The sequence below is a fragment of the Ceratotherium simum genome, chromosome 9, assembly GCF_057802395.1.
Source record: "Ceratotherium simum simum isolate JZ-2026a chromosome 9, ASM5780239v1, whole genome shotgun sequence".
In the NCBI taxonomy this organism is placed as follows: domain Eukaryota; kingdom Metazoa; phylum Chordata; class Mammalia; order Perissodactyla; family Rhinocerotidae; genus Ceratotherium; species Ceratotherium simum.
This window is the reverse complement of record NC_141908.1, coordinates 16,073,350-16,217,528: the sequence shown is the minus strand read 5'-3', so window position 1 is coordinate 16,217,528 and position 144,179 is coordinate 16,073,350. Positions and strand designations below refer to the sequence as shown.

Sequence of the window (144,179 nt, the reverse complement as noted above, 5' to 3'; positions counted from 1 at the left end):
TTATTAGCTCATCTATGCATTTACTTAGTGCCTGTTATGAGCCAATCAAGGTCCTAGGTCTTGAAACTAAAGCAGTGGAAAATAAACAAACAAACAAACAAAAAAAAAACAGATAAAAATCCTTACCTTTATGGTGCTTACATGAGTGTGGGGAAAGACAGCTAATAAATAAGTGCAATATATAGATAAATGGTGATATGTGCTATGGAAAAATATAAAGCAGGGAAGATAAATAGGGTGTTTTAGAGAGAGAGTTACAATTTTAAACAAAATGGTCAAGTTAGATTAACACATAAGTATCGGTTAATAACCAAAAATTAGACAGTGAAGCATTTAATAGTGTATTCTCTGGGTTCTCCATTATATTCTGAAGAAACTCTGTACAAAATCTATTTGGAAAAAAGTTTATGAGAAATATTTCCATAAGAAATAAGGGTATATTCCCAAGGCATAACCTTAGGAATATTAAAAAAAAAATTTAGTACTACCACAAACACTAAGGAATGCTCCTGATTCTACTAACATTACAAAAATAAATGGAATACTGTGAATAATTTTATGCCAACAAAATAGAAAGTCTACATGAAATAGACAAATTCCTAGAAAGACACAAACTACTGAAACTCATTCAAGAAGAAATAGAAAATTGAAATAGACCTATAACAAATAAAAAAATTGAGTAAATAATCAAAAATCTACAAACAAAGAAAAGCCCAGACCCAGACAACTTCACTGGTGGATTCTACCAAACATTTAAAGAATTAATGCCAATTCTTCACTAACTCTTCCAAAGAGAGAAGACGAAGGGCCACTGACCAATTTATTCTATGGAGCTAGTATTACCTGATCCTAAAACCAGACAAAGAAATCATAAGGAAAAAAACTACAGACCAATATCCCTTAAAAACACAGACAAAAATCTTCAACAAATTATTAGTAAACTGAATACAGTAAATTATAAAAAGGATTGTATGCTATGATCAGGTACTATTTATTCCAGCAAGGCAAGGTTGGTTCAATACAAGAAAATCAATCAATGTAATATCCCTTAAAAGCAAAGGACAAAAACCATATGATCATCTCAATCAGTGCAGAAAAATTATTTGGCAAAATCTAGCACCCTTTCATTATGAGAATATTCAACAATCTAGTAATAGAGAGGACATCCTCAACTTGGAAAAGGGCATTCATGAAAAGAATATGGCTAATATGATACTTAGTGGTGAAAGACTGAAAAATGTTCCCCTAGGTCAGGAACCAGACAAGGATGTCCACTCTGGCCTCTTCTATGCAACCTTGTACTAGAGATTCTAGCCAGGGCAATTAGGCAAGAAAATGAAATTAAAAGCATTCCGAATGGAAAGGAAGAAGTAAAATTATCTCTGCTTGCAGATGATGCTATCTGTAGAAAATCCTATGGAATCCACAAAAACACTATTAGAGCTAATAAACAAGTTCAGAAAGGTTGCAAAATACAGGATCAAAATATAAAAATTAGTTGTGTTTCTATACACCAGAAATGAACAATCTGAAAATGAAATTTAAAAAACAATTCCATTTATCAAAAAGACAAGAAATAAAAACTATTTGAGAAGATTTGGAGAAAAGGAAATCCTTGTACACTATTGGTGGGAATGTAAATTGGTGCAGCCACTCCATAGTGTGTGGAAACCAGTATGGATGTTCCTCAAAAGATTAGAAATAGAACTACCATATGATTCAGCTATTCTACTTCTGGGTAATTATCCAAAGAATACAAAAACACTAATTCAAAAAGATATATGCATGCCTATGTTCATTGCAGCATTATTTACAATAGCCAAGATATGGAAACAACCTAAGTATTCATCGATAGATGAATGGATAAAGAATATTATATATATATATATATATATATATATATATACACACACACAAGGGACTACTACTTAGCTATAAAAAAGAGGAAATCTTGGGCCGGCCCTGTGGCTTGGTGGTTAAGTGCGCGCGCTGCAATGCTGGCGGCCCGGGTTCGGATCCCGGGTGCGCATCGAGGCACCACTTCTCCGTTCATCCTGGGGCCGAGTCCCACATGCAGCAGCTAGAGGGATGTGCAGCTGCGACACACAACTATCCACTGGGGCTTTGGGGGGAAAAAATAAAAAAATAGGTAAAATCTTTAAAAAAAAAAAAAAAAAAAAAAAAAAAAAGAAGAAATCTTGCCATTTGTGGATGGACCTTGAGGGTATTATGCTAACTGAAACAATTCAGATGGAGAAAGACAAATACTGTACGATTTCACTTACATATGGAATCTAAAAAACAAAATAAAGAAACAAACAAAGCAAAATAAAAACAAACTCATAGATACAGAGAACATATTGGTGTTTTCCAGAGGAGAAGGGAGTTAGGGAGTGAGTGAAATGGGTGAAGGGGGTCAATGGTGTGGTGATGGATGGTAACTAGATTTATGGTGGTGATCACTTTTTAGTGAATACAAATATTGAGTTATAATGTTGTGCACTTGAAACTTATATAATGTTATATGCCCATTTTACCTCAATTAAAAAAAAAGAAAACAATTCCATTCACAATAGCATCAAAAAGAATAAAGTTCTTAAGAATAAATTTAACAAAGGAAGTGCACAACTTACACACTGAACACTACAAAACATTGTTGAAAGAAATTAAAGCAGACTTAAATAAATGGAAAGTAATACCATGTTCATGGATTGTAAGACTTAATATTGTTAAGAGGGCAATGCTTCCCAAACTCATGTACAGATTTCAACACAATCTTTATCAAAATTTCCACTGCCTTTTTTGCAGTGTTTGTATGGAAATTTAAGGGACACAATAGCCAAAACAATCTTGAAACATAAGAACAAAGTTGGAGAACTCATACATCTCAATTTCAAAATTTAGTACAAAGTTACAGTAATAAGACAATATGGTACTGGCATAAAGATAGACATATAAATCAATGGAATGGAATTGAGAGTTCAAAAATAAACCCTCACATTTACAGTCATATATCTATGGTGAATTGATTTTTGACAAGGGTGCCAAGACAGTTCACTGGGGGAAAATTTAGTCTTTCAAAAAATGGTGATGGGACAACTAGATATCTATATCTAAAAGAATAAAGTTGGTTGCCATATACAAAATTTAACTCAAAATAGGTTGAAGCAAATGTAAGAAGCAAATGTAAGAAGCAAAGCTACTAAACTCTTAGAAGAAAACATAGGCTTAAATCTTCATGACCTTTGATTAGGCACTGGTTTCTTAGATATGACACCTAAAGCACAAGCAACCAAAGAAAATATAGGTAACTTGGACCTCATCAAAATTAAAAACTTCTATCCTTCAAAGGACACTATCAAGAATGTGATCAAACCATCCACTTCAAAAGAAACCCATTAACGGAGGCCGGCCCATGGCCTAGTGGTTAAGTTCAGCATGCTCTGCTTCAGCGGCCTGGGTTCAGTTCCTACGCATGAACCTACACCACTCGTCGGTGGCCATGCTGTGGTGGCAACCCACACGTGAAATAGAGGAAGATTGACACAGATGTCAGGTCAGGGCAAATCTTCCTCAAGCAAAAAGAGGAAGACTGGCAACAGATGTTAGCTTAGGGTGAATCTTCCTCACCGAAAAAAAAAAAAAGAAACCCACTAGCTTTTATTCCCCATTTCCTCCAAAACCTCCAGCCCCTAGGTAACCATTAATCTACATTATTTTTCTCTATGGATTTGCCTATTTAGGGCATTTCATATAAATGGAATCATACAATATGTGATCTTTCATGGCTTCTTGAACCACAAAACTTGCTTCTTGAACTTAGCATAATGTTTTTAAGTTTCATCCATATTATAGCATAAATTAGTATTTCATCGATTTTTATTACCAAATAATATTCCACTGTGTTGCCATATCATGTTTATCAGTTGATTTGGGTTGTTTCCACCTTTTGGCTAATATAAATAAGGCTGCTATGAATATTTCTGTATGAGGTTTTCCCTGGACACATGTTTTCATTTTTCTTGGGTCTATACCTAGGAGTAGAATTTCTGGGTTAAATGGCAACTCTTTTAAAGAACTTCCAGACTGTTTTCCAAAGAAGCAGCACCATTTTATATTCTCACCAGCAGTATATAAGTGTTCCAATTTCTCCACATCCTCGCTGACACTTGTTATCATCTGCCTTTTTTTAATTATAGCCACCCTGGTGGGTGTGAAGTTACCACTCACATGGTTTTGATCTGTATTTTCCTGATGTTGACAATCCCTTCATATGCTTATTGGACATATGTATATCTTTTTTGGAAAAATGTTTATTCAAATCCTTTGCCCATTTTTAAGTTGATTTGTCATTTTACTATTGAGTTGTCAGAATTCTTTATATATTCTAGATACATGTCCCTTACCCAATATATATTTACTCTTGTTCTGTGAATTGTCTTTTTATTTTCTTTGTGGTGTCTTTTGAAGCATAACTTTTAAAAATTTGAGGGGCCAGCCCAGTGGCATAGTGGTTAAGTTCGGCACGCTCCATTTCAGCAGCTCAGGGTTCACGGATTCGGATCCCAGGCGCAGACCTATACCACTCATCAAGCCATGCTGTGGCAACAACCCACATGCAAAATAGAGGAAGAATGGTACAGATGTTAGCTCAGGGCCAGTCTTCCTCACCAAAATGAAAACCTTTAAATCCAATTTATTTAATTATTCTCTTGTTTCTTGTGTTTTAGGTGTCTTTCCAGAGAAACCATTGCCTAATCCAAGGACATAAAGATTTATGACTATGTGTTCTTCTAAGAGTTTAATAATTTTACTTCTTAAATTCAGGTTTTTGACCTATTCTGAGTTAATCTTTATATAAGGTGTAGGTAGTGGTCCAACTTCATTCTTTTGCATGTGGATAGTCATTGGTCCCAGCACCTAGGACAGCATTTATGATGTTTGGCTTTCTGTTGATTATTTGGTGGGCTGTATGCCTCTCTGTTGGTCAAGGGTCATAATTTCTCTTTGAATCTCCTGAAAGTATGTAGAGCAGTGTTTTTTCCATTCTAAAGGGTCATGACATTAACTTAGTGACTCATAACCAGTACTTTTAAAAAAATGAAATAGTATAGGAAAATATCGGATGGTTCAACGGTAATTAGGGCAGACTGTCTTTTGAGCAAACTTAGTTTAATCTGACGTCTGTGTGTGAGTGTGTGTGTGTGTGTGTGCAAGCATGCCTGCATGTGCATATGTAGGTGTACTGGGTTGAAATTGAAAGTGTATTTCTTACATTTTATAGTTTGTAAACCTACAAATAAGTTTGAAAGCCATAGATCTGGAACACAGTGTCTCCCTCAAAATAGGTAATAAATGAAAAAATAAATAAAAGAACTATCAAAGGCTGCTTTCTGTTTGCCTTTAGGTGTTTTGCCTTTCTTAGGAATGCACTTGTTGGATCAAGGCAGCTGGAGCTCCAGATATCAGGAGTCCCAGTTTCCTCATCTTCTAAGTTTAGAGCAGAGTAAACACTCCTGTGCCTCTCTAGCAGCAGGTGATCAGGAAGATAAGAAAATGCCAACTCTCAATAGGGACATTGTCTCTCCTCTGGCTGCTTGACAAGTGTAATTCCAGTTTTAGATAGGCAGTCTGAATCAAAGACTTGGCTTCTTTGATTTGTAGGATGAATCTAGTCAATCTTCTCCCTCTGGACATAGCCTTCCAACAACAATGAACCTCCCCTAAGACGAGCAGCCCTTAAATTAGTAAAGGAACAATGTGAAACCATTTAAAGTAAATAGTAAGTATAATCATAAATATAGAAGGCCCTAGGGAAATTAAAAAATATATATATTGGACCCTATTTAACAAGTGACATTTGATACAAGAAAAATTTTGAAATTAATAGTTGCTGAGTCTGTAGTATAAATCACAAGACTTAATATGTTAGTTAAGATATATGCTAATGTGTAATCTGTGGCATCAAATATAGTCTAAGTGCACCATATCGTAGTACTCCATCCACTAAATCTTTAAGAACCTTGAATCAGAGCTAATATTCAGAAAGTAAAGCAAAGCAGAAGTCACTATCCAAAAGGTTCAATTAGCAGGAGAAAGACTTTTAGAGTGGTTTAGAGACTTGCCCAAGGTTACACACTTCACCAGTAGAGAGCAAAGCTGAAAGTAGAACCCAGCCCTCCTGACTCCTCTTCCAGTGCTCCTTCTATTTTGCTGTTCTCTCTATCTTTCCTTAAATTCATCTGAAGCATCTTTAATGAGATCTCAGTTATTGAATCATCATTCAATCACTAAAAATGATCTTAATTCCTACTATGTGTCAGGCAGTCTTCTATGACAAAGTCCCTGCCTTTGTGAAGCTCACTTTTAGTTGAGCAACAGAAAATAAATTAATAGTGAAGTTTCTGCAAAGATTATTACAATAATGTAGCATGACTTTAGTTCTTTGGTTAATAGGAATTTATGAAAGTGATTACATCTTTCTAAATAAAAAATATAAAACTGCATGGAGTATTGAAACCAGGCGCCAACTTGCTTTAACTATACTCAGTTAGTTGTCTATTTGCAAAAGTAGTTAGAAAATGCATTACTAAAACCCAGCCTATAGATAACATCTCTGATGCCTGTGTCACCACGGTAACAGGTGCTTGAGTTTTTGAGGGACTGTGAATTGACTCCTTGCCCAGTTCAGGCTGGTTAAGACCACCAACCCATCAACTGGGCCTGTGCAGATGACTGATAGGTGACCACTTGACCTCAAGGAGCTGAAAACTTCACCCTCAGATCATGGTAATGCTGCCATTTTGTGAACATGTGTGAGGGATCAGAATTGGCCATGCCAAAATTTGTCTCTTTGTTGTGCCTTGATTATTTTTAAGAATAAAAGACTCTAAAAGAAACTTTGACCTTCCCCTCTAACTGCCTAAAAGAATTTAAGATAAAAGGCTTGTCCCCAGGACGGGCCACCACCATAGATAACTCTGGGTATTGGCAGACTGGGAGGGTCCTTGCTAAGCCCATTCTTATCTACGAAACGTTTCCTTTTCCATTTCCACGTGAATTGCTTTACTCCCCTTTGAAGCCCCAAACCACTGCCCCCAACATCCTCCTTTGTCTTTAGCTGAAGATGATCTCTAAGGTGACAGCTTTGGCCATTGTGGTGAATTACTCAGCTTTCCTGGGTTTCTCCTATGTATACATGTTATAAAGCTTTGTTTGATTTTCTCCTGTTATTCTGTCTCGAGTCAATTTAATTCATGCCCCAGACAGAAGGACCTAGAGGGTAGAGGAATTCTCTTCCTCCCCTACGCATGCATCCTGTAAAGAGCCATGAAGCTTGACTATGTTTGCACGGGTCATCAATTACCTCACTTCTCCTTACCTCCAATCATCTATTCCCATTTCAGACCACCGCACTCCTTTATCCCATAAATATCTCTAATCCCCATTTTTCTGGGAGGCAGATTTGAGACTGGTTCCCCCATCTCCTCATTTGGCTGCCTTGTGAATTAAACACTTTCTCTGCTACAAACTCATCATCTTGGTGATCGACATGATCATGTGGCGGGCAAAATGAACCTGGTTTGGTAACGGTATGAAAGTCTCAATTCCAGCTCAACTCACCTTCCTCCATTCCAGGTGTTTAACCATACCCAAAGATTGGAAAACATTGAAAAGATGTAGTTTCTTCCCTGCCCTGGGGTTACTCTGTCTCCCTGAATTGAAAGATTTAGGGAAGGAAATTACATCATAGACCATGGAATGCCTCAGGGCAGCTTGAGCCAAATTGCCTCTGTTCAAGACGAGTAGATTTACCTTGTTTTTAACCCTAAAAAAAAAAAGATGTGCAGAAAAAGAAACTATTTATTTCATTTTACAATCAACAATATCAACAACTCCTAGGAAAAGGGAAAATAATGGTTAGAGATACTGCTGTTTAAAGACGTGGTAAGTAGCTCCCCTTAGAAAAAGACTCTGAGCAATTTCAATTGATGTAGAAAAGTTCAAACATGAAAAGAAACAAGCAAACAAAACAAGTTAAACAGCTTCTCCAGTCTTGAACAATTTCAGAGTTAAAGTGGTTTACTCTGTTTGTCCCAGCACCACCTCAGTGAAGTGGGGCTGCCTTCCTAAAAGGCAGATGAGTGACCTAAGAACCAAGAAGCAGATCAAAACTTAAAGTTGGAAGACCATGATCACAGAAACAGAGAGCTACCTACCTTTCTAGAAGGCTGAAATAACAGAGTGGAATGTGGTAAATATTTTAGACTCAATTGGTTAGCAAAAATCTTGGAACAGACAGAGAAAAAAATCTTCATTCCAGCCCTAAATCCAAAGATATTCCTTTGGACACAAGTTACTTAAATTTGCCAAGCATGAGATTTTTCATTTACAAAATGGAAATGATAATAATATCTGCTTCATAGATAATGGAGTAACACACATTGTTGAGTACACAGGTACTTAACACAGTACCTGGCACAGCAGTAAAAAATCAATAACTTTTATCATTAGCAATCACATCAGCAACAATAATAAAACAAATTCACAGTAGGGGAGTTGGATCATCCAAGCCGCTGGAGAGCCATGCTAGGAATGGCGCCTGGAAACCTCATGTAACTCAAAACACGTGCAAGACATCCAGACAGAGTTTTCTCTTAAGAATAAATGTAACACAAGAAATAACAGTCTCAGCACACATAAACCTAGGCCATCGCAATGCTTTCCTTATATCAAATTTACTCTTTAACGCACAACAAACAATACTTAGTGTGGGGAATTCACATTATTTCAACATGTGTGCATAAAGTGAAATTATAATAATAGTTTTCACTGTTCACTGTTTCAAATTTGCTAATTCAAATTAGTGTGAAATATAACTGCACTGTTTATCCAAAGTCTGCTCAATATCAGAGAGAGGTTATTATAAGAAATGAGTCATAGGGGAGTATATTGTAGGATTTCAAGATATATACTCTAAATAGAGAGAAAAACAGTAGGACTGTAAATCTTGAAACGTCTAGAATTTAAATTATTGGAATTTCTTTTACAACTGTGAAGCCTATAAAAAGATAAATTTTATCTGCAAAGAAACCTACAGAGGAATGTGAAATGATGACAAACTACCACCCCCCACTCCCAAGACACTTGCTGTGATGCAAGAGAACACAAAAGGGGGAGGAGAATCCTACCAACTGCATGGGCAAAAGCCAATTTTCTAATAAAGATTTATGATTGTGCCTGCAAGATTTGGATTCATGTGCTTCCATTTCCACCTCATGGAGTTAGACAAAGCCCTACCAGGGAACCTGGTTTCCAGATTCCACTCTGAAAGCCAGGCTTTTAATCACATACTTATTCAAAGATCATACAGAGTGATATAGCTTTACTGCCACAATTCTGATGTCAGAAACTGGAAAAGAGAGTTTTAGTTTTGTTTTTGGTTTTTATAAGGAGGAGGGATTTCTTTTAGCTTATGAGTCAGGCTTAAACCTTCAGTTTTTCCTATTTCAGCTTTCAAAATGGGATGTAAACACATAATTCACATGGCGGTGAATTATATTCATGGGATAAGATCCTAAAAACCTCACATAATTCAAAACTTGCATAATTCTAGACAGATTATTCCTGCAGAAGAATCAATATATAGTCATACATCAGTTAACGTCAGGGATACATTCTGAGAAAGGCATCATCAGGCAATTTTGTCATTGTGCGAACATCATAGAGTGTACTTACATAAAACCTAGACGATATAGGCTACTACTCCTCTAGGCTATATGGTACTAATCTTATGGGACCACCATTATGTATGCAGTTTGTCGCTGACCAAAACTTTATATGGCGCATGACTGCAATGTAAGAAATAGCATTCTCAGAATACATAAGGCCATAACATAATAGAGAATTTCTTAGAGCAAATTTCTAAATGCTTTCTTTAAACAATAAAATTTTTATTTATAAATAATTTTCGATTTACAGGAAGTTTTCCAAAGATGGTATACAGAGTTTCCATATACCCTTTACCAAGTTTCCCTACTGTTAACATCTAATATTACCATGGTACATTTGTGAAAACTAAGAAACCAACATGGGTACTATTAACTGAACGCAGGATTTTAATTGGATTTCACTAGTTTTTCCATCAGTGCTCCTTTTGTTGTTCCAGAATCCAATCTAATTTTAAGTAATTTTTAGTTTTGGAAGGATTCACATTATTTGAAATTTGTGCAAACTAATAACATTTTTATATCGTGCTCTTTCACATTTATGAACTTTAATTTAGTATGAAAAATGACTGCACTGTTTATCCAAAGACTTTCCATAGGGATTAACACAAGGATGGCTGAAGAATTAATCTACTGTAGTAGTCCAGGCCAGTGTTGTTCGAATTGGAATGGTGAGGAGAAGGGAGGGAGTGAATTTTGTAGTGAGTTTCAGCTGAAGATTTCATTTGAAGAAAATCACTAGTAAGAAAATCCAGGGAAAATATTAGAATAATTTAAGGAATGCTAAAAACAAACAAACAAACAAGCCAAAAACTGGAATGGTTATGTTATAAGAAACACTCAGAAAATTGCCTAGTCAGGCACCATTTTTCATATAAATAGTTTAAACTTTTTACTGCAAAAAGCATACAAGCGGGCCGGCCCCGTGGCTTAGCGGTTAAGTGCGTGCGCTCCGCTGCCGGCGGCCCGGGTTCGGATCCCGGGTGTGCACCGAGGCACCACTCCTCCAGCCATGCTGAGGCCGCGTCCCACACACAGCAACTAGAAGGATGTGCAGCTATGACAGACAACTATGTACTGGGGCTTTGGGGGAAAAATAAAAAAAATAAAAAATAAAAAAAAAATCTAAAAAAAAAATCCTTTAAAAAAAAAGCATACAAGCAATGTAGCCACATATATTGCAAAATATTCCCCATTTGCTGTTACTATTAAAATATAAAGAACTCTTACAAATTAATAGAAAATTTGCATTTTTAAAGAATGCAAATTAAGGGGCCAGCCCGGTGGCGCAGCGGTTAATTGAGTGCGCTCCACTTCCGCGGCCTGCGCTTCGCAGGTTCAGATCCCCGGCGTGCACTGATGCGCCGCTTGTCACGCCATGCTGTGGTGGCGTCCCATATAAAGTAGAGGAAGATGGGCACGGATGTTAGCCCAGGGCCAATCTTCCTCTGCAAAAAAGAGGAGGATTGGCATCGGATGTTAGCTCAGGGCTGATCTTCCTCCCAAAAAAAAAAGAATGCAAGTTAAACTGCAACATATATTTTTTAACATCAACCTGGTGATGATAATGCACAGTGTGTGCCAATGTGCAAAGAATAATTCACTCTCATACAGTGCTAATGGGAGTCAAACTTGAAACAACTTTTTATATGGCAACTCGGCAATATATGTGTTCAGTTACCTATTGCTGACTAATAAACCATTCCAAACTGTGGTGGCTTAAATCCACAACAATGTATTATTTCTCACATTTCTGTGAGTTGGCTAAGTGGTCTTACTTTGCATATATTGTTATCCGGGGCCACTCATGCAGGGGCACTCAACTGTGAGCTCAGCCAGGGATGGAATGCCCAAGGTTTACTTGCTTCTCTACATGGCCTTTCTTTCCACCTGGCCTTTTATCATTCAGGAGCCTAGCCTAAGGATCCTTCATGTCAACTGGATTCCATGAAAGCAAAAACGGAAGCTGACAGACCTCTGAAGAACTAGGTCTGGAAGTGGTGGTATGAGGGATCTCCATGAGACCCAATAATGCATATCTCTTCCCAACTCCGTGTTCGGTGATATCACATTGGTAGCTTGAAATCAGCCGTGGTGGGAGTATTTACACCACAGAAAATGGCAAATGCTGTAAATCAGGGCTTTAAAGTTTTTTTTCAAAGAGCTGATTTTCCAGAACACTATTTCCTGAAACTCATACAGCTTCACATCCACCACATTCTATCCAAGCAAGTCCCAAGGGGATCTCAGAGTCCCTATGGGAGGCAAAGCAGATTTCACCTCTTGATCAGAGAAGTGGCAAAGAATTTGTGGCCATATTTAATCCACCACAGTCTGCATTCTGGCCACAAATTATTTATATTCTTTCCACATGTAAAAAACCCTCACCACCTCCTAAGATAATTCAAAGTCTCGTTCCATGAAAGCGTCAGGCTCAAAGTTCAATATTTCATGATCTGCGTCATACCCAGATGTGGATGCAGCTCCTCTGGATCTGGAGAGCTATGAACTGTTTTCTGCCCCTCCCCAACCTCCCCCAGCTCTTTCCCCCCCTACCAGGAACACAGTGGTGAGAAAGGGCCAGGAAAACCACCATAGACACTCCCATTCAAGAAGAGGGAGAATAGGTCTATAGCAATTGTGAAATCTACCTGGAAATATGTTGTCAGACCCTCTACTCCCAGGAATGGGAGCCCAGCTGGGGCTGGAACATTCAGAATGACTTCTTATCCTCCTGGGCTTCTCTAGGTGACCTGTCTTCATTAAAGAGTCTAGCCCAAGTTCTTTACAACATGGTAGCTGGCTTCCAGAGGGCAAAAGTAGATACTACCAGGTCTCTTAAAGGCTAGGCCTGGAACTGGAATAGTGTCATCATATCTAGTGTTGCCAGATTTAGCAAATAAAAATAAAGGATACTCAGTTAAATTTGAATGTCAAATAAATAAATAATTTTCTAGTATAAGTATGTCCCATTTTTCTGTTTATTTGACATTCTAATTTTAGATGGCATCCCGTACTTTATCTGGGAATCCTACTTTCACCACATTATGAAGGTCAAAGCAAGTCATTCAAGGATAAGGGAAGGAGACATCATCTTTTGCTGGATTAGTGGCTTGCTTGCACAGGGAGAGGAGAAGTTAATGGTGGCCATTTTGAAGACTATCACACTATAACAAAAGCCTTGAAAATGTGCATCTTGCTATAAAACCTGTGATTCTATTTCTAGGGATTTTTCTAAGCACACGATTAAAGACGTGCCAAGGATTCAGCTATGTGAATGTTCATTGTAGAATTGCTTATAATGGTGAAAAATATGAAACAACCTAGATGTACAAAGATAAGAAATAAATATATTTATTGAGCTCCAGATATGTGCAAGACACTGTGTTGAGCCCTGAGGATATAGTAAACAGCACGGAAAATCTCTGGCCTAGGGGATCTAAAAGGCTAACAGGGCAAGATTGACACTAAACAGACAATCATACATTTGGCTAATTGACTATCAGTGTGCTAATTACTACAAAGGAAAACTACTGGGTGCTATGGAATCATCAAGGGACCTAATCTACTGGGGACTGGTTTAGGAGAAGGGAAAGGAAATAAAGGGAAAGGATGAGGGAAGAGAGTATTGTGCAGAGTGAACAGCAGAAGAATTCTAAATGTATACTTATTTACATGGAAAGGTGAGTATAATAAACAGCTAGATGTGAGATGCTCATTAGACATCCAAATGGAGATGTTATATTGTATTTAAATATACAAGTTGGGATCCTAGGGAAGGTTAGATTTGCAGATATACATTTGAGAGTTACCAGCCTATAATCAATAGGCAGTGATATAAGAAGAAAATCAGGGAAGTAGGGTATCGTGGAAGCCAAGAAAAGAGAGTTTCAAGGAGAGAGTGGTCACTTGGGAGAAATGCCACTGAGATGTTGAGTGAAATAAAGGCAAAAAGTGACCAATGGATTTGGTGACATGGAGGACACCGATGAATCTTTTAGAGATTTCAAATGTAGTGGGGAGGACAAAGGTCTGAGTGAAATGGATTGAAGAAAGAAAATAGGTGATGTCATGAGGAAAGCCATTCATTTGAGAAGTTCTGCTATGAGGGAGCAGGAGAATGGGGCAGCAGCTAGACAGGAATGGGAGGTCAAGAGTAAGTTTGTTGACTGTTGAAAACAATCCCCCAGAGAGAGGGAAATCAATAATTCAGGAGAGAGGGGTCTGTTTGTAGGAGTAAAGTCCTTGAGAAAGTGAAAGAGGATGAGATCCAGAGCACAAGGGAAGGGTTAGCCTTAGCTAGGAGCAGAGACATTTCCTCCCATAGTAGCAGGATGAAAGAGAGGGAGTGGGTCCTGATTCCAGAAGCTGCAGAGAGACAGTGGAAGGAAGAGGAGAGAGTGTTCGTTTGCTTCTATTTCTCATGAAGCATGAATCAAGGTCATCCATAAGAAAGAGAGGGAGGAAGGGGGAGATTTGAATATGTTCCCCAAGTATACTTTACATTTCATGCTGATGATGCTAATTTGAAAATTATGCATGTGTAGACTCTCACTTACCCAATAAACTCTACAGTTACTCAACGTCCTAAACAAGAAGAGTGAAAAGGGAGCCATTATAAGTATCAAGAATAATAGTGCACTAATCAAGATTAATTTACTGAAGAATTTTATCTAAAAGCCTTAGGGGAATTTAATAATCATGTATTAAAATTCACCAGCTTCAATTCAGTAATCAGGAAAATTTCTAAGTCATAGAAGGAAGTACATACCCATCAAAGTGTTGTTCAGAGTCATGCATCTTAGTCAGAGTTAACAGAAACCCAATGATGTCTGTTTTAGTGACTTAACCAATGCATTAAATTGCTCATTTCCAATAGAGATTAAATAAATAATTGGATGATGCATTTATTATGACCAAACCAGACTGGACATGAATAGACTCTTGTGAGATAAAGTCAATGTGATAAAATGCAATACACTACCGTAAATTGCATAAACTACCTAAATTGACACTAAGAGTTGATACTCCTGGGAGTGTTTGTTCAGAAGCTATTAGAAAAAAATGCAATTTGAGAAGAGCTTTTGGGTCATCAGTGCTCTATATTTAGAATCCTCAAATAATCATAGATTCCAGCACTTTGTCACCAAGAGAGAAATAAAATGAGGTCACCGCTTCTTTTCACTGATGTTTTTCTTTTTTGTCGAATGCACTAGAAGTTTCTTTGATGGGACACATCTCATTCAAAGGCTTAAATATAGATGTTAGAATTTTCAGACGGAGTTAAAAATGCATTGTGATAATTAAAAATATAATAGTAACATTACTCACAATGCAATACAAATTTTTAAAAGGGCAAACACTGTTAAGCACTTACGTACCAAGCATTGTTCTTTGTACTTGGTGTATGCATTATCTTACATAATCTTCAAAAATCCTAAAACACCTTTATAAGGTAGGTTCTATTATTATCTACATTTTTCAAAAGAGGAAACTCTGGTTCATCAAATCCACTATAACAAAAACAGGCTCTTACTAATATCGCGTAGCTGTTCTGTGCCAAGTATATTACTGTGTTCAGGGGATATTGCGTGACAAAAATGAATGAGGTCCCCAACTCTCAGCCTCCTGAAGGAGATATATGGGTAAACAGATGACCTGCATTTCAATGTGGCATGTTTTGTGAGACGATAAATAATTAAGTCTGCTTGTAGAGTCAAAAAAGTTACACAAAGGAGGCGACATCTTAGCTGGAGCTTGAAGGATGAGCAACCCTTGGGAGAAAGGCAGGGGGAACAGGTGTAAAAGTACAGCTGGGACAAGGTTCTGACCACACCGGAAACTGAGAGTTCAACGTAGCTTAAGTAGGAAGTACAAGTTAGGGAGTGGTGAGAAATAAAGCTGGAGAAATAGGTGGGAGGTAGATTGTGAGGGTCTTGTATGAGGCTGAAGAGTTTGACTGAATTCTGTAGCCACCATACCGCAGCAGAGACTTGTATGCACTGAGCCACATGGCCAACTTTGATTTTCAGGAAGACAACTCGGGCACGAGCTGTGGTGCTTATTGGAGGTACAGACTGGATGCCTGGAAAAACTTAGAGTAATTTAATGTCCAGGTGCAAAAGGATGAGAGCCACAAAGTATTGTTAAGTGGAGAAGCCACATCTATGATGTCTTTCTGACCAAAAATATTAAACTTTGAAATTTACTTACGCATCTGTATCTATGGATTGATGCTGGCAATTACCAGGCAATATCACCGGAAGGTTTTCAGCTAACTAAACAATTACATCAGAACCGCCACCAGGCTGATAGCAATCAAAGGTGCCACCCCAATATGAGATGCATTCTGATTTCAGATATGTTAAAATGTGAGGGGAAAATGTTCATTTAGAATGGGTAAAATGGGAGCATTGTGTTAACAGTACAGTAATCAAAATCTAACCACCTCTCCCTACTTCCAGTCCACCTCCCGGTCCACGCCAACATCATCTCCTTCCTATATTAGTACAGAAGTTCCCTAGAGGGTCTGCCTGCTCCTGCCCTTTGTATTCCATCCTCCCACCTCCTAAACCTATTCTCAAGAGCCTAGCTAGAGTCAAACCATGTCATTCCTCAATTCAAATGAGACTGGGCATGTTCAGGGTGGTATGGCTTTATGCTCATTGCAGCATTATTCACAACAGCCAAGACTTAGAAGAAATCCAAGTGCCCATCAACATATGAATAGATAAAGAAGATGTGGTATACACACACACACACACACACACACACACACAATAGAATACTACGCAGCCATTAAAAAAGATGAAATTGTGCAATTTGTGATAACATGGATGGACCTTGAGGGTATTAACGCTAAGCAAAATAAGTCAGGCAGAGAAAGACAAATAACATATGATTTCACTCATATGTGGAAGATAAACAAACAAACACATAGATAAGGAGAATATACTGGTGGTTACCAGAGGGGAAGAGGGTAGGGGGAGGGCAAAAGGGGTAAAGGGGCACATGTGTATGGTGACAGACAGAAATAAGACTTTTGGTGGTGAACATGAAGTAGTCTATACAAAAACCAAAATATAATGATGTACACCTGAAATTTACACAATGTTATAAACCAATGTGACCTCAATAAAATAATTTTAAAAAAATCTCCTGTGGCTTCTCATCGCACTCAGTGAAAAAAATCCAAAAGCTTACAGAGGCTACTAGGCCCTGCAGGATCAAGCCCCTTATTAGCAGAATTTTTTTACTTTAATGAAGTCCACCTTATCAATTATTTCTTTCATGGATCATGCCTTTGGTGTTGTACCTAAAACGTCATCACCAAACCCAAGGTCATCTAGATTTTCTCCTATATTATCTTTTAGAGTCTTATAGTTTTGCATTTTACATTTAGATCTGTGATCTGTTTTGAGTTAATTTTTGTGAAGGGTGTAAGATCTGTGTCTAGATTCACTTTTTTGTATGTACATGTCCATTTGTTGAAAATACTATCTTTTCTCCATCATATTGCCTTTGCCCCTTTGTCAAAGATCAGTTGACTATATTTTTGTGGGTCTTTTTCTGGTTCCTCTATTCTGTTCCATTGATCTGTTCGTCTATTCTTTCACCAATAGCACACTGTCTTCATTACTGTAGCTTTACAGTAAGTCTTGAAATGGAGTAGTGTCAGTCCTTCAACTTTTCCTCTCCTTCAGGATTGTGCTGGTTATTCTGGGTCTTTTCCTTCTCCGTATAAACTTTAGAATCATTTTGCTGATATCCATAAAATAACTTGCTGGGATTTTGTTGACATTGTATTGCATCTATAGATCAAGCTGGGAGGAGCTGACATCTTGACAATATTGAGTCTTCCTATCCATGAACAAGGAATATCTCCCCATTTATTTAGTTCTTCCTTGATTCCATTCTTTAGAGTTCTATATTTTTCCTCATATAGATCTTGTACATATTTTCTTAGATTTATACCTAAGTATTTCATTTTGGTGGGTGCTAATGTAAATAGTAATGTGTTTTTAATTTCAAATTCCACTTATTCATTGTTGGTATTTAGGAAAGTGATTGATTTTTGTGTATTAACCTATATCCTGTGACCTTGTTATTACTGCTTATTAGTTTCAGAAGGTTTTTGGTGATTCTTTTGGATTTTCTACGTAGATGATAATGTCATCTGTGAACAGTTTTATTTCCTCCTTCCCAATCTGTATACCTTTTGTTTCCTTCTCTTGTCTTAATGCATTAGCTAGGACTTTTAGTATGATATTGAAAAGCAATGGTGAACGGGGACATCCTTGCCTTGTTCATGATCTTAGAGAGAAAGTTTCTAGATTTTCACTATTAATAGTGATGTTAGCTGTAGGTTTTTTGTTGACAGTCTTTATCAAGTTGAGGAAGTTCCCCTCTATTCCTAGATTGTTGAGTTTTTCTTAGGAATGGATGTTGGATTTTGTCAAATGCTTTTTCTGCATGTATTGATACGATCATGTGACGTTTTTTCTTGAGCCTGTTGATGTGGTGGATTACATTAATTGATTTTTGAATGTTGAACCAGCCTTGCATACCTAGGATAAATTTCACTTCGTCGTGTTGTATAATTCTGTTTATACATTGTTAGATTCCATTTGCTAAGATTTTGTTGAGGGTTTTTGCTTTTGCTCATGAAAGATACTGGTCCATAGTTCTCTTGTCTTATAATATCTTCGTCTGGTTTTGGTATTAGGGTAACGCTGGCCTCGTAGAATAAGTTAGAAGTATTCCCTCTGCTTCAATCTTCTGAAAGAGATTGTAGAGAATTGGTATAATTTCTCCCTTAAATGTTTGGTGGAATTCACAGTGAACCATCTGTGCCTGGTGCTTTCTGATTCCTAAGTTATTAATTATTGATTCAGTTTCTTTAATAGACACAGGCCTCTTCCGATTGTTGGTCTTTGTTTTTTACTGCTGTATTTATAACACTTAGAAAAATATCTGGCACACATTTTGTGCTCAGTAAAATTTTTTTAATAAATTAATGAGCATCTGCTAAATTTAATACAATTGAGAGATTCTTGGAATAAAAGTTCTCTTCATTTAAAAATTTCATTATAGATCATTAAGCCAAAGTATTACACACAATGCCAAAAGAATCATTACAATAGATTAAAGTTTCAGATAACTCAGATATTTTATTGCCAACAACTTTATTTCTTCTTCAAACCATAGAATTATAGTTAACAGAGTCACTATTATCTAAATGGAAAAAAACATAATGGATAAAATTTTGTTTGGGGCAGCAAACAGGGAGAAACATTGTGAACTGACATTCAAAAAGAGAAGAGGTAAGATCCTACATCTTAGGTCTGGTGTTCCATTTGTCATTAGTGCACCATCTGAAGACCCCATGCAGACGGAAACAAAATCCTACTGTCCAGTATGCAGGTGGCTTTTCCTTAAGGGTTTCAGAATATCAACAGAGAAATGGAAAGCAAACTAGAGAGAAATTCCTATGAAAACTAGGGACATTTAGAATGTTGTAAGCTTTCAACCAATTGTTATTATTGTTGTTACAGTTAGAGTTTTATGTATTCAGGGTACACTCCTGCAAGAGTGCAGGAAGAGCGAGGAAACAAATACTGATGAACTGAAAAGCCAGTCATCTCTTCCAAGAGGTTGCTGAGCTGCCCCAAGGCTCAGGCTCTCTTGGTTCGGAGGAGTCCAGGTTCAGAGGAATTCAGCTCTAGGGGAAGTTCTTAGAGGACTGTTATCTGCTAACCTCCAGTCTGCTACACACTGAAGGACTCCTGGATTGATGTGCTCCAAATGAAGCTTTGTCTACTATTGATGTATCAATCCCACAAGTCCCCTCTTTCTAAAAGCAGCTTCTTCGTACTCTACCTTTTTCTGAGCTAGAGTAGAATGGTATGGGATCATCTGACAAGACCTCTATTAGTCTGCAGTCTGGATGAGTGATAGAATCAACAATGGATACAATTCCCTTGCATCCTCTGTCTCTCTTGAAAAGTGCCCTGGTACTTTCATGCCACCTCTAGGCACCCTACAGTTTTCCCCAATAGAGCTCATCCATCACTCAATATTTCCAGGACTTTTCTTACTTCCTCACTACACATCCAAACTTTTTTGCTTAAAATTCTGTAATGCTTTCTAACTAAGTTGATAAACTAAATCACAGGAACTGATGGACAGGAATGGCTTAAAGAATGGTGTTTCCTAGGCAACACATTTGTCCCTATTCCTACCAGTTCCAAATGCAACAAACTAAGGTGGCAATGATGGCTAATAGGCCTCTCCTGCTTTCTAACGTCCATCCCACAGCTGATCTCACCAACCCTTTCTTGCTGACTTGCCATTGGAGGAATAATTGTATTGCATGCCTGGACTGACCAATAAGTGAAGAATCAAGGGCCAGATTGATTGGCATCCTATCAGTTCTGCAGGAACTCTAAATCTAACATATCACAAAAGTTGAGTGGAGTTCCCGGGTAGAGGATTTTGGATCTGTTTATCACCTCACTGTAGAGCACCTGGGCCAGAGGTAAGTCCCATGACAACTTTGCTGTTATCAGAAGATTAATTTATCTCAGAAGTAACAGAAAAGGGGATGCTCAATGAACCTAAACATCTATCCACCCTGCAGCTGGAAACTTAGTTCACCTTATTGGTAGTTTTGGTTGTTGGTTTGTTTTGTTTTGTTTTTGCTTGATTTGACTTGGCTAAATAGAAAACAGCTTGAATAGACATTTTTCCAAAGAAGATATATAAATGACTAATAAGCACGTGGAAGGATGCTCAAAATCATTAGTCATCAGGGAAATGCAAATCAAAGCCATAATGGGGTACCACTTTACCCCCACCAAGATTCCTAAAATAAAAAATAGAGAAAATAACATCCTCTTGGTGAGGATGTTGAGAAATTTAGAACCCTCATACACTACTGGTAGGAATGTAAGATGGTGCACACACTTTGGAAAATAGTCTGGAAGTTCCTTAAAAGATTAAATATAGAATTGTCATATGACTCAGCAATTCCACTCACAAGTATGTACTTAAAAGAATTGAAAACATATTTTCACACAAAAAATTTTGCTTGAATGTTCATAGCAACATTACTCATAATAACCAAAAAGTGAAAACAGCAAAAATGTCCATCAATGGATGAATGGATAAACAAAATGTGGTATATGCATACAATGGAATATTATTCAGCTATAAAAAGGGGTGAAATGCTAATACATGAATGAATCTTGAAAATTTATACTAATTGAAAGAAGCCAAATTAAAGACCACATATCGTATGATTCCATTTATATGAAATGCCCAGAATAGGCAAATCTATAGAGACAGAAACTAGATTAGTGGTTGCCAGTGGCTGGAGGGAGGGAGGAGTGGGGAGTGGCTGCTAATAGGTACAGGGTTTCTTTTGGGGTAATGAAAATGTGCTAAGATTATGCTGCAAAATTCTGGGAATACACTAAAAACCATTGATTTGTACTCTTTAAATGACTAAATTGTATGATATGTGAATTATATCTCAATAAAGCTGTTAAAATTTTTTTTTAAAAGACAGCTCTTATTTAAATAGTAGATGGCTGAAAATGTTATTTTTCTATCTTCAGCAAATCCATCAAAGCCTTAAAGAGGAAAAAGCAACCCATGTGGTTTCTAGGGCCAGACTCTAATATTAACAATGAATCCCGGGCTGGCCCAGTGGGTGTAGTGATTAAGTTCACGTGCTCAGCTTCAGTGGCCTGGGGTTCACAGGCTCAGATCCTGAGCAGGGACCTACACACTGCTCATCAAGCCATGCTGTGGTGGCATCCCACACGCAAAACAGAGGAAGATGGGCACAGATGTTAGCTCAGGGCTGATCCTCCTCACCAAAAAAAAAAAAAAAAAGAATGAATCCCTTAGTACCGTGGTAGCAGTTAAGAGAAGAAAGTTACACTTTTGAGAGGAAACCCTGACCCTCTATGGGCCATGAACAGATATGGTCTCCCTGTGCCATTTTAAGGCAAACCTGGAGCCATTGAGCTGCATTTGCACGTCCACAACACTTCTATTATGGTAGTCAGACCTCTGAATTCTCCAAATTTGGGTCTGTAATCTTTCAGAATTTGGCACTACCTACAATGATCAGCTTGTCCTGGTTTACTCAGAACTTTACCAATTTTAACACTGAAAGTCCCACATTCTGGTGACCTCCTTAGTGCCAGGCAAATTGGGATGATTAATCACCTTAGGACCACCAGATAGAGGAAGTGGTCCATGGAGAGCAGCTGTCTGTATTTATTCTTGTAATCAACAGGCCATAGAGAGCAGAAATTATTACAATCTCTTTTGCTACAGAAAATGGACTCTCATCTTTTCCCCTGGGGTCCTGGGACCCCTGCTGTTCTAACCCAACTTGGAAGAATGACCAGAGTTCAGAAACAATCCAAGACAGTAGATGATAATTCAAGTTGAAAAGCACCAAAAAACACATCCACTGGTGGGATTCTATCTCACTCACGTGTCAGAGCCATGCTGGAAATTCACAGCACAATTTATAGTATAAATAGAATGCTTACCAACAGCAGAAATCAAATAAATCAGAAATCTAACCTGAACTTAAAACTATCGATAAAAGGTATTCATTAATGAGGGAGTCTTTCAAGCTGCTATGTGCTTCTCTGGCTAAAAATTTTCCTAGAAGCTAATCATAGCTCTCAGAAACATCCATTTAATAAAATTTATAAAGTGTACTCAAACTAAAATCTGACCTATCAGGATGAGGCAATATAACACTAAAGGATTATCATTTTATCCATCAAAACTAAACTACTTGTATTCTCCAGGGAAGAAATAACGTCTATTCATAATCAGCTACCAACATTTAAAAAAACATAATTTTTTTCGCAATGAGAAACATTAATGTTTAGAGTTTATGAAACCTCAGGAACAAAAAACATCCATCTGAAAATAGGTCTGAAGTATACTTTTCCAGGAATTTTATTCAGGCTCCTACATACTAAACAAGAATCTGTAAAGGAAATGAATAAACAGTAGAAAAGTTTTATGCAAAAGAAAGAGTAAGTTTCAATAGTAACAGCAATGATGTAGGCCTACCCAGACAGTTTCTTAGCTTCTGTGTAGTTCATCCAAGTGATGTCCTAGGATCAGTTGAAGCAGACTGTTTTACAAAAATAAACTAATATAAAAACCTTTTCTCCAATATTCAGGAGAAGAAAATTACAATTTAAGATGTAATGCCAGACTCTTCCTTTTCACATGATGACCTTGTGGTTTCTTAGCTGTTACACAAAAAAAAGGCATTTGACCAAAAATGACTCAATTTGTTATATAGTTTATAAATTTGTTAAAAGGAGGAGGAACACTCCCTTTTTCTTCCTTCCTTCCTTCCTATCCATCCATCTATCAACTATTCTGACTTTCTATAAGTGTGTGTGTGTGTGTGTGTGTGTGTGTTTTACAACTTAGCAAGGGCCAAAGGCGTTTGGCTGTCTTGGAAGTCAAACACGTGTTTGTTACTCAGCTGATAAATCCCACATGACAATCACAGGACTAGTTGGTTGTTTTTTCCAAGGTGTCACCACATCATGCTTCTCCTCTAGCTTAAAACTGCTCAGCTTCAGTGATGTCCCATTTCTTCAGCAATACACTTCTTTGTCATAATATGAAGCCGATTCCATACTACTTCTATAATGAAACCTATAATAAAATCCCAGACTTAAATGAATAGTTTTAAACATCCCTCATTTGGTAAATGAGGGAAGCAGCAGTTGAGGAAGGCAAATTGGGTAAAGGATGTGCTTCTATCATCAGCTACTACAGTCCTTGAGGCTGACACGCCTATAATCAGTCCCAGAGCCCTCTGTTTCTATTAAGTCAAAATAATAGGGCTGTCTCTTTTTCTTTCACATTCCTCTACCCAGCCTGTCCTTTAGGACTTTTTCTCCTTCAGATCTAGTCTTAGAGCTCAGACGAACCTATTATCACCCAGATATGGTTTATTTTGACCCCAACCCCAGGAAGAGTACAGGATCCTGCTTTCTCTGATGATAGACGGACCTGCATTATCTCCCAGTACAGATGCCACATTGCATGAATTTAATATCTACAATGCTGATCATTTTCAAAACTAATTTGAGGTGAAAGAAGTCCCTATAGGTTCCTTTAGCTTTCACTCCTGGGCTTAATTGGATCAATGTTTCATTATTTCTTTCTTTTTTTTTTTTTTTGTGAGGAAAAGAGGAAAATCAGCTCTGAGCTAACATCCATGCCAATCTTCCTCCTATTTTTTCCCTTTTTCTCCCCAAAGCCCCAGTAGATAGTTGTATGTCATAGCTGCACATCCTTCTAGTTGCTGCATGTGGGACGCGGCCTCAGCATGGCCAGACAAGCGGTACGTCAGTGCGCGCCCGGGATCCGAACCCGGGCTGCCAGTAGCGGAGCGTGCGCACTTAACCGCTAAGCCACGGGGCCGGCCTGCTGTTTCATTATTTCAACCGTGAGTTTGTCCACCCCGGGGGAAGAAGTTCCTCTCCTCAGGAAGGGAAAGTGTGGGAATGCTCGCCTTGGAGGAGTGCCTTATTTGACCTGGGACTAGGGAGAAGGAACTGAGCATGCTGAGCTTAGACCCTGTGCTGTATCTTTCTGTTTCTCTTTCTTCTCTCTCCTCCAGAATCTCTCATTCCGTTTTCTCCATGAGGTACGCTTTCTATGTCAGGATCTGGCCTTGTAATGGGGAGACTTGACGTTTGGGATGGGTAGGGTCAATTCAGAGGGGAAGCTATAAGGAAGCCTGGTTTTGGCTAATATCTATGCTCCATTCTCCAAATGGGCCCTTTGAGTAATAGGACTGAGTATTTTATTCTCCAACTGTTTGATTCTTGTGTCCACTTCTCAACTGGATTTGAACTCAGAGGCTTGATAGGAAATTATCACTTCTACAGAAACAAAGAACCCCCAAATCCTAGTGGCTAAAATAACAAAGATTTATTTCTCTCTCACATTACATGTTCACCAGGGCTCTGTTCATCTGCTTTGACTGCACATGCCACACAGTGGGAGTTTACGGTTTTTAAAAATGGGTTCAAATTTTAGCACCTCTGAGTAACTTTATTAGAAAATAGAATTAGAAAACACGTTCAGATTTGAATGCTGGAATGTAATTACAAAGACTGTGCCAGAGCGGTGTTTTCAAACTTAATTCTTTCTACTGGGGAGCTGTATTTATAATAAACAATGAAAAGAAATATCATCTACAGTTGAATAGGCCTTTTCATATCCCCCGATTTGCTGAGAATTATTTTCGGGAATACTTAATTCAGAGCTTTTCTTTCAGAGTGTTGGCACTTTCCCTTTTCGGATATGAGTTATACTAGACCGACCTCTATTATTTCTGGATTACATGTCAGCGGTGGAAAATGAATTGAGTGCTTTGAGAAGAAAAAAATCATTACCAGAAAGATGAATAGACTGATTATACTGGGTTACTAAAAGCAGGGGCTCTGGAAAGACCATTGGTTTGATTTTTCCGGGAAACACGTCTTCTTGGATACTCTACAGAGTTGTGATAAATTCCTCCAGCAGCAGGTGCAAGGTAGGTCTATTGATATGACACATTTTCCTGGCCCCTTGACTTCAAAAAGAGGTCTTTCTTTGCTATGTGATAGTCAAATCTGAAAACTACTTTGAGCTCTCAGATCTCAGGCATTTGGAAAAGAGTCAACAGCCAGCCAAGTTTACATATTTATTGCTATTGCCGTAGGATAGAGAGATCTTTTTTCAACAGATCTTGATAGTGCTATGCACTGATGACCCAACAGCGATCAAAACCGACATAGCCCCTACCTAACAGAGGTCTCAGTCTTGGGAGAGGGAGGTGGATCTAGATGGGTAAATAGACTACAATTCACTGTGAGAAATACCATGATGAAGACACAGAAGGTGCTATGGTAATCTTATAGCAGGGAGATCAGGGAAGACTTCCTGAAAGAAGCAAACTTGTAATTCTGATCAGGAATAATAGTTCTCAACCAGAGAAAGAGAGAATGAGCAGAAGCCTTAAGGTTGGAGAGAACATGGCATATTTGAAGGACTGAGAGAAAGTACATGTGCAGGTGAGGGAGAGAGACATACATTTTTTAGGGAATAATTGAGTAGGAAAGGAATGAGGCATGAGGTTAAAGTGTTAAGCAAATGCAAGATCATGGAAAGTCTAGCAAAACATGTTAGGAAGCATGGCCTCTATTTCCATGGAAATAGTCATTTACTGGTGGCATGATTGGATTTCTTTCTAGAGGTCACTCTAATTGCTATGTTGAAAATGGATTGAGAGAGAAAAAGTCCAGAGATAAGAGATAGAAAGACCAGTGTAGGGGCTATGTAGGCGTCCAGGTAAGACATTATGGTCACTTGAGATTATATGTTGGCTGTGGAATGCACAAGATGGGCAGATTTGAGAAAACTTTAGAAGGCAGAATTGACAGGACTTGATGACAGATGTGATATGAATGGTGTAGGAAAGGGAAGAATCTAGCACGACACTGAGATTATTCAACACTCTGGCTTTATCATTAGATTGATAGTGGGGTCATTTACTGAAAAAAAATTACTTCCAGGAGGAAGAACAGATTTGGAGGTTAAAGCTTTGAATTCCATTTGGGACATGTTGATCTGAGGTGTATAGTAGACACTGTTGGTGATCCACTCGTATCGGCCTGGCCTACCATTCAAGTTGCCTGCAGGCAGTTCCTACAGGCGAAGACAGCTTCTGCATCTCTCTGACTGAGGTCATTCTTTGGCCACTAGGAGTGAGCTTCACTGCAGTGCACATGTAGTCAGACCTGAAGTTCCAGGGAGTTAATTTCCAGGAGTGACCATCGATAGCAAGGGACAGGAATTGATACATAAATACCTCAGCTTTCTTGTCCCTGGTGCATCAGTTCCAAGGCATCTTCCACCCAGTGTCTCAGAGGGTTCCCAGTCTCATTTCTCCTTCCCTTGGAATGCCTCCCGGGATCACTTCCCTCCAAAATAAACCATTTGCACCTAAACCGGAGTATCAGAGTCTAAGAAGAAGGTGCTTGTGACAGCCAAGTGGAGGTTCCGGAAGGCAAAATGGATATGAAGCTCTGAAGGGCAGGAGCAAAGTTTGTGTTGGAGGCATCAATTTGGGAGTCGCCAATATATGTTTTCTTGTTGAGGTTGTGGATGCAGATGATTTTCAAGAGTGTGTAGGAGAAGAGGAGGGTCTATCATAATAAATACCACTTAGGGGACAGGCAAAGGAAGCACTGACCCTAAATGAGACTGAAAAGGAAAAGCCAGAGAGGTGGGAGAAGAAGCGGCAGAGTGTGGGACCACCAAAGTCAGGGGTGGGTGAAAGTATCTCAGGACAGAGAGGTTCTCAGAAGTCCATAAGAGAAGAACTGAAAAATGGTCACTGGATTTAGCTATAAGGAGGTAACTGGTGACATTGGAGAATGCAATTTCAATAGAACATGAAGGCAAAGTCAGGCATCATAAGTTAAGTCACAAATAAGAAGTGAGAAAGTCTGGGCAGAGAACATAGACTATCCTTTCAAGAAATTAAGCTCTGAAGGGAAAGAAAACAATAGAGCAGTCACTGGAGATAGATACAGAGAAGAGGGTTCTTTCAGCAAAACGTCTTCAAATTTCTCTCTGATCTCCACTTCTGCCTCCCCCTTCTACTTAGTGATTGCCAAGGATTGCTCACCCAGGTAATCCAGGATAATCTCAGTATCTTCAAGTCAACTCATTGGCAACTTTAATTCTACCTGCAACTTTAATTCCCCCTTGTCATGTACCATAATATATTCATAGGTTCTGGGGACTTATGGATTCTTTTTTCTTTCTTTTTTTTTTTTTTGTGAGGAGATCAGCCCTGAGCTAACATCCATGCCAATCCTCCTCTTTTTTTGCTGAGGAAGACTGGCCCTGGGCTAAGATCTGTGCCCGTCTTCCTCCACTTTATATGGGATGCCACCACAGCACGGCCTGACAGACAAGTGGTGCATCCGTGGGCACCCGGGATCCGAACCCGGGCCGCCAGCAGCAGAGTGCATGCACTTAACCGCTATGCCACGGGGCTGGCCCTGGATTCTTTTTTCATTCAAAGTTCCATTTTTAATACTGTGTCATTATTGTGACACAAAAATTATTGTGTTGTGTCCAATTTTTCTAGGACTAACCTCTCCAATTTGTGTGATATTCTTGTACATAATACATTGTTGCACAATAATATATGTTTGGCAGAAAGCAGTAGTGCTGATTTTTACTTTTAATTTATAATTTATATAAGAAACACATAACTCTAATTTTCAAGTCAAATAGGAAATATATTATGTGGTAGAAAATAAATATTTACAGGACTTTTCCCCCAGTCTTCCTAAAATTGACAAAACAGCAGCTTGAGGAATATGGGGAAGCAATAACTGTTAAACACCCACGGATTTAGTGGCCATCTAAAGTCTTCCAGAGCATGCAGTCCATCTTGACTAATTATTCTTCTCCAGACCAAGCTCCTGAAGTTCTCCATTGACACTGTCCCTCTAAAGCTTTAATGAGCCCTATTTCACTCTGATCTGGGAGGGAAGGGAGAGGAAAGGTAGGGAAGCAGAAAGACGGGTGTCATAAATGTGCACAAGGTCCCCGGAGAATGACAACCAGCCGCTAGTGCAAGGCAGCCAATTAATATGGAAGCCATAGCCCAGGCTGCAGGGCTGCCTGTGTGGAAAGACGTGTTACCTGAAGGCTGCTGAAAGGCCCCAGCTGCTCCCAGCTGGAAGTACACTTCTTAAGCCACGTCTCCGAGTCAGAAAGTCAATAAAGTCTAACATCTCAGTGATGATTAGTTTACCAGATTGATTGGCGGATCAGCAAAGGATATAAGGGAATGGGACACCAGCCTGGCAGGGAAGCAGGCCGAGTCACCCAGGGCATGTTGTGGGTCACCCTATGCAGAGTAAAGAAACTGGGCACCAAAAGGGCTTCAAACACCTTCCTGGAACCTCCCACCCCTTCATGACCACATACATGAAAATGACATTAATGATCTAGCATATGCAAACAGCTCACACTTCCTGAATACACAGTCTGCGTCAGACCTTGTATAGGTGCGTTATATACGTTATCACGTTTAATCTCATCACCAGTTCAATGAGTTAGTTTAGCACCTACAATTAACAGAGAGAGGACAAGGAAGCCAGAAAAGTGCAGTTACTTACTTAAGGTCACACAGCTGGTACATTTCAGAGGTGGGATTCGAATTCAAGACTTCTGACTCCAGAGCCCTCCCTTTCAACCAGGAAGTACTTTATATAGCCATCTCTTCGGCAAAGTTTCTTTCTTAGTGGAGAGATGATTTGAATCATGAGCCCTTCTTGCTCCAAAACAAGTGGCTTTTCCTAGGGCTATGTGGGATGAAGTCTGGGACAAATGAGTGAAATAAGTAGGCTATATAAGAATACTAGCAGGGGAAATAAATGAACGACAAGTACGTGTTTTGTTCTATCTGCATCTCCAAGAAAATAGTTGACTTTTGACCACTTAGGTGAGATGTGAGGAGAATGTGTAACAGTTCATATCAGCAAATACTTACTTCGTGTCATCACCAGGAACAAAGATGACATCTGGTATTTCACACCTTGTCTTCAGGAAGGCCTGTTCGACTTGATTTTCCTCTCTACCTTGGAGAGACGTGAGGTTGCTAAGCTGCTGTGGGGAAAGGAACTTGTGCTGGAATTGCATTTCCAGATCTGACACTGCCCTAGTATCCTGGGTTCTTCACTTTTTGTTGAATCATCCTCTTACCAGCACCGAGGGTGTGTTGTGACAATGAACTGTAAAAGGGTGTTACTGGGTGTGTTGTAACCCAGTAACCAATGATCATCCACCAGTGTCCACTGCTGGGCTTGTTCACATAGGAGGGCGGTTATTGTATGTAGCTGCACTGTGTTTCTGTAAAGACGACGCTGGAATTACTCCCGTCTTTCTGAAAGAAGCATGAGGAGGGTTAGGGTTATCATGTTGAAAAAGAATAGGACAATTATGGCCACAAAATCAAATCACCATCAAAATCTTGTTAACTCTTGATATAGAAGCAAGATTTAAATGCTAAAATTATGGACTCTAATTTGGGGCTATGTTCTTGCAAGAGCCCCCACACTTTAGTGCCTGTTCTTTTAACTTTTTAAAATTTTATTTTAAAAATTATTATACAGCAAGTTTGACTTTTTTCTTTTGATGTAAAGTTCTATGAATTTTAACACATGTATAGTTTCACTCAACTACCACCGTGATGAGGATACATAACAATTCCATCACCCCCAAAACTCCATCCTATTATACCTTTAGAGTTACTCATGCCTCACCCTTAAAAACCACTGATCAGTTCTTCCTCCCTAGAGTTCTGTCTTTGAGAATGTCATATGAATGGAATCTTATAACACGTAACCTCTTGAGACTGGCTTTTTTCAATTAGCACAATGCTTTTATGATTCATCTGAGTTGTTGCATGTATCAATACTTCCTTTCTTTTTATCTCTGAGTAGTATTCCATGGTATGGATGTGTCATCACCATTAACTTCTTAAAAATTCATTAATTTTTTAAATTGAAGTTTAATTCACACACCATAAAATTAACCATTTTACCTTAGTTTTGCAAAAAAAAAAGAAAGAAAGAAAGAAATGGGTCATATGATAATTCTCACTCCATAAAAAGATAAACTTTAAGCTGGAAACAGATTTTTGGACACGCCATGTTTGCCTACCTCTCTAGTAGATTATGTCCATATTTGGAGAATTTTTCAGTACAAGTTCCCTCTCCATCTGCTTACACTCATGTTATCAACAAATGTTCACTCCTTTCAACTGATTTCGGATTGGCTCTCCAACACTCTGTATTTTTATTCTTTAATTTTTTTTTTGATGGGTAATGCCTGTAAATTGCACAAAACACAAAATGATATACCTTGGTAAACAAGCCTCTCTTACCCTCTGTCTTCCAGCAACCCAATCCTCTCTCCAGAGCCAACAATTTTCTCAACTTTCTTAGGCATCATTACAGAGCTAGTCTATGCATTTACAAATATATACATATATCAGTGTAGTAAAAAAAAATGTATATAAACATATATAGAAGTATACAAATATGTATATACATATAAAATACAAATAGATGCATATAAAAATCAATGCATATACATGCAAACTCGCATACATTTTCCCCACACACAAATGGAGGCATATTCTGCCCAATGTTCTATACCTTATTCTCTTAACTTTCCTTCTCTTGGAACTCTTTTCAGAAAAGTACATTTAGAGAAGTCTATTAAGTCATTTTACTCTATTGTATGAGTATATCATATTTTACTAACACGTTTCATTACTTATGGTCATATATGTTGTTTCTAAACTCTCTTCTTACAATGACGACCTGTAATGAATATACCATTTTATTTGAATCATTTCACACATATGGAACCATCTCTGTAGGATAATTACTTAGAAGTGGAATTTCTGGGTCAAAGGGTATGTGCATTTCTGCTTTTGAAAGGTAATGCCAAATTCCTTCAGGGAAGTCACATCACTTTACATTCTATTAACAATGGATCACAGTGTTTCTACATTATCTACATTTATTTAGTGACTAATTATTTTAACATAATTTCAGACTAATGAATATTCAATTATCAATATCAGGAATTAGCATTAATAGAGTCTCAATCTTTCTTTGTTTTTACGACATTAACACTTTTGACGAGTGTAAGTCAGTTATTTTGAAGAACATCCTTCAATTTGGACCTGTCTTGTCTTTTTTTTTCCCTATACCTGACCAGGCACTTTGTTGTTATTGTTCAATAGACTTGGGGCAAAAACACGCAGCTAATAACTTCTTGCCTTCTTTTTTAATGTTACACAATACATGGAACTGTTACATAATAAAGAAAACTTAGTGATAACAACCAAATTTGTTTGATTCTTGATTCAAACTAACTGTAAAAATATATCTTTGAGACAACTGGGGAAATTTAAACATGGATTTGGTATCAAATTATATAAGAATATGTTATTATTTTTGTTAGGTACAATTTTGGCATGAATGTTTAATCAAAGTTTATTTTATGGATGGTTACATCTTTTTAATTTTATTGAGGTCATATTGACTTCTAACACTGTGTAAATTTCAGAGGGCTATCATTTCTTTAAAACAAAGCACCAGGGGCTGGCCCGGTGGCGCAGTGGTTAAGTGCACGCGCTCCGCAGCCCGGGGTTCACAGGTTTGGATCCTGGGCGCACGCCGACGCACCGCTTGTCAAGCCATGCTGTGGCGGCGTCCCATGTCCCATATACAGTAGAGGAAGATTGGCATGGATGTTAGCCCAGGGCCAGTCTTCCTCAGCAAAAAAGAGGAGGATTGGCATGGGATGTTAGCTCAGGGCCGATATTCCTCACACACACACAAAAAAAAATTATAAAAAAAAAATCAAAGCACCAACCACAAATAACTCAACCCAAAAAACAAGGAAAACTTGCCAGGCATAAAAAAGAATAAGCAAAATAAATGTTTAATACATAGTTAGTAAGAATACTTACCATTTTTTTTGTTTTTTGAATACTTACCATTTTTTGAACTCTTACTACATGCCAGGCACTGAGTTAAGCACTTTTCCTGGTGATAACAGCTAACATTTATTGGACACCAAATTTGTGCCCAAGTGCTAAAGGTTTTATATGCATTATCTTATCTATTCCTCAAATAATGCTTAAAAATATATATACTCCTCCCTGGTATATTAGTCTTTACACCAACACAGTCATAAAATATGATTTGTAGTATTTTTTTTATGGAGTCAGGGCCCACGAGGACAAAAGTGCCTTAGGCCCCCAAAAGTCATAAAGTGGTCCTTGCCATAATCATTCCCACTTAACGGGTGAAACTGAGACTCAATAGAGTTAAGAAATAAAACTTGCCACACAGCTAGGAAATGGCAGAGGTGACTTTGGGATATAGGTCTGTGGGACTCCACCAATGACCCTTTTAACTATCATGCTATACACTACAAAACATTATATAGTAAGAGTCTAGTCTCATACTAAGTTGAGAAAACAAGTTGGTCACACATTAACCAGTTAGAAAATACTTCAAGGAAAGAATTTAATTAAATGCTTAAATGCAGGGGTAGAGCCAGATTATGTGGAACCCAAGGCTTTAACAACTTGGAGGATCTTCTTTAAGAGAAAAATACAAAATTATAAATAAAAATTAGGTACACAGTCTTGAAGGGGGCTGTCCAAGTAGGAGGCCCTCAAATGTAACTCTCATTAGCTTCATGATAAATCACCTTGTCTAAATGTCTTTGGGCATAAAGAAGGCCAGGGAAGAAGCAAATCAGTGTAAGCCAGGTGTATCAGCAAAGGTTTTAAGAAAGAAATGGGACTTTGAGGTATGGCTCTGTTTTGGGCACCCTGAGTACAAAACGTGGGGGGCAAGTATGAACATAGTTTGTTCAGGGGAGGGTAGAGAACTCCACCTGACTAAAATTACAGCGATGCTGGTGAGAGGGGAAGCATGGGGTTTGCTGAGGAAGGTGGTGCCTATTTTAAATACCAGGATTGTAAGGCTGCTGCGAGTGTTTTTATCCTCCTGGGTCTTATGTCATTCTATAATGAAAGGCAACACTAGTATGAGGAATCTGCTGCCATGGGCAGGACTCTAGGAGAGGTAGAAAGAGGCAAAGCAATCTAATTAAAGGACTAATCTGGGTGTGTTTTAACAAGCACCTAATAAATTATAGGTGGCAGGGAGAAGGGAGGAGTGAAAAAAGGGAGAGAAAAAGGAAAGAGTAAGAATCAGAAAGGATCAAACAAGCAGATATGAGGAATAGAGGGAAATAAGAGTCAGTGATAATTTTCACATTCTGAGCCTGGATAATTGAAGGGATAGTTGTGGGATTGCCAGAAATTTAGGGGTTGTTTAGGTTTGGTTCTAGAGAAGTTTAATTTAACAACAAAAAATTGCAACAACCAAGCCACGTCCATCACCAGAGGAAGCTGAATCCCTGGGACAGGGAGGCTTCCTGGGCAGAGCTAGACGAGGCTCTGCTGGCATCATTAGCCTTTGCAGTGTTTTCCGCATATTATTCCCCATCTGATCAACACACTCTTTCTCAATCAAGTTAACAGCATTAAGAACCTTGCAGTCAGGTCTCACTCTTCTTGCTGACTAGGAAGCATCTTGCCTTTAACATGGTTTTAGTTAAACATTATTAAGAGATTAGTTATAATTTAACTTTAAGAGTTCCAGCCTGCCCTGCTTCCTCTCCAAGTGAGTGGTCAAGAGGACCCCTCACGACGAAAATAGAAAGAAGAGAATGGATTTGAGAAGGCATTACAGAGCTATAAAAAATAGAAAGGGATATGGAATCAGAAAGAGGGTGGAGTCTTTTAATGATTCAAAAAATATTTACTGCATACCTATTATGTGTCAGGCTCTGTGCTTGGAACAAAAGCCCTTACCATGAAAGAGATGTAGTTCCTTCCCTGAAGGTATCTGAGTTCTCAAGGATGGATATTTGGAAAAGTGACAGAGTCAGGCAGAAGATTAAGAACAGAAGATTCTAGAGGAAGGGGAGCAGGATGATAAATTTAGTTACAGCAATGTTAAATTTGTTGTTCTGAAAATGTGAAGTGGAAATGTCCAGCACACAATTGTAAACATGGGAATGGAGTTCGGGAGAGAAGCCACGGCAAGAGATGTAGAGTATACCGACCAGCATAAAGTTAATGCCGGAAGCAAACAGGGGCAATGAAAGTATTGTTTCCAAGGCTAGTAGGGTAGTATGAGTTGAGCTTCTAACAGAGCTACAGATGCTTCAAAAATCAAGGAATTATACAGAATTGGTAAAGGAAATGATAAGAGTTAAAACAAATAGACAGGTGAATATAGCATAAACAAATCAGCCAAACTGGGAGGAAGGTCAACATTAGATCTTACTTTTTGAGATATAAATTTCCTTCTAAGGAATACTTTACCTACATCCCAAAATGTTGATAGGTAGTTTGTGTTGTTGCTCATTTCTAAATATTAACCCATAAGTTATTTCAATGTAATTTCTAAATTATATCAGTTAAGATAGATAGATAGATAGATAGATAGATAGATAGATAGATAGATAGATAGATAGATAGATTCAGTTGGAGGGGAATTTAATACAGAGAATTGATTCCACAGTGGCCATGGATTGAGAAGCCAACTGGAGACATTGAGGCAATCCAGAAATTAGCAACAACAGGAAGCCTTTATCACTTCTAGGTCTGGAGAGACAATGGAAGGAGGTGGCTTTCCCCAAGCTTAAAGCTGGAGCCATATGAAGTGAATTAGAGCCAAAGTGCAGACTGCCCAACAGAAACTGGGAGCCAAGAGTGGCAATCCATAGGAAGCAGGAAACACGCCTTTTCCCCTCTGCCTCCCAATCTAAGGTCAGTGCTACCAGTGTCTCCCATTGGCAGAGCCTACAAGGATGCCAGAGCCCAAGGGAGCCTGGGAATTGTAGTTCCCTTGTATAGGAGGAAGAGTAAAGGAAAAACAACACAGAGGAGTCGACTATCTTTTTGTTACTGATCTTTAATTTTATTATATTGTGATCAAATATCGTAGTCTATATTATAATGATTATTTGGTATTTGTTGAGACTCACTTTGTGGCCTAGGACATAGTCAAGTTGTAAATATTCCAAGTGTTGTTGAAAAGAATGTATATTCTCTATTTTTTGTATGTGTGTGCAATATTCCACATATGTCCATCAGATTTGGTTTATTAGTTGTGTTATCCACCCAATAATGATACATCTTTATTCATATAACAATTTTGATGGCATGAAGTCAGTTTCTGAAAGAAGTTTGTTAAAAATCTGTCATTATAATTATAGATTTATCAAATTCACATGTTGGCTATATGGAACATAGTGTATAAAAAACATGAATGCAAATAGTTGGAAGGCTGGCACAGTGGTCCAAGTGAGAAATGATGGTAGGTTGGCCTAAGATGTTAAGAATGTGGAGAGAAAGAGAAAGAGAGAAATTAATGCTGATTCCTAGGTTTCTGGGTTGGGTAACTGGATGGATGGTGAAACCATTCACATACATGGACTGCCACTCAACAGTGTTTTTCTTTGAGCAAACTGCATAAACTCTCTAGACTCAGTTTTTTATTTACAGAAATGGGTTTGATAATAGATTATACTTCATAGGGTTATTGTGAGGGTGAAAAGATAATATATGTAAAGTACTTAGCACAACATCTAAATAACTATTCAATATAAGGTTTTATTATTACCAATAAGATATGGTTAAAAGAGGGAAAGTTTGGATTTGAGGTGAGATATCAAGCTTTTCCGTGTAGGCTCATTATGTTTGAGTTATTTTTTAAGTTATCTTTCAATAAATAGGGTCTGAGTCATCTCAGCAAATACTGCTAAGGGATGAAAGAGGGTAGAAGTGAGAAAAGACAAGGAAGGGCAAAGGCAACTTTCAAGAAGTGGTAGAATCAAGGGAAGATTTTCTCGAGATGGAGAGAGTGGGCCATGGTTTCAGGCAGAGAATAGCAGCCATTCCAGAGGAAGACAGAATAACTGCCCACATGTGCCTTCCTGCTTATTTTTTTTTTGCAGTATCACAGTGTGTTGTTGTCTGGCTTGATTCTGGGTAAGGAAGCCAGTCATCCCAAAAGGCTACAGAAAAGCAGAGCTCTGGAAAAAATGACTACAATTAACAGAGCAACATTAACTTATGGAACAACATTAACTTACCTTGCGTGTGATTTATCATACAATTAGAAAACAGATTCCTCTAGTGACAGGTTGTTAAGAAGCCTGTATTAAATTTTTGGTGCAAGAGGGAAAAGTGATTAACTTGACGAAGATTCATGAGCACATATGTTTCCAGCTTTGAGCTACTGTGCAGAATGAAAACTGAAATTACGAATTCCATAGCATGCACTGCCTTGGCAGATTTTAGTGTGAGATTATGCATGACTACACCTCTCCCACAAGTTTGCACAGGCTTAGGAATTTTCTTATTAAGGTTGTTATGCAATCTGCATTTTAGCAAGAGCATACAAACGCAGGGAAAGAATATTCCCAGACATATTAATCTTGATTTATAATTATGTGTCCCTTTTCACTGGGTTAGTGCTGAATTACTTTTCCTTTTCTGTATTGTTAAGGAGGAAAGCATTGCTTTAAGCTTATTGTAATTGGAGCCATCTTTCATAAACCAGTTTTACATCTATCACAAATAAATTAGAAGCTAGATTCAATTATAAAGCCATTAACACACTTCATATAAATAGAAGATGAAAAGCAAGTTCTATGTAAAGATAGGAGATTTAAGATGCACTTCTACCTCTTGCCTTCCTGAAACCCCACTGACACGACCAGTGAAGGAGCATTTTACGGCTTAAACCTAACAAATGGAGAGAGCTGGAAAAGAGATCATTTTGGAAGCTGGAAAGCAGATGAATACATAGTGATAGAATAAGCAGAGCTGAGAAAATTGAATCCAATCAAGCAGTAGAGAAAGCTAAGAACTAATCTGATTTACAGAATATCCAAAGACTTATAAACTAATAGCAGCAGGTCTTTGTGGAAACGAGGGTAAAAGGGGAATGGACTCAATAAGAAGAATTGTTAGGAAGTCTGTTTTAGAAGGAATTGGGTCCCTAGACTCATCCCCATATCCGTGCAGTAGCCTGGAAACTGCTCCTTCTTTAACTGGCAAAGAGGGATGCTTTATTTTCAGAATGGAGTAAAATAGATGGTTCTGCACTGGAAAAATACCAGTGCAGTTGAGGGTGAGGGAACTGTACTAACAGTAAGGGATTAAATAAATGTATGCATATCAGCTACACAGACATAACATGCCACACCCGTCTTTCTCTGCTCTGAGTCCAGGACCCTGAGAGCTAGACCTTCATCCCCCTCACAGGATACTGGAAGAGTCTTTTCTGGGAAATATGGCTAGTCCATGATGACATGACATTGGAAAAATACCGACATCAGAAGTTTCCCCGTTAAACAGCCCACCCTGATGCTCCTACAGTAAAGCCTCACATCTTTACAGTAAACCATCCCATCTGAGAGCTTTCAGTTTGTGTTTTAGTATCTCACTCTTAAATATTATCAGATAAAAAGACTATGAGATATTTGAGGAAATCTTTTAGCTTGGAAAATAGAAAATAAAATAACGAGAAAAAAAGTAATGTGGAATAAATAAAGATAAAATAAATGTCAAAAACCTCACAAACAGAAGTCATTGAAACCATGAAATAACAGGATTCTACCCAAAAATAAACAAACAAACAAATAAAAAAATGGAAAACTCCAAAAACATAAAGAAGGTCTTGGAAAATAAATATAATAGCAGAAATGAAAACTTTCAAAAGAAAAGTTGGAATATAAAGTTGATGAATTTTCCAAGCAAAAAGAAAAGGAGATGGAAAATAGGAGATAAAAAACTAAGACAATTAGAGAATTGGTCAAGGAGTATTAGCATCCAAAAAAAAAAAAAAACCCAGAGAAAATAGAGGGGAAGAGATCGTCAGTAATCTGAGTTTCCAGACTGAGACATTTACCAAGTGAAAACAGACTCAGGCTAATGCAACAATGTTGTGAAATTTCAAACATTGAAAGCAAAGAGAAGATGCTGCAAGATTTTGAATAGGAAAACAATAATCAGGTCATATACATAGGATCAGCAATTAGCGAGACTAAAAATACTCCCAAAAATTTAGGTAAAGGAGATTGTTCTGTAGTGTGACATTAAAACTGGTTTTAAACTCATTTAATGGATCAAAGGCAACTCCCCCCAGTGAACACGCCTTTGCTAGCCAACCAACCAACCTCAGTCCCTCACTTCTGTACTTCGGCCAGTCAGGGATGGACTCTCTCCAATAAACACTCAAGGAACTGCCATTCTGCAGATGATGGCAACCCACTAGGGCCTCTGAAAGTCTACCAGTCCCTGAATTCCTTGCTTCCCAAAAACCTTAGATGAGCTCAGCAGTCTGCTCTGCTTGGAGAGACGGTGCGTGACCACCATGTCTCTCCCTTTCTATAGCAAGCAGTAAATTCGGCTTTCTCCTTTTGTTTCAGCTATTGAGTGGTGGTCTCATCATCTTTTGACACAAATTGATTTTTAACTTCTGAACAGGAGCAGTGGAAGCTACAAAGTAATGGAGAAATGCTTTTCAAATTTTAAAGGAAAATAATCAACCACTTAGAATTCTACTCCCAACCAACTATCATTTAAATATGAGAATAGAAAGAAAGATATTTTCAGGGCCAGCCCCATGGCTTAGCGGTTAAGTGCGTGTGCTCCACTGCTGGCGGCCTGGGTTCGGATCCCAGGCGCGCACCAACACACTGCTACTCCGGCCATGCTGAGGCCGCGTCCCACATACAGCAACTAGAAGGCTGTGCATCTATGACATACAACTATCTACTGGGGCTTTGGGGGAAAAAATAAATAAATAAAAATTAAAAAAAAAAAGAAATAAAGATATTTTCAGACATGTAAGATTGTAAACAATTTACTTCTCTTATACCCTTTCTTGGGAAGTCACTGGAGGAAAGCAAGCAAGAGGAAGATGTGGGTTACTCGAAACAGGAGTTCCAATATAGGAAAAAAGCAAAAGACAGCCTCAGGACAACGGTGTAGAGAGTCCCAGGATGGTAGTTAGACCCCAGAGCAAACCAGTCCACATTGCAGCTTGTATCAGTTATCTAGTGCTGTCTAACAAATAAAGCCAAAATGCAATGGCTTAAAACAACCATCCAACAACAATTTAGCTCACAATTTTGCTGAGCAGTTCTTCTGGCTGAACTTAACTAGCATTACTCATGCAACTGTGGTCACTTGGCAGTTTAGCTGGGGTTGGTTGGTTCCAGATCGCCTCACACATGTCTGACAGGTGGCTTGGTGGTGGCTGGGGTCATGGGGGTGACTGGGCTATGTTTCTTTCCTCATTCAGCAGGTGAGCCTTGCTCTTCACATGGCAGCAGGGCCCCAAAAGCCCAAAGCACAAGGACTTCTCAAGTGTCTACTGTGTCATGATCACTAATATTTCATTGACCTAAGCAAATCTCATGGTCTAGCTCAGTATCCAGTGGGAAGTTCACTCAAAGTTACAGAGCAAGGGAGCACCGATATAGAAAAGGGAATTATTGGCCATACTTGTTACCAATCCACCACAAAGCTCATCAGAAGGTTCCAGGAAAAAATTCTTCAGGAAGGTGAAATTGGTAAAATGTACCTAACGTGTCTGAACATGTTGTGAGAGGATTTAGACAATTGTCAAAGAGTTTGGTGTTGAATTCATGATAAATATAAAGATAACTAAGCAAAGAAAAAAATAGGCAATTATTAACTCTGAAAATAACAGAACATTGTTTAGCAGATAAAAATAACCACAGTTTGCAACAGATTTAGTGGTAATTAGTGTTTACTTAGTCATAAATCGGCCAGTTAACACTGAATATTGAACTAACAAATATTACAGTTTGGCCATATTAAAAGAAAGATGGGGGGCCAGCCCTGTGGCGTAGTGGTTAAGTGCACACGCTCCGCTGCTGGCTGCCCGGGTTCAGATCCCAGGTGCGCACGGATGCACCGCTTAACAGGCCATGCTGTGGCGGCGTCTCATATAAAAGTGGAGGAAGATGGGCACAGATGTTAGCCCAGGGCCAGTCTTCCTTAGCAAAAAGAGGAAGATTGGCATGGACGTTAGCTCAGGGCTGATCTTCCTCACACACACAAAAAAAGAAAGATGCGGTGCAAAAAGTGGGTAGAGACAGTGGGGCAAGAAGGATAAAAGAGAGCTGAGTCCTCCTCTTCCACTCCTCTTCCTGAATGGAAAATCAAGAGATCATATCTAAAACTAGAAAGTCAAGAAGTAACAATACAGAAATGTTATCTAGAAAAATGGAGACAAATACCAAAATAATCAGATAAAAAGAGTTGAAACTAATGTCTCCGGGAAAGAGGAAACGATAAGAGAGGGATGAGGGCCTGCTGTGTTTCACAACAAGCCTTAGAGAACTATTGGTCTTTAAAATTATGTGCATGTTAACTTAAATAGAAATAAAAAATGAAAGAAAAAGAAAGTGATCAACGTCTTTAATCAAGACTAATATGCAATAGTCTCTGTCTAATATCAAGTGACAAAAAGCAAGATGCAGAATAGTTTGCATACTATGCTATTAAGTGTGTTTTAAAAAGGGAAGGAGTGGCAAATATAAATATATGCTGGTATATGCACAGAATCACTTATCAGCAAGCTCCAATGAGTCTACCTTCAGAATAAACCCTGAATCCAGCCATCTCTCACCCCCATGGCTCTTATCCTTAGGAAAGCCGGCACCTCTTGCCCACATCAGGTCGGTGGCCTTCTCACTGCTTCACTGGCCTACCTGCCTCCACCCCTCAGTCTAGTCTCCACATAGCAGCCCAAGGAATTCAGTTAAAAGAAAAATTAAATCTCATCATCCCCCTGATCAAAATCCTTAAAGTTTTTTTCCAAGAGGTCAGATAAAACCCGACTCCTCACCAGGGCTCCACAGCCTCATGTGATTTGGTTCTGAGCTCATGTTCAACTTGTTCTAGTTCATTCTTACCTCAGGGTCTTTGTAACTCATGGCCCCTGTGTCTAGAGTGCTTCTTCCAGACACTGTGAGGCTGGCCTGTCCCTCACATCTCTGCTCGGATGTCACCTCCTCGCAGAGACCTTTCCTAGTCTCGCTCTCTGCACCCTCCCTCCCCACACGCCATGGTCTATCATTGTCTGTCACCACACCCAGATTTGTTTTCCTTCACAGCACTTATCACCACTTAACATTTAATTCTATATTTAATATTTAGTTGTTTATGAGCTGTCTCAGCCCACAGAATGTAAAGTCCCATGAGAGAAGCCATATTTGTCTGTTTCGTTTTTTGCATTTATCCCCAAGTGCCTAAAACAGGGGCTGGGGCATAGCTGCTATTAATAAATTTCTTTTGAATAAATTAATAAACAATGCAAAATACACACAGAAAAAAAAACCCCAACTATTTATAGCAGCTGCTTTGGGGAAGGGAGCTGGGAACGTGGTGTCGGGGGTGAGAGAGCAGGAGAGACTTACTTCTCACTTCTCTAGGTCCCTCGGCCCTCAGACTCCCGCAGCGCCCAGCATGCAGGCCGGGTCTCCACCTTCCCACGCACCCAACTGGAGCGCTAGGGTGGATGGAGAAGGGAAACGTGACTTCTATTTAGACTTACTTTTTTCCTGAAAGAAAGAAGGCATTATGAACATTGAATTCACAGATATTGAGTACATGTATATAATTTATAAATTAGATTTTGAATTGCATGTTCAACATTTTTTTTTTACTGACCAGGGTATAACATCAAACAAGTTTGGTCTGTAAGTCTGGTCACAAGCCTGTAGGTCTTGTAAACAGCAGACGTGTGTGATTTGTATCATGCTGTTTTAAAATTGGTTGACTCAACATTAAAATCCAGAGATTTCACATAAAATTCCACATGTCTGAGTTTTTTTGAGACACCAGAGTTGCTGGCAGCACTGGGCCAGTGATTGGTTAGATCTGCGTGAACATGGCCCCCGTGAGAAGGTGCATGTGATCTCCTGCACCAGGTTTTCCCCAGTGGCTTCCTGTGGGTTCTCACATTCAGCTCACCTCACTCCCTGCAGGCAGTTTAGTTTCTGACTCTTTTCTGACTCTGTTTCTCAACCTCAGCCAAATCATTTGTACCTAATAGCAGTGAAAGTGTTGAAATTTGCTAATAATCCACTTACAAGAACAACAACAACAGATTGAATTCGGAGCTATCCCTATCTTAACACCACACTTACTCTTTTAATCCTGTTGAGTGAGAGTAATATGGGACAGAGTAGATGTTGGCACAACCATGAGCAACTGGAGAGTGTGTCCCTGTGAATTACATTCCCTGGGGTGTGTCTAGGCTGAGAGCTGGCTGAGAACCACTGCACTGATCTGTAGTCCACGATTTTGTACCTTGATACCCTAATTACATACAATCCTTTTTTGTAACATATGTATCTACAGCCCATAGAAACTTCTAAGGACTGCTTTGTGTATAGTACTTCTGAGTTCTTCAGAGTATTTAGTATTGAGCATATTTAATAAAGACTTGTTGGTTAAGTGATTAACATAAAAAAGCACGGATACAGTCAGCACTTATAACTTATATCACCATGGTTTGCATAGTTAAATATATAGAGATAGCAAAAGAAGTGCACTCACTCGCACACGTGCACACACACACACACACACGCGTATGTTCATTTAGTGGAAGCAGGAAGAACATCTCAATCACTTTTGTTTTCCCGTAGTGCCAGGGAAGTGGCTGTGCTGTAATAGGTGCACTACAGCAACTGGAACAGTGGATGAATTAACGAATGAATCAAGTCCACAATAACCATCTTGATGAATACCATAGATATTATTTATTAAACACTACCTGTAGGCTAAGTCCTTAACATCATTTTTTCATTTAATCCTCACAATAATTATATATAGGCAGCTTTTTCTTTTAATATTATAAATGAGAAAATAACCCTTAGAAAAGAGAAATAAGTAGCCCGCAGCTACACCGCTGTTAAACGGCAGATCCAGGATTCAAACCCAGGTCTGCCCAAAGCCAGGGGGCTTTACCAAACAATACCAGAAAAAAAAGAAAAAAAAATCCCTCTGGGTGGGAATATGTTGAAATTTCTCCAGCAAAATATTCCTATTTAATGACTTAGTTGTCACTGAAAATAAACTACAAAATCAGTATATTCTGCAAGAGCAGAAGTTAAAGATGTTTTTAGCCGAATTAATAGCGGAGGAAAACAAAGGCCATTCAGAATAGAACTCAGGCCGCCAGGTTTAAGTCTATGGCCAAGAGAGGTTAAAACATTCACAGTTTAAAAACTTGATCAGAAATTAGAGATAACCTTGAAAAATAGTAGAAAATTGGAAACTACTTGTTACAAAAATGGCAAGTTGCTTCTTGGCCACAACTTCTATGTATTGCAGATAAAAAGCAGTGACTGAACCAATTTTGTTTTAAATACAAGATCAAAACTCCAGTTTCATTCATCCAAGAGGGACATTTCCTAATGACCAAGGCACTGTTGGGTGAAAGAGACATAAACAGGCTCAGACTCGACCCCCAAGGAGTTTATTACCCACTAGAGGAGCTGCGGAGTCTACCCAGGGCTGGAAGAGAATGCTAGGTCAAATTAAGCCCAACCTGAGGTGGCTCCTGCCAGCCAGGCAGGGAATTTTGGACTGATGGCTGTCAAATGGAGAGCTTTGGGGCAGCACAGGGTTGAGAGGGTACTCTATGCCCAGGCTGCATACACCACCACACTCTGTGCATTCACCACTGAGAAAAAGAATGTGGTAACCAGAGTCCTTCATAAGATAAGATAAAAGCCTTAAATAAACTAATCAGAATTGTTCTGAACATGATAAGATAAGGAGTTTAGATGACAGAGGGTGAGGCAACTACTGAATAAGAAGAGAGAGATGTATTTCTCCAGAAGAAAAGGGTTATGCAGTTCAAGGCAGCTTATTTAATGGAAAGGGAAATATGTTAATTAGATGGAAAGTCGAGTGTCTGGTGTGTGTTTGTGTGTGTGTACATGTATGTGTGCAGAATTATAAGTGAAAAATCAATTAAGAACCCCTAAGTTGGCTGGCAGAGCATTCATGAGGGGACGTGAGAAAGGTTTTTAGTTTACTTTTTAAATTTTTCTATTTTTTTCCTAATCAAACAAATAATACATAAATATATTTTCCTTGCAAAAATTATAAAAGTTACAGATCAAAATAAATGTCCCTTGGGCCTGCCCGGTGGCGCAAGCGGTTAAGTGCGCGCGCTCCGCTGCAGCGGCCCGTGGTCCGCCAGTTCGCATCCCGGGCGCGCACCAACTCACTGCTTGGCAAGCCATGCTGCGGCGGCGGCCCATATAAAGTGGAGGAAGACGGGCACGGATGTTAGCCCAGGGCCAGTCTTCCTCAGCAAAAAAAGAGGAGGATTGGCAGATGTTAGCACAGGGCTGATCTCCTCACAAAAAAAATAAATAAATAAAAAACAAAGGTCCCTTTGGCCACCTGTCAATTGTCCCCTGTCCAAATCCCAACACCTTCTTAACTTATATTTTTCCAAAATTTCAAGTGCAAGCACATGTGATATTTGAGCATGACGCGAAAAAAAAAAAAAAAACTCTCGGTAATAATAACACTAACTCCCTTTTATTAAGCAGGTGCAGCGCTGGACTGTTTACATATAAATTATTAGCTCAATCAGCAAATGTTTTGTGAGCAATTACTAAGTGCCAAGGACTAGGAGTACAACAATGACCTCAAAGAGTTCAGAACCACCCCCAAGTTTGTCATCATTTTCCAACATAAACTGATAAGGAAAGCAAGACTCAAAGATGAAGCAACTCCCCAAGATTACTGTGAGGTAAGTGGTAGTGTTGGGATTCAAATCCTGGTCTGTGTGTCTTCAAAGGCTGACCCACCTTCTTCTACTACTACCCAATTGTTTTCAAGAGCAGAAGTTGATTTAAATGTTTTTAATGAAAATGAAATAAAATTATCACATCACAGCTCAATGCAGAAAAAAGATAAAAGTGGAAGCACTTTCGTTCATTCAGTGACCTACCTATAAAAATAAATTTGTTCCCATCAAGAAGACTGGATGGAATTGCTTGAGGATTGATACCTCAAAGGCCCAAGTCTCCCGCTGTTAAATAGCTTTAGAGACAACTACCACACATTAATGTTGACAGAGATTATCAGGGTTGGTGAATTCCAAACCTGAAAGTACCTGCGAATTACAGATTACTGTCACTATCCCACTGCTTGTGACCCTCCATTGTTAACCCTAAACTCACTGGGACTCTGAGATCTGGAGTTGCTAAAGCTCTCCTTTGGTGACTGATGATCAACAAGGTTTGAGAAGCAATTCCAGTACAACTCTGTTCTGTTTAGTGATTCTTCTTTACCACCTAATCTTCTACCCATTGTCCACATCTGGAAATATTTGACTAGAATTGTACAATAGGGTCACTTTCTGGGATGCCCAGCATTTGTGGATTACCATCTTGAAATGCCTTGCTTTCCCTTCTCTGCTTTGATTTTGATTTTTCCTTTCTACCTACCCTTATGTTATGAACCACATAATCCTTTCTAGAATGATGTAGGTCTGATTATTCCTAGGCCCAGTCTAATCCTTGCTTCCTAGTTACCACTTTAATTTCTCATTCATTGTTGGTAAAATTTAAAATTTTCTTTCAGGTAATACCAAGCCTATTTGTTTCAGTGCCTAGGCTTCTCTATCTGATGGCTTAGCCTTGGCAAAATCCCATGCCCCCCTCCCTCTGCCCTGCCCATCCCCCCAGATCAATCCTGACTTCATGAATTGGACCCAGGACACTATTGTTCTTTGCAGCAATCATTTTTAGAATATCCCCAATGAGCAATTATCCAATGTCTGCTTATTTCTAGTCATGGAGAGCTCTCTTCTTCATGAAACAGCCTGTCCATTGTTGGAGAGTAATAATGGCTTAAAAAAAGATTCCTCCAGATCTTTACCTAAAACTAGCTACCTTATACTTTCTGCCCATCGGTTCTTCCCTCTAGCATAGTGGTTCTCAGTGTGAGCTCCAGACCAGCAGGATCAGAATCACCTGGGAACTCGTTAGGAATGCAATTTCTCGGGCCCCACTACAGATATACTAAACACAAATTCTGAGGATGGGCTCAGCAATCTGTATTTTAACAAGCTCTCAGGTGATTCCGATGTACTTAGTTTTGAGAACCTCTGCGTTAGAAAGCAAGACTCTTCCTGGACCAACTTGCCTGGACACATTTAGCTTGATCTGGAGTTCGTAGTTCCATTGATGCTACAACCAGCTCCTAAAAGACACTTGATTCTTTCTGATATAGTTTATTTCTTGGTCTAAGGGCATACCATTTGTTGTATCTTTTTGAGGAGGTGGAAACAAGTGACGCTTTCAATATTTTTAATTTCTAAATATGTCTAGGTTTTCCCAGGGAGGAAACGTTCTTCAGGCAAAGTTTGACAGCCTTTGGTCAGTTATAGAAAGCAGTCAGTATATTTCTAGCATAAACAGAACATTAATTCTTGATATTTAGTATGTCCTATAAAGATTTAATTGATAGAAGGTTTGGAAAATATATGAGAGAGATGATGGTTAGTTGTGGTCAACATCTAACTTAGTTAATCAAAAAGACTTCATGAGGGACATGAGAATTATGTTGAACTTTGACAGATGGAAGAAATGCAACTTAGCAGGCAGAAATAGGGATAAGAAAAATGTTGCAGACAGAAGGTAAGATAATAAAGGTGGTCTAGTACATTGGGTTGGAACACTGGTTTTGGAATCAAAATGCCTGGAATTCCACCCCAGCTCTGCCACTTACAAGCTATGTGACTGTGCTTCACATCTGTAAAATGGAGGTCACTGTGCTATTTCCATGTGCTGGGCAGAATTCTAAGATGGCCTCAAGATTTCTGCCCTATGTTGTGCAAGCCCCTACTTCTGAGTATTGGGTGGCATCATTGAATATGATGGGATATCACTCCTGCCATTAAGTTATTAACCAGTTGTCTTGGAGTTAATCAAAAGAGAGATAATCCTGGGCAAGCCTGACCTAATCAGGTAAGCCTTTAGAAAAAGGTGAAGAGTCAGGGAGATTCTCCTGCTGCCATGGAAGAAAGCAAACAGCCCATGAGAGGAGGAGCCACATGGCAAGAACCTGAAGGTGACCTCTTAGAGCTGAAAGCAATCCCCAGCTGAGAGCTAGCAAGAAAGTGGGGACCTTGGTTACCTTGCTACGAGGAATTGAACTCTGCCAACAACCAGTGAACTTGGAAGAGGACCCAAGCCTCAGATGAGATCACAGCCCCAGCCAACACCTTGGTTTCAGCCTGTGTGACCTGAGCAGAGGACCCAGATAACCTGACCTGGACTCCTGACCCACAGAATCTGTGAGAAAATAAATTAGTGTTGTTTTAAGCCACTAAGTTTGTGATAATTTGTTATAGAATTATCAGCAACAGAAAACTAATGTACTACCTCAGAGGCTTATAATGAAAGGATGCTTCTAAAGTACTTACCATAGTGCTTAACATATAGTAAATGCTAAATAAACCTTAACTTAAAAACATTAGAAATGATTTTGGATGACCAAATTTGAGAAAGTAAGGCAATGAGGACAAGGGTCCTGTTGAGAAAGAGGAAGTTAGAGGTTGCTTTGTGAGGGAGCATGGTTAGTGATGCAGATGTGGCTAGTGGGAAAAGCCCCGTGCTCTTCGGGGCCATTTGGGAATATTAGGAGAGATATATCAAGGCCCAGTGGCAGGAGAATTGAGGCACCTGTGGAAGAAGTCTCTGGGTGAGGTGGAACCTGAGGATCTCTGCAAGGCCACACTCATTGGGCCAGGGAGGGGTTTTCCCAGTTAGGAAGATGAAATCTTGTACATAGGTCATTGTGCCAACTGTGGACCCTGAGGGAAGTAGTCAGTAAAGAGGCCTTCTTGACCAGCTGAGCACTGTTTTAGAGTTTCTCTCCTCAGACTCACCCAAGGTTCTGTCCTCTGAGTGATGCTTTCTCTTGCTCCACCGACAAAACCCTGACTTGCCACTTGGGTGTGTCCTTTGCTCAGTACTCCCCTTACCAATCAAATGGACCCCATCATCTGTTCTTCAACCACCACCTTATTAAGGACCTCATCCTGAACTGACCCCACGCAAACCCTACCAGTAATCTCAGTTGCTTCTGACCCCTATAGGGTCAACTTCAAACATGTTCTATCACTACCCTGGTCCTACCTGATTGGATTCTTATTAATCTGACTGAACAGAGCCCTTTCCCAAAGAGAACACAGTTTTAGGAATTGACTGAAAGCAATTATTTGGTGGTAAGCTTTAAGATGGTTTGAATTTAGGAGAATCTAAAGTGGGAGAACAGTGACTAAACTGTCAAACTTACTTATTGAGAACAAAGACATGCAGAGTGCTGACTATTATGGAGATTATGGAGATATTATAGAGATTCAGAGAGTGGGAGGTATGGTTCATCTTCATCTACCCTATTTGGAAAATAAAACAGAACTTAAGAAATTAACAACACAAATCATACATAATAACTTAATATGGCAAAACAAGAGATGTTACAAGAGAGCACCTGACTGATTACCAGATGGATGGTAAGGATAATAACTTCCACACAAGTTCTAGAAGGGTAATATCACTGTGGGCTTTTCAGATCAGAAAGCATCATGGAGGAGGAGAAAAATTTTGATCTGCATTTTAAAGTGTAGGCAGTGTTATGGGCTGAATTGTGTCCCCTCAAAATTCGGATGTTGAAGTCCTAATCTCCAGTACTTCAGAATGTGACTATATTTGGAGATAAGGTCTTTAAAGAGGTACTTAAGTTCAAATGAGGTCATTAGGGCAGGCCCTAATCTAATACAACTGGTGTCCCCATAAGAAGAGCAAATTAGGACACAGATACACAGAGGGAAGACCATGTGAGGACACAGGGAGAAGGTGGCCATCTGCAAGCCAAAGAGAAGCCTTAAAACAAACCAATCCTGCTGATACCCTGATCTTGGACTTCCAAAATACAGAATTGTGAGAAAATAAGTTTCTGTTGTTTAAGCCATCCAGTCATGGTACTTTATTATAGCAGCCCTAGAAAATTAGCTCAGGCAGTATCTGGTATCATTTGCCCTTTGAATGCAGGGGAATTAATGGATTTTATAGGAGAAGCAGATAAAGAGAGCAAGCGAAGACACTGAATAAAAACAAGAAGATGAATTTCAGGAAATGGTAGAGATAAAAATAAATGAATAAGAAAAAGTAGACAGTGATTGCCAAGATGAATCTTTGCTGAGGAAAGAGTACCATGACTACTTGTTCCAGAACAGACACCCTTGTTTTGAGTCAATGGAGGAGAAAAGTTCATGAGCTCAATGCCTAAGAGGCCAGGAAGAAGTGAGAGGAAAGAACTTCCATGGAAATCCATGCAGGTAAATCCCAAAGGAAATGAGAAGCATCATGGAGGGTGCTTAAACTATTGAAGACAGCAGAATATAGGCAGGGGAAGTAACATGAGTCCTGAGATTAAAGGAAGTAAAACATTAAGAATCTAAAGAAGTAAAAGCAGTGCAAAGGAAGGCTTGAGGAGCTAAAAATAAACCATACACATAGGGGCCAAGTGTTATGTAAACCAGAAACAGGTTATTGAGACAGCATTAGATCACTCAAGGTTAGAGTCACAGTTTATGGGGATCAGAAAGGAAAGAAATAGGGTACTATGGGGATCAGAAAGGAAAGAAATAGGGTACAATTTTAAAATAAGAAACAAAGTAATGTGAGAAGAAAGACTGGGTTTGGTCATCTACTTTGTTTTTCCTTTTTTTTTGGTGAGGAAGATTCGCCTTGAGCTAATACCTGTGCCAATCCTCCTCTATTTTTTATGTGGGATGCCTCCACAGCATGCCTGATGAGTGGAGTAGGTCTGTGCCGGCTATCCAAACCTGTGAACCCAGGCCACCAAGGGGAGTGCCCGAAACTTTAACCACTTGGCCACGGGGCCAGCTCCTGCACATTTACTTTTTAATCCTTTCTTGGATCCTCTAAGCCAATAATTTCCCCATTTTGCACCAAGTTTGAAACCAACCAGAATAATAAAATAACTATGAATGGAGAGAAGAAGAGTGATACATTCCTTTTTGGCTGTATTGGATAGATTAGATATAATTTACCCAGGGTGTAGCTTATGGACAAGCCATTTACCATATGCCCTCTTTTGGGGAAATCACAAAGCCTGTGGCTCCTACAGAGAGGGAAGTCCTGTTCCACACCCCATGACCTCTCCTATCCTTCCCTAGTCCCTCAATACTCGGTTCTTCCAACTCAGCTGACTGGAACTAGCAACACGCATGTAACCCCAAAGCAACCAATTTTTAAATGGGTTTTTTTTTCTTTTTTTTGTGGTGGTTTGGCATAGAACCTCTGTTCAAATAGGGTATCATCAGGTCAAGGAGACACTATCTCCTAGAAATTTGAATGGAACTGACAAATTGTGAATAAATTGAAGCTTTGAGTTATCAGAAAAGATGAGTGAGCAATTATGAACAAGCAGGAGCCACAGTAAGCTGAAACCCAAAGGTATTTCCAAGAAAGTAGAGAACTTGGTGAGGAGAAATAGGAATGGTGCAATGCAGATGGAAGGATGCTGAGTCACCGCAATTATAGGATCCCTGAACTTGCCAAAGCAACAAGATGACTCAGATCAGTGACTCCTCACTGGATGCCTCTAGTTCCTGAGTGACCGCCAATGTCCAGGAGGCCCAGCTCCGTAGCTTTTCCAGAATTCCTAGCAGGTTCCTAAAGTCCTTACTTCCCCGAATATCCTCACAATACCCCTACTTTCATCACCCAGATGAACCATCATTCTTTGTAGTGAAAGGATATTGACAAACAACTCAATATAATATTGGCTAACATTTATTTAATACGTATTATGTGACAAGCATTAGGCTGTTAACTTTACACCTTCTAGCTTACTTAATTTTTGCAATAATCTAAAAAGCACTATTATTATTCTCCCACTTTGTAGATGAAGAAACCTAACTTAAGAGAGGTTGCCTCACTTGCCCAAGGTCACACAGCGATTCTGTGGCAAAGCTGGTTCTGAATCCAGATCTGCACAACTTTAGAGGCCAAACATAAAATTATATTTAACTCCTGTCAAGTTACTCTCTTTTTTGGAGGTCATTTGGGGACTAGATAGTGGGAGTCAACTATCCCAAGTCATAAAACTTGAGGAGTAGTCATCAGAGCGAACAGGGTAAAAAAGGCTCATCATGAATACTATGTGCTATAAAATAAAATAATCATGCATCTTGCTGAAACTGCATAAAAGAGAAGTTCTGAAAAGTTCCCCCAAAGAAAGAAATGGTGATGGAAAATTAATTACTAATTTCAGATGGATAATATGTGCTAGATGTATTATTTTATTCTAATAAAATGTTTAAGGAAAACATATTTTTTTTCCAGTTTAATTTACCTTGATTTTCCTAAACTAATTTTCCTCACAAAGTCTTAAGCTCTTTAACAATGAATTCTCTACAAAGAGGTTTTTAGAAACCAAATTTGGATATAGAAGAGAGACTACTTTGCATTAAAAAAAGAGAAATGAAACTGTAGCGCTTAAAAAATTTATATGCAAGAAAAAGAGGCTGTAAAACATAAAATGCAAGATTCCAACTCTTTTAACTATGCTGAAGTAATAACTAAGATTCATTTCCCAAAAATTGGGAAATTTAGGGGCCAGCCTGGTCGCATAGCGGTTAAGTTCGTGTACTCCGCTTCGGTGGCCTGGGGTTCGCAGGTTCGGATCCCGGGCGTGGACCGATGCACTGCTTGTCAAGCTATGCTGTGGCAGCGTCCCATATATTGTAGAGGAAGATGGGCATGGATGTTAGCCCAGGGCCAGTCTTCCTCAGCAAAAAAGAAAAAAGAGGAGGATTGGTAACGGATGGTAGCTCAGGGCTAGTCTTCCTCACACACACACAAAAAAGGGACATTTGGCAGAGGTATATGGAGGATATATCTATTTGAAAATGAATAACAATGTTCAATATGTGTTAGCTTCATGAGGGCATAGATTTTTTTGTTCCCTTCACTGATGGATTCTCAGAAGCTAGATCAGCTTCTGGCATATAGCAGTACTCAATAAAAATCTGTTAAATAAAATGAATAAATGACCCCAATTTAAGACACTACTATTATTCTCTGAATTCTGTCCCTAAATGATACATGAATTTGAGCAAGTCATTTAGCATCTTTGAGTGCAAGTTTTATTTATTTATTTGTGAGTTTTTTTGGTTTATTTATTTATTTTTTTTAAAGATATTGCAAGAAGATGGGATTTGTCCTGCCAAACGTCAAAATTAACAGCATGGTACTGGGTAAGGAACAGGCAATAAATCAGTATAACAGAGTAGAAAATTTGGAGACAGATTCTTGTGTGTGTGTGTGTGTGTATCTCAAGTTAGCATATATATATGTGTGTGTGTGTGTGTGTGTGTGTATTTAGTATTCCACAAAGGTAGCATACAAAATCTGAATATGAAATAAAATGAATTGGTTTGAGACAAAAGGTTATTGTTTAGGAGAGAGAATAATGTTATTCTTTCTTATACCATATACTAAGCTAAACTCCAGATAGATCAAGAACCTGAACATTTTTTAATAAAAAATAAAATTATAAAACTACTAGGAACAAAATTCACAGAAATATTTTTATGACCTTAGGATGGTAAAATCGTTTCTTAGAGTAACACTAAATCATAACTAAAAAAAGAAGACTAAAATGTGAACAATTACAATTGTTTTACATTTAAAAGTACTATAAACAAGGTTGGGAGGTGAATGGCTATATAGGAAATCATAATTATAACATAAAAAATAAGGAATCATTAGCCATGATATAGAGGGAGCTACAAATCAGTAAGAATTATAAAAAACATATAACACATAGGAGAACAGGAAAAGAGAAAAAGTAGGAAATTCAGAGAAGAAATTATATAAATGGCTACTACATATAGGAAAATCTACTAATGGTAAATATATAAATGGTCCATAAACATGAAAATTCACTAATCATTAGTATAAGTTGATATAACATTTTAGAGGCCAGCTTGGCAATATGTTTCAATAGAATTGACTTAACTAAAACTGAAAGTGTAGAGGAGAGGGTACTGGTTTTGAAGTTAAACAGAAGTGGGTCTAACACTTGCCTCTGCTATTTACTAGCTGTGTGACCGTGAGCAAGTTGCTTAACCTATCTGAGTCACAGAGTGTGCATTGAAAAGAAGAGGGTAATTGTGCCTCCTAGGCTTGAGGAAGGATTGAGGAAATGCATGTACAGATTAGACTGAGGAATGATTCAAGGCAGGAAAATCTTGCTCCCCTTTCAGGAAGTCACAGTTTGGTTAAGGCGTTTATATATATTTCAGGGAAAGCTCTCAAGGAAAGCAGCAAAGCAGTGGTATAGTGAGTGAAGAAAACAGAGCAGAAGGAGCAAACTGTAAGTAAAGATTTGGCAGCATCAAGATGATGAAAAGAAAAATAAAAAGTCAAACAAGAATGAGAGAAACACCAAATCCAAAACTATAAATAAAACAGATTAAAATGTGGACAATTATGCACTTCAGAGTGCACGGGAAAATAAAAAGTGTTAGGAATTAGGAGAAAAAATTAGACACGTGAAGATGGTACCCATACACTGAGGCTAATGATGTTACTTTAAAATATTTCTGAAATTATGAAAGTAAAATCACATTACCAAAACTTTAGGGAAGTAGAAGATAGAAAAAATACTCCCCAAGTATAACACAATGACTATCATTTTAGTTTATTCCCCTGTAGTATTTTTCATAGGTATACTTTTTTATTTAGACATATTTCACGTATCATAAAATTCACTCCTTTAAAGTGTACAATTCAGTCATTTTAGTATATTCACAAAGATGTGAAACCATCACCACTCTCTGGGTCCAAAATATTTTCATCACCCCAAACCCCCAAAAAATCTCATTAGCAGTTACTCTCTATTCCCCATCCCTCCAGCTCCTGGCTCTACTTTCTATCTCTATGTACTTAGGCATGTTTTCAACCAGTTGAATTGTGGGAGCCTTCCTTGTTTCACTTAATACTCTATCAGAAACAAGGTTTCCATAAATGGATAAATAGTTTTCAAACTTTTGTATAGAAAAACCATTTCTAAAATGTTTGCAGAGGGCAAAAATTAAAAGAAAGAAAAGAAACAGAAAAATAAAAACAAATAAATGATAATTCCAGGATGCCAACTAAAGGATGAAGATGTAAATAATTTATTAGCAAGCTGGCAACATAGCTTAAGAAGTGAATATTAACTTGATCAGATGATTGAAGAGAAAGATATTTTCTTGGATCTGATGGTTTTACTATTGTGTTATCTTTTAAAAAAAAATTTAAATCAAAGCAGTACATGTGCACATTTACAAAAAAACAACGGTGCTGAAGAGCTTATCGCAAAAGGTAAGAATGCTTTGCGGTTACATCCCAGCCCTGCCGTACCCCTTGCTTTCCACCAAAACCCTGGGCCCACATTTGAGAAGCAAGCAAACGTAACTTTTTAACAGCTACAGTTTTTAAATTCTTCTGGGTGGTCACTTCCCTATCTCTCAATAATACAGTCATATTGCCACTTCTTTATTTATCAAACGGACAGACTTTATCTGTGGACTTCCTTCCCATTCTGATAGACGAGAGCTTAGTTCACTTACACCCTCCCCCTCTCAATATGAATGTCTCACTATTTTTAATTCCTCTATTGTAATCTTAGGTAATACTTTTACTTTAGTTCCTCTTTGTAACTTTCTTAATATATGTACTTCTGTTTCCTATTCCATAAACTGTAACCTGTATCTCTCAACTCCTCATTTTGTATAGGTACCCTCCCCTTTCATTTCCAAAAGTCTCTCACTGCTATTTTCTGTAATATCTCAACGAAAACATTCAAATGACTAGCACAATGGAATAAGAAATTTTAACAACGACATTTTAAAAAATTATGAAATAGTTCCTGCACACAGACAATAATAGAGACTAATATAGGAACATACAGGCATCCACCATCAGCTTTATCAAATCTTAACATTGTAACATATTTGCTTTCCTTTTAAAAAAAGAAAATATTGCCAGTCCATTGAGGGCCCCTGTACTAATGACTGGCTCTATTTCTCTTCCATCCCAGTGTTTTTCATTACATCAATACCTCTCTCAGTAATTCAGTGTTTATCACTCTAATACATGATTTTATATTTTTGACACATACTTTGGCAGCCATACATATGAAATATTATATATTGATATAATATATTATATAAATTATATATTATATATCATATTATATAATGACAATATATATTAACAATGACATTTTCAAAAGTAAAATAGAAGCTACTGGGAATTTGGAAGCACTAATTTTTCTAAATTCTCAGATTTTTAGGCAAATCTTACTGCAAAGCAAGCAAAAAGTTCCAGGAACATGACTCATAAGGCACAAAATATACCATAAAGGGTGAAAAATAATAGCTTGGAGCCTTAAGAGGAATTATGGGATACATCAAAGGAGAGAAACAGGAGGTGATTTTTGATTTTGCACCTAGACATATTTAAGATTGGACCATCTGAGCAAAGCAATGAAGGGCTGAAATTGCAGAGGACATTCCCTTGCAGAGTTGCCTCACTACACTCCCAGTGTAGGTAGAAAGAGAATATCAGAAACAGGAGGCAAGGCTGATCCTTGTGGTGCTCAACAGTACAGATGAGACTTCAGAGAAATGAAATTTAGGGAAGAAGGGACAGAGATTTGTGTACTGACCCCATTTTCCACTTATGTAGAAGAAATCACCATTTATAGCTAGAAGAACTGTAGCATCTACACTTAAGCACATGCCAGAGATAAGGAAGCAAGAGTCACAAAAGAAAGTTAAAAGAATGGGAGACAAAGGAGAGCTTAATGGCATGAAGAAATAAATGTAAGGACATTCATTGTTTTTATTACTAAATAGACTTTAAATTGTTAGAAGGAATTTTTTTTTAAGTCACCCATAATTCCCATATGACTATATAGTAATTTTTTGTTTCTTCATATTCCTTTCCAATTTTATCCAGCCCCCTCTACACACGTACACACACAAACGTATACAATATTTATGCAGTTTTAATCATAGTATAATATACAATTCAGTATGCCACTTTTAAAATTGAGCATTTACATTGACACAATTTCTGTCATTAGACTTACTATCCTCAATGTCTGCATCTAGGACCTATTGTTTCCAGTTGCCTATTATTGTAAATATGCTCCTACAAGCACAGTGGGTATTCTCAGCATAAATAGGGGAAAGGATGCTAAAAAATTAGAAGATAAACATTTTTAAAAGAAAAAAGTTAAGTGTGGGAGATTTAGAAGATACCTTTGGGAGCCAGACGATTCAGCAGAATTGGGTCCCTGTTTCTCATACATTAATTATGTATGTTTTAGCAGGTATGCAGTTCTGCTCAGGGAGATTCTTAATTTTTTAATTTGAAGACACTTACAAGTGCAGAAAAAATAGATGATAATAAAAATGCACATGTACTCACAATTAATGTTCAACATATATACAATTTTTTAGTGAAAGAATATTCCTGAAAGGTTGAAGTCTCCTTTGGACGCTTTTGCAGTCACATGGGTAGCCTCTTAATGGCCCCAAGGAACAACAATGCAACTTAGTCCCAAAGTAGTCCATGTAAGTGGTGATAAAGGAACGAGGGATGGGTGTGATCTATGCAGAAAGACTTTACACTTTAACGGGTTGCTGTTTCTAGCATAATTGCAATAATACTGTACGTTTGTATAATGCATTATCGTTTGCAATGTGTTTTTGTGGCCCATATAATAGAGAGATGTGAGGAAAGCTTCAACCAAGGCTGCTCCACTCCCCAAGAGTGGGTATGGAATGATCAAGTAGCAGCAACTGGGGAGGGCGCTTACTGGGACTGCCCAGAAAGTAGAGTCTTCGGTCCAGTTAAGGAGTCTTTACAGGTTCCACTACTTCAAGCTCTCTTCCTGTTAAAATGTGAGCATGATAAATCCTTTCTCCTTGGAGCATTGTGATTCAGAGACAGCTCAAGGAGGGACAGCTTTAGGCATGTTGAATCTGAGAGCTCCAGCAAATATACTAGGAACAGAAAATACTCTTGAGGACTATCAAGAGAGCAGTGCAGTGCAGAGAGCATCTCCTCACAATAAAGACAGCAGCACTTTCCAAAGTGCAAGCCTATTTGGAAGCTGTAGAATTGCATGGGGCTTTGAAGGTAAGAACAGGGGCTGCACACTAAGACCACAATACTGGGCCTCTTCAGGGTTATGGGCTGCGTGCTGCTGGCAAACTATATGGCAAGCATGGTGAGGAAAATACAGATCAGAAAATAAAGATGGAAGTCTTAGAAAGGAAGAAAGGAAGGTATTTTGGGGGTTAATGTCAAAAGATCAACGCATACTGGGCCAGCCCTGATGGCCTAGTGGTTCAAGTTTGGCACTCTTACCACTTCAGCAGCCTGGGTTCTGTTCCCAGTCACAGAATCACACCACTCGTCTGTCAGTTGCCATGCTCTGGCCATGGCTCACAAAAAAGAACTAGGAGGACTTACAACTAGGATATACAACCATGCATTGGGGGGTTTGGGGGGAAAAAAAGAGGAAGATTGGCAACAGATGTTAGCTTAGGGTGAATCCTTCCTTGCAAAAAAAAAAGATTAATGCATACTGACTCCAGTTTCAGCTTATGTAGAAGAACTCACCATTTATATCTACAACGTAGAAGAAGCATAGCTTCAGGCATATTTAAACACTTGAACATATGCCAGAGAAGCAGAAGCAAAAGTCACAAAAGAAAGCACAATATTTCTAATACATATATGTACATACATATATATACACATACACACAGACATATGTACATATGCACACACATACACATATATACATATATATATTTGTAAAACATAAATTTATGTATAAATTGAAAAGATCATTAAGAAAAAACAAAAGAATTAGGACAGACCAGAAATGTCAATAAAATCCATAATTTATTTCATTTTCACAAAATAACTGCTAGCTAGAACCAATATGGAGATCCTAATTAGCATCAGGTTACCCCCAGTAGAGTTGACCATTCCCCCTCTATGACCCCAGAGTACTTTTCATTTTGAGTTCTTTTAGTGTCAGTCACAATCATGATGTGTTGCACTGTGTGTTTCATTTGTCCTTCCCTGCTAGGGGGCTTTGAAGTCCTTAAGAGAGGGACCATGTTCTACTCACCTTCGTATCTCTGGCCTCTAATGCAGTATTTGGCCAATATATGTACTTAGTATGTCCTTGTTGAAACCCAGCCACTGTCTGTCACAGAGAGATCAGTTGTTTTGTTGAAGCATCTTCTTCCTACCTTCCAGTCCAGTTCTCCCAGCTTTGTTCTCTCCTTTACACAGAGAATTAACATCTACCATGTTATGTTCACAGGGAATTTCTTTCCTTTCTTCCATAGGGAATAAAGGCCAAGTCTTTTCCAAGAGGCTAAGACCCTAATTCTTCGTATGTGCTGTTAAAGAAAACATAAAGACTATTAGAGACCTAAGATAGAGTGTGGAGTGGAAAAGCAGGGAACCTGACCCAGAGAGAGGCACAGGCCTAGGAGTCCCTCACAGATGAGCTTTAGGAGAGGAGAAAGGGGGTAGATCTTTTAAAGCCAAAACACTTAAACTGTTTCTGTCCCAAAATAGCAAAGTAAAAGATCTGAGCGATGTTGGTTGGCTGGTGATATCCGTGTTTGTTGTTGCATAATTACAGAGCTGATTGGGATGGTCTTCTTTGGAATCAAGGTATGAATCTGGGCTATTTTGGGATTATAGTATATGGTGAGTATTTGGAGAGTCAAGAGAACCAACCAGCAGCACAAAATGCTCTCTATTCTGGAGGAAAGAGAAAGTGAAAACAGTGAAAGGTTGAGAGTATCGAGGGTATAAGAAACTAACTCACTATATCTAATGTTTTATTGGTTTTGGTAGTGGAAAAAGCACAATGCAAAAACATGTCATATAGAGCCAGCCCTGATGGCCTAGTGGTTAAAGTCTGGCACACTCCACTTTGGCAGCCTGGGCTTTGTTCTGGGCATGGTACCACACCACTCATCTGTCAGTAGCCATGCTGTGGCAGCGGTCCACATAGAAGAACTAGAAGGACTTACAACTAGAATATACAACTATGTACTGGGGCTTTGGGGAGGAAAAACAAAAAAAGTGGAAGATTGGCAACAGATATTAGCTCAGGGCGAATCTTTCCCAGCAAAAGCCAAAAAAAAGTTACAGTAAAATATACATTAAAAAATGTGATATAGAAAATGTCTTTTATGATAGAATTCACTGAAATTCAAATGAGGTAATACATCTGAAAGTGCTTCAAAAGCGTGAAGTGCTAAACAACTGTGAGGGATTATTTGTACAAGAAAGCTTTTATAAGAGAAACTTGAAACATTGGTATTTTTGCCTCTCTTTTAAGAACTGGAGCATTTTTTTTTTATACTAGGGATTAAACAGATTTTTTTTATTGGGGTAACATTGGTTTATAACATTATATATGGAGCAGTTTTGAGAGTTGCTCCTTCCTGAATAAACAACTCCATTTATTTTCTCAGTTTGGCAGGATCAGGTAGAGAACAAAATTAGCCTTCAAAAGAAACTCTCCGGGTCTATATGAGGCTCCATAATCATACCCTGAACAGTGGCCAAGAAGGTTGGGCAGTACTTTTAAAGTATTTTTAGAAAAATACATAGTGAGCCTGATAAAGCTGTGTAATCTAAATTAAACATTAATGGCTTGCCTAGAGACTTTATACTAGTGAAATATTTTTACTTAAAAAAATAAATTTTCATTCTATCCTTTGTAAATATTCCATCTGCTTCCATTTCAGTTTTTTTCTGCCCTGTCACACCCTCCCCTATCATCTCTCATTCTTCTCTCTCCAGCCTGACATCTCTCATTGTACTTAGGGAAAATGTTACTTTACTATTCCTTTCTCCTAGAACTGTTTCTCTGAATCTTTGAGGTGTCTGATCCAGCACTTTCCCTGTGAGTCTGAGAGCACATTGTGCCTTCTTCCTTTCATTCTTCTCTTTTCTGTGTTCCCTTAGCCCTATCCCTGTCTCCTTAGAACTCCAAATTCCCACTACAATGTCAAATAAAGAATGTTGTGCTATTCTTCCCACAAGGGAGCTTAAAATGCTTCTAATTACACTTTTTTCCCCATCCCTCCTCTCCTTTGCAATTTAGATGCAATGTAGCAGTACAGTTTGCTTGACTCTCCTCCCTGATTTGTCAAGTCATTTTGATGGATTTCTATCTTAAGTGAGTCTTGCCTAAATAATGGCCCAGCACCCCAGTGTCTAAAAGAACTGCTTCCTAGGCAAAGCAAAAGGGCCACAGAGCTGCAGTCACAATGGGCTTTGCTATTCAAACAGCACGAAGTTGCTATTCAACTCTTGGTTGAAAAGTAAATCTCAGTTTTATTTGCCTAAAAGATTCCCCTCTATTTTGTAGGATTGCAAGCTCTTACTTCATTCTGAATGTGTTCACAAATGATAATGAATGTAATCATAGGGGTTAACCATTTCCATTGGTCCAGAGTAATATTCTTCAAATAAAGTGGGGTCTGTGCAACTCTCCTGGGCAGTTCAAGTTTGAGACCTACCTGAGAAGCTGTGTTGAGGAAAGAAAATGTATGTGGCAGGATAGTATTTTGAACATTAACTGATGTTTTCTTCTTTTCCCATGTTCTTTTCTGTTTTCTCTACCCCTTCCCTCACTTAACCCTCAGGCTACTAATTATTTTGCCTTTGTTGCCTTAAGAAAAGAATGAAAGAAAACGCAGAGTTGATTCTTGATTTTTTTGGCATTTCAAAATGGACTTTCAAACCATAAGCAGGGAGGTGTTTAAGAGAAGAGTCTGTTCAAGGAAAAAGATTAAGCTTTTGAAATTTCAAAGCCAATGTTTTGAAAGGACTAAAGGCTTGGAGTGTGTACAGGCATACCTCATTGTATTGCGCTTCACAGATTTTTTTTTTTTTTTGCTGCGGAAGATTCACCCTGAGCTAACATCTGTGCCAATATTCCTCTATTTGGCTTGTGGGTTGCCGCCACAGCATGGCTGATGAGTGTTGTAGGTCTGTGCCCGGGATCTACACCTGCAAAGCCAAAGCGGAGGGCACGAACTTAATCACTAGGCCACAGGGACAAATTGAAATTTGAGTTGCTGATTGCTCATGTTCACAATTGAGGTCAAACAAAGTGACATTTTGCCTTCTTGTTTCAGCTCTTATATTGTAACCAAGTGTCCTTTTTGCAGTCTATTTAATGCTATGTTTTTCACATTTCTATGCTTTTTGTTATTGATTTTGCTATTTTAAAATGGCCCCCAGGCATAGTGTTGAAGTGCTATCTAGTGTTCCTAAGCACAAGAAGGCTGTGATGTCCTTATGGAGAAAATACAGTGTTAGATAAGCTTCATTCAGGCATGAGCTATATAGCACTGTTGGCCATGAGTTCAATGTTAATGTATCAACGAAATATATTAAGTAATGTGTCTTTAAACAGAAACACACATAAACCAAAGTTATGGGTTCAGTTGACAAAAATGTTGTGACGAGAGGCTGGCAGGAACCTAACCCTGCATTTCCCTTAGGAGCACTGGTTCAGTATTTGCAAATTCAGAGTTCGTAGCAACTTTATAGACTATAACTACTGCAAATAATAAGAATCAACTGTATTTTAGAGCACAACACATAAAGTCAAATTTTCCTATTTTATGTTTTAGTTATTAGTGTCAGCTTATATAAATTTTTTTAAAGTATGATAGCTGTGCTATCATTGCCCACATTCTTGAAGTAGAAAAAATAAATCTTTTATTGGGTGCAAAAATGACTCCTAAATGCAATTTTAGAAGGGATGGACTTAGAAGAAAGCCATTGTTGATTTGAGTGGTTCAAATATCTTGCTGATTTCATAGCCTTTGAACCACTTATGAAATAGATAATGTGGCAGTAGCTACCAAGTTTGCAGTTCCTTTAAGAGTGTTTATATTTTTTATTAGTGATAAAGAAGAAATTTACCGTAATCTTTAGTAAGGAATTATGAGTGCATATCATTGTATCAACAACATGGAATTCAACCTTATTTGCCATTAATAAAAAATGCAGATTTTATGTTAATTATAAGGAAAATCAAGCATTTCTTAAGAATTTTTTTCTCATAACCCCAAGTGTTGCTACTATTTATGTTAAGGGGGGAATGGGTATAATTCCCTGTGATTTGTTACAATGTAGGTATTTCTAGGAGGAACAACATATTAAACTTTATCAGTTTCTTATTGTTGCTTTATATCCTTTTGGATCGTTGTACTTTATTAATAGACAAAGACAATTTTGGCCAATTATACCTCAGTGTGAATGAGTCTACCAGATGTTTTCCTGACCACAGGTTCTGCCAGAAGACTTTGGTGGAGAGAAATGGGTATGTGGGTGTGGAAAGAAGAGTTCAGCAAGAGATGGTGAGCTAATCTGTGTAAATGGCCTGTTATGGGTTGAATTTTGTCCTTCTCAAAAAGATATGTTGGAGTTCTAACCCCCTGTACCTCAAAATGTGACTTATTTTGGAGATAGGGTCTTTATAGAGGTAATAAAGTTAAAGTGAGGTCATTAGGATGGGTACTAATCCAATATGATTTGTAAGGGGAAATTTGGAAACAGAGACAGACACACACACACAGGGAGACCGCCTGTGAAGATGAAGGCAGAGCAGGATGATGATTCTGCAAGCCAAGGAACACTGAAGATGGCAAGCCAACCACTAGAAACCAGGTGAGAGGCCTGGAATGGATCCTTCCCTCATAGCACTCAGAAGGAAGCAATCCCACCAACACCTTGATCTCAGACTTCCAGCCTCCAGAACTACAAGACAATCAATTTCTGTTGTTTAAGCCACCTAGTTTGTGGTACTTTGTTACAGCAGCGGCAGGAAACTAATAAGTGGCCCATCACTGGTTAAAGAATAAAACTAGGCCCCTTTGTGGCTTCTAGTTCTGCTCGATTTCAATAAAACCAGAAAAGGATTTACTTAGAAGCTAGACACGATGATGAACTGAATCCTACCCAAGGCTTGGGTGAATGAAACCACAGCCTCAACATTTCACAGAGGGCAAAAGTCTGATCTTGAAACCTATCTCAAAGGATGTGTCACTCCTAGGCCATTTAGGTCACTGACGACTGTCTTGGACTCTTCTATGCAATGAGTTTGATTGCTTCTGTGGCACAGGAAGGTCAAATTAATGCAGAGAGAGAGTTTCTGTGGGGAGAGCAGCAGGGGTCTTCATTGTTATTTAACATTAGCAGTGCTAAATATGTTTTGTTACCTACTCTGGGTGCTGATTACATCCTTCTTTTGTGCAGGCAAATCTACTTGGAACTATTTTGGACTCAGCGTGGGCATGATTCTTTGTTCACACTGCTCCATTCCCCACAGTTTCCCTATTGATGAGAGATTACTAATGAATGAAGATAAGAACTAAATGAAACTGGCTTTTGAGAACATTAAATGACTCTGTTTCCATTGTATTATATATTTTCAACAGCAAGTTCATCAGTTATTTTATATCTCTGCTGGACATTTTGGGATGTGAGCCTTGCGATACCTACGTGAGTTCTTCTGTGAATATGACAATCACAACTTGCCAGGTATCATCACCTCGTGTGTGAGATGGGGTCCAGTCAGAAACCAGAGCCCAAGTGAGGTAGTTCAGTTGAGGGAATTTAACACCAGGAACTAGTTACAAAGGTATGGAAGGGCCAGAAAGCCAAATTGGGGAAGGAGAGGTACTCCACAGAGTAGCGATAGCAGAAAGCCTCGGTCTTCTATCCCTAGGGCTGGGGAGACCAACAGAGGAGCTGGGTTAACAGGGCCCTGGAGCGATTGTCCCTGGCTGGACCTAGAATGGGAATAGAGGAGAAGTAGCCACTGTGACAGAAGCTCCCTGAATCAGAGATGGAGAAATATATCTTAATATCTTGGCTTCTCCTCTTCTTCGGCCAGTGTTCCTACTTTATCTTTTTATCTTTCATCGTCCTAATTCCCTTTCAGCATAGGCAAGTGAGTCTAGGAAATTGAGTTGGCAAGAATCAGCTTCCTTCCATACAGACACAGTAAGAAAAGGACAAGGAATGAATGGATTTGAGAGCAAGTAGGCAAATGACCAGTACATTAAGGCTAATGCAGTATTTGTATTGCGTTTGGGTAGCAAAAGGTCAAAGCAGGTCAGAGAAGCCAAAAATCAGAGGTTGGGCAGTCAGTAAGGTATGATGGAAATTGCATACAGAATACAGGGTCATAAATAGGAGTTGAGTCAATATAGAGGACTAGCACATACACATAATAAATTATAAGTAGAGAAGCATAAAGTAGTCTCCTGGAGATCAGGGAAACAGAAAGTTATAGAATTTCATGATAATTAGGCCATATCAAGGGGCTAGAACATCAACACACACAGGGATGTAACAAAGGGTCAAATAGGCTTAGAGAGGTGCAATTTGTTATCTAGATGTAGGAATTCATTCCAAATAACCAGTGTGAAATGCAGGCATTAGAATCCAAAAATACTTTTCTTGAAAAAACTAAGAGTTTCTGCCAATATCTTCGCCATTTTACATTTTTTGGTTATCTGAAGTTAATTTCCACATCTGCTTGGTAATTGTACTCAGAAATCACTGATATTAGCTTGCCTACTTATCATTCTCTTTCTCATGAGAGTAGATTATAAAGAAAAGTTGTGACTATGCATTTGAGTTTTCTGTTGATTTTAAACTCTTTAAGTAGGATGTTGCTCTTAGGTACTCAGAGTACCTAAGGTACCTTAGCTACTTAGGTACTTATCTGCAAATGAGGAAGGCAAAGATAATGCAGAATAAACAAAAAAGAAATCACCCAATCAATGAATAGAACAAAGGTTATACATAAAGAGTAACACAACTTTTAAGTTAGTCTTACATTTTCTGTCCTTATATTATTTATCCTTCATGGCAGTGACTCTTTTGGGGCTTGAGAAAAGCCTCTCATTTATTCCATGTAGCACCATATGAGGAAAAGATAAATAGATACTTGAAAGCAATCATAACACTCCACTTAAAAATAATCTCTCTGGATCCATATACGCTTATTTAGATAACTGAATTGAAAATTATTCCTTGTCTATAATTAATTAGATTGAAAGTTTTTAAAATAATTTTTTATTAGTCAAGCTCTTTTTGGTGGAATCTAAATTAATATCTGTAGGAGATGCCTGTTCCACTAATTACACAGCATCTTGCAATAATTAATGTTTGGAAGAAAGCAATGTGTTTTTCATACTCTTATTCATCATAAAAATGTACATTTTGGAAAGAAATACAAGAAGCATGTAGAATTACAGAAATACAAGTATATATAAACACATACACACACAAATGAGGGCCAAAGCCGATACAGATATAATGAGGCTATTGTAGCTGCAATTATCTAGGTAATTAGTAAAATTCACTCACCTAGAAATGTGAGCATCAAATACGTGCAGGAACAAGGCTAGGCTCTGAGAAGATAATTTCTGGCTTCAGGAAGTTTGTAACCTAGAGAAAAAGCCTAAGAGGCTGCTACAGGGGCTATGAGAGATGATATCTGGAAGGGACCACGGGTGGCACAAAGATGGGAGGCATCCCCAGGCGAGGAGTTGTCAGCAAGTTTTCAACCTCAGGCTTCACAGATCTAAGCCTCTGCAACTTGACCAGCTCAGTCCCAAGCCTTGGCCTCCTGCCCATGGCAAGCTCCAGCCCGGTCTCACACCTTGAGCTAACATCACGCTTCTGTACACACAGCCACGCCTGCTGCTTACCTCTCACTCCCAGTTCTCAAGGGTACCCTTTACAAACTAGAATTCCACCCAGCCGCCCCCACACACACACTTCACTTCCCACATCAAAAAGATCATCTAGCTTTGCGGATTATATTTCTCAGAAATATCTCTGAACATTCGCCTCCTCTGCACCCCCACTGCCTCTGCTGCAGTGCAGGTGCTCGCCATTTCTTAATTTGTTCTATCACAACGGTCTCCTATCAGGTCTCTCCATCTCCCGTTTTGACCTGCTCTACTGCAACTTTCCATTGGCAAAAGAGCTATCTTTCCAAAACATGTTATTCTCTTTCCCAGTACCTCTGATGGATCCCCATTGCCCACACACAGTAGTTCTCAGACTTGGATGTGCTCCAGAATCATGTAAGCAACTTTTTTTTTAAAACAGATTCCTCTTGAATGACAATTTCCAGAAGTGGGGTCTGGGCAATTCGTATTTTTAACAAGTTCTCCCAATCTCTTTCCTGTCAGCCTGGTTCTAGCTGTGGGACCAGAGTTTTAGAACTGCTAGATAAAGTCCAAACTTAGCACACAAAGTCATTCACATTGACTCTTCCGCTGTACACACCCTGTACCACAGCCACAGTGGTAACCCACTTTTGAAACTCCCAGGGTTCTTTTAAGCCTCTGTGTCACTACACATGTTATTCTCTGCAGAATTGCCTTTCACATCCTTCTCCACCCTGGAAAGCATTCCCTAAGCATTCTTCTTGAAGGCTTCTTGAAGCCTTCCCTGATCTCTCAGATGAGTGACCTATGAGTCCTCTTCTGCTTCTAAAGCTCTGTGCAAATCCCATCTCATGGTGTCCTTTAAGTTTTACTTGTCTGTTTCCCTTATTGTACTTTGACTTCTTCAAGGGGTGGGGCGGCAGATTACTCATCTCTTTAATCTTGGTGTCCAGCCTTGTTCCTGATTCATAAGTGGCACATAACATAAATAAATGAACGAATGGACAAATGAATGAGCAGAGTTCTAGTTATGCTATGATAAAAATTGGCCATGTATAGGCCATTCTCTTTATGAACTGAATAATTATAAACCTTCCAATACAACACTATTAAGTGAAGCTAGCACAAGCTCATCAGCATTTGAGATGAAATGGAAACCAAAATGAACACATGCTACTGCAAAAATATAATGATTGCTTTCTCAGTGCAGGATTGAGGGAATGATTAAACATTTAGATTAATGTAATGTTTGGCAGATAGCCAACATTTTTATTTTTCATTTGCCTTTGTGTTCATTTACGGGCTGACAATATAAACATACCCAATGCATCTTGGTTTTTTTTTTTTGGCAAAGTCAATATTTTTCAGTGTATTTCTATTTTTCTGCTTTTTCAGTATCCTCTTCTTCAGTTTTTTTTTTTTTTTTTTTTTTTTTTTTTTGCTGAGGAAGATTTGCCCTGAGCTAACATCCATGCCAGTCTTCCTCTATCCTGTATGTGGGTCACCACCACAGGATGGCTGCCGATGAGTGGTGTAGGTCCATACCCAGGAACTGAACCCAGGCTGCCGAAGCAGAGCATGCTGAACTTAACCACTAGCCCACTGGGCCGGCCCCAGTTTCTTTTGTTTGTTTGTTTTTTAATGAACATATCATGAACCCTCAACCACTAAGCAAGAAATTAACACTTAGTTGTATCAGTTCACAGTTCAATGTAAACATAAATGGGATTTTTAATGGACTTTGTGTTTGATTGCCTTACATTCATTACCTATCTTTGGGTGATAAACACTTATTTTTCCCTTTGTGACTACCCCTCCTCCACTGTCTGTCCATGTGGCTCTTTTGGGGGGACTGATGAAGGGAGGGCATGTGACCCAGGCTGGGCCAACTGGAGTCACAGTGAAGGGCTCAGGGAGGACACCTGATCCAAGCCAGCCAGCGAGAGTCAGACCACTGAGAAAGATGGACTCTGTGCACTGGGGTTGATAAACTGTTAGAACGTCAGCCATTTCTGCCACTGTGTGAGTAAAGCTGCCTGAGAATGAAACCAACACAGTGGCAAGCAAAGCCAAAGGAGAAAAAGGGGCAGATTCTGATATTTTTGAGCCTTTGCATCCAGCTATGCCTGAACCCAGTTAGGAATTTATGCTTGGATTTAACCCTTGGAATTTACACTTATTTGAGCTCTACTCACTCTAAAGAAAAAATTCCTTTTTATTCTTAAGCTGGTTTGAGTTTGGTTTCTCTCATTTACCACCATAAGTGTCTTTTTTTTTTTTTTAATTTTATTTATTTATTTTTTTCCCCCAAAGCCCCAGTAGATAGTTGTATGTCATAGCTGCACATCCTTCTAGTTGCTGTATGTGGGACACGGCCTCAGCATGGCCGGAGAAGCGGTGCGTCAGTGCACGCCCAGGATCCGAACCCAGGCCGCCAGTAGCGGAGCGCACGCACTCAACCACTAAGCCACGGGGCCGGCCCCACCATAAGTGTCTTGACCACAGACCCTCATGCTAGATTTTATAGCATCATTGAATTTGTTATATTACACAAGAATTGTGTGGATTTTCAATATAGCTCTTATCTTCTATGAATCTCTAGAGATATATTTAAGTAGAAGTACTCTACTAGTTTGTTGTGAGATCTTAAATAAGTCACTTAAGAGCCAGTCCTGATGGCCTAAAGTTTGGCACTCTCACTGCTTTGGTGGCCTGGGTTTGTTTCCTGGTCACGGAACCATACCACCCATCTGTCAGTTGCCATGCTGTGGCAGCGGCTCACGCAGAAGAACTACAAGGACTTACAACTAGGATATACAACTATGCACTGGGGCTTTGGGGAGGAAAAAAAAAGAAGAGGAAGGTTGGGAACAGATGTTAGCTCAGGGCAAATCTTTCCCTGTGTGGGGGGAAATATGTATATCTATATCTATCTATATATATATATCACTTAACTTTCTGTACCCCAGTTTTCTCATTTGCTAAACTGGGGAGTTATACTAAGTCGCTTTCACAAAATTATTACTCTATGGATAAAACACTGACACTATGTTAGAGCAGTTAACTGCTATTTAAGGATCATAATTCCCTACACATAAATGCTACAACAGTGTTCAGTGTGTGTCAGGGGCCGGGGGTGGGAGGAGAAGGCAGGAGGAGAAAGTTTGATAAACTTCATTTTGGATGATCTCAAAACAGTCAAATAATTTATTATTTATCATATTATTATTAGCTCTTTCTATAATTGGGAAACTTGTTCCAGAAATGTGAGAATTGTCACAGGTTGTCAAATTTACCAAAGGATAAAAATAGATACGTCAGAAAAAAATGTATTCACAATCCAGTTTCTTCTCATCAAACTGGAACCAAATGCACATTTTAGATTGAGATGAGAAGCCTGAACATTTTTCGCATATGTGTTTTGAAGAGGATGGTAATGTCTAAGACAGAAGTAGAAAAAAGCAATGAATATTTAAAAATTGGAGCTCCTCTAAAACTAGAACCAATTTTAATAAAAAAACATGATATGTTAACCTAAATGCGATGTACACATTGGACCACATTGAGATTTTAAAGAAATAAGAATGTACTTCTTTTTATCTTTCATTTAAAAAATAATCAAGCTACCATTTCCTGAAACATTTTTTTCTCCAACTGGCAGGTGCATATGTTTCTAAATGACTTCCAGGTCATCAACACCTAACAAAAGTCACTGCTATCCACAAAGTATTTGGGTTTTCCCCCTCAAATCTGATTTTCTAGTTTTAGGTATTAATATTTAAATTAATGACCTGTTCCTATGACAGACTGAACTCACTCAGACTGAATTATCCTAAAAGCTTTCTACAATTATGTTGTGGCAGTTGTGCTGGATTTCCAGTCTGAGTAACTTCTCAGTAATTTTCCTTCTACCTTGTTAGATTTTTTTAAATTACAAAATTAATATTCATTGTAACAAGACAGAAAATACAGAGTTCTAATCAAAAAGTTAATCTCCCCCTTGAATCTCATCCCTTTTAGGTCTCCATTGTTTCATGTGCAAACTTCCATATAGTTTCTATGTCTACACCACATATAAATATATACACGTATAGGGCCTACTCTTCCTTCCTTTCTCCTTCTCTTACTCCTCCTTTTTTTGGTATTTTTCCAAATATTAGATCACACTACAAATCAAATGTCACTAACTGGTGGCCCGCAGTCTACAGATAGTGGGGAAAATGTTCTGTTTGCAAAACACTGGGGAAATTTAACATGAAAAACTGGAAGATCTGGAGCTACATGCCTACATGGTAATAATATTATTGATGCTGCATGGGTTTTTCAATTTAACATGGTCCTCCCTAATTCCTATTATTTGTATCTCCACTAATCCACCTTTTTATAGTACTGGCCTATCACCTATAAGCATTTGAGTTTATATCCGTCTGATATTACTTAGGAACTTGCTTTTTGTATTTAACATTATATCATGGTATTATCAATTAGAATTAGATTTAGCTGCATATAACTGAAAATGCCAAATTACAGTGGCTTAAACACTAAGAGTTTATTTTTCTCTCATGTAAAATAAGTCTGGAAGTGGGTGGTTCAGGGCTTCTATGGCAATTCAGGGTCATAAGTGACCTGAGCTCCTTCTATTTTTCAGCTCCACCTTCCTTAGGATTTGGCTTCTAGTCTCAAGGTCAGTTAATCATCCATAATGGCTGAGGAGCTCTAGTCACTTTCTTTGTGTTTCAGGCAGTAAGAAAAGTGGCGGGCAAAAAACCAAATTGGTGCTCCTCCTGAGTCAGTCTTCTTTAAAGACATATTCCAGAAGTTCCACTCAACTACTTCCTTTTATATCTCATCAACCATAACTTAATCACACAGCTACACAGCTGCAAATGAGATTGAGAAACGCAGTCTTGTGGCTAGGCACATAGACACCTGAATAAAATCCAGGTACTGTTATTAAGGAGAAAGCATAAATATCGGTCTCTGCTACGTATCTCTGCAGGTCAACAAAGATATATGGAAGAGATTGCAAGTGTCCCTCAAGATCCAGGCTCCCCTTCTTCTAAGTCAAAAAAACCCTGAGATTTACCTGGTCACAAAGGCACTTGAAATGAAGGATAATTTCTAAATCTTCAAATTTTTAAATAATTCTTGATGATCATAATCTTCTCTCCCTCCAACATCAGTACTTTATTTTAAGAGTCACCAAAATGAGATTCCTAAGACTAATATACACAAATTTTAAGTTTTAATAAATATTGATGGTTAACCTTGTAGGAGGTTATAGCAATTCACATTCTCAGTAACAGTGTTCGTGCATGTCCATTTTCCTATACACTTATGATCATTGGATATTTTCTCTCCTTTTAAGTGTTGTGAATGATGGATGAAAAATCGTATCCGTCATTGTTTAATCTGTAGTTTCCTTACTATCAGCAACGAAAAGCCTATGTTAATTGTGCATTTAAATTTCCTCTGTAGGGAGTTTGTGTTGATACCCTTTGCCAATGTTTCTGTTGGATTATTTGCCTTTTTCTTATCATTTTTAACTATTAGAGATATTAATCTTTGCCCCAGGTCGTGCAAATATTTTCTTCTAATCTATAATTTCTAGAAAAAACCTTTAGCCAATGGAAATATAATTGTTTATGTAACCAAATCTTTCTGTTAATGCCTGTGGGTTTCTACTTTTACTTAAGAAAGTCTCCCCCATCTTGAGACAATACAAATATTTTCCTAAATTTTCTTCCAATATATTTATAGTTTTGTTTTTATTACTTGACTCCTTCATTCAACTAATATTTGTTGAGTACTTATTATGTGCCAGGCCCTCTTCAAATTCTAGGGGGGATGTTTTCTAGTTAGGAAAGATAGACAACAATCAAATAAACCAATAAATAAACAAGGCATTTCACCAGAGAATTAAAACATGGTGACATGGTAGAGTGAGGCAGGCTATTTCAGATTGGGTGGTTAGGAAAAGCTTCTCTGAGGAGGTGAGATTTAAACTGACTTAGGAATAACTAATGATTAGAGGGGAAGTCCAGGAAGAAGATGCTGTGGGAATGGCCTTGGTGGGTGTGTGAAGAGTGAGAAGGCTGATGTGGCTAATGCGTCAGGGAGAGGAGGAGACAAGTTGGAGAGCGAGGCAGGCACCAGGTGGGCTTAGCAGGCCACATGAGGAGTACGGATTTTACTCTGCATTGAAGATTTGTAGTCCATCTGAATTTGTTTTTATATGTAATATGATATGAGTGTGTGAGGAGGAATCTAACTTTTATTTTCTTTCAAATTGAGAGTTATATTTATATTTATATAAATTTATATACAAATATTATATTTATATTTATGTAAATATTTAAATTAAAATTATATATAAAAATCATATATATGAACTTTATATAAATATATTTATATAACTAGATTATTCATTTTTTGCAGGCAGTGTGGGGAACTAGGGTGATATCCCACAGAATCTGACCTCATTTCAAACACTGTACAGATATCATCACTATATGAAATATATTTTCTGCTGAAATTAAACATATGAGTATAATATTTTTTTCCAAGGCATGTGGCCATTGAATAAAATCTTTCTAGAACTTCTTTTTAGACCTATGGTCAGAAGGAATTTATCAGTCATCTATGAAAACCAGTTATATTACTTTACAGTCACATAAAGCTTTTGATCAAAAAATATAGCCTTAGTTGATCAGCCATTTTATTCATTGGGCTTGGCTCTGAAAAAATGACTTTTGGACAAATCTAAAAATCAAATCTACCCACAAAGCGCCAAGATTGGTCACCAATGAAGATATTTAAAGGAATGTGCCATGCGCTCTGAAGGCAAGTCTGAAGAAGACCTTCTAAAGATATTTTGTACAATAGTAGCATTAAAATAGTAAGCATGCAGGCCCCAAGATGACTTTTTTGAAGAGGAGGACACGTATTTGGATGTTTTAGTCTGTATAAGGAAGAAGCAAAAGAGTCATTATTTTATAATTAAACCATATTCCTCTTGATCTGTCTGTAAGATCATTCTATAATTTATAGTACGCTTTTGAAAAATTCAAGCTTCATAACAACCCTATAGGTTAGGTATTCCTGTCAATTTGATAGATGAAGAAACAGATTCAAAGAGCTCATACTCAAGTCTCTTGATTCCACGTTCAGTGCTCTCTCTACACACTAAGTTAGTTGTCTAAGATCGCACAATTTGAGAAGGGAGAAGTCAGGGTTCACAGGGTTCACAGCCACCCACTCTGATCACAAGGCTGTATGGACATCTTGACCATTTATTTATTTGCTTGAATCAATGCTCTCTGTGGAATTGATTGGTCTGCCAATTTGCAAATAGTCATCCTGCAGCAAGTACCTAAGTTGATTTTTTAAAAAATAATAATGTTTCCCATTTTAAAATAATGGAGATTAAGTGACGTGAATTTCTTGGACATTTTAAGATTCAGAGCATTTGCTAAGGGGTCAGAACTGGGTTTTGGTCTGGATTCTGCTCCCTGGTTTCTCTGAGGTAGTGAGAAAATCACTTAAACTCTCTGGGCTTCTGTACCACTTAGGGTTCTTAAATTTGAAGCAAGTAGTAGAAACTGATTACTGCTAACTTAAGCAAAAGGGGATTTACTGGAAGGATATCGCAAGACTCATAAATGCTGGAAAGGTTGGGGACCAGCTTGGAAATTGACAAGAACCAAGCACCCAGTTGACCTGAACTGAGAGGAAATCAGGGTGCTATTAGGGAGGAATGGATGTAGGGCAGTCAAACAAAACCCACCCATCCACCACTGCTTTCCTTTACTATCAAACAAGGTAATCTCTAAGAGGCCTTCTAGCTCTGACATCCTCTGCTTCTCTGTATTTGGAGAAGGGTGAGCAGGAAGGGTGCATATGCAAACAGGGCGGTCGGAAATGCTTTGGCCTGATGTGCATCTGAAGGTTTTGCACAGCTGAGCAAGGCTGAGCCACCACGGCAGTTCAGAGGCTGACCAATTTGGCATGTAGCAAGCAGGAAGTGGAAAGGGTCTTAAGCAAGCAAAGAGTTTGGATGGACATATGAGGAACAAGCACAAATGACACTTTAAACAAGTGTTGGAAGCTTCTAAACATTTCTAACAGTCACAGCCTTTACAGACAAACGACAGTCTTGACTACGCAAAAGAGACTATGGTAGAAGGTTTCTTCATGCCTCTGAAATGAGATATGGTACCTAGCACCGACATGAGCTTCATATTTGAACGCAATGCACAAGCAAAGGTTAAACACCCTCTCAGATCAAAAGTTGAAAACTGGCAGCCCACAGGTCAGATATAGCCTTTAAAGAATTAGTTACCAACAGATAAAAATACAGATTTCTGAAATTACTTGAAAAAACGGAGGCTCTGGCAACACTGGGCTGCATAACAACGTTTTCTACTGTCTTCTGTCAGGATGTGGGCTCTCCACATTGCCATACCTTCCTCATGGCCCTCTTCACTCACAACATCATCTGCCTGGACCCTAGGAGCATTAGTTTCTGACCCTGATGTAACTACTTCCATGACAACCCACCCACCTAAGGCCAGCGTGGGGGCAGCCATCTTGAGGAGTACCACTGTGGGCTTCCCTGAGTGACCTGTTCAAGTTCCTAACCTCTGTCCTTGGGACCCCTTTGGTAGGATCCTTCTACTCCTGACTTACTACCCGAAATGCTGGAAACAACCATTTACTCCACCCCAACCAAGCCACATCTTCCTCTTCAGTCAGAACCATCTTCAGGCAAGGCAAGGCTCTCTCAAATGACCTTAAATACCTGGTGGCGGAAAAGGCAGCAAAGAATTCCCACTTAGCATCTTCTAAAATGTAGGGGAAAAAACTCTGCCTCGGAACAAAGAACCACTTCTGTGTGACTTCTTGGAAGACAATCTCTGAGGAAAGCCTTCCCCGAGGATTATTTACTTATCTATTTTCTGTGAGTAGCTGAGGATGTGCTAGGCACTAACTGATGATGATGATGATTCCCCTAAGTAAGTCTCCTCTGCACATACCTGATCCCATCTGGATGCTACTCCTCACATAATTCTATCCCTGAACTACAGCACACAGTGTATGATATACAACCATTCACCTCACTGTTTACCTGGTGGGATCCGTTGCCTACAAAGCAGTCACATCTCTTGTTGAAACCTCTTTGATGGCTTCCAAGTTGCTTTTTAGGCTAAACTTTAAGATGCTTAGAGAAGTCTGCAAATCCTTGCATTGTTCGATTCTTCCTTATCTCTCAGGCTTCACTTCCTGTTGCATCTTCCCTGGCTTACTTCACTTTGATCACTTTGGGTCTTGTTTCAATTTGTGGAAGAGGCCAAGCTCTTTCTCACCTCAGGGTCTTGACGCTTGCTGCTGTTAATTCCTGGAGGCCTCCCCTTCTTCCTCAGCCTTTCCCCTGTTTCCTACTACCCTTCAGTCCTCAGCTTATTATTATTATTATTTTTTGCTGAGGAAGATTGGCCCTGAGCTAACACCTGTGTCCATCTTCCCCTAATCTGCATGTGGGATGCCAGTACAGCATAGTTTGATGAGCCGTGCGTAGGTCCATGCCTGGGATCAGAAGCTGCGAACCCCAGGCCGAACCCCAGGCCGTGGAACACGAGCGCTTGGACTTAACCACTAACCACTATGCCACAGGGCCGGACCCAGTCCTCAGCTTTTAAATGCCACTTTGTCAGAGAGTTTCTCTATCTTCCACTTCCATCCCATTCTGCCACCCCCTAATCCCCATTTCTCATAGCCTCCGGCTCTCTGCTTTCCATGGCTCTTAACACAATTTGTATATTTCTCCACTGAACTGTAAACTGTATGAAAGCAACGACCCTATCTATTTTGTGCCTACTGAATATTCAGGGTCAGCATAGTCCCCGCCATAACAGAGAAAGTGAGCAATACATATCTGTCAAATGAATGAAAAACCCATATTTTATCCCCCAGGCAGGTCTAACATCACACTGTGTGACCTTCTGAAGTGAATTAGACATCCTTTGTTGGGAAAAATATTTTTATTTCAGTCTCATATAAGCAAATCCACGTGGTTTATCAGAAGATAAGCCTGGAGAGGAAAGCTATAAACCTGGTTTCCCCAGGTAGGGTCCCAGACCACGACCTAGGAACTTGGTAGCAATGCAAATTACCAGGCCCCACTCCAGACCACCTAATCAGAGAACTCTAGGGGTGTGGTCCATCAATCTGTGTTTTAACAAGCCTTCCATAAATTCTGATGTACACTTAAGCCTGAAAACCATTGTTTTAGGCTTTCCAGTTTTTAACCTTTCTTTTTTAAATTTTTTTGGTCCTTAATCCTTGGTATAATCCTGCTAGTAGAACAGTAGAATCTTAAACTACTCCAGAGGGAAATCTTTGCCATCATCCAAAAGCCTTGAATAAAGGCTTATTTGTGTAGACTATATTACGTAGAATATATTCCCAGGTTTGCCTTCCTTGTGGGCACAGGCCTGCCCTCTGCGGGGCCTACAATCTAAACAACGTTGTAACACTTATAATGTGCAACGTTGTAACAACGTACAAGTGTAACTGAAAAAAACCTCGGCACAAAGACAGAAGAGCCCCAGCGCAAGCCTTTGTCCGTCCGTTCCCCGACTGCTCACCCTCGGTGTGATATCGCTCTTTTCCACCCAGAAAAGCAGCCACTCAGGTTATAAGAACGGTTGTGAGCCGCTGACAACGTTTTCAATTAGGCCGTTTTCCCCTGGGCACTGGAGAAGATATTCATGGCTGCAGGACGCGGTTCCATTCCTCCCTCAACCTAGCACAGAAGTAATTGAAACTAAAAACCCTGTGCAGCTTCAAAAGGAGAATTGGAGGCTCGGGCTGACTGCCCCGCCCCTACCCTCTGGAAAAACCCGAAGCGGATTTCATTAACGTCGGGATGGGAGCGGCGGCCGCCGGCCGCACCTCATTGCGCATGCTCCCTCGCCCCTCCCGCTCGGAGGCGGAAGTGGGAGCGCTCGCGGCCCGGGTCTGGTCTGGCCGGGGCGTCTGCACCGGCGGCCATCTTGGCTTCCCTGGGAAAGGCGGCGTGAGGGGAAGAAGTTGTAGGGTGGGGGCAGGAGTGAGGAGGAGGGGAGACAGAAGGGGAGGAGGCCGCGGCGGGGCAGGGCGGGGACTGCCTGCCCGCCTGGGTTGCGGAAGTGGTAGCCGCTGACCGAGCCTGCTGCTTTCTCGCTACTGCTTCGGCTTCCCGGCTCCCCCCGCGGACGGAGAGGGCGGCCCGGCTGTGGATGGTCAGATAGCTCCTGCCTCCCGCCGCCAATCCCTGGCCGCAAGCAGCACGGAGCAGACGGCGGCAGCGGCAACAGCAGGCGAGGAGGAAGATGGCGGGACGGCTGCCGGCCTGTGTGGTGGACTGTGGCACGGGGTATGGGGGCCGACGGGCGGGGGTGGGGAAACTGAGGCGGAGGTAGGAAAATGGCGGGGGAGGGAAGAGGCCGGGAGATGAATGGTGCGGCAAGGTGCCGCCGCCGGCGGTGTCATTCCTAACCCCGCCGGGCTGCGAGGGGTGGGGCCCGGAGCCGGGGCCTCTCTTGTCCCCTCGCTTCACCCTCTGGCACCGGGGCGGGGGCGCGGGGCTGAGAAACCCCCTGGGGACGGCTTTCTCCCCCGACCCCTGCCGGCCCTTCCTCCACCGCGGTGGGCAGCGCCGCCCAGGGAGATGCGGGGACGGTCGCGCGAGGGGTGGTTGCCGAGCCCGGCGCACCCGGCTCTCCTTTTGCTCCGCGCCCCTTCCTGCCCGTGGGTTTGGGGACCGGGGGGATCGAGCGCGGGGACCGGCCTGGCAGAGGAGCGAGAAAAGAGAAGGAAGCTCTCTTCTCCTTGTAGGTTTTGCAAGATTGCTGTGACAACACTCTGCCCAGGGTGTGGGTGGGGATAGGGAAGACTCGGACTCTGAAAATGGGAACCTAAATCGGGGCTTTCAGTTGACCACCCACCTCCTCTTCCTTTTCGACTCCCGGTCTTTTCCATCTCCCACTGCGTTTTTACCGGTGAACCGAGTCACATTTTAATTTGAGAGAGGAAGATGTCATGTGTTACTTCTCCTGCCTCAAAAAAGTCCCCCAGTGAGCAAGCGCGCTGCAACTTCCTTAGTTTTGTCAAAGCCGCTTCCTGCCTCCAGTCTTTTATACCCTTATAAGGTAGTTTTTCGTTTCCAACCTGAACACTTCTTATTAGAACTTTCAAAATTAAGGAGATTTCAAATAGACTGAGTTACTGGTGCTCGGTATCAATTTATGTGAAGTTAAAAATATTTATTTGTGTTCCACGGGGAGGGAGGGAGGGAAGCACCCGGGAAAATAAACTAATTTAGGTTGTACGTGTTCATTCTGGGACGGTATCTTAAAGCGAGAAGGAAGGTATAGAGTTGTAAAGGGATGTGCTTGCTTTTCGAGCAGTTGTATAGATCTATAGTGTAGTTTACGAAAATACAGAATGGCGTTCAACTGGTCTTTCCTTTTGTATTAATAGGCATTTTGGGGAGTTATAGCACACTTTGTACTTACGTAGAAAATACTGTCTATATTTTGATGTAGAATGACTGCTTTATGTTACAACATTGGAAGTGTTTTTTTTTTTTTGCGTGTGCGTGTGCCCTGTGCTGATGTATTATTACATCTCTAATTCCAAAGTACTCCAATTTTTTTGGGGGGGGGGTGGTGATTGTGAGAGGTGAATTGCCAGCCATTTTTTTCCCCTCTTATTCAGCAAACTATTGCTACTTAAAGGATGGTATGCTCCTCACTCTATTTGCTCTCTGTGAAATTTCTCTAATCTTCATTCTCATGACTTTATGCTGGTGTGGCAGTTTCTAAAATCCTAGCCCTGCATAGGGAAACAACTGATTTATTAATATTTTACCTTAGGAGACACCAGCCTAGTTTAGCCTTGGAACTTTTATGTATGTTTTTTGATGGACAGCTTGTTAAAGTTATTTTTTTCTTAATCCAGTCTCATTTCTCTGAACTGGTTTTTTTTTTTTTTCTCCTTTCTTAGTCTTAGTTTTATGTTTAGGGTCAGTTTTAAAATTACATTTGGCTTGAGAAGGAATTTTCAGGTGTGTTTTGTTAAAGTGAAAAATACTGCTACATAATTAACATTGTATGCTTTAGAAGTTATTGGGTTGTCAATAAAATTAGTGTATATAATTGTCACTCTAATAAATAACATAGTAACATCTTAAGCAGGATGTTACTCTTTCTCTCTTCATTTTTCCTGTTTTGAAATACAGTTTTGGTTATTTTTGAGTTAGTATACTAGGCGGTTCATTGAGGTTAACTGTCCTTAAAGAACAAGGTAACCTTGAATTTAAAACAAACGCTGAGTGACCAGAAGGTGTGGGGAGAGGGGTTCAGTCTATTAGGTCTATATTTTTGTTTTAATTCAGTCTATATTTTTGTTGTAATATTTCAGTTATTACATTTTACATTAGTTTTATTTCACAAAGAGAGGTTGTTAACTGGACACTTACTATGATTTGAACGGAACTGGTTAGAATTCCCCGTTGCCCCCCTCACTTTTACCATCTTTTGCAATCTGAAATTCCACCTTTAGAGATCCATTTATTTTGGTCTTCGAAAGGTTTTTTGGTCTTTCCTGTTGCCTATTAATGCCACTCCTGGCAAGTTACACCTTCAGCTTCATTGGCACACAGAGGGTAGCTGATTGAAATTTGGCCTTCGATAAGCATCTCTAAATAAGGCCTCAATAGGGAGTTTTATGTTCCAGAATACTGTGGTCCCCATATGCAAACTGTGCCTATAATTTGTGTTCCTTTGTGCTTTAGAGAATGTATTCATCTCTTAGGTCTCTAATTACAATTACCCACTTAATGTAAGTGAAAAATTATAACCTGAATCAGGTTGCTTATTCCATTTCGTTGTAAGTTAGGCAAAGGTGACTGAAGAAAGTAGCCATCTGTGAAACTTGTTGGTCTTAGATAAGAAAAGCTGTAAGAGTTAGGAAACGTGATGCTTAATCACAAAACCTAAAATTAGAGATCCTCCAGCAAAGATCCTTTATCTCAACATAAGATAAAGAATCACCTAAGCTCAGATCATTTAAAAAAAATTCCTTTTGAAAAGAATTTAGAAAGAAATACTTCTTTCATATTGATACCATATCTACACACTTTTTTGTTCTGTATTGGAATTGTACTGTAGAATAAAATTTGGACACAAATTCTCATTGGTAGAGCTGGTTGCTTATGAACTAAATTCGAACTCAAACCCGCTACCAGTGGCGAGGAAAAGGGTTTTTGACAAAAGCTTTTCTTAAAACATTGTAACACTTGTAAAGTTAAGATTATCCTGTTATTTTTTGCATGTTTTCACTCAAATTTCTTCAACATTCAGGCCAAATAAAGGAACTCCTTATGTACTTTTATTATGTTGTAGCTTGGTTACAGAGCTTTGCATTGTGAAATGTCCTTTTTCTCTTTATGTCTTTTTTTCCTGATAAGTACTGCATTGGTAAATTATTCTCGGTTATGTTAGCAGAGGTTAATAGAGCCTTATTGTAGAATTCTTGGATTTATTCAGATCTAGAATAAATTAAGGAATTTCTCCAGTTGACTTAAATTTCTTGGCAGTCTTAAAATGTAAGCGTAAATGTTTTGTTGGAGTCAGTGGATGAGGAACTTATTTTATTCATCTTGTGGCTACATTCTAGCAATTAGTACAGATAGGATGATCTTGTTTGAGAGCAGTGGGGAAGAGCTGAGTAAGTGGGGGAAAAGGTAAGGGGGAAGTTCGTGTGTCTTACTTGAACTCTATACATAGTATTTAATAATAGTGCTCTTTTTCTAGCCATCTCCAAGGGCAGAAACATTCACAGTAACTTGTTACCAAAAAACTTTCATTAAAATTCTTATTCCTTCATGGGTCATGCTTTGCCTACCGTTTGAAGTAAGTATAACAGACATGGTCCTATTGAGGAGTCCAATTCCTCGACTTACCTGAAATCTCTCTCTCCTTTCCTTTCCTGCCAATCTGTTTTCCTGCCTGCCAATTTTGTGTTGAAATATTGGCTTTGGATTACCTGTATATTTTATCTAATAACTTCCCAGCCTTATTGTAAAACACAATTCAGAAATTTTATTTTCAAGCATAGAAGGGAAAGCTCCGCTAGTGGAGGACCTGCTGGCCAGGCTTTTTATTTACGTTATCTTATTTGATCTTGTGACGGCTGTTTTTACCTCGTTTTATAAATGAGAAAACAGGATTAGAGAATTTAAATTACTTTTTTAATGTCATGTAGTTAGCGGATGACGAGAGTTGCTATTTGGACTTAAGTTTTTCTAAATACAGGAACACTGTTCTCTCTATTACACCATGGGGAATCCTGAGCCCTTTTTCAGAACTATGGATGTTGCTTTATTTTTATTAGTCAACTATTATTTTATTAAACTATTATTTTAGTAAACTATACTATTTTATTAGTAAACTATTATTTTATTAGTAAACTATTTGTTAGTAAACTATTCTTCTTTAAAGTAATCTTATTAAAGAAATTCTAGCCTTATGCATTTAATTTAATTAATTAGAGAAACCTTTCTATGCAGATCTTTCTGACTTGATTTAGATTTTTTTTCTGGATATGTGAATTCCTAGCCTTATTTCCTTATCACTTTGCTTAAATTTAGTCTTTAGAAAAAATTTACTGTCTAGTATTTATTAGGAAATACTAACAGCTAACATTTGTCAAGAATTATGTCTCAGGCTCTATGCTAAATGCTTTGTAATATTTCATTTACTTTTCACATCAGCCTGAGAAGTATTATCTGCATGTTATAGACAGGAAAATTTAAGTTTAGAAAAGTTAAGCTACCTGCCCAAGGTATTGTAGCAAATAAGTATGGTAAAGCCACTATGCTATATAATAAGTAGTCTTACATAGAGGATGAGCCTTTGACAATTTTGAATCATTTAGATATTTTTGAGAGAATTCATATATGATGTTATAAAGGCAGAAAGCAGTGTTAGTAATTTAAGGCTTGCCATATACTTAGCAGCAGGCCAAGTGCTCTCTTGGAATTATAATGAAAATGTATAATACAATCTGCTCTCAAAAATCTTAATGAGACAAGAGCTAAAAATCATTAAAAAAATTAGGATAGTAGATGACTGCATTTGATCAAATGTTAAGATACGCGCTTTTCCTACAGTATATAGCTGTTCTGTAGGTTGTAAGGAAAGAAAGAGATTATTATGGTCAGGAAGAGTTGAGGAAGTTTTAGTGAAGGTAGGATATGAGCTCTCTCTCCTTTTAAGGATTTGGATGGATGCAGGGGAAGGCAGAGCATGTACAGCAGAAAGGGGAGGGTAGCTGCTATTTCTTATGTTGCACCGCTCTCCTAACTTATGAATTGAGGACTAGGTAATAACATAATGCGGATCTAGATTATGTAATGTGAAAAGAAACTGATATTTATTGAGCACTTACTATGTACCAGGTGTTCATTATATGTCAGCAAAGCTTTGATTCAAAATAATTTTACTTGATAGAGAATAAAAATCCTCTAGTAGAGGAGTGAAATGTTGAAAATCGGGCTTTTAGAATATTTGCAGACCGTAATTGGAGTAGGATCAAATGTAAAAGAGGTATTTGGGATGAAGTTATGGGGCCTGGCGCATATTAGAAACTCAAATCTTTGTTGAGTGAATGAATGAACAAGAATTAGGGATGTGGTTTAAAAAAACTGCATCAGAAACACTCCATACCCAGTGCTCAGAATCTCAAGGGTTGGACCTAGGAATATTCATTTAAATGGCTTCCTAGATGATTAAGCAGCCCTCTCAGCATCTTCAGCAGAAATTCTGAAATAGGGTATTGGCAGTGGGAATGGAGCAGAAGAGAGAAATTTGGGAAAGGTTGCTTCTTTTGTTTTGTTTGTACCTTTCTTCTGGCAATTACATTGTTTTGTATTGTTTGTTTATGGTTAGCAAGGGCTTTATAATCAGAGCTGTAGTTGAATTCAAGGTTTGCCATTTACTAGCTGTACGGATGACCTCGTACACTTCAAACTCTGCTGGTCTTATTTTTTCCATCTGTAATTTGGAGATCATAGTATCTACCTTATGAGTGTCTTGTTTATGTTTTCAGATAATGCGTGAAAATGGTTCAACACAGTGCTTGGCACATAGTAAGAACTCAATACATTGTAATTATTACAGTTATCAGTTAGCTCCCTTTTTTTATTGAATTGAAGTTCTTAAGGAAAGGAACACAGTGTCTTATCTCCTGCAGTGCCTTGCCCCCCACAATTCTTTGCACGGTCAAAATGTTTTTGCTAATTTGAGAGATGGAGGTATAGTTAAGACTTGGCAGTTGATTCTAGTGGATTGTAAATAGGCATCAATGAAGATTTCAAGATTGTGAGTTTGAGTGGGACAATAAGGGAGCTGGTTTTAAGAAGCTGAGTAAAATTGGAATTTGTTATTGAATGTGGAAGCCTGATCCATGATTGGAAATGTTCTAGAGGAAGTTAAAAATATAGGAACTTTAGGAATAAAGGTGGAGATTTGGTAGTCATCATTATAATTTATAAATTGAAGCTAATAAAATCACAATTTAAAGAGAAAACAAAAAGACTGAATGTTAATGTTCCTTCTTTAAAAAATCTTGGATGTGTGATCTGGCTTCTTGAGCATCACATTGAGAAGAATAAGTGAGCACACGTGGCTTGAAGTGGTGAGTCATCAGCTATGCTGACAGCCAATCTCCTATCTCATCCCACTTTTTAAGAGAAAATCTTTAGGAGGAGAGTTTAGCTCAAGGTAGGGCTAAATTTCCCTCCACAGTGTTTCTCCTTGTCCAGCATGCTCCTCCTCCCCTCCAACACATGGAAACAACTAAATGGTTGGACTAGGGGCAGAAGTGTAGAATGGTTAAAATGTAGCTTCAAGCAGTATCTTTTCTGAAACAAAATTCCCCTATAATAAAGGTATTTGAATGCTTACTTGTAATTCTATTGGAACTTGTAGCTTCTTTTATGATACTACCGATCTGTGGCATAAAGAGGCAAGAGCAAAGCAGTTAAGTAATAATAACACTACATTAACATGCTTTATAGCTTATCAAGCACTTATAAATTCATGAATTATTAAGTAACAGTGCAAGATAAAGTGAGTTACTGCATTAATGCTTTAAATTTGGGTCTTCAAGATAGGATAGTGATTACTATTATTTCATGTGCTGGTGGTTTTATATCTTTATGTGGGCCTTTATATTATAAAATATATAAAAGATACCTACATAATTGATTTAAACTAGAATAAAAAGATAAATAATGTCCTAATTTTTCCAAAGGACCATTTTGTGGAATTTTAATAATTTTCTTTCAAAATTTTTTTCAAAACCTTCCCAAACTGTTGATTTAAACTCGTCATTCTTACATACTCTTTGCAACCAGGAAAGGAACAGCCTTGGATTTGTGTGGTCATATATATTCTTTTTCCCTTCTCCTCCTCCTCTCCTCCTTAGCCTTAACACACACCCCAAAAGGATATTTTCTTCATCTGTTCTGATGCCGAACATTCTGCCTTTAAACATTTTCTCCTTTAAGGCTTCTTGCCCTTTGGGAAAGGGCAATACTTTTGAGAAGGGTGTCTTTAAGTCTTTTTCAGTTACAGTATTTAGTATGAATGAAAGGTTGCTTACAAGGAGAATGAAAGTCTTAAAAGGGGAAATTAGGGTTCAGAATACCTTACAGTTTAGGGTTGGTTTTGAAACTGTAGAAATATAAACTGTTTTTAGTATTGGTCTATGATAAAACACAAGTATTTGCTTACTTAACATTTTAGAGCTCAGTATAAGTGAGCTTTTCTTCTGCTATAAGCATTTTTAAAATTCAGTTACTTTGAGGCTACAAAAATAGCATTTAATGCGTATTTGTGAAACTTACTTTAGTGAATTAAGGGACATGCCTGGTGACTCATAGAATTATGGAGTTGAAAAAGACTTTGAGAAATAATTTAATCCACTCTTTACTTACTAATGAAACAGGAGTCCAGAGTTGAGAGATGTCTTTCAGGAGTGTTCCTAGTTATTAATTGATAGCATTGTTGAATTCTCTTAAGTTTTCTTAAGAGTTCACGTTTATGAGTTAGAGTAGTTGAAATTTCTTCTTAGTAGTTGAAATAATGTGTGTTATTTGTAGTTAAAGTAGTTTTGGTTGAGGCCTGGTGCAACACATGCATCAGAATTCTTCAGTGTTTCTGTTGTAATACAACACATACTATATGGCACAAATGAAAAACTGTAATTTTATGTTCTCCAACATAACATTTTAAACCAAGTTCAAAAACCATTCTCATAAAATGAATGCTCTTTTTAAAGAAATATGCTTTTTTATTGTTTCAGGGATTTAAATCTTAGATATATTTATTTTAGTTTTTGAATTTTAAAGACTTATTACATGGGATGTGTACAAATCAGCCATTTCAAGGTGCTTTAAGAGTTTTGTTTTTGAGATAATTATTTATAACCTTTTCAGAAACACTATGAAATAGGTACTATTATATAATCAGCCTTTTAAAGATGAGGAAACTGAGGTATAGAGAGCTTAAGTAACTTGATCAAATAAATAGTGGATACAGTTAAGTTAGTAGATCTAGAATTTGAGCCCTGAGACAGTGTAATTCAAGAGCCCACTGCTCTAATGCCCCCAGTTAGGATATATCAACAAGGGTACTTAAATTGTTAACCCAGTTTTTCAAGTGTTCAAATTTAAACATACATGTTAACAAAAGGTCTCTATTTTTAAAATGGCTAGTTTTTAGTACAAATATGAAATACATAGGGAGGTCTTAGTGATCAATTCATTGAGTTGATTAACCTGAAACACATGCAAGTTAAATGACATTGAATTATTTATTAGCTATTTGAATATTACAAGGACATATATTGTATCTAACATGATAAAGCTGACAACTGCTGATTAATTCAGGGCAGCTCAATTAAGGAAATGATGCTTAATTACATATAACTTCAAAATGAAGATATACATATTTCTGAAGCTGCAATTTGAAAATGAATAATTGATGCACGAGAAAAGGCATTTCTCATTAATGACTGCATAAAACAAAGAAATGAAACACTTGAAGTTAAGAATAAGAACTTAAGAATATAATACTATAAAAAAGAAGTTTTTAAATTAAACTCAGAGGACTTAATGTTTGGTATTTGACTCTGAAAATAATGAATAGATAGATTAAGGGAAACACATGGGTTACCAGAAAGTAGATTTTCTTTTTTTCTAAAATAGAATTAAGGAGATTATTTCTGGAGTATATGATGAATTTGGATGCATTTTATCTAAAAAGCACGCAGAGTGTTAGTAAAAGCTTGTATATTTTCTGTTTGAAAGTTTTATTTTTTAAATTTTGCTTCATAATAATCTAAAAAGGTAGAAGTAACAGAGCAAAGGAAAGAGACTTTCTTGGGCTTTTTTCCTGTCTTTCCTTGGTTAATTTGTTATTTGTGTAAGACTAGTTGAGAATTTATTGCTTCCAAAATGCCTTTCAAAGGGACCTGCCTTGCTTGTTTCAAGTTGTTTTACTGTCAGGAAAGTTATTTAAAAAACAAAACAAGGGGCTGGCCTGGTGGCTTAGTGGTTGAGTTTGTGTGCTCCGCTTTGGTGGCTCAGGGTTCTCCGGTTCGGATCTCTTCGAATCCTCATCAAAACTGGCACAGATGTTAGCTCAGGGTGAATCTTCTTCACAAAAAAACAAAAAACAAAAAACCCCAAAAACCAAAACTTTGATTTTTTTAAAAAAGTGCAATAAGATTTAAAATTGGTAGAAAGACTCTGTGAGAAGCAGAAATGAGAGAAATGTAACTTGCGGCTATATCAGTGAGAAATCTTGGATGCAAACAACAAATAATTCTAGCTAATATAAGCAAAAAAAGGACTTATCGAATGCATATGGTGTAGATCACAAAATTGACAGGAAGGCTGGAGAACCAGGCTGAGAAAAGCAGAGAAAAAGGGAGGCCAGGTAGCAAGAGTCTGTCACTAAAGTTGTGCTGCGGAAGTCTGCAGGATGCTGCATCTAGACACTGCGATATGAATTCTAAACCACCTCTTCATCTTGTAGTTATTCAGTCAAGATTCAAAGTTCTGACCTAAGCTCAAATTGGCTAGACATAGATCATGTGATGTATAGTAGTTCACCGGAGTGCGATGGGTCAGTGTTAGTTCCCTCTTTCTATAAAGGGATGTGGAATTTTGCCTCCTGCCAAGACTTAATCATTGGTAGGACTCTTAGAACAGGAATAGGGATTTGATTCTGGCAGACAAAAATGAGCGTCCACTCTAGGGGAAAAGATGGGGATGGGAAAGTATGTTGCCTTAAATTCCTAATTTCATTTTGATAACTGCTTGATCCATTACTATCAGTTTAAATAACACATTATTTTCCAAAAGTGCAAATACTCTTGTGAGTTTCACACAGTGCTTAAACAAGTGAAAGAGCAGTTTTTTTTTTTTAAAGAATAATTGATGTTGGTATGAATAATATGGGATTTTTCATTAGAACAGAGGTATAACAGTCTAGTAATTTCGGGATTAAAATATTTTGGAAAAGTAGGACATACTTGATAATGCAGTGATATGACAGGCTATTTCTTTAAGGATTGTTTTTTTTTTTGAGTAGTAAACTAGAATTATAATTAAAAGAATTTGAGCTGCACTCATTTTTTTTTTTTTTCAGAAGATAATGGGATATATATATAAATAAAAAAACTAGGAAGGGAGGAAATAGTTTATGCGTCTAGTTTGTTTATAGTTGAAGAAATTGGTCTTCAGTAAATGTTAGTAAGCATCATCTGTGCAAATGGATACTTTTGCGATACTTTTGTTGTAGGGAATATAGAGATGAATAGGAAATGGTGCCTGCTTTTAGGAAGCTTATTTGTACACAAGTAATTATGATAATATGGTAAATGCTCTGGCAGGTATAAATGAAACTTTTTGAAATCAAAGGTGAAGGAGAATTTACATTTTCCAGGGAAAATGAAAAAAGGCTTCCTGGTAGAGATAATAACTGAAGTAGGCCGTTAAGGATGGGTAAAGTACTGATTGGCAGAAATAAGACTAGTGTATAAGCTGAGATAACTGGAAGGAAACAAAGTGAGGTAAGAAAAGTAAAGGTTGAATTTGGATTTGTTAGGTGTGATATGTTACAAGGAAGTAGTGATGTTTAATATGGTAGAAAGAAGTAGTGAAATGTTTGATATGGTACAGGAAAGTAGTGAAAGAGTCTGATATATGGTAGGTGCTCAGTAAGTGCTTTTTGAGTCGAAGTAAATTAAAAAAGGTATGTTGGAGCTGGATTATGGAGGTTTGGAAGTCCTTGAATTCTACACTAACTTTGGTATTTATGTTGTAGATAGTATGAAACCATAATCTAACATAAACCAGGCTTATGAGAGTAGGAAGTATATTTGAGGACTTGATTATGGTGATTTATGATGATAAAAATAATAGCCAACAGTTATAGTATGTACTATGTGCCAAGCACTGTTCTAATTGCTTTACATATAGTAATTCCTTTGATACCTAACCTTATGAGGTAGGTACTGTTACTCTCTTTTACAGATGAAACTGTGATACAGAAAGTGTAAATTATATGCCAAAGATCACATAGCTAGCATGATAAACTATACTGTTAGTTCATTCTCTGGTTTTATTTTGGATATAACCACTCATGCTTAAGGGATACGGTACAGCAGAGCATTGACTTTGGAGACTGATAGATAGGGGAGTTCAAATCTAGATTTACTGTTTCTTTGAAGTGGTTTCTTCTCTGAGCTGCAGTTTCTCGAATGTAAACAAAGATAGAACATCCATTTTGCAGGGTTGTGATAACGATTAGAGATAATAAAGTGCATAGCAAAATAATTGACTATAATAAACAATTAGCCAGCCCTGATGGTCTAGTGGTTAAGATTGTGTGCTCTCACCACCACAGGCCAGGTTCATTTCTGATCGGGGAACCACACCACCCATCTGTCTGTTGTCATATTGTGGTGACTGCATGTTGCTGTGATGCTGAAAGCTACGCCACTGGTATTTCAGATACTAGCAGAGTCATCTATGGTGGACAAGTTTCAGAGGAACTTCCAGACTAAGACGGATTAGGAAGAAGGACCTGGCCACCTACTCCCTGAAAACATTGGCCGTGAAAACCCAGTGAATAGCAGTGGAGCATTGTCTGATACAGCACTGGGAGGTGAGAGGATGGCACAAAAAGACCAGGCAGGGTTCTGCTCTGCTGTACACAGGGTCGCTGGGAGTTGGAATCGACAGTACTAACAACAACAAAATAAACAATTAATGGCAGCTATCGTTATAATTATTATATAAGAGTATTGAAAGTTATCAATTACTTATTTCACTGTTACAGTGTTTTCAGTTCTATGCTGAACACTATAGTATATACAGAAAGCTATGGCATGATTTTATATCTGAGGCTTAAAGTTTAGTTCTAGAGGTGAAACTAATGTATGTGAAATAATTAAGGATGGCACATGAGTGTTTGTTTCGAGAGATTAATTAAGGCTGTAGTATATGGAGGATGGTTTATGAAGAAGCTGAACTTGATTAAATCCTTGGAAAAGCATAAATAGGATAATAGATGGAAGGGAAGGAAGACTTGGTCAATGTAAGATAGGTAAGCTAAATTGAAAGCTCTTTGATGGCAGGATGTCTTTTTTGTTCACTGTCTTTCCAAGTTATGGCCTCATGCATAGTATTTAATAATCCCTAGTAAATATTTTATTGATGAAGAGAAGTTAGGAAGGAGTTTGGAAATATTTGAGGGAGGGATCAGTTAGGAGATTGCCCTACCTGGAATTGAGCTATTCTGTTGGGAGCTGTGGGACAGCAAGTAGTTTATTTGTTTATTTATATCCTGCCTTACTTCAGAAGGGTTTTAAATGGGGCACAATGGTTTGGAATTGATTTGATGGGCAGTAGATTGTGTAAATCATTAAGCAGAAGATTGATAAAAGTTAAATTTATGCATTGTTTGTCTAGTATTTTATTTTATTCTATTTTAAACAGTCCTTAGATATAATTCACATACTGTAAAATTTACCCTTTTAAAGTATATAATTGTGATTTTTAGTATTTTCTCAAGGTTGTGCAACCATATCCATAATCAATTTTAGAACATTTTCATCAGCCCAAGAAGAAATAACTAGTAATGAGTTCCTTATATTGGCTATTTCTGTACTATTTCCTTTGATCAGCCTAGCTGATCTTTTCAAAGAACCAGCTAAAATGTTAGCTTGTTAATTTTCTCTGTTTGTTTTCTTTTAACTTTATTTCTGCTCTTGTACTTACTATTTACTTTCTTGTATTTATTTTGGGTTTTCTTTGCTTTCCTTTTTCTAGCTTCTTAAGTGCAATATTAGGTCATTTGTTTTAGACCTTTCTATTTTTCCTGACATAAGCACTTAAAGTTGTAAATTTCTCTCTAAGCACTGCTTTAGCTGCATCCTGCATTTATTTTCATTGTTAATCAACTTGAAATATTTTCTAATTTCCCATGTGATTTCTTCTTTGATTCATCAATTATGGTTAGCGTTTTTTATTTATTTTTAAAAATTTGTTCTCTCTGTTCTTTTCTTTCTTCTTTCCTGCTTTTTGAATTATTTGAATATTTTTTAGAATTCCATTTTAATTTACCTTTTGACTTTTTTTTTTTTTTTTTTTGAGGAAGATTCGCCCCCAGCTAACACCTATGCCAATGCTCCTCTACTTTTATGTGGGATGCCCCCACAGCGTGGCTGACAAGTGGAGTAGGTCCACACCTAGGATCCGAACTTGAGAACCTGTGCTGCCGAAGTGGAGGGTGTGGAACCCTAACCCCTTGGCAACGGGGCCAGCCTCACTTAGCCCTCTTTTTGGCTTTTTAACTATACCTCTTTGCATTCTTTTAGTGATTGCTTTAGGGATTACAGTATATATCTTTAAGAAAAGTTACTCCTCATTGTTTACTTAGAGTTAATAATTTAAAACTGTGCAAGGAGTAGAAACTCTGCATCTGTGTAGGTCTATTAACTCTTTCTGGCTTCCCTACTTGGCTGTCCTTTTATGCTATAGTTGTCATAGATATTACATCTACATACATTATAATAACCCCACAAGATAATGGGATTTTTGCTTTAGATAGTCATAAGTAGGTTAAAAAATTAGGTGGAAAAAGTAGTCTTTTACATTTACCTAGCTGTTTACCATTTCTGATGTTCTTCTTTAATACCTCACTTTCCCTCTGGTATCATTTCCTCTCAGCCTGAAGAACTTTTTTTAGGCTTGATGGCAATAAGTTTTCTTTTATCTGAAAAATGTCTTTATTTCACTTTCATAGTTAAAGGATATTTTTGCTCCTGCAGACTTTAAAAATGCTGTTACACTGTCTTCTGGCCTCTGTAGTTTCTCATAAGAAGGTGGTAGTAATTTGAATTTTTGTTTCCTGTTAATTTTCAGAGTCATTTTTCTCTGGTTCTTTTCAAGATTTTTCCTTTATCTTTGATTTTCAGTAGTTTCATTGTGATGTGCCTAGGTATGGTTTTCTTTGTATTTATTCTCATTGGGTTTTCTTGAGCCTCTTAAATCCATAAACTTCTGTCTTTCACTAAATTGGGAAAGTTTTCAGTCATTATTCCTTCAGAAAAGATTTTTACTACTCTCTCTCTCCTTCTGGGACTTGAATATGTCACCTTTTTCATATTGTCCTCCAAGTCTCTGAAGCTCTATTCTTTTCTCTTTGTGTCTCTTTTTAAAGTTTTTTTCCCTCTCTCTTTTCAGATTGGATAATTTCTAGTGATCTGCCTTCAAGTTCACTGATTATTTCCTCTGTCACCTCTATTCTGCTGTTTAGCTCATCCAGTGAATTTTTTATATCTGATATTGTATTTTTCAGTTTTAGAATTTCTATTTGTTCGTTTTAGAGTTTCTGGTGATATTTACTATATTATTAGTCGTTACAAGTGTGTTTTTCTTCACTTCATTGTGTTAGTCACAGCTGCTTTCAAGTCTTTATCTGATAATTCCAACATTTGGGTCATTTTGTCTTCTGTTGAATGTCTTTTCCTTGGAGAATGGGTTACATTTTCCTGATTTTTCATATGTAGAGTAATTTTGGTTTGTATGAATATACCACTCTTGTTTATTCATTCTCTTGTTGATGAATATTTGTTTTGCATCCAGTTTTGGGCCATTGTAAATAATGCTGTTGTGAATAAATGTGTACACATCTTTGTGTGGACATGTTTTTATTTTTCTTAGGTGTATACCTAGAAGTATCATATGGTAAGTGAATGTTTAAATGTTTTCCAAACTGGCTGTATCATTTTGCGTTCCAACTAGGAATGTGTGAAAGTTACCTCAGTGTACTTTTTTTTTTTTTTTTTTTGGTGAGGAAGATTAGCCCTGAGCTAACATCTGTTGCCAATCCTCCTCTTTTTGCTGAGGAAGATTGGCTCTGGGCTAACATCCATGCCCATCTTCCTCTACTCTATATGTGGACCGCTGCCACAGCATGGGTTGATAAGCGGTGTGTAGGTCTGTGGCCAGGATCCAAACCCGCGAACCCTGGGCCGTGGAAGTGGAGTGCGTGAACTTAACCACTATGCCACCGGGCTGGCCCCCAGTGTACTTTTATTTTGTGAGGAAGATAAGCCCTGAGCTAACATCCATGCCAATCCTCCTCTTTTTGCTGAGGAAGACTGGCCCTGAGCTAACATCCATGCCGATCTTCCTCCATTTTATGTGGGATGCCGCCACAGCATGGGCTGACAAGCAGTGCATTGGTGTGCACCCGAGATCCAAACCCAGGCCGCCAGCAGTGCAACGCGTGCACTTAACCACTATGCAATCAGGCTGGCCCCCCTCAGTGTACTTTTAATTTGCTTTTTTTTTAATCACATGGAGTAGAGCTTTTTTTTTTTTTTTTTGCTGAGGAAGATTTACCCCCAGCTAACATCCAATGCCAATCTTCCCCTTTTTTTTCTGAGGAAGATTCACCCTGAGCTAACATCTGTAGCCAATCTTCCTCTATTTTGTACATGAGCCACCACAGCATGGCCACTGACAGATAAGTGGTATAGGTTTGCGCCCGGGAACCAAACCCAGGCTGCTGAAGCGGAGCGCGCTGAACTTAACCACTAGGCTACAGGGCGAGCCCCCTAGAGCATCATTTTATTTATAGCCATTTCTGTTTGTTTTTCTTTGAACGGTTAATGTCTTTTGCCTTTCCTTCTTCCTTTCTTCCCTCCTTTCATCTTTATTTCCTTCCCTTGTTGTCATCACCTTCTAGGTATCCTTTATGTTTTAAGGCGATTAACTCTGTCTCTGAGTGTAGATCATTTTTCTGTATTGGTCATTTTTCTTTTGGCTACCAAGTTTGAATAGCTTTTTTTTTATTGTGCTAAAATACATGCAACATAAAATTGACTATTTTAAGCTTTTTTATTTATTTATTTTATGTGTGTGAGGAAGATTAGCCCCGAGCTAACATCTGTTGCCAGTCTTCCTCTTTTTGTTGAGGGAGATTGGCGCTGGGCTAACATCTGTGCCCATCTTTCTCTATTTTATATGTGGGACGCCTGCCACAGCGTGGCCTGATGAGCGGTACGCAGGTCTGCGCCCAGGATCTGAACCTTTGAACCCCGGGCCGCCAAGGTGGAGCACGCCAACCTAACCACTATGCCACCAGGCTGGCCCCCTATTTTAACCTTTTTTAAGTGTACAGTTTAGTGACATTAGTTACATTCGTATTCTTATGAAACTATCATCACCATCCATCTTCAGAACTTTTTCCTCTTCCCAAACTGAAACTCTGTACTCACAAAACAGTAACAACCTCCACCCCACCCCCATCCCTGGCAACCGCCATCCTACTTTCTGTCTCTAGAATTTGATTATTCTATGTACCTCTTATAAGTGGAATCATATAATATTTGACTTTTTGTAGTTAGCTTATTTTACTTAGCATGATGTCTTCAAGATTCATCCATGTTGTAGCATGTATTAGAATTTCCTTCCTTTTTAAGGCTAATATTCTGTTGTATGTATATACCACATTTGTTTATCCATTGATCTGTCGGTGGACTCTTGAGTTTCTTCCACCTTTTGGCTATTATGCATAATGTTGCTGTGAACATTGGTGTACAAATATCTGTTCAAGTCCCTGCTTTCAATTCTTTTGGGTATATACCCAAAATAGCTTTGCTGCTGGATCATGTGGTAATTCTGTGTTTAATTTTTTGAGGAATTGCCATATTGTTTTCCACAGCAGCTGCACTATTTTACATTCCCACCAGTAATGTGCAAGGGTTCCAATTTCTGCACATCCTCACCAACATTTGTTATTTTCTGAGTTTTTTTGGTAATGGCCATCTTAATGGGTGTGAAGTGGTATTTCATTTTGGTTTTGATTTGCATTTCCTTAATTATTGATGATGCTGGGCACCTTTCCATGTGCTTAGCCTTTTGTATATCTTCTTTGGAGAAATGTCTGCTCAAGTGCTTGGCCTGTTTTTTAATTGGTTCGTTGTTTATTTTGTTGTTGAGTTGCAGGAGTTCTTTATATGCATATTAACCCCTTCTGATTTGCAAGTATTTCTTCCAATTCCATTGCCTTTACACTCTATTGATAGTGTCTTTTGTGCAAAAGACACTGTTAGTGTCTGTAATAATTAGTGTCACTAATTATTAATTTTGATGATGTCAAATTTATCTACTTTTTTGTTGTTGCCTGTGCTTTTAGTGTTATATCCAGGAAATCATTGCCAAATCCAATGTCATAAAGCTTTTCTCCTATGTTTTCCTCTGAGTTTTATAGTTTTAGCTCTTAATGTAGGTCTTTGATCCATTTTGAGTTAAATTTTGTATGTTGTGTAAGGTAAAGTTCCAACTTAATTCATTTGCATGTGGATGTCCAGTTTTCCCAGCACCATTTGCTGAAAAGCCTATCCTTTCCCCATTTTGAATGGTTATGGCACCCTTGTCAAAAAATCATTTTTTGGTTTTATGTATATGGGAGAGTTTATTTCTGGGCTCTCTTCTATTTCATTAGTCTGAATGTCAATGCCACACCGTTTCAGTTACTGCAGCTTTTTAGTCAGTTTTGAAATCAGGAAGTGTGAGACTTCCAACTTTGTTCTTTTTCAAGATTGTTTTGGCTATCGATGGTCCCTTGAGATTCCATATGAATGTTAGGATAGATTTTTCTATTTCTGCAAAACACATTTGTTGGAATTTTTCTAGGAATTACATGAATCTGTACATTGATGTGGGTAAATAGCTTGCAAATGTGAAAGTTTATTCTAATGCTGAATCCTACACTAAATGATGGTATCCAAATGGCAAATATAGGAAAGATCTAAGCCGTTTAATCTCATGTTTAAAAGCTTAATGGGAGGAAATGTTATCAAAGTGTCTACTAACTGTCTGAAGGAAGAGTTTTTGCTGAAGGCAACTTAGAAAGATTTTTGGGTGTGAATGCTTCTTGGCAGATTTGTTATATAATCTGATTAAGTATTGTCTTCTGAAATTGCTTAATTATATAAATGACTCTTTTGAACACCCAAAAGAACTTAATAGAAATTGCAAGGGTTGTGGAAAAATAAATTAAAATGCACTGACAGAATTTATGAATTCAAAACGAAAACTTACTTTGGAAAAGTAAAATTAAAAATGGTTCGCTGTGATCTTTAGTCAGTATTAGTTTTAATTCTAAAGAACATTATTAAAACTAGGAGAGGAACATGTATGTATGCTTAGAGAAATTCTTAATATGAAAAAGTTTGATTGATTTGAAATCTATTTGCATTATTACAAAAAATTTGAACTTTGCATGTGTCAGTGAAAACCAAGAGCTTTTAGATTAAAGTGATCATATCCTTAAAAATTATAATTTAAATGGTTCAAGTTATCAAATGCCAATTAACTGTGAGGAAGGAGTTTCTTTTAGAGAAAAAGTAAGAGAAATTCCTCTGCCATCTACTTATACAGTTTCTTCTCTATGGCGACTATCAGGAATTTGGGAAGTTCATTGTAAAAATGTCTTAATCAAATTAGCCATTTCATCTGTAAAACCTGATAGAATTAAGTTAGATTAGTGGAAGCTAGTTTACATTTGAAAAGCTTTTATTTGGAAGTTTTAAACAAATTTAGTATTTAATATCTTTCCTAATAATTTATATTTTCTTTTTCTTATATAAAGAAAATTTAAATGAAGTGTTCGAGCAAACCTCTTATAGCTATACCCAAATCCTCTCCAGTTTATTTGAATATGCTCTTCGAATAGTACCATATTTTGTGTGCATTGATATGTAAAGGATTGGAAACATACTTACTATTCCAGCTCATCCTTTTAGACTCAGCTCTACAGTTCCTTCAGATCTCCTTCCTAGACTCGTTTCCTCTCATCTCTCCTTCTCTTTCTACTTAGGTGCTTTCCTTCTCTGCTCATATATGAGCATTAAAATGTGTTTTTTAAGTTTGAGAGTTCTGTAGTCCTATTCTCATTTTTTTTATTCTTGAGACATTTTTTATATCCTTTCTGAACTTTGACTCTTGTGAATTTTTTTGGAGTATTTTCAAAAACAATTTAAGTTTGCTAATGGTATAAGAGAGTGATTTTAAAGAGTCAAATTCTTGTTTTGTCATCTAGCACTTTGTTGTCTCTCCACTAGAGAAAATGTGACTTTCTGAGGGTTCAATCTAACTCAGCAAGTCTTTTCCAGATTTTAGGATATGACTTTCTGTATTTTTTAGATTGTATTCTATACCACAAACGTTTTTCTTTGACCCAGGAACCAAATTAATTTTTAGAGGCTAAGCAACTTTTAAAGTTAAGTAAACTAGGACATTTCTCTTCATATTTCTTGAAAATTGGTGAAAATATTGTCCTCTCTGATAATCATCAAATACTATGATTTAGTGGTCTGTATCCGGTGTGTCCAGACTTTACATGGTTTGGTTCTTTTGGGATATTATTTAAATTTTAAATCCAAGGTGGTAGAATATAGAAAATATGTTTGGCTGTTGACCCCCCAAATTTAGAAAATTATTTTGCTATGGTGTTTTAAATATAGTAGAAATGATTAAATGTTATGATTTATTCATACAGTTGATATGTTATATGTAGTTAGTTTTGTGTTTGGGAGAGGAGCATACTTGTTTTGATTATGTATTGACTTTTGTATTAAGTTCATTAGATCCTCCTTTTGGTGTTTGTTTTGAAAGTAATTTATTGCTGAATATGCTCAAACCAGGGAATTTGATTTTGACCAGGAATGCAGTATTGATTAATCTGGTGAACTTGTTAAATGAAGGTTTCTTAAGAGAGTTTCTACTGTAATATAGTTTCTACTTCAAATATCTTACTATCGTATTTCAGAGATGGTATTTACACAGATGAGAATAACAGTATAGGCTTGTATATATGTTCAGGAGTGGTTGAGGTAAAGAGTTTATTGAAAGAAAGAATGACTAATAGTTAAAATTTCAGGAAAGACTTTATGGAGAAGTCCTAAGTTGTGGTGAGAGCTTTTTGAGAGGGTGTGGTATAAGCACAGATAATATGTGAAGGGGAAGTGTGCAAGTCATGTAGGGGAAAATGAGTAGCAAGCCTAGTGTGCTTTGAGCTGGGTTCATGGAAGCAAATGATGGGAGACACTTATAAAGTTAAATTGGGGCTTATTATGGAGAACTTTAATATTCAGCTGAAGGAATCAGAATCATAATTTTTTTGTCTGAAAGGAACTTTAGGAGCTATTTACAACGAATCATTTTACAGAAATGGAAACAAATTTGTACTCAATCTTTTTTTTTTTTTTTCCCTGAGGAAGATTTGACCTGAGCTGACATCAGTTGCCAATCTTCCTCTTTTTTTTGCTTGAGGATGATTAGCCCTGAGCTAACATCTGTGCCAATCTTCCTCTATTTTGTATGTGGCTCGCTGCCACAGCATGGCTGACAAGTGGTGTAAGTCTGCTCCTGGGATCCGAATCTGCGAACCTGAGCTGCTGAAGCAGAGCATTTGGAACTTTAATTACTCGGCCACAGGGACAACCCCTGTACTTAATTTTGTAGGCAAGAGAGAGCCTCACTTGAAGGCTCATTTTTGAATTAGGCAGTGATTTTTAGGGAGATTATTCTCTTCTCCTTTGTAGGAGTCATAGAATTGGAAGCCAGGCGTTTTGTTAGGATATTGTTATGTATGATGACTTGAACTGCTATGGTGACAAATGGGAATAAAAGTGGAGGGATTAGAGAAGGAATAATTAAGTATTAATCCTTTCACTAAGTGTTGGTCAGACAGAAGACTTTTAGGGTGTTGTGACTCAAAGAGTTTTGTAGACTGTCTTGTTTTAAACAAGTCTTTGTTTTGATAAGGCATAGTCCCATTTGTCCACTTGGGGGCGAAGTATACTGGGCTCCCTTCTTAGTGCCACTGTAGCCTCTACTTTTTCACTGTTTTAACTGATTCTACACTCTTGTTTCAAAGAGGTTACAGTTAGTTTCAATGAATTCAGTGGGAACAGGTTATTTGTATCAGTTGATGGTGGTTTTTGTGCATTTTTTTTCATCTATTTTGCTCTTTATTGCTATTTCTCCATTGATTTTTTTTTAAATTTTTTGTTTATTGCAGTAACATTGGTTTATAACATTGTATAAATTTCAGGTGTACATCATTATACTTCTATTTCTGCATAGATTACATCATGTTCACCACCCAAATACTTACAACCCATCACCACACACATGTGCCGAATTATCCCTTTCGTCCTCCTCCCTCCCCCCTTCCCCTCTGGTAACCACCAATCCAATCTCTGTCTCTATGTGTTTGTTTATTGTTGTTATTATTTACTACTTAATGAAGGAAATCATACGGTTGTGCATTTGAGTAGTAAGTTCTTTTTCTGTCTCCAGGGGAGTGGGAGTGTGAGCTGTTCAATCATGCTGACCTCCATCTATCACAGGAGTTCTGTTATACCACATATGAAGGTTTTACATTAATAAGAGACTTTGATTCGGAAGAATAAAAAAAATTGGCAGTGGAAGGGTGATAAAAATATCTCAGATATAAGCTATAATCTGAAAATCTTCTACAGACTGACTTTGGTTTATGGGTAAAGGGATAATCTGTATTATAACTATAAGCATTTTAAAGTTCGGGTATCTGTATGGCCATTATCTGATTATTGGAGGAATGGAACATTTGGAGAGAACAGATGAATAATTAGAGTTAACATGTATTGAGTGTGTACTCTGTGCCAGGTGCTGTGCTTAATGCTTTATCTTGTTCTCTTTTTTAATACTCTGAACAATCTTGAGTTACTTCTCCTTATTATACAGATGAGGGAATTAAGACTTAGGAATTATTATTAAATAATACTTGTACTCACAAGGGCAGAGGTAATCAACTATCTGGGAGGTTATGAAAGTTTTCATATAGAGGCAGTGATACTTAACCTGAATTTTGCAGGATGAGTAAGAGTTTAGCAGTTGCATTCTGCATTGAAAAGTGAGCATCTCCTGTAATTGGAACAGTGTTAATAGTGGCTCCGTGGCATGAAATGAGTTGGTCTGTTCAGAAACTGTCAGCAGTTTTTATGGCTAGGGAGTCTGGTGTGGTATCCGGGCCGCTGGGAGAGGTTGTGAGCAGCCAGATACTAAAGGGGCTCTTCTGTATGCTTTGCAAAGAAGTTTTGTTTATTTATTTTTTAAACATGGACGTTGGGGAATCTTTGAAGGGATTTATTCGGGAGAGTGTTTTGAACAGTTTATGTTTTCCCCTTATTTTTAATGATTTAGTCTATTTGGCAGTTTCAGTTCTTGAACTTAGTTTTGGGGCTAAAATATCCCTCAAAGAGAGATTTTTTCCCCACTTTTATATTAGAAAGAAATTTCTGCAGATATTATTAGAATCCAAGAACATCACAGCAGTTTACCTGCCTACTGTTTAGTGGGTTTGAATATGGAATAATGTAAAATATTTCTCTTTAAAGCCTGCTCAGGTTAACAGGTTTTACCACATAGCCAAAAAGTGTCTGGGTCTCTCTTAAGTAACCCTCAACATGCTGCTTGTCAAAGCTCAGCTTTTATAGTTTCTAATCAACATTGTCGATATTTTGTTATTGTAAGAGTGTAGGCTGAATTCACTGTGGCAAAACATTTTAAAAATTATAGTTATTTTTGAATAGTAATACATTCAAATGGTATGAAATGATATGCAATAAAAAAACTCCTTCTTACCCCTGCCCATCACCTACCCAGTTCCCTTCCCCGGAGACAACCATAATTACTGATTTCTTTATATTCTTCTGGAGATATAGGTATTCCAGAGATTGTGTAGGTAACTCTGCTGTTACCTATACAATCAAATATATTTTATATGTTCTCACCCCTTCGCTTTACTTTTGTACAAATATAGCATACTTGAAACATTGTGCTATACCTTGCTTTGTTCAATTAACAATACATTTTGGAGATTGTCTCATATCAGTACATAAAGAGCTTCTTCAATCCGTTTTTAATAGCTGCATAATATTCCATAGTATAAATTTACATATTTGACTAGTTTCTCATTTGGTGGTTATTTAGATTATTTCCAGCCTTTTGCTGTTATAAGCAAGATTGTAGCAAATGACCTTATTATATGTTATTTTATACATGTGTGGATATCCTTGTAGGATCAATTTCTAGAGGTGGAATTTCTAGTCAAAAGCTGTGGGTATTTATAATTTTGAAAGTAGAGATGTTTAAATAAATTGAAGGTATGGAATTTTGTATATTATTTACCCACAATGGACTCTCACTTCAAAACAAATGGAAAGCTAAGAATTAGACTTATAATTGCTAAGATATTAGTGAAATCCTTATATAATTCTCTTTACATTGCAGGTATACAAAACTAGGATATGCTGGAAATACAGAACCACAGTTTATCATCCCTTCCTGTAAGTATTTCTTATAAGCCACAAATAAGCTGATTTAAAGGTCTTTTGCTTAATAATTAAAGTAAAAGAGAGAGTCATTTCTGACACTCTGTAAGATTTAGTCCTTGAAAAACGTAGTTTGCCTAGTTCTAAGCGTGGCCTCATTTTTGCACCTCTGAATGTTCATTCCAGTTTTCTCTTTAGCTCTTCATTTACCAAATCTACCAGGTATCTCTTTTTAAAGACAAAAATGAATGAGCTGATAATTAAACAATTTTCTGCTTTGAGGGTATTGCTGTTGACAGTGTGTGGGTGTAACTATTAAGTAGTGCACCCCCCATTACACACCTATGAAGACTGTGCGTTGATTTGTGGATATGAGCATTGTTTGCAGGGCCTGTGCTTGTTGACATCCCTGACAAGAGCCCATGTTTCAAAATAAGGACAGCATCTCATCTTAACGAGATATTGACTTCAGCTGTTTTCTAATATCTTACAACCATACTTAACAGTGTTTTGTTTATCCTATTTTTGTTAACTTCACTTTTGCTGACCATCACCTTTCAGTAGTTTGTTTTTTAATACTTTTTAAAAAATACTCTCACATTTGGTTTGTTAGTGTTCTTATTTGTTAGCATGGGTTATGTATCTGGTCCTTGATGGGCATACTTTTGTGCTTGTGACTTTCAAACAATTCACATTTTGTAGGTTATGTAGTAACACCTCTGATCTACTTGTCCTCCTGCCAAATTAAGAGTTTAGCATATCAGATGACAAGCCTTTCGAGATATTGCTTGGTGGTGCTAACTCCTAGATGGTTTAATTTTGGGAATGCCACTAGTTTTGCACAGTAGTAGTTATGTGGCTGTTTGAGTATTTTTGTGTATTATATTCTTATTAATTTATGAAAATAAGGAAATGGAAAAATAAACATGCAGAAAGTAGTGAAAACAGCTTAGGTTTCAAAATTAGTGAAGTTGAGAACAAGGTAGAAATTATTAGGCTTGTCAAAAACTGCAGATCTTTAGTCTCATTTGGGCACTCATTGGACATGGACAGGTCAATTGTTTTGTCATTTGTATAGCAAGAACAAAATTAAATGTGTGAAATATGAGAAATACACTGTCAAAATTGTACCTAAAAGAGGAGCTTTTATATATTTTTTTCACTTTTGCACTTCTGATATATTTTTCGTATACTTTTTAAGGAATTGATTATGTAAGAACTTAGGTTGCTACCTAAATCTAATTCTTTAATACCCAAAATGGATTTTAGGTGACACTGATGAAATAGCTCATTCACGTGAGTATAGTGGTCTTAGTTTAGTGGTACTATTGTCTTTTTCCGTGTTTTATTCGTGCATATTTGTTGTCTACACTGAAGGACAGGTTTGCTTTTCTTTACTTTTTTCCCATACTTATATGTCAATATATTGATAGTTTGTTGTTTATTTTGAGAACTTGCTGACAAATATTGGCTCTATTGCTGACTAATATGGAAGTACTTTTGTGGACTAGTACTTGACTTTAGCTATATTTGAGTTTAGTGTTAGACCACTGTGTATGCTTGTATTAGTTTCCTAAGGTTGCCAAAACAAAGTACCAAACACTGGGTGGCTTAAAACAACAGAAACTTACAGTTCTGGTGGAGGCTAGGTCCAAAATCCAGCTATCAGCGGGGCCATGATCTTGCTGACAGCTCTAGGAGAGAAACGTTCCTTGCCTCTTCCAGCTTCTGGTGTTTGCTGATAATCCTTGGCATTCCTAGGCTTTTATATGCATCACTCTAGTCACGTGGCTGTCTTCTCCCGTGTGTCTTCACCTTGTTTTCCTTCTGTGTGTGGATGTTTTTGTCCATCTTTCCCCTTTTTATAAGGACGCCAGTCGTACTGAGTTAGGACCCACACTAATAACCTCATTGTAACTTGAAAGACCCTATTTCCAAATAAGGTCACATTCTGAGGTACTAAGGGTTAGGACTTCAACATATCTTTTTTGGGGGGACACAATCCAACCTGTAAAATGCTGATTTTGTAATCTCTTAATTTGTAATCTTTTATAAGGCATAATGCTGTGATTAAATGTTTATTTCAGGAGATTACTGATGTGTTAGCTTTCAGTTTTGCAAAATTTGGTTTTGCTTATGTTCTTAAGTAGCTGTGTCTTTGTTGGAGGCCCGTATAATTTTGATCTTTTGAACCTTAGAATCTCATCACCATTGTATCCATTCTCTATTTCATCTCTTTGCGAAAATATGCAGTTTTAGTTTTATTGTCTTTCTTACGAGAAGTTGCAGCATGTTAAAAATTCATTTACACTAGATTTCTGATTTTGGAGTTTTTTTCGCCCAGCCCATTTCAATGCTGCAGGTGCAGTGTTTATAATTAGCAGATACAGTCGTTGCCACTGATGAGCATGGATATTTGACCTGGAAAGCCTGTAGATATCGTTCAAAGTTATTTTCATATCTTTGTTTTCCAGGAAATTTATAGTGAGCCATCTGGATGTCTCTGTACATTATAAATAAGTTGCTAGAGAAGCTCTCTAACATATAGAAGGAGTAGACTGTGGATTTAGAATTTCTTTCCTTCAGTATTTTCTACCCACCTTATTAAGGGTATAATTGTTATTAAATGAAAGTGTAACAGTTGAAATGCCAGATCAACTTAGGAGCATGTAGATCGTTATTTTGAATGAAGGACTACATAACTTGAAGGATTCAGAAACGTATAGCTTAATTAAGAAATATATAATAAGTTTTAGATCTAGAACTGTAGACTGGATTTCTGAAATTATTTAAGGGGATTGTTGTGGCTTTTACCTAAATAGTTTGAAATTTCCTTTTGTATATGTTATTAAAGTTTAACAGATCCCTCTGCCTGTATTATGCTTAAATTACTAGCCCATAATAGTGCAAATAGGATAGAAATATGAAGAAAGCTTTTTAAAAAAAGTTCCCCTTGCAATTTTTCTATTTTTGTTTGTTAGTGTTTTTCAGTTTTTTCTTTCTGATTGTCCATCAAGCATATGTTAACTTGGTGGGATTAAGATTTTACTCAAATCAAAATAGATCTTACATAGGTTTTAAATGTATAGCTGAAGCATTCCCACAGCAGTGTTTCTTTTTTTGGTGTTTTACATTTGAGGACTTGTCTCTGGGTGGAGATTGCGATTTCATCATGTTAAATGAATTTTGTCATCGGTTTCTTAGGACCTTTGTGCTTTAGTTTGACAGTTTAAATATACTAGATCATGTTTTGTTAATAACATTTTATAATGGAAGAAGTATAAGTTTAAAATTTGGCTCACTTGAAAAAAATAAATTTTTTGACATGTATAAATAACTTTTATTTTAAAGGTATTGCTATTAAGGAGTCAGCAAAAGTGGGTGATCAAGCTCAAAGGAGGGTGATGAAAGGTGTCGATGACCTAGACTTCTTCATTGGTGATGAAGCAATAGAAAAACCTACATATGCAACAAAGGTATATTTTTATGATTTTTATAAATAATATTTTCTTTCAAAAAATTGGTTTGTTCAGTGAGTGTGCCATCAAGAATTTTACTCAGTTTTGCAGCTATGACATACAACTATCTACTGGGGCTTTGGGGAAAAAATAAATAAAATTATAAAAAAAAATAAAATAAAAAGAATTTTACTCAATTATAGGCCTAATACCCTCAGTCTCTTCACAATAAAAATTCTTTATTCCCTGTGGTCCCTCCTAACCTTGTTTTAACACTACTGTTTTTTTTTCCCCAAGAGGAAAATTTTAGCCCATTAAGGGTACAGTATTTACTTTTCCATACCCACTAGATCTCAGAACCATCAATGTGACTGGCTTTCTCTTACCTCCACATTGCCACATCTAGAGACATTTCCCTCCCGTCTTTATTCAGACCCATACCATTTCTCTCCTTTTTGAAGCTTATGCCATCTGGAAGTGCTGCTCTCTTTCTCCCTTTTTTTCTTTTTCCCATTCTCATTCTCTACCCTTCTTCCTCCCTCTCCTTTTTTATTGAGGTATAATTTATATATGGTAAAATAAGTGAGTCTTAATTATACAGTTAAAAAATTTTTGTGCCTAAAATCACAAAAGTTCAGGATATAGAGCAAATCTAGTAACCCAGATGATTTCCTTGTGCCTACTCCCGCAGTTACCACCCACACCCACACCAAAAGGTAAACATGACCTTTGTTATCTTATTTTTAGACACTGAGTTTGCCTAATTTGCAGATTTCCTCCTTTGTACCTCTTTTCTTTCCTTTTCATAATTTATTCATTAATGAACAACTACCCAGTGTAAAAATTTTAAAGTATTGAGAATAGAATGGTAAATAAGAATAATGGCTTCCTTGACTTCACGGTTATTATAATGTGGAGGAAAGAAAGACATTGAAGAAATAATTAGAAATGTTATGGGGGTTAGAAAAAGGAAAGTACAGGATGCTCTGGGAATATATATCAGGAGTAGCTAACCTATTTTGTGAATTCAGAAAAGTCTTTGAGGAGCAAATCTTTTTTTTTTTTTTTTTTTTTTATTTATTTTTCCCCCCAAAGCCCCAGCAATTGTTGTATGTCATAGCTGCACATCCTTCTAGTTGCTGTATGTGGGATGCGGCCTCAGTATGGCCAGAGAAGCGGTGCGTCGGTGCGCGCCCGGGATCCGAACCCGGGCCGCCAGCAGCGGAGCGCGCGCTCTTAACCACTAAGCCACGGGGCCGGCCCTGAGGAGCAAATCTTTTAAGCTGAGACTTGAGGAATAAAATAGGAGTTAGCTGGGTGAATTGTGTAGGCAAGTTTTTTTTTAGGCAGAGACTCTAATGTTCAGGAAGGCTTTAAGTATGATGGAGCCTGGAACTGAATGACTAATATGCCTGAAGCATAGAGAATGAAGTGGAAAGAAGTGAGGAAGCTAGATAGGTAGGCCAGGACAGGATTGTTGGAAGTGTTAGGTCACGTTAAAGAATTTGAATTCTGTCCTATGGGTAACATTAATGCCTTTGACTAGAGGAATAATGTTAGTGAGTAAAAGCACAAATATTGAAGTCTGTTTCCTTGGGCTAGAGTTTTGGCTGTGCCATTTTCTAGCTTTGTGATATTATTCAGTGACTTAATCTTTCTGAGTTTCAGTTTCTTTATCTGTAAAATGAAGATATTATTAATACTTCAGAATTGTGGGGAAGTTTAATGAGATAATGCATATAAAACAATTGTTATGATGCTTTGAACATAGTGACTACTTAATGTGTATTGGCTGTTTTTATTATTTGGGGAAACAGCTTGATTCTTGGAAGACTAGACTATTGTAAAAGGTAAGGTGACTTGGACTACAGTGATGGCAGTGGGGATAGAAACAGATGGAAATCGTGCATGTATCACACACACACACACACACACACACACACGTGCAAACGTTTAACTTTTATCATGGAAAACTTCATATACAAAAGGAGAGAAAGGAATATAATGAACCCTCGTGTGCTCATCACAGAGCTTTATCAATCTATGGCCAACCTTATTTGGCACATTTCTCCTTGATAAATGCAGCGTTTATGTATTGTGCAATTTTTGTCTTTGTATATATCTTTTTCTGTTCTCTATCTACATGTTCTTCCTTCCCCTTGCCAAGAAAACAAAATTGACAAGGTTGCTCCTTTAAGACCTTGCTTTGATATGACTTCAGTTATATAGGAATATGAGTCTTCCTATTTTCCGTCAGAAGCCAAGTTGGTCATCTTGTCCTACATTATTTCTTTCAAAATTTGCAATGTAATATTTGTATCTGTTTCTTCGCTAGACTGAGCTTCTTGTGGGCAGGATGTTCATATCCTTAGCATTTGTGGCAATGGTTCACAGTAGGTGCACAATAATAATTGATGAATAAATGAATAAATAACACTTAGAACATTGAAATATGCAAACCTCCAGTAACGTTATTAAATGAATAATGTAGTAAAATACACTTTTTCCTTCCCTAAAGCAAACTGAGGAGTAGAAATCATTTTATAGGTATAATGCCTTAAAACATATCTAAAAGGCTAGGGTGAAATGGGGATATTAGGGATTAAGAGATATGACGTTTGGTGATTGACTAAATGACTGCAGGATGTTTACTTGTTCATTCAATAACCCATGCAGCCTCAGGGATTGAGTGTGTACTATGTGCATGGAACTATATTTGTTTCCTTTTCTGTTAATATATATGCTTTAAATTTTTTGCCTAAATTTCTAATTTGCTTGTTTAAGAAATTCTTCGTATATTCAGAATACTAATCTTATGTTAGGTATATGTGTTGTGGAACTATATTTTATTGCAGAGATTCACAGACTTTTTCAATGCCCTTAGTGTCTCAGTAAGATTTTTTACAATGCCACCTAGACCAAAAGAAATGTCTGACAGTTCTGTTTGTGAAGTAGCTAGGTCTGAGCAACTCAGTAGCCATTTGAAAAAAGTAAGACACTTATTTGAAAGGACAATATTTTTATTTAGTTGTTAAATAATCACAGTGACTATTAGCATGCATGTGCCTGTTAGGCAGTTCACAGTTTCTCACACTTGAAATCAGATTGTACACCACCACCTTCATTTCTTATTTCACATGGATTTTTTGAGGGAGGTACTTGGTTTTTATCATAGCAACTGCTGGCAACCCAGCTTTTCAAAGAAGTGATGTTATTGAAAGGAATATAGAATGATCTGATGTTGACACTGAACTACTAGTAGGTATGCAGTGTCGAACTTATTTCTAGTATCACTTTATTTCCCTGGAAAATTTAAAATACTTTGTGGTGTCTTTGTGAATTTGCTGCAGTACCCTGGGCTCAGTTTTGGAAGCATGGTTCTAAATATGTACAACTTTTCTTATAAAATTTTGCATGCTTGATTTATGATTATTCTTGTTCTATACCTACCAACTGTGTTTTATATTAGGTACACAACAAATATATATAGGCACACAACAAATATTTGTGAAAGAGCTAATAAATTAAAGATTAAGGAACCTGTAATAAACTATAATTTTCATAGGCTTAATTTTAATGGGTTAAGTTTTCCCATTATTACAAAATTTGCAGAAATCCAGAAAGACCAGTACAGTGACCTTCCACCTCGATTTAGCAATTTTTAACATTTTGACATATTTTCATTATGTTTTTTAATTGAACCATCTGAAAATATGTTGTAGAAATAATTTTATTTATCTCTACATAGATAAGTGTTTAGCTGCTAAGAATGATCTACAGTATCGCTGTCACGCCTAAGAAATGCTATCCTTATCTATCCACTGATGATATCCCTGGGGTTTTTTTTTTAGTAGTTTTATTTATTTTTGATATTAATGAGATTTAATTTGTGTTTTGTTTTTCGTTTTAATAGTGGCCAATTCGCCATGGTATAGTTGAAGATTGGGACTTGATGGAAAGGTTTATGGAGCAAGTGATTTTTAAATATTTAAGGGCAGAACCTGAAGACCATTATTTTCTTTTGGTAAGTACAAATTATAATTTCACCGAAGAAATTTTTGAAGAAACTTAATGAGAAAGTTTTCATCACGTCTGTACTCACTAGGGCATACTTTGTTTATTAAATTGTCATGTGTCTAAAAGACTTTGTTATAAAGCTGCATCATCTTTAAGACCATACAGTCCTGGGTTCCAAGAGAGTAGGAATATGTTGAAGCACCAAAGTTTAGGCACTTAAGAAGTTCTTTTGATAATATGTAATCTTGATGATAGGAAAAGTAAGTAAGGTTCAGAAGAAAGTTGGAAACATGGCACTTTCCTTTTTTTAATAGCTAGTGTGATTATTATTTCATTTGTAATTCTTGGTAACAAAAATGCAATATAATATAATTTTTAAATTTTTTTCTTATTTTTACCAAAGCGATGCATGTTCATAGCTTAAAAAAATCAAATGCTTTGAGATGTAAAACAAAAACAATAGCACTCTCCTTCCTCACCTCTCCCAACCATTGATTCGTATTCTGCAGAGGCAAATACTTTAAACTTTTAAAGAGCTTTTCTTGATAATTATCTCATAAATTTAAACATGTTTCTTCTATTTCTTGGTGTTTTTTTTTTTTTTTTGTTGAGAAAGATTTGCCCTAAGCTAACATTTGTTGACAATCCTCCTCTTTTAGCTTGAGGAAGATTGTCCCTGAGCTAACATCTGTGCCTATCTTCCTCTATTTTGTGTATGGAACACCACCACAGCATAGCTTGGTGAGCGGTGTGTAGGTCCACGCCTGGGATCCAAACCTGTGAACCCCACGCTGCCGAAGCAGAGCATGCGAACTTTACTACGCCACCGGGCCGTCCCCCTTGTTTGCTTTTTTAAATATTAGACACTATCTACAAACTTCCTAGTAGGAAAGATGAGAATTCTCTTCTTTTCCTTTTATCCCCCTTCTCTTAACACAAAATTCCTGTCTTCTCCCCTTCCCCGCAATATAGTTACATCATAATTTTTTGTTAAATCAATATTCTATATTTTATTATGGTGATTTGTAAATATTGTTTATGGCTGGACCACATAAAGTTGAAAGAACTTTACAATGAACACCTGTATACCCACAACCTAGACTCAACAATTAATTTTACTATAATTGCCTTCTGACATCTATCGGGTTATCTGTCCATCACTCCATCTTATCTTTTTAATCACTTCAAAATGAGTTTCAGATGGAATCTTTTCACCCCTTGATACTTCAGCATGCATATCATCAACTAGAGTTCATTATTTGTTTACAGTTTTTTTAATATAACATTTACATGCTATAAAATACACAAATTTTAATCTTACCACTCTATAGGTTTTGAGCAGGCATTGGCAAACTTTCTCTACAGGACCAGATAGCAAATATTTTTGGCTTTTTGGGCCATATGGTCTTGGTCGTAGCTACTCAGCTCTGCTGATGTGGCAGGAAAGCAGCCATAGATAATACTTAAATAAATGGATTTGGCTGTGTTCCCATAAAATTGTATTTACAGAAACAAGTGGTGGACCGCATTTGCTCAGAATGCATGATGTAGTTTGCCCATCCCCTGTTTTAGACAGATGCATACATCTGGGTAATCTAGACCCTTATCAAGATATAGAATATTACTATCAGCCTGGAAAGTTATCTCACACCTTTTCCTGGTTAATCCCTAACCCCATGTCCTAGAGGAAATCACTGTTCTGATTTTTTCCAGCACGGGTTGGTTTTGCCTATATTTGAGTTTCATATGAATGGAGTCTTTGGGTAAGACTTCAGTCAGCATAATCCTGAGATTCATCCATGTTATTGCATATACCAGTAATTCGTTGCTTTTTGTTGCTGGGTCATATTTCATTGTATAAATATGCCTCACTATCCATTTTCCTGTTGATGATCATGTGGGCTGTTTCCACTTTTTGATTATTATATGAATATTTTGGCTCTTGTGAACATTCTTATACAAGGCTTTTTGGGGACATATGTTTTCATTTCTGTTGTGTAAATACGTAGATATGGAATTGCTGCGTCGTAGGGTAGGCGCATGATTGGTTTTACAGAAAACTTTCAGAACTTTTTCCAAGGGGTTCTACCTTTTCACACACCCACCAACAATGTGTCAGTGATCTAGTTGCTCTACATTCTATCCAACATTTGGTGTGTCAGTTTTTCTAATTTTAGCCATTCTGGTGAGTATCTAAGATTTCTCGTTTTGGTTTTAATTTGCATTTTCCTGGTAACTAATGATGTTGAGCACTTTTTCTTGTGGTTATTAGTTACTTGTATATTTTCCTTTGTGAGGTCCTCAGATTATTGTATATAGAATTTCTGTTTATCCTGGAGTTCATAATTTAACTGCCTTGGTTTTTTAGTTTGCTTAATTTTGTATGTACCTATCACTAGTTCTTGAACACGGTTCCAAAACTCTTCTAAATAAGTTTAAACACATTTATATAGTAGTTAAGCTGTTAAAGGTTTTATATATGGAAAAAGTCTACTCCTAGTGTTTTTGTTTTTTACTTTCTTTATAGTGTCTTTTGAAATTAAAAAACATTTAATTTGTAATGAATTCAAGTTTTATCAGTCTTTCTCTTTGTAATTTTTGCTCTTTAAATTTAAGGAATCATTCCTTACCTCAAGGTCAAAAAAATAATTCTTCTGTATTTCTTAAAGTTAAAAGTTTTGCCTTTTGTGTTTAAATATTTGAGATAACACAAAGGATTGGATTGTCAAATCAGACTCATAAGAATCAGAGGTCTTACCCAGTTTCAAACTGTAATAATTTAAACAATTTAATCATGAGGCCTAGTGGAAACATGAAGTCCAGGATTGTGAGTGCTGTTCCCTAGATCCTTTCTAGGGTGTACTCTGGCCCAGACTTAACCCATAGGTTTCTAAGTGATGAATATAGTCACATAACTTAAACTGAAGAGAACTGTGTAAACTTCTCCATTTTATACTCTTAACAATTATATAATGTCTATACCATTTTCCAGGAAGCTGTGCCATAAATGTGTAGAATCTTGGCTTATTTACTGTAATTGTAGACAAACCAGGTATATCCTGCTAAAAGCATTACACAGATGAGGATTCTTCCACTAGTAAATACCATTGGTATATTTGCCTAGAGGTCTGTCATTACCATGGTTTATTTTACAAGGTGATTTGACTGGGTCTTCTCCCTTTCTCCCTCCTTCTTCCCATTCTCAAACGTTTACTCCTTAATGAGTGGTATGACATAGCAATTCAGTTTATTTTTCTTTTTTTATGTGATAACCATATTGTTTTCGTATGTGTATAGATCTGTTTGAGTTCTGTAGTTTTTCTTATGGTCTCTGTGTCTATCTTTGTACCTCTAAATTTAATGACTTTTAAATACAGTGTTTGAAATAAATTATTTCTTGCTTAAAAATTATCTATAAAGTTATCAAAATAATCTGATATTGTATATTTACAATGTTATTCAATTTAATAGACTGAACCTCCACTGAATACTCCAGAAAACAGGGAATATACTGCTGAAATAATGTTTGAGTCCTTCAATGTTCCAGGCTTGTACATTGCTGTGCAGGTAAGCAAGTTAATAAGTTAAGGTAAGTGTGACTCTTAAATTTTAATCTAGTTTAATTCACTCCTAAAATATATATATTTTTGCAACCTCAAAGCATATCATAGTTCTCTCCTGAATTGATAATTAGAAATCATATTATAGGAAATGGAGCTATTTAGTCAGTGAAAGAGAGATGTTAAAGGAAGTAAGTTAATGGTCTTTGGACATTTCAAGGCCTTTGACAGACAGAAATAAGGGAACTAATATTTATTGAGTATTTACTCCATGTCAGGAACTTACTATATACATATTCTTTTATCCTGGTAACGTTCATTGTGTCCATTTTTCACAGTGTGTTTTGATTGACTTACCTCTAGGTATTTTTGACCACCTTTTCCTTTGTGCCTCTCTGTATTCCATGTATCATAAATCCTTGTAATACTTTATTGCACTTAATTTGTATATATATATCTGTTTGGAACAGCTTCTCTGCCACCCCTTGGATCCGAACTCACCTCTTTCTTGTTTTTTTAACCCCATAGCAAATGTGATACCTGCCATATCACAAATGCTTTATAAGTATATAAACTATTGTGTAGTTCTGTTAACCTACAATGATTACGGTGTGATACTGTGTTAAAAAGGATAGCCTAGATATCTTTCTAGGTCCCTTTCTGCTATTATATTGTAAGTAGGTAAAATAAAGCCAGTTTAGCTCTGTTTTTAATTATTAATCATATATATTGTTTGAGGCTTGGATTGTATGAAATTTAGTTTTTTAAAAAAGAACTAGTTATGTTAATTTTTTTAATTTTCAAACTTTTTTTTAAAAAAGATTTTTCATAGAGAAATGTTATTTCATCTTTGTTTCCTAATTAAATCATAGTATTTGGAAGTGTGCATTGGCTTTTTCTGTGGTTAAATAACTTGCTACATATTCCTAAATGCATGTCACACTTAGAAAATTTGGAGCTAATCTTATAAGAGTGATACTTGTTTAGAGCAATCTATGTATTGAATAATTCTGGTGCTTGTGTACTTCTCTACCTTACTTTCATCTTACTTTGTAACAGGCTAGCCCATAGAAACATAGTTTAAGTCTTGGCAGTCTTAGTACTGTACTATTTCATGTTTGTCTTCTACATTTTTTGTCTTTAGGAGACAAATGGCCCTCACTAAAATATGGAAAATTTATAACTATCCCCCTAAAAGGAAATATAAGCCTATATGTTTGTCTTAATAAAATGTAGAATGTGAACAATTTTGTTGCATAACGTAAATTAATTTTATGTATTTTCTTTCTGAAGATATTACATTTAAAATTGAATGAAGTACTCCAGTAAAGTTTCTTTTCTATTAACTATTTATCTTTGTTTTTGTTTTTTGCGTATCTTATTTCTTTTTGTTCAAGGCTGTTCTTGCCTTAGCTGCATCCTGGACCTCGAGACAAGTAGGAGAACGAACGTTGACTGGTACAGTAATAGACAGTGGAGACGGTGTCACTCATGTCATTCCTGTGGTAAGGATATTTTAAAATTACTGAACAGGACATCAAATAACACATCTGGCAAAGTTAAATTTTATGAATTAATACCACTTTTTAGAAGTTTTAAAGATAACACTTTAAAAATTTGCTATAATTTGATCATTTGGTTAGCTATAGGTATATTTTGCTCAAATTATTATTAAAATTTTATAAACATATTCCAAAATGTTTCATTTGCTGTGGGTTTGTGCTGCAATTAGAAAATAATTTAAAAATTATTAGAAATAGTTTCTAATTCATAATTAAGAAATGATGAATTTCAGTATCTGGAATGGAAATATATTATGCCTTTCTTTACTTTTTTTTTTTTTTTATAATTTTATTTATTTTTTTTCCCCCAAAGCCCCAGTAGATAGTTGTATGCCATAGCTGCACATTCTTCTAGTTGCTGTATGTGGGACGCGGCCTCAGCATGGCCGGAGAAGCAGTGTGTCCGTGCCGCACTGGGCCGCCAGCAGCGGAGCGTGCGCACTTAACCGCTAAGCCACAGGGCCGGCCCTGTGCCTTTCTTTTCTTAAACATGGAATTCTGTTTTCCAGTTTGGATGTGTCAGTATGTGTTAGCCTGTTGATAGTGTCTCTTATCCTTATTTAACAGATTTCAGACTGGTGCCTAGGTTACCTAAATGTTAGTCTTAAGCACATGACCATTAATGACTTTTGGGGAATTATTTTTTTGAATAAAAAGCTCAAATTATAATTGTATGTTGTGGTTTGTATTTAGTAACGTATATTAAGAAAAATGCATCAAACTGTATTATTGTCAGAGAGAGCGTTTTTCTGCCAAGGCCAATTCTTAATGACATATTAGGTTTTTTATTGTGCCTAATTCAAAATAACTACTTGAATTCATACTAATCATTATTAGGTGGAGATATATAGAAAGATTTATCTTTTAAAATATTTTTTATATTATATTGATTATTGTGTAAGGATTGCAATTACTTTGAACTTTTACTTCTTCATTATTCTCATTCCTTTTTTTTTTTTTGAGGAAGATTGGCCCTGCGCTAACATCTGTTGCCAACCTTCCTCTTTCTCTTTTTTCTCCCCAAAGCCTCAGTACTTGTTGTGTATCATAGTTGTAGAGTTGTAGCTCTTCTGTGTGCTACCTCAGCATGGCTTGAATTGTAGCTCTTCTATGTGCTACCTCAGCATGGCTTGATGAGCTGTGAGTAGGTTTGTGCTCAGGATCTGAACCAGCGAACCCCGGGCCACGGAAGCAGAACATGCTAACTTAACTGCTACACCACCAGGCCAGCCTCTCATTCCTATTTTTAATGCATCAGGCAACCTCTGTTGAGGATTACATCGTCAGAGTGGCTACTTTGGGATTAGATGTCATAATCCACCCTCCTGATATCATAATAGTTTTAGTAATAACTGCCCTTTTTTTAATAACAGCTTTCTTGAGATATAATTCACACACCATGCAATTCACCCATTTAGAGTGTACAATTCAGCGATTTTTTTTTTTTTTTTGTATATTCAGAGTGCATCCCTCACCACAGTTGATTTTAGAACATTTTTATCATTCTAAAAAGAAACCCTGTAGCCATTAGCAGTCACTCTCCCTCTGATAACCTTAGCCCATGGCAACTACTAATCTACTTTCTGTCTGTATAGATTTGCCTGTTCTGGATATTTCATATAAATGGAATCATATGCTATGTAGTCTTTTGTGGCTGGCATCATTCACTTAGCCTAACATTTTCAAGATACATCCATGTAGGATGTATTGTACTTCATTTCCTATTATTGTCAAACAATATTTCATTGTATGAATATACCACATTTTATTTAGCCATTGGGGGATAATTTAATATCTTGGAAACTAGGATGTGTCCAAGGTTTGATGGCTTCTTATAGTTTAGTTGTCAGCATATTTTCCTTTCTCAGTGGTATATAGAGATTCTTAAAATTTTCATTTAAAATTCTCATTTAAACCTCAAAATCTATGATGGAGATTATTTTGTCCTTTGAGGACCTCAGTTTACTCATTATAAAATGCAAATAGTTTGTGGGGCTAGAATTTGAACTGGTTCTGTCTCACCTCACCCTTTTCTTAACATCTACACAACTAAGCAGTAATATCAATATCTTGATAATATTAGAATAGATAATTTGCAAATAGAAGTTATCAACATAAAAAAGAATGAATTTTAGTAAGGATATTAAGAATTGGGTATTCCTGTTCTTTTTTCCTGCTTTCCTTTGAATTAGTGGAGTAGCTTTTATAATTCCATTTTATCTTCTTTATTGATTTATTAGCTATGCTATACTTCTTTGTTATTATCATTTGCTTGGTTTTGGTGGTTGTTTTAGGGTTTATAGTAAACATCTTTAACTTATCACAATCTAATTATAAATAATATTTTACTATTTCATAAATAAGGACTGTACAACAGTATACTTCCCTTCTAATCTGTACTGTCGTTGTCGCTCATTTTACTTCTGTATGTTATAAACTCAATAGTACATTACTAATTTGTTTTGTTGTAAGTAGTATATTAGTTTTGCTAGGGCAGCCGTAACAAAGTACCACAGACTAAGTGGCATAAACAATAGAAAGTTAATTTTTTCACAGATATGGAGTTTAATCTGAGATCTAGGTGTTGGCAGGGTTGGTTTCTTCTGAGGCCTCTTTCTTTGGCTCGCAAATGGCCTTATTCTCCCTGTATCTTCACATGGTCTTCCCCCTGTGTCTGTGACCTAATCTTTTTTTTTTTTTTTTTTTTTTGTGGTGAGGAAGATTGGCCCTGGGCTAACATCTGTGCCAGTCTTCCTCTATTTTTTGTACGTGGGATGCCACCACAGCATGACTTGATGAGTGTGCCTAGGATCCAAACCTGCGAACCCCGGGCTGCTGAAGCGGAGTGTGTGAACTTACCAGTACGCCCCTGGGCCAGCCCCCCAATCTCCTTTTTTACATTAGTCATGTCAGATAAGGGCCCACTCTGATCACCTCATTTTAACTTAACTACCTGTTTAAAGACCTTATCTGCAAATACAGTCACAGTCTGAGTTATTGGGGGTTAGGACTTCAACATAGGAATTTTGGGAGGGGACGGACACAAGTCAACCCATAATATATAGTCATCTTTAAAAGAGATTTTGAAAAAGAGATAAAGGTCTTTTTTTTTTTATTGATGTCATAATAGTTTATAATGTTGTGAGATTGCAGTTGTACATTATTATTTGTCAGTCACTACATAAATGTGCCCCTTCACCCCTTGTGCCCACCCCCCAACTCCCTTTCCCCTGATAACCACCAAACTGTTCTCTCTGTCTGTGTGTTAGTTTATCTTCCACATATGAGTGAATTGTCTTTTTCTGTCTGGCTTATTTCATTTAACATAATACCCTCCAGGTCCATCCATGTTGTTGCCAATGAGACGATTTTGTCTTTTTCTTATGGCTGAGTAGTAGTCCATTCTATATATATACCGCATCTTCTTTATCTAGTCATCTGTCGATGGACATTTGGGTTGCTTCCACTTCTTCGCTATAGTGAATAACGCCGCAATGAACATAGGGGTGCATAAACCTCTTTGGATTGTTGATTTCAAGTTCTTTGGATAAATACCCAGATGTGGGATAGCTGGATCATAAGGTATTTCTATTTCTAATTTTTTGAGCAATCTCCATACTGTTTTCCATAGAAGCTGCACCATTTTGCATTCCCACCAGCAGTGAATGAAGGTTCCCTTTTCTCCACATCCTTTCCAACATTTGTTATTTTTTGTTTAGTGATTATAGCCATTCTCACGGCTGTAAGGTGATATCTTAGTGTAGTTTTGGTTTGCATTTCCCTGATGATTGGTGATGTTGAACATCTTTTCATATGCCTGTTAGCCATCTGTGTATCTTCCTTGGAAAAATGTCTGTTTCATATCCTCTGCCCATTTTTTGTTCAGGTTATTTGTTTTTTTGTTGTTCAGTTGTGTGAGTTCTTTGTATATTATGGAAATTAATGCCTTGTTGGATATATGATTTGCAAATATCTTCTCCCAGCTGGTGGGTTGTCTTTTCATTTTGATCCTGGTTTCCTTTGCTTTGCAGAAGCTCTTTAGTCTGATGAAGTCCCACTTGTTTATTTTTCCTTTTGTTTCCCTTGCCCAAGTAGATGTGGAATTCGAAAAGATCCCTCTAAGACCGATGGCAAAGAGTGTTCTGCCTGTATTTTCTTCTAGGAGTTTTATAATTTCAGGTCTTACCTTCAAGTCTTGAATGCGTTTTGAGTTAATTTTCGTATATGGTGAAAGATAATGGTCTACTTTCATTCTTTTGCATGTGGCTGTCCAGTTTTCCCAGCACCGTTTATCGAAGAGACTTTCCTTTCTCCATTCTATGTTCTTAGCTCCTTTGTCGAAGATGTGTGGTTTTATTTCTGGATTTTTAATTCTGCTCCATTGATCTGTATGTCTGTTTTTGTACCAGTACCGTGCTATTTTGATTATTATAGCTTTGTAGTATATTTTGAAGTCAGGGATTGTGATGCCTCCAGCTTTGTTCTTTTTTCTCAGGATGGCTTTAGCTGTTCGGGGTCTTTTGTTGCCCCATATGAATTTTAGGATTCTTTGTTTTATTTCCATGAAGAATGTCATTGGGATTCTGATTGGGATTGCATTGAATCTGTAGATTGCTTTAAGTAGTATGGACATTTTAACTATGTTTATTCTTCCAATCCATGTGCGTGGGATATCTTTCTATTTCTTTATGTTATTGTTGATTACTTTCAATAATGTCTTATAATTTTCATTGTATAGGTCTTTCACCTCCTTGGTTAAATTTTTTCTTAGATATTTTATTCTTTTTGTTGTGAGATAAAGTTCTTTTATATTTACTCACTTAACATTTCCATGCTCTTTATTTCTTTGTGTAGGTCCAGATTTCCATCTGGCATCATTTTCTTTCTGCCTGAATGATAGCTTTTAACATTTCTTATAGTGATGGTCTACTGGCTATGAATTCTTTCACCTTATGTAGTCTCTTGAAAAAGGCTTTATTTTGCCTTCGTTTTTGAAAGATATTTTTGCTTAGTATAGAATTTTAAGTTGACAGTTTCTTAAAGTATTTTAAAGATGTTGCTCTACCGTTTTCTGGCTTACATTGTTTCTGAAAATAAGTCTGCTGTCATTCCTGTGTTTGTTCCTTTGTAATGTTTCTTACGTGTCCAGCTGCCTTCAAGATTTTCTCTGTATATTCCTGGTTCGTTAGTTTTCAGCAATTTGATTGTGATGTATCTAAATGTGGTTTTCTTCATTTCTTCTCCTTGGGGCTTGTGCGTTTATTATATCTGTGGATTTGTAGTTGTCATCATATCTGAAAAGATTTTGTCCATTATTTCTTCACATATGTTTTCTATCTCTCCTTTCCCTCCTTATCTTTGGTTTCCAGTTACATGTATATTAGGCCACTTGAAGTTGTCTCACAGTTCACTGATGCTCTGTTCATTTTTTTTCTAATCTTTTCTCTCTGTCATTTTAGTTAGTTTCTATTTCTGTGTTTTTAAGTTCACTATTTTTTCTTTATTGTCTGATCTACTGTAACCACATTTAATGTATTTTTTATTTCAGATATTTTATTTTTATTCTTAGAAATTCTATTTGGGCCTTTTTGTATCTTCCATTTCTCTCCCTCTTATTTCCGTTGATCTTCTTGATCATATGGAATATACAGTAGCTGTTGTAATGTCCTTGTCTGCTAATTCTGTCATCTTTGGCATATCTGTTTCTTTCCCTATTGATCAGTTTTTCTCCTGGGCAGGTGTTGTATTTTCCTGCTTCCTTGCATGCTTATAATTTTTGACTGGATACTATATATTCACATTGTTATGTCCTGGAATTTTGGACTCCTTTAAATATTTTAAGTTTTTTTTCTGGGACACAGTTAATTTACTAGGAATCAGTTTGATCCTTTCAAGGGCTCCTTTTAAATGTTGTTAAGCAAGTCTAGAACAACCTTTTGCCTAGGCCTGCTTTATCCCCATTGTTGAGGCAGTACTCTTCTATGGACTTGATGCCATGTGTTTGAGGTCTTGCAACTCTGGCTAGTGGGAACATAAACTATCCCCAGTTATCTATGAGCTTTGGAGAGTGTTCTGCCCACTCCTTCCCAGAGGTTCTTTCTCTGGCCTTGTGTTTTCCTCACATGAATGTGATGATTCCTAGTCAGCTCAGGTGTTACTGTCTTCAGATCTCCAGAGCTCTCTGTCTGTGCAGCTCCTTCCACTTTAGTAGTCTTACTTGCAAACTGTAGCCACGTTGACCTCCCTGAAATCTGAATTCTATATCTGCAACTTAGTGAGACCACCAGACTCTGTTTGGGTTCTCCCTCCCAGTATTGCTGCCTGGCAGAGAGATGGGATGTTCATAGCACTCACCTTATTTGTGTTCCCTTCCCTTAGGGATCACTGCCCTACTCAGCCTGTTGTCTATGTCTGAAAACCTTTATTTCATATAATGTCCTGTTCTCTTTTTAAGGTGAGAAGATAAATCCAATTCTTAATAGTCTCTCGTGACCAGATGAGGACATCCCTAATATTCTTTGTTAATGAAATTTAATTGTGCTACGTTATTTTACTCATATCAGTAAATTTCTGAGTTCTTTCTGCAGAATTTAATTATGATGATGCATGGAGTGCCTCAGGCTTGTGAAATTGGTACCTACTTTATTAAGTAAAATTATAGCCAGTTTGTGCATTAATGATCAAATTTCCTACAATGCAATCAGATTTTTTACTGAAATTATATAAAATATTTAAAAATAATATCTTAAGTCTGCCATCTAAAACATTTAAGATTTCTGAAATTTATTATTTCTATGTTATTGAGTCATTTCAGTTTTGGTTATATACTCTTAACGGTGGGAGAATAAATCTGTGTGTGTGGTCATTCTTCATAATATCTGTACAGTGTTATGAATTCTATGATAAGTAAACTGTGAGCAATACAGTTGAAGGATAAAGACTAGAAGAATTCTCCTGGGAAAAAGCAGTGCTAGAGAATACAAATAGATTAACCTGAGAAATTGGTCTTTAATGGTTCATTATTTAGGTTGTATTAATTTTTAAAACATTGAAAGTAAATTTGACACTTTTTTTTCATTTAGGCTGAAGGGTATGTGATTGGCAGCTGTATTAAGCACATCCCAATTGCAGGACGAGATATAACATATTTTATTCAGCAGTTGCTGAGAGACCGAGAAGTAGGAATACCTCCAGAGCAATCCTTGGAAACTGCTAAGGCAGTAAAGGTAAAAGTAACCATAAGAATGTAGTTCAGTTAGAAATTAAAATCAAATTTATAATATTAACATGAAAAATTAAGTGAAGAACAGTACTTAAAAAAAAACTTGGTAGCCAGTTACAAATCACTACTCTTAATTATATTTGTGTTTTCTCTGTATTACTTGTGGAAATTATTGGAGATTATCAACCCTTTGCCTGTTCTCTCCACATTTCACGTTTGAGAGAACTAACATGTAAGAACATTTATACCAATTGACTTGAACATATATTTTGTGATTATTCCCTTTAGTAAAAATAATTAGTTCACTTCAGAGTCCTCACATCTCAATTTCTTCACTGAATTCTTTATTTTAATCCTAACGGTTTTCTCTTACAAAAATTTTTTTGATATGATTGATTCATTTGGCTATTAGAATAGAGGTGATGGTTGGGTCAACTGATAGGGCAAATAGAAGAAAAATGTGAAGGCTATGTAAAGTATTTTAATAATTTGTCTTCTATATAAATCTTTATTATGTCAGTGCTTCCTGCAAACTATCAAAATACTTAACATTGCTTTTTAAATTTATTGTTTGCCAGTATACCTAAAAAATTTCAATGGGTCTCTCACATATGTTTTGAATAAGTAAAAGCTAAACTGCCCTGGCAAAAATAACATTTATTTGCCTATCTTTGCATGATTATAGGGTTTTCTTGACTCGTCAAAGGTTAGGAATGGAAGTGAATTTACTACTTCCTAGGTAGTAAAGGAATTATTAAGTGGCTGCCAAAGTCATCCCAAGTTTGTGGCATCAAAATTACACATAAAAAATTAACATGAACACTATTGTTTCAATAGCTTTGGGAAATCGATGGGGTTTTAAAAAATAACAAAAACTCCAGAGATTTAAATCTGTTCTTGAGAATATTGATACTTAGTTTGAATGTCTTTTAAGGATCATCATTTCCATGCAGTTCCTTCTTCCAAAGTTTGGAGAAAGAAGACCTAATATAATTAAATTGTCCTTTGTTTTCCAATATTCTTTCACTTTATGTCTTTTGATTATCAGTAATAATATTTGCATCTCTCTTGGATAGAATCCTTGATGTATAAAAATATGTGAAATATATGTTTTTCTATAAAAACCAATATGAAACTGCCAGTCAGGAATCCATAAATTGCAAATAGAATATTATAACTCATAACAGTTTTAAATTGCATTTTTGATGGAAGCTTTTACTTAGAGCATATAACCAAATATGCAACAGTTCAGTCTTGCAGGTGATATACTGAAAATGAATATTTTATGTTTTCAACCTTTTTTCTTTTGCTCATTTACTTAGACCGTAATCACTTTTGTTCCAGATAGGTATTAATCTTAATATTTTAGTAATTATTAATCTATAATATTTTTTGTGGTTGTATCAACTATTTATTCTCCAGTTCTGTGTGTATTTTATGCTTTCTCCTCTCTAGAATACAAGCTTAATTAATTGCTGAAATAGTATAAAATGTTGGATGACACTAATGAATGTTTTCCTGAAATAATATGAAAATAATAGAAATCAACTCTATCAAATCTTATTCTAGTCGTATGTGAAGTAAGAAGTTATGTGTAGGAGATGGGCTGCTTATTTATACTGCACATGTGATAATATCCTAACATAAAATTGTCTTCAGCTTAATTTCCTAATTTTATTTTCTGAAGATATTTTTTCGTTTGATTCTGGTTTACTGTAAATAAGCCATCCTTTTTTACTTTTTCTAAAACAGGAGGGAAAAATGACTCGTTTCTTTGTTTTTCTAGGAGCGCTATAGTTATGTCTGCCCCGATTTAGTAAAAGAATTTAACAAGTATGACACAGATGGAACAAAGTGGATTAAACAGTATACTGGCATCAATGCTATCTCAAAGAAAGAATTTTCCATTGATGTTGGTTATGAGAGATTCTTGGGACCTGAAATCTTTTTTCATCCAGAGGTAAGTGGTTTTTAGATGGAATTGTTTTGAAATATTGAGCAGAAAATAACAATCAACTATAAGAAATTCAGAGAGAATTAATCTCAGGAACTTTCTTTGGTATACTAAAATACTGTAGTGACTCATATTTTTCAAGAAAAAAATGCCTTTGTTAAAACAGGCTAAACAGTTACTATTTCTCATGCATTTAGAAAATGAAACTTCTGCCTCTTTAATATTTGTGCCTTATGTAGTACCATGGAAAGGGAGGAGCTTTAACATTTATGGTCATTTAAGTAAAATATTTTGGAAAAGGTTCTAGAAAGTTGTCCTCCCCCCACCTTGTGTAAAATGATGATTTTACAAAGAACCTTCAATGGACTTTGACAAAGAACCTTCACTTGACTATCATAATAAAATATTTAACTATTAGCAAAATAGCCTTCTGTCTCCATGAAATGTTAACAACATATAGGCTGTATTAAATTAATGAAATATGTGGTTTTAATAATGAAAGATTCTTCTAGTAACTTAGTATAAGAAATTTAACTTTATTAATAGACTTAGTAACATTAAATGCCTACTCTGTTTATTTAGCATGAAGAGCAGTTCTTACTCGGCAAATAGTAAGTGAATATGGTTTTCATGGTCTCAGTTTAAGCCTTAAGTATTCAAGATTAAAAATTATTTTAATTTGATCTTACCGAGCTCAAAGAATAAGAGAGATGAATATGTAAACAGGTAGAGTTGCTTTAATGAATGCATGTACCTGGTGAGGCTATAAGAACAAAGAGCATCTAAGCCTGCTTGGGAGAACCAGGGAAACTTCTTAGAAGAGATAACAGTAGAACGGAGACTTAAAGGATGAATGGGTATTCGTCAGGCTGGTATGTTAAGGGGATATATTTCTGCCAGAGGAGATAAGCTAGATAGAGGTCTGGGATGTGAGAGAGCTAGATAATAAAAGTATAAAGAAAGGGAGTGGTAGTTAGATGGTCTCCAGCAAGTGTTCATGGACCAGATTATGAGGGACTAATATACTGGTTTCTGTAGTGCAGAAATGTTCAGCATGGAAATGATATAGATTTATGTATGGTATTAGAAAGGTCACTCTGGTTGCACTGGGTCAGATAGGTTGGAACAGAGATGTGAATTGTGTTGGAAACAGGTGAGTTTATTGCAGTTTTCCAGGGGAAAGATAAATAATGTCAGTAGGTCAATGAGAATGAGAAAGGAAGTGAGAGAAAGACTACAATCAACATGACTTACTGATTGCTTAAATGTGAGGAGAGTAAGAATATGAAGAATCTGTGATGATTTCTAGGTTTGTAACTTGAGTAGCTAGATGTGCCATCCACTGAAATTAAGAATACTAAAGGGGAAGAATAGATGAGGTAGAAACAGGAGATGAGTTTATTATGCATCTTAAAAAGGTTCAAAAATGAACATTTGGGTTCTAAAGGTTTTTGTTTTTATTTATTTATTTATTTATTTATTTATTTTTAATTTTTTGTTTATTGCAGTAACATTGGTTTATAACATTGTAAAAGTTTCAGGTGTACATCAGTGTACTTCTATTTCTGCATAGATTACATCATCTTCATCACCAAAATACTAATTACAACCCATCACTACACACATGTACCGAATTATCCCTTTCTTGAACTGAGGTTTGTGTCCTCGAGTGAGGACAGATATGAAGTCATTACCATATATGGGGCAAAGGAAGAGGTTGGCTAGGGAGAGGAGGTGGAGTGAGAAGAAGGGGAAGAATGGAGCCCCAGTGAACACTGTACTTTATGCACAGGTGGAGTAGGAGGAACCTGCAAAGAATACAGAATACGGAAAGGGGGAAGCCAAGCCAAGGAAGGGGCTGTGGTCCTAACATTGAGAAAAGTGAATGTTTCAAGGAGGAAGGTTAAATAGTGTCAGTTGCTACAGTGAGGTAATGGAGGAAACTTGAGAGATACTCATGGGTTTGTAGCATGCAGATTATTGGTGGTCCTAGGGAAGCAATTTCAATGGAATGGTGTAATAGAGGCAGCCTGTTGAATTAGTGAGAGGGGAAGATTTAGGAATCGACAGTGTGGGCATCCTGTGAGGTGGCTCTGAAAGAAAAACATAGTGGCTACTGGAGACTGGTAAGAAGTCAGTTGCAAGAATAAGGCTGAAGTTAGTTTTATTTTTAGGAGAGGTTATTCCAGTGACAGAGGTGAAGAGTTAAGTCTGGGTACAGGAAAATGTGGGAACAAGCTGGGAAGGGCAGCAGAACAGGCAGGTAGTTGAGGAAGTTCACCATCATAGTTCATAGTTTTATTTTTTTTCATGAAGTAGAATCAAGCTGTTGTGTTGGGGGAAGGGATTGGACATAAGGTTGAGGGCTGGGAGAGAATAGTGACTTTTATGATCATTAGTGAGGGGAATTGAGTGGGTGACTAGGGAATGCATATTAATGGTAGTGGGGCACCACTGAAGTTAGATACCCAAAACTTTTAGTCATGCAGTAGTATTTTTCCCCCAGGCAGTTGTGGGAAAGGAGCAAAGGATTTTGACAAGGCAGGGGTTAAAGTGTCACAACATAGAGAAGAGAGGGAATCCAGAAGGCTGAGTTACTTAGAGATAGTGAGGGATGCAGGCAGGGATTGGCGATCATGATGAATTGGCATATAGTTGGAAATTGGGAATATGCACCAGAAGGATAAGGCATTGTGGTCAGGTAAGTGTATGGGAGTTTTTAAGATTGTAGATGGCAAATTTTCTTTGCAATTTTTTAAATAAAAGTTTAAAAGGATATATGCACATAGTTTTAAAAGGCAGATAACACTGACAGGCTTAAAACAAAAATGGCAGCTCCTCACCTCCTGCTCCCACTCCCTCACGCCTTTTGTGTTCGGGAGAGCAACTGCTAGCTCTTACTTAGCCATTACTCTTGATGATGACCTCCAGATTGCCAAATACTGTGCTTGTACTGCTGCTTTTTGATATATCAATATAAATAGTTTATCTACTAACCTCCTTTTTAGATTAGTTGATTTTTTTCTAGATCCTCTTTTCCTTCAGCCTGTTCATATGTTAATATTATACGTATTTGCTTAATCAATAGTATCATAGTATTTATAGTATTACACCTGTGAATGTTGTTCACTTCTGATGCAGTAGTATATGATTATTTTTTCTCTAAAAATTTAGGTTTTTGATATAATTTTGTTTTGTTTCTTCATTTGTGTCATTTTGTTTGTTCATTTATTCATTCTTCCATTTATTCATGGGAGTTGTAATTAATTGCCTGGTTGTACAAGGTCTGGAAGGGAACCTGGGGGTCTCACTGTTCCATGTAGAGAATTGTAACGATTCTTTTAAGTCTTGTTTTACCTTTCTTTGTGTGGTTTCTTTTATCTTCAGTTTCTTGGAGTTTTGAAGATTCTACAGGGTGAATTCATTTCTTACCAATATACCCCTCTGGAAGTACTTAAGATGTAACATTCCTTTTTTGTCCTCTAAACAGGGTTGAAATATTTTATTCATTATTTCCTTGCCTCCTCTTTTTGTCCTTTGGCATTTACCTTTCCTTTTACTTTCCTTCTGTCATTTTAGTGGGTATTCAAGAGGATGGAGAGAGAGATAACCAACCTCATGTAACTGGAAGTCAGGGTAGATTTTCTCATGGGGCCATGTATATGTGAGTGGCTTAAGTAGAAATGGATTAAAGGTCACTTGAGTTAAGGAACCATCAATTGTTTTGAAGTTGAGATGTTAGAAAGAGATATTAAAACCCCAAGTTGAGGACAGGATTTAGAATATTGTAGGAGATCCTGAACCAAAATCCTAGATGAAGAGGATCATTACCACAAGATAGATAATAGCATGGAAGATAGGAGATATGTTGGATTTCAAAGGAGGAAGCATTTGAGTGGAATATTCTTTAGAGATGTCCTTACCTAATGTCTTGACTGTCTTAAAAACCCTGAAACATTAGATATGTAAATAAAATGTGTTTGGTTGTGTAATATTGCTTAGGAAAAGAATAGTTGTCTGGTTGTTATCTTGCTGCTGTTTCATATATATTTTTTTCCATTAAATAATCTTGATTGTTTCATATACCAAGTTTTTTTCATTAAGTTTTTTAAAATTTTGAAACATCTTTTACTCTCCATAGCTTTATTTTCCTTGTAAGTTATTTCTTCTATGAGAAATATGTTTTCTTTTTAAGTTACTTTTTTAAAATCAGTTATGTATATGCACATTGTTTAAAAGTCCTAGTTATTTAAATTCTAACAAAAACCAGGAGTGCCCTGCATGCTTCTCTCCCTATTTTTTATTTCTAGAGGTAAGCACTTCAAACTTTTTTAGTTGATTCTTTTGGTGATTGTCTCCATAGCTGTAAATTGCTTTGGTTATATTGCAACTTCAAATTTTTTCAGTTTTAAAAGGCATTTTCTATCAACTTTCAGCTATGGAAGAAGAAGATGGCCTTTTCTCTCCTTCTGTTCCCACCCAAAATAGTACCTTTTCAATTCCTTTTTTCCCAATAGTTACATTATAATTTCAGTTAGGTCAAAATTTGGTCCTGATATATATATATGTTGTGTGTGTGTGTGCTCGCGAGGAAGATCAGCTCTGAGCTAACATCCATGCCAATCTTCTTCTTTTTGCTGAGGAAGACTGGCCCTGAGCGAACATCTATTGCCAATCCTCCTTCTTTTTCTCCCCAAAGCCCTAGTAGATAGTTGTATGTCATAGTTGCACATCCTCCTAGTTGTTGTATGTGTACCGCCACCTCAGCATGGCCGGACAAGCGTGCATTGGTGGTGCCCAGGATCCGAACCCGGGCTGCCAGTAGCAGAGTGCGTGTACTTAATTGCTAAGCCACGGGGCTGGCCCCTCAGTCCTTATATTTTTGTGAACACAACATTTTATTTTATTCTGATTTTATTCAGGTCTGAGCCATGTAGTTTACCATGAAATATTTTCATATCCTATATTTTGTTTTCTGTGGAGTCACTAATAAATTGCTTAGTTTTAAAATAATTATCATTAATTTACCTTTAAACTCTGTCCACCAGTTTTATAACTGTCTTCTCAGGATATTAAGATACATGGGGTTTTTAGTCAATTTAATTTTCCAGATCATCTGATATGTCCCAATCTGAACCTGTTTCCTTTAACACCTGATGTAGAGTTGTCATATTCCTTCACCATCATTCTGAGGATTCCATTTGCCTCTCTCTTGTGTTGGATCCCTCTTTTCTATATCCTGTATCTTTCTCTTTCTTGCTGTCCACTTTTTATTTTGGTGGAGATCATCTGCCAATAGGAATCCTGATAAAAAGGGTACAAGGGAGATGAAAATTTTAAAATCTTGCATGTCTGAAAGTGTGTTCATTTTATCTTCACGCTTGTTTGATAGTTTGGGTATAGAATTCTAGATTGGAAATCATTTTCCTTCAGTATTTTGAAGCTGTTGCTTGATTGCCTTCCATGATAACTTGAAGTAAAAAAACCATTCTGATTTCTAAACCTTGTATAGGACCTGTTTTTTTCTCTCCAGATGCTTATAGATCTCTTTGTCCCTTAGAATTCTGATATGCTGTTTATTTTCTCTTCTAGTTGCTCTTTGTCTTTGTGGTCTAATCTCTAAGTGATTTCTTCAACTTTACCTTCTGAACCTCCTATTGGATTTTTTATTTTTGGTAACATCTTTAATTTTCAAGAGCTTCCCCTACCCCTGCTTTTGAGCGTTCTTTTTTATGCTGTTTTCTCTCCATACTTTTGGGATTATGCCTTTTAAAAAAATTCTCTTTATTGGTGCTTTTAGTAGAGTGTTGGGAGAGAGCAAGTTAAGATATGTGTGTTCAGTTTACCATGTTTTCCAAGAAAAGACCTATTTTTTTATATTGTATGAACTGTGTCCGTTCACAAGTGAAGTTTAAGGTTCTTTCTCCAGTAATTTTAGGTATTTCTGTGTCATAGTTCCTCTGTCATTTGAAGGATTCGCTTGTTTTTTGTTTTGGCTAGATGAAAATATGGGCATCTGAACTTGAACACTGAAGATAAAATATATGAAAGAGTAGGGAAATTTATTTTTGAACTGCTAAATTCATCACAAATACTTGAAAACTGTTTTTAGAAGGAATGGGTTTGACACTTTGATTTTTTTTTTTGAAGGAAATTAAATTTTTTTGACAAAGCTATTTGGACTACTGTCTGTACTTGGGTGTATTCTCTACTCTCTAAATTTTTCAGGTGAGAAAAAAGATATTTCTCATTTGATAGCCCTTTGCGGTAATATAAAGACCTGATCAGTAAGAGGCATGACTCATCTTTCCGCTAAAAGTGAAAGAAATGGCCTAAAAATATTCTTAATAGAGACCCTAGGTTGAGCTTGTTAGTATTAAAGTATTGAATAACCTCCAACAATTTATTGTTAATTTGTTTATTGTTAATTCTTTTTTTTTTTTTTCCTTCATTTCTTTGCTAAATACTTGCTTGCTGCTTTACTCCATATTATTCTACTCTTTCTTACCTGGCATTCTGCAGCATAATAGTCCCTGAGATTTTTCAAAAGATATACTGAAGTCAGACTTCATTTCTTTCTAAATAAGAATTTCTGTGAGTGGATCCAGGGTATGTGAATATTTAAAGGTTCTGTAAATTTTTTCTTTTGTATATTCCTGATTAAAAACTATTATGAGAAGGGCACAGAGATATAGCATAGGAATGAATGACCCTATCCCTGCCTTTTACTTGCTCATGGTATAGCGGATAAACTGTCTTAAAGGTAGAGAAAGAATTATGGGAAGGTTAAGCTCTTGTGCCTGTGTGTGTGTATATTATTGTTTCAGGTAAATACTGAAGAGTATGCTAACAAAGGACAATGTAGAGAATTTGCAGGTTCTGTATTGTTGATAACACTTTTTAAAATGAACATCATAGAACATATTTTCTATCAAATTGTTAATGTTCTCTGTCCAGATTTGGAGGATTAAATCTCTTAAGAAAATGACAGGTTCTCAGGTTGAAGTATCATTATGGAATTGTAAAAGTGTAATATTTTCAGAACTGAAGTTTCCTTAAGAGATTTCATAGTCTAAAGCCTATAAAGGTTGTCCAAGATCATGAATGTAATCATGGAAAATAAAATTTTTAGGATTTCAATTCTGCTGCTCATTCCAGTTAATCATCGACTAAGCCCTTCCATGCCTGTAACCTGAGCTTGTCTGTAAATGGCGTAGAGAGCAGCTAAGTTGAGCTATATCCTGCCATTTTTTCACAGAATAGAATATGGACTACCTCGGACAGATAAAACGTACCCTAGTCTATAGGTTGGGTTGGTTATCAAGGCTCAGTGTGAACCACATTTCTATACTCACTGTATATCCCTGTTAGGGTTCCTTAATACGTTCATCAGTGTGCTGCAAAAAGGTAGATTTTGGCTGATAGTTTTCTTTTCTCTTATTATAGTAATAAAGGTCAGTAGAATTTTTGTTAGAGATATTTTACTTTACTAAATTAAAATATTTTGTATCATTATGCTTTGTCACTTAAGTAACATTAAATCTCTTTTCATTGTATGCCCATCCTCTAAATAATTTAAAACTAATTTAAAAACTGGAAAAAAATTGATACATACTTAATAATTATCAATCAACTGATTATAGAATCAATTTAATGAAAAAAGGAATGTTGTCTTTCCCATCCGCACAACCTAATTGTAAAAATGAGAGGACAAGAGAGGTGGTTGGCAGCCCGTTTTCTAGATAATATTTTAAATTTTATTCATTTTCAGTAAAGTATACTTGTTTATTTCTGACAAATAAGAGCTAGATTTTGACCTTTAATTTTTAAGCTAGGAAAAATTCTATCTAGCATTTCCTTTCCAATTTTAAAGAGCAATACATGGACACTTAGATATATTTTTGAAAAATTTTAGTAAAATGAGATCTTTGTTTCAGAGTACAAGTTTAATTCGGAGGTTTAGCATTTGAAAACTTGATGTTTTTCCTTTTTGTAGTTCCCCTCAGGAAATATACAGTATAATTTAGCAGGGCCATAGGCATGCATGTAAAAATAAATGATGGGGAAGAAAGGAAGCCTTTTCCTAATATTATTTCTTCTTGTATAAGGTCTCTTTGTTGTATATAATAATGTTGCCCATTAAATTAAGTTTTTAAAAATTTATTATTTTCAATTTTCCATTTCCATAATGATTTTAATTATCAACTTTCCGTTTCAAACCTACCTACCTAACCAGTCTGTTAAAATTCTTGAAAGTATGTTGTATAATACACATGTACCTACTACCCCAAATAAACACATACTAATATTTTAACATTTCTTGTATTGAGATTTTTTTTAACAAATAAAATATTACAGAAAGAGTACCTTCCCCAGACCCTTTCCTTTCTCTCCTTCCTTTTCATCCTTTCTTCTTCCTTCTGAAGTAATCACTGTCATGAATTTAGTGTATATTCAGTCCATGTTTTTAAATGTATGTGTATCCATAAAAACACATATTTTTAAAAGATTTACATATATGGAATCATTCAAGTTTCTCTGAAGTTAGCTCTTTTAAAAATGAATTTTTAAAATTCTTTTATTTATTTTTCTCTATTTCTTTATTTGTTTTGTTTATTGCAGTAACATTGGTTTATAACATTGTATAAATTTCAGGTGTACCTCATTATACTTCTATTTCTGCATAGATTACATCACTTTCACCACCCAAATACTAATTACAATCCATCACCACACACATGTGCCGAATCAGCCCTTTTGCCCTCCTCCTTCCCCCTGCCCCTCTGGTAAACCACCAATCCATTTAAAATTCTTTTAAAATGCTTTTGAGTGTCAATTATTTGAAAATAGTTTATTTTGACTATGGTATATCATCATGTGAATATACAGCTCATTCTTGTTATTCACAGTAGGTATTCTTGTAAAGTTGCTGTGAACACTGAATTATTGACTACTGAACCATTGCTCCTAGGGGAAATACAGGGTTAGGTTCCCAGGAACCTCGGGTAACAACATTTTTGTTTACCTGTAAATACATAACCATGTTTTATATGTGTTTCTGTTTAAAGACACATTATTTGATATATATTGTTGATTCATTAACATTGAACTCATGGCCAACAGCACAATAAGTCATGCCTGAATAAAGCTTATCCAACACATGTATTTTTCCTGTAAGGCACATCATAGCCTTCTTGTGTTTAGGAACAGTAGACAGCACTTCAGCTCTATGTTTGGGTGCCATTTTAAACAGCAAAATCACCCACAAAATATGAAAACTGTGGCACTAAATAGATTGTGAAAAGGACATTTATAGTATGAAAGCTGAAATGAGAAGGCAGAGCACTGCCTTGTTTGACCTCAGCTATGAATGTGCAAGTCAGCCAACTCAAACTTGCACAGCTCTGCGCATGTACACACCTATGAATGACTGTGAAAGCACCACGGGTGTTGATTTTAGGCTTACAAATAAATTTTAAGGAGTAGGAAAATTTGCAAATACCAAATCTGTGAATAAGGAGGATTGACTCTACAACATTTTATGTATTTCACACTCTATTGATGGACTTATGGGTTGCTTTTGCTCTTATAAACAAAGCTGCAGTGAATATGCGTATATGTAACAGCATAGGGGTGTGGGAGTTCCTTTGGGGTTTGTTCTAAGAAGTGGAGTTTAATAGTGTGTACATTTTCAATTTTATTAGATATTGCCAAATCGTTCTCCAACGTGGTTACATCAATGTATATTCTCAGCAGTGTAAAGAGTTCCAGTTTACCAAGATTTTTGCCAGCTCATGGTATACATGTGGTTTACATTTTTGCTATTCTGATGGTTATAAAATGGTACATATCATCATTTTAATTTCTTCTGAAGTCACTGATTTCAGTGTCTTCAATTTGAATCAGAGACCAGAATATATGATTTCTAAAAGTCCTTTTGTTTTTGAACTGAAAACTTTTTAAATTTTTTATTGTGGTGTTTAAGTCAGTAGTGATCTAATCTCTATCATATATCCAACTTTACTTTTCAGTTTGCTAATCCAGACTTTACTCAGCCTATCTCAGAAGTTGTAGATGAAGTAATTCAGAATTGTCCTATTGACGTCAGACGTCCTCTCTACAAGGTCAGTTTTTACAGCAAAATTGTTATTCAAGGTCCTACTTTTAAATTTTCTTTTTATTGTTGAATATTAAATTTAAAAACACCTCTCTTCATGAGGATATAATGTTTCTTTTATCTTTAAAATTTTTCTTCTTTCTCTTTAAATAAAGGTCATGCTTATTTATTTATTTTTCTCCTTTAATACAGAATATTGTGCTCTCTGGAGGCTCAACCATGTTCAGGGACTTCGGACGTCGCTTGCAAAGAGATTTGAAAAGAACTGTAGATGCCAGGCTGAAATTAAGTGAGGAATTGAGTGGTGGTAGATTAAAGGTTGGTTTTCTCAATTATTGGTGGGAAAGTTGAAGGTGCTTTGATTATTGTAATGGGGATGGGAAATGTCTGCCAACTTTTGCTCTTATTTAGGAAGATAAGAGGAACCTATCAGCTATTCTCATGGAAAGTGGTTAAGATTATAAATTTATGTCCGTGATATTCTTGGTCATTTGATTCCTCTCGGATATTAACTATATTTCTGGAAAACATCCTTAGTTACAGCTGTGAGAAAGATTTTTTTGATATTTCTCTACACAGATAACTTATATTTAGTAGATTCCTTTCATATTCCAGGGATAATATTCTTTATGGATCCACAACATTTTAAATACCCCTGTAGAAAGACAATAAAGCAGAGTTGAGAGAGATATGTTGATGTTGGGTGGTCAAGCCTGCTTTCACAGACTGACTCTAGCTTCCCACATAGCAGCCTCATAGTGTGAAATCAAATTGGTGGTTCAGCAAAATAACCTTTTTATTATGTGTCCTGGACTTTTGGGCTTGCTGTCAAAAAATCAAAATTAATTTTAAATTCTCAGATGTCTGCTTTATATTTATGAGACAAATTTCCAGTAAATTTTATGTTTTATCCTTGTTAAATGTAGAATATTGAAGCAAAACATTGATTCAGAGGATACATTGCTAAATCAAACACATTTTATTCAACTCGGAAAATTACCAAGAATGAGGGCTCCATCAGAGGCTATCACAGTCATTCAAAATTATTTAAAAGTAAAATACAGCACTCTGGGGTTTGCTCGTTAAGAAATTGGATGACTGCTGACTGTTTTTGGCCCCTAAATTTTGATTGTCTTAAACCTATCCCATGAAGTGCAATAAAAAGTATGTTTAAGTAGTTGGTTACTTTGTAATGACTCATTACAGATTCATAAAATGAAAAAAGAAATGCTGTTTTTGAGTATAGTGGTTCAATAAAGTAAAAATGTTTTAACGTATTTTTAAGCTTCCTGTACGTTTCTAAATGAGAAACGAAGGATTTTTTTCCCCCAGTGATGTCAGCACTGTACTGACATATCTAACAATGTACAAAAAACCCTGTATACTGGAGGACTCTGCCTACTTCCCTTTTATTTTACTCGATAGTCATTTTTATAAATCATCATAATGTCTTTATATATCTATCTAAATCTGGCTGCTTCTCTTTCAATTTGTAATTTTTAATAGCAACCAAATAGCTTTTTTTAACAAAAAAATAAGCCATATCTTTTTATGACATGTAAGTTTTTGAACTTTTTATTTTGAAATAATTTCATTCTTCAGAAAAGTTGCGGGGCTGGCCCAGTGGCACAAACGGTAAAGTGCGCGCGCTCCGCTGTGGCGGCCCGGGGTTTGCCGGTTCGGATCCCGGGCATGCACCGATGCACTGCTTGGCAAGCCATGCTGTGGCAGCGTCCCATATAAAGTGGAGGAAGATGTGCATGGATGTTAGCCCAGGGCCAGTCTTCCTCAGCAAAAAGAGGAGGATTGGCAGATGGTAGCACAGGGCTGATCTTCCTCACAAAAAAAAAAAAGAAAAGTTGCAAAACCTCATAGAAGGAATTGCTGTGTATCATTCACCAGGATTCCCCAAATGTTAGCACTTATCGTATTTGCTTTATTATTCTATTTCTGTAAATATATACACAAATATGTACACATAACGTACACATGCAAACATTATTTCTGAACTATTTGAGACTAAGTTGCAAATATGATGGCCCATTACCCCTAAATGTTTTAGTGTGTCTTTCCTGAAAACAGGTCATTAAAATTATCAAAATCACGAAATTAGCATTGATAAAATATATTATTTAGTTATAGACCTGATTCAGATTTCACTTGTTCTCCCATTATTGTCCTTTATAGCAAAAGGAAAGAAAATACATATTTTTTCTGGTCTGGGATCCAATCTAGGATCACATGTTTAAATTAGTTATCCTGTCCCTTCAGTCTGGATCAAGTCATGAGTCTCTTTTGTCTTTTATAACCTTAACGTTTTTTGAAGCGTAAAGCCCATTTATTTTTCAGAATGTTTCTCAATTTAGGGTTGTCTGGTGTTTCCTCATGATTAGGTTCAGTTTATTCACTTTTGGCAGTAATATGACAAAAGTGATGTTCTGTCTCCTTTTTAGTGCATTGTATCACCAGACAGATGATATGATTTGTCCCATATGTTAACTTTGATCATTTGGTTAAAGTTGTGTCTGCCAGGGTTCTCTACTATAAAAGTTACCATTTTTTCCTTTATATTTAATAAGAACCTTATGGGGAGATACTTTCAGACTATGTAACTATCCTGTTTCTCATCAAACTTTCATCCACTGGTTTTAACATCCATTTTTCTTTCCTAAAATAGTCGTTACTGTGGTAGTTGCCAAGTGGTATTTTGCAAATTTCATCATTTCTTCTATGTTTTTTATTCTTAGTTTACTGTAAGGAAGAGTTTTCCCTTCTCCTTCATTCTTTCATTCATTCAGTAATATCTGTATGAGCTCTCGATTTCTCATTTATTCTTTAAGCTATATTGTCAATATCATTGTGATATAATATCAATATATCGTTAATACTGTTAATATTATTAATTTTGATGCTCAGATTTTTTCACATTTGGCGGGTGGGAGCCATGCATGGTGGCTTTTATCCTTTTGACGTGGCCCCATTATTCTTCAAGCACTTCCTTGCTTTCTGGCACAGCAAGATATTCCAGTCTCATCTTGCACTTTCTCCAGTCTTGGAATCGGCATTTTTTTTTAAAGCACCTTGTTGTTTTTAGGGAGAATTCTATTAAGGAACTAAGTTTTAGACATTGGGTATATTCATTGCTACTGGGAGGTCACTGCTTCTAGGCCTTCTTGGCACATGCACACACACACATCTATGTCTAGTTCTCTATATAAATTAAAAACTATGAATTCATACTGATACTGCCAGTCCTAGCCTTCTACCTTTCCATATTTATAATGACAGTGGGAAACCCTCTGACAGTAAGAAACCTGCCTTCCATTATCTACAGTATATTTATGTTTTTGCTCAATCCTGGAATATGTATATAGTAGTTTCGGAATTGTTAATCCATACCACCGTGAGAAATAAACCTACTAACTACTGTTGAGTATTTGCTTAGTTTTTATCTTAAGCCTGAGGGCATAGTCATAATACTGTGTTCATTAGTTACATGGGTTACTCCCTTCCCCCACTTCAGTGTGGTTATGTTTTAAAAAAAAACAAAATTGGCTTAATTTGTTTCTTTTGTATTCTGTTTTGCCTGTGCGCTTCCTGCCTCTTTTAAATTAAAGTTTTATTTATTTTTGAATATGTGAAACCTTATGTTTTTTGTGTGTGTACAATTAAGATTAAATGATACAGAAATTGATATTTGAATTTACTATTGAACTGATCTTACTGTGTCTTTTAGCCAAAACCTATTGATGTACAAGTCATTACACACCATATGCAGCGATATGCAGTTTGGTTTGGAGGATCAATGCTGGCTTCCACGGTAAGTGAGATGAAGCTTACTTTTAAAATTTGTTTTTTTTTTTTTAGATGTAAGAATCTGTCAGTACTTGTACAATTTAGAAGAACAAGGGAAATTTCTTTAAATTTTATCTAAATATTGCATTGGAAAGTTTTAAAATTGGATACATATGTACATAGTATTTTAAAAAATGGAAGTCATTTAGATTTAATGTTCGTATTTCTCTTTGCTTGCTAGATGTTTTTTTAGTGAGCTAAATTTAGAGCTTTTAAATTTATCTGTAGGGAGAATTCTTTTAACCCTGTGGTAATACAGATATCAGAAGGTCGTTGGTTTTTTTGTGTGAATATTTAAAAGCATTAACGTAAGAGTTACATTTCATTGCACAGGAAGTATAATGTTCTAAACTGAGTAGAGGGAATTTTTTTAAGCCCTCTCCCCAAACCAAAACATCTTAAAGCCCCTTTAAAAGATATTATAATAACATCATTAGCCTACTGAATATTGGTGCTTTATCCTGTAGTGCACAGAATATTGAATAAAATGAAGGAGCTTTTATCTGAATTATTGTAAACTATACAAGCTTGAATTTAAAACCCTTTAAAAATAAAAGGTAGAAGTTATTTTATTCCTTAATTTTAGTCATCTTCAGTTGTGCCATATAACCTAGTTGAGTTTGTAACTTTGCCCTTTGAGAAATGAGATGAGAGAGAGCATGAAATAGTCTGTCTATCCCAGAACCTGAGTGAGGAAAGCAAGTTGATCTAGAAGTTTCTGTAGCATGACTAAGTGTAGTTTATCTGTACATTAGATTAATGCTGCTGCTTTAGATCATTGTTTCAGTGTATGATGTGGGAAAACCTCAGTAGAATAGTCTGGGCATTTGAGAATCAACCTTCCATTTGTCGAAATTTCAAAATCCTCAGAGAAACAGATGTTGAGGAGGGAGATGAAGGGACATGAGTTAAATGCTCCTTTTCCTTTCTGATACAGATTTATAACTGATTTTACGTCGTCGTTGCTAGAACCTCTAAGCTTTGTTCAAGTACCATGGATGGACTAATAATAAACATTTTAGGTTTAACAAATTTATTTTAAAGCATATCAAAAAGCAGTAGATTTTTGACCTTTATAAAAATGTTTTTTATTTTCAGCCTGAGTTCTACCAAGTATGCCACACCAAAAAGGATTATGAAGAAATTGGACCTAGCATTTGTCGTCACAATCCAGTGTTTGGAGTTATGTCGTAAAATTGACTTCATAGTTATTGGGGTTAGGGAGGTGGGGAAGAAATAATCTTTCTGATTACCTGTTTTGTCTGGATGGCTGGTTTTGAAGTTTTAAACCTGACTTGAAATAATAAGACCAAACATAATTATACAGGAATATTTTAATAAGTATATCAACATGCGAATGTAGAGGAGAGCCAAAATGATTTAAGTGGTTTTTTTTTTTTAGATTAAATATTTGAAACTTATATGTAACAAAAAGAAGTGGGTTTTAGTTCTTTCTGTGCCCTGATATTTTGTATATTGTTGAATTATCCAAGATTTGATGGGATTTATCGGTATGTAGATAGCTCTATAATGCTTGAATTGTACACTTCTAAGTGTGCAGTGCAAGAGCTTGTTTATATTTCATACTTTTTATACTTTGAGGAAAAAAGTCAAAGAAAAACTAGTATTTGAGGATAAAAAAGTGACCAAGTAAAGGATAAATTCAAAAAATAGCCTCATGAGACTTGGCATACACACACACTCATGGGATTCCAGTTGTTACGAATTGCTTCTATCCCCCGTACCCCCCCAATGATCTTCTTTGCAAGTGCTTTTGGGACTAAGAAGCTAGTATCTTGGATTAACTGATGCCTGCTTAGTGCTTTCTGATTACTTGCATTCTGTTTCTCGCTTTAAAGGAAAAGTAAAGACAAGACTGTTGGAGCAGTATTGCAGTTCTGTAGTGTCATTTCTTATTAAAAATGAATAATTTGATTACCAAAATTGGTATATTTAAAGCCTAACACCATTCTAATAAAGGCACAAATTTCTTTTTAAGACTTGTTTCAAGCTCTTTAATCTCTTTATAAGTTAACTAATAAATCTATTTTCTTCAAACCTCTGCAATAGTTCTTTAAAATCACAACAGTTGGTTAGCAAGCTGACTTTTTTATGTGCTCTAAACAAATAGTTGTGAACTTTTAATATGTTGAGTGCTTTCATTTTGATAACTGGATATCCAACTGATATTTTCATTTGTATAACTCATTTGCAGTCTGGAAATTTTTTTAGTGCCGGTCCCTGACATATCATGGAAAGTTAATTTTCTTTGCATTTTAAAATATCTGGATCATGAAGAAAAAGTGATAAAAATAAATTAAAACTGAATTACCTTTTCTAATGTTTTTTTTAATTTTAGAAGCAGTGTCATTCTTTGTGTTTATGTATTTTATATGATTTCTATTTCTAGTAGAATGGGGGATTCATTGAAATGTCTATAATGTGTATGGTAGAAAATCTCTTGTGAACTTGTAATGTTGCCAGTTTGTAGAAGACTAAAATGGGAGATATTTTATTGGTTTTTCAGAACTTAGGCAATAATACCAGTGAACACTTAAACTTCATTATCCATGAAAATAACACATAGGATTAGTATACCTCTATCTAAAAGTTAAAGAACATTTAAACTGTTTTTGTTTTTTTTTAATGTAAAGGTAGAATGGGGAGTAAACTTTAGTTTTTATTTAGAATGAATCTGGATATTTAAAATTATATTAATCATTTGTGTGAATCTTATTTCTTTGTGGGAGTAAAGAACAAATTGTATGTCCTATGGTAGTAGTAGTCTCAGTATCAAAGATCTTTTTTTACTTGAAAAAGTATTTCATGAACATTGTAAAGAAACTATTAAAACAGTACCAAAGAGTAGATAGTGAAAGTAGGTTTCTTTCTCACCCTAGCCTGTCTCATTTTCTCATTACACTGTTAGAAATGTCTTATGTGTCCTTGTAATTTTCTGTGCATATAGAAATGAATATGCCTCCCTTATTTTACACAAATAGGAGGTTACTATATATGCTGTTCTGCACTTTGTTTTTTCAAAGATCTTTTGATACAGAGCTAAATTGATAAGCGTTAAAGATTTCATCCTCCTGGCCCAATTAAGTATTATTAGCATTGTTATAAATACGTCTTTTCCACCCAGGATAGTTGAGTAGTAAACAAATAAGCTTGAAAGACATGTTTAAAAAGCTGCAGATTACAGTCTCATGATACTTATGGAAAGATGTTCTCAACTGTTTGATATGAAAATGTGAAAGTCAAAAATTTTCCTTTAAGCTCATGCTTGTTTGGGGAAGCAAGAAGTCTCCAACCTTTTCTGTGGGTTTTCTGATACCCCTTTTGCTCTGCTTTTCTAAGAGTGAGCAATAATATGATAGAAACAGTGCCCTTATTTCTTTACATCTTTCCTGTCATTGTATATCATTTCTTCAATTTATAGCACTTTTGGTTGTATATCGGTAGAGGATGGCCAAGGGGAATCAAAATCTGTAACACTGATTTGATGTCAGGCTGCCTGAGCATAGTATACTGAAAAATCACCAAATTGAGGCCAGTGATTGAAATTTTTATTCTGGTTCTACAAATGGATGATATGACTCCTTCAACTTTGATTTTTTTGTTATTATTGTTAAAATATGGAAAATATATTTGTATAATCTTGGAAAAATTCTTTGAACTTTCTGGACCTTATATATAATTCAACTTATAACGGTGTTATGTGGATTAACAGTGCAATTTTTATATGTTGTGAGACTATAACCTAGCTCTTTCAATTGATTCATTTGTGGTAGTAAAGATGTTATCTCATGTCTCCTTTTTAATAGGCAGGGCTTTGATCAACTGGGAAATATTAATGGGCAGAAATAAAATAGATGATGGTTATCTAACTTGATGCCTACTCTTTAGTAAGTTTTCAAGTAATTGATGGCATTAAATGACATATACTGCAAATGATCACCCTCTTCTGATCTATCTTCTTTTCTGATATGAGATAAGGCAGTTATCTATTCAGGTCTCCCAATACAATTTTTTGGTTTGTTTTCAAAGCTACGTTAACAGATTGTAATAATTGTTCTTGCAGTTATTTCTAGAAATATCTTCAGAAATAATAATCTGAACTATAGGGATAATAGGCTATATTATGTTCTTTATTCTTTACTTAATTTCTACAGAGAAGTCCTAAAGAATATAGCTATAAAAATAGAAACTTTCTTCTCTCACATAACCCTAAAGAGTAGTACCAGAGTACTTGTAACATTATTGAGGAAATTATTTGTAGTGTAAAAGTTGATTTGTACCATTGTAAGGAGTGTTGTTGTTTCTCTAAGTACTGGACTAATCTGTCAGTAGTGAAGTCCAGTGTATTTCTGTACCAGCCCAACTTTGGCTACTGTGACCCCCTACTCCCTGATCTCTTGTATTTCATAATCACCAGGCATGAGTGCCTCAGAGAGCCCTCTGTAGTGTCTTTAACTGTCAGCACCCAGATTCCCAACTTAGGTTAATGGGCACTAAACATATTAGCTAAAATATACACAAACCAAAATATGTGCAAACTCTGGGAGTGAAACATTCTCCCACTCAGATTGGAATCCTGTGTCTTAGAACGTATCTCCTTATAATAGCACTTCGTCTATACGGTTGACCAAGGATAGAGTTGTTATCGAGAAGCTGTGGGGAACTTTCACAGCAAATCCTGAAAATAAGTACTTGGTTTTTGTAATTCGGTCCATACCACAGCTGAGTTGAACTTAAGCAATAATTTTTACATCTGCTGAAGGGTCTTGAATCTTTTTATACTTCAGTGCAAAAGGATTTCTGCTACTCATTGTTGATAACTCTTCAATACTGTATAAATGTTCATCCTTTTTCCACATAATTTGTTTTTCAGCATAGCAGAACTTTCATTATAACTTGCTTGGTCTTAACAAAAATAAATTAAAATCTGTCGTCGTCTTTGGTGTCCTCCATGCTATAACCCAGTTTAACTGATGCATTTGGAACTTGGGAGCTGAGAGTAAATAATACCTATTTGAATTCAGAATTGTATTAACATTGCTCCAGTGGTCATAGGAGCAGTAAAAAAGGAACAAAAATAGAAATGAGTGATTTAGAAAAAATGGCAACTTAAAAATAACTTGATAGAAGAAAATTAGAAAATTAAAAATTATGAAAATATTGTTCTATTATTTTAATTTAGCAAATGATTATTCTTTACTGTTTTTCAGTGTTCCGTCACTTTTGGTGACTTTTATACATTACATTAAAACTAAGATACTGAGTCAAAGTAGTTTCACTTTTATTCAAACACTACAGCTTGTTTATGTTACCTATATACTGCATCAAGTTTTGGTCTTCCAATCCCAGAGGCCTCTCTTGACTTCGTACTGTGGTTCAATCACTGTGCGTGAAGATGAATAAAACATTCTGATCTGAGCTTATAGGCTAGAGTAATAGTAAAGACACTGTCAGAGGAGTGAGGAATATTTTGCCCAGAGATTTGAGAGACGTCTTACAAAGCTTAGAATTTCTCTTCATAAAGATAGTGGTGGTGGTGGTGATTTTGAGTAAAAAAACTCAGCTGGGTAAGGTGAAATCTATAAAATAGTGTGGCTATGGCTTAAAGTTAGTCTTGTGTGCACCTGAAATTCGTACTTAAAATCATGATAAATGTTATATCCAACAATAGTTGAAGAAAGTAATTCCACAGTAGGATGTGTCTTATTCATTTGGTATTTCTAGTGCCTTACATATTGCCTGGCACATAGTAGTGGTTCAGTAAATGTGTTTGATGGATGAATGAATGAGTGAATAAAATCCATTTTTCATTTTGAAATTAAATGAATTACTTGAGTATACAACTTTTGTTCCTTTAAAAATATCCACATGTATTAAAAAAGTCAACCTGAATTATTAAATTTTTCTATTCGACTAGTTTTTACCTTAAAAATAAAACTGACATTCTGCATAAGACAGTAGGAGATTTATTAAGTGATCATAAATTTTCTGAAGTAGGTCTTCAGTAGTTCTTTAACTGGATCTTTGATCATTGTGAAATCTCCGTGGTGTAAATGATAGTGTGTTCTAATGCAGGGCATTGTACAGTGCTGCCTGAAATGTCCTGAAATGTTTTGTAACATTCAACATCAACAGTAGAAACACTACTGATTTCTAGCTCTGGTTTTTGTCGATCAATTTTGATTCTCTCTTGTCCAAATCCCATTTTAAACCAATTAATTTAGAGATGACTTAATTCAAAATTTCCTCCATTTTCAGTGAGTAGGATTCAATGGTTCAGTAGATTGTTAATCTTAGTCAGAGGTTTATTAGAAAGTTGATATCGGTGTTGGAACCATACAACCTTTCTCTTATTGGAAGTACATGCTATCTTTCCCAAACAAATTCTTAAGAATCCACTGTTCAGAGGATTGGGCAGTGGAAAATCTCAGTGAAATTCTGAGACTTGGTTTTTGGTGCCATAATGCTTAGTTGGGATATCATGTACATTTATGAGATGTACTAAAGTACTTTACAGGGCAGTTTCTACTGGAATAGACTGATTTCTCTTTCCCAAGACCTTGAAAGATGAATAAGAGTTTGGTAGATGGAGAGTAAGTGAGGAAGATGTTTTAGATAGGGAAGAAACAGCTAGAGTAACAATTAGTAATTGAAGCGGGGGGCGGTGAGCATGTAGTTATAAGCAAGTTAGAGGAGTGGAGAATAAGATTGGAGGATATCTGCCATCCTCAAACATTGACTGAAAAACTTAAAATTGATGCAGTTTGAAATCATACACGCACACAGTTGATATCTGTAGCATTGTGGAATTTGCAGAGTTTGGTCTAGTCCAACTCACATTTTACAGATGAGGGAACACACATATCTTAAGTGACTTGGCAAAGGCAACATAAGTAGTGGCAGAAAAGGAACTTACTGGTAATGATTCTTTTTATGTTTTATTTATACTGAATAGCATATGGCTTATTGAATATTTTTTTCAAAATTTCTTTGGCAACAT

At 36.9% G+C, this 144,179-nt stretch overlaps 1 protein-coding gene and 1 long non-coding RNA gene across 6 annotated transcripts; one reads left to right on the top strand and one right to left on the bottom strand.

Annotated features, from left to right (window-relative positions):
• Window positions 1-28,072: 28,072 nt before the first annotated feature.
• LOC147916242 (uncharacterized) lies at window positions 28,073-78,475 on the bottom strand. 5 transcript variants are annotated; one of them, XR_015553170.1, is made up of 7 exons: window positions 77,044-77,243; window positions 58,789-59,065; window positions 41,934-42,077; window positions 30,528-30,695; window positions 29,356-29,748; window positions 28,982-29,183; window positions 28,073-28,339 (listed from the first exon to the last, which is right to left on the bottom strand). It is a non-coding gene; the product is annotated as an uncharacterized LOC147916242 (long non-coding RNA). The 5 variants fall into 5 exon arrangements; XR_015553167.1 differs by lacking the exon at window positions 77,044-77,243 and adding an exon at window positions 78,385-78,475 and having other exon boundaries at window positions 28,073-29,183; XR_015553166.1 differs by having other exon boundaries at window positions 28,073-29,183.
• ACTR3 (actin related protein 3) lies at window positions 77,566-139,494 on the top strand. The gene is made up of 12 exons (XM_004423884.3): window positions 77,566-77,813; window positions 101,373-101,428; window positions 104,765-104,889; window positions 108,785-108,895; window positions 112,360-112,455; window positions 113,846-113,953; window positions 121,093-121,236; window positions 123,019-123,192; window positions 133,218-133,310; window positions 133,496-133,621; window positions 137,040-137,123; window positions 138,257-139,494. Exons 1-12 carry the CDS (start codon window positions 77,770-77,772, stop codon window positions 138,350-138,352), a joined length of 1,257 nt encoding a protein of 418 aa, XP_004423941.1. The 5' UTR covers window positions 77,566-77,769; the 3' UTR covers window positions 138,353-139,494.
• The last annotated feature ends 4,685 nt before the right edge of the window (window positions 139,495-144,179 follow it).

Bases quoted from the DNA above. Each gene is read 5' to 3' on its own strand.
- ACTR3 (XM_004423884.3), top strand. From the start codon at position 77,770: ATGGCGGGACGGCTGCCGGCCTGTGTGGTGGACTGTGGCACGGG. The intron at 108,896-112,359 runs GTAAGTACAAAT...TCAATTTAATAG, and splicing joins AAGACCATTATTTTCTTTTG to ACTGAACCTCCACTGAATAC. The intron at 112,456-113,845 runs GTAAGCAAGTTA...TTTTTGTTCAAG, and splicing joins GCTTGTACATTGCTGTGCAG to GCTGTTCTTGCCTTAGCTGC.